Source organism: Ovis aries, chromosome 7 (assembly GCF_016772045.2).
Source record: "Ovis aries strain OAR_USU_Benz2616 breed Rambouillet chromosome 7, ARS-UI_Ramb_v3.0, whole genome shotgun sequence".
NCBI classification, from domain to species: Eukaryota; Metazoa; Chordata; class Mammalia; order Artiodactyla; family Bovidae; genus Ovis; species Ovis aries.
In genome coordinates, this window is record NC_056060.1 from 75,341,224 (window position 1) to 75,456,177 (window position 114,954).

The window sequence follows — 114,954 nt, forward strand, 5'->3', positions numbered from 1 at the left end:
GCCAAGACATGGAAGCAACCTAAATGTTCATCAACAGAGGAATGGATAGGGAAGATGTGGTGCATATATACAGTGGAATACCACTCAGCCATTAAAAAGAATGAAATAATGCCATTTGCAGTAATGATGAACCTAGAGATTGTCACACTGAGTGAAGTCAGTCAGAGAAAGAGAAATATCATATGATATCCCTTATATGCAGAATCTAAAAATAAATGATACAAATGAACTTATTTACACAGCAGAAATAGACTCACAGACTTAGAGAATGAATTTATGGTTACTGGGGGGCAGGGGGTGGAGGGAAGGGATAGTTTGGGAGTTTGGGATGGACATGTACACACTGCTATATTTAAAATGGATAGCCAACAAGGACCTACTATATAGCACAGGAAATTCTGCTCAATGTCATGTGGCAGCCTGGATAGGAGGGGAGTTTGGGGAAGAATGGATACATGTATACGTATGACGGAGTCCCCTTGCTGTCCACCTGAAACTATCACAACATTGTTAATCAGCTATATTCCGATGTAAAATAAAAGTTTGAATGATAATAACAGTAATAAAGAAAGTCCCTGTTCTGCCTCCTATGCCCTCAAGGCCCTGACATGGTTATTAGTCATTACAAGTTCACGTGTTCTCTACCGGCCGTATAGTTGCACTGCCGCACTGTAAATATAAAAAGAAAGTGTTTTTTAAGGACAGTAATTCTGTACAAAACCATTGACACTTCTTTTCCAGTGTCCATTGCAGACACTGCTAATTGATTGCAAACATCCCGCTGAGACCAGAAAAGGCCTGAGAATCTTTCTGAAACAAAATCTAATGTCAACAACTTGGAGTTGGCACTTGCAATAATACCTGTTTGACTCAAGGAATGACCCTCTTGGTCTAGATGTCAGGTGTTGGGACAGGGGTGTAGAAGGGAGATTTGAGAGCCATGGTTTGCAGCACCTCTGAGCTTATGCCGTGGAGCAAGGATCACATCTGGGTAGCTCAAGCACCTGCCATCCTCTCCAATTTAAAGATTAGGTGACCTTGTGAAAACTGAGCTAAAATGTTGGCCTCAAGCTGGCTACACTTAGTCCGTTTCCTGACACCACTGGCTATGTCCTGAGATGTGGACTGTGTCGTGGCCTCTCCACACCTTCCATGCACACTCTGTGGAGGAGCAGGAAGGCTTATAGCCCAAGGTACAGTCAGGAACAGGATGCGGCCACTGGGCCATGCTGGTCAGAGCTCTTCCTGCTTCTGTTGGCCCTCCTTGTGAATTAATAAGGTCCCCAGGCCTTGCAGATCCCATCTTGGAGGGAGGCAGAGAAAATTTGGTATAAGAAAAAGAAACAAGAAATAGGGAAATCAAATCGTCTGCTACTGTCACAGTGGAGCATGTCTATAATGAATCTGGCTACACACTTCAGAGATCAAGCCATAGCCACTGAACACTACAGATGGAGCCATTAGCACCCTACCACTGGCTACTGGGAAATTTGGTTTTTTGGTATCTTTGTGATCCTGGGGCTAGACACGCATCTTCTGTAAGGTTTTGCTTCGGGAATCCTTGTTTATCCAGATGCTTATCTACCACTAGTGACAATAGTAGTAAGGGAAAGTTTTCTAGGTACCAGGCGCTGTGTTAAGTGTTTTATAAACATTACCTGACTTAATTCTTACAACAACCCTAAAGGTAGGGACTACTGTCCTCATTTTATAGATGAGGAAATGGAGGTTTAGAGAAGTTAAGACGTTTATCCTGGTCAACCCCTGGGAGAAGAAGCAGAGCATGGATTTGAATCTATATGACTAACTCCAGATCCCCGACCTTTAACTACCAGGGCATGTGAAAAAAAATGACTTTCTTCCGTACAGCTTTTAAGGATAACTGTGTGAACATGATGGGCAGCTGTGTGGTGGCTTACACTGGGAAAATATTCCCCTCCATTAAAACTAGACACTGCCTTCCGGGTCCCCTCCCTTCTCTTCCCTTCTCTCCTCCATCCTTTCCCCATCCCTCCCCCACTTCCCTGCCCTCTCTCTGCCCATCTCCAGGTTAAACCCCCTTCTCCTTCCTCTCCCTTAAACCCACCAGCCCATGTGAGTGAGAGTCCTCAACTTGGCTCAGCTGTCCAGGCAAATCCAGCAGAGGATGGGCCTCCTGGTCCTTCTTACTGATGTCTTTCGTCCTCCAGGTGCTGCTGGCACCTGGAGGTGCAGGGGCCCTGCCTCCTACTCCAGGGCAGCCTGCTGACGCCCATGGTTCCCAGGTGCCTGTTGGCTGGCCTGGCAGAAGCTGTGGCCCCACTCTGTGATTCTGGGTCTTGGCTGGAAGTTTTGGAAGCACACACAGCAGTGACTTCCTCCTTGCGGTGGCAACTGGATCAGCAGCTGCCAGGACAGGTTTGATTTCACCTTCCGTGTCTCCAGTCTCTTCATCATCTCCTCTGAGCTGAGAGCTTGGACGAGGGCCTCCCAGACCAGCCCCTACAAGTGATCTGAGCCTTTTGGCTTTTGGTTCCTTTCACTTTTCCAGTCAGAAGCTGCTTCCCTTGGTCCTACAGCTTTTCTGTCAGCAGGCCTGCGGAACTGTCTGTATCGGGGGAAAGAGACTGTTTAGGGTGGGGAAACCAACAAGGACTTTACCCCAGTGACTGTTCCACGGGCCCACGGAGCTCCCCGTTTGTCAGATCAGAATGTTTGGAGAGTGCTTTGCCGTAACTGCTGTGCTGGCCCCAGAGATGTGAACCTACCAGAGATGTGATGGCTGGTTCCCATCGCGATCTGACGGCACCCACAGGGCTCCGGCTGCTCCCAGGGCTGGGGGCAGGGCCGGAAGTCTGGCTTCCTGAGAGTTAGGAAGGACTGCGAGAAGTTGGCAGGGAGACACTGTCTGAGTCACATCTTGAGAGAATTTGGGAGGAGAAGTGCTTTTCTAAAACTTCTCCACATGGAAAATTAGGCTTGGCGTTCAACAGGAAATGGGGGACAGGGGATGGTGGGGGGTGTGCTTTTTCAGGGGTGGCCTCAGTGACAGGTGACATCTGGGTCTTACAGTGGAGAGAGTCAGGATCAGGGAAGGTGTCCCAGGTTCTGGGGGTGAGAGCTGAAGACCAGATGAAGCTATCTGGATGGTGTTACGGCTTGGAGCTCCCACGTCTTCATTGACTTCAGCCCCTGGGAGTGAGGCTGCAGACATGCTGGTGGGTAGGGGGGAGCTGAAGAGGTCTTACCCTGCTTTGCAGTAGGCTCTGGAACCCTGGACTGGAATCAGAGAATTGCTGTCCTTGGGTGCTGGGAAGTGAGCCTACAAAGAATAAATCATAAATAGGTGATGCGCTTTCCTGAGAGCTGGAGACGGCCCACTTTTACCTTTACCTGCTGAGGGAGGGAGTCCTGGTTAAGAGGTGGGAAAGGCCTTGGGGCTGGCCACTCAGAAGCACAGCTCCACTGGAGAGAAGAGGAAAGTCCTGACGGGTCGGTGCTGACTTTGGAGGATTGCGGCGGGACTGTGAAAGTCCAGTGGAGACAGGCAGGTGCAACAGGCATGTGACAGCAGTGAGACCATCCTTGCTGAGCCTGGCCAGCAGCTCCTACCGCTGCAGCTGTGCTTGGGAGTGAAGTGTCGAGCTGCCTGTTTCAGAAGCCCTGTCTCTCTCATCACCATTTCCTGCAAAGCAGTCTTTCATGAATGACCGCTGGACACACTCACAACCCCTTCTTCAAGCTCACAAGGTAGAGACCCTCTCCTGAGGCCAAACTCCCTGGGAAGTGGTGGAGACAGGATGCATGCCTAGGTCCAGAGCCCAGGTTTTTACCATGGACGCTGCTGCTGCTGCTGCTGCTGCTGCTGCGTCGCTTCAGTCGTGTCCGACTCTGTGCGACCGCATAGACGGCAGTCCACTAGGCTCCTCTGTCCCTGGGATTCTCCAGGCAAGAATACTGGAGTGGGTTGCCATTTCCTTCTCCAATGCATGAAAGTGAAAAGTGAAAAGTGAAAGTGAAGTCGCTCAGCCGTGCCCAACTCTTAGCGATCCCATGGACTGCAGCCTACCAGGCTCCTCCATCCATGGGATTTTCCAGGCAAGAGTACTGGAGTGGGGTGCCATTGCCTTCTCCGACCATGAACATTAGGGGACCTCTTATACACAGGGACCCTGAAGGAATATGGCAGGACCTGTGCTCTGGGTGGAGCTACACATTTTCTTAGGGGACAGAAATCACCAAGACTTTTCTTGTGGCAGCAGCAGAAAGGACCAGTGGAGGAAGTGTCCTTTGCTCCTTGCATTTATGTGTCTGGAGAGGAGCAGTAGCAAGAGGCTCCTGGGCTTGTCGTAGGCACAAGGGAAGAATGCTTGCCCTGGATTTCACACCATCTAGCCTGAAACATCTGTGAATACTTAGTCATAAGGTCTCCTGGTACCTGCACGCCACAGAGAAGTGGCATTTGGGATGTGCCTCTTAGGACACATTCTTTCATCTCAGTGCATTTAAGTTGTGTCAGCATCTGAGGTCCCTCCCAAGAGTTCGGAGACCTGAAGTTACCTCCTGCTCCCAAGTGGATTGTGGGGCTTCCCTGGTGGCTCAGATGGTAAAGAATCTGCCTGCAATGCAGGAGGCCCAGGTTCCCTCCCTGGGTCGGGAAGCTCCCCTGGAGGAGGAAATGGCAACCTACTCCAGTGTTCTTGCTTGGAGAATTCCATGGACAGAGGAGCCTGGTGGGCTGCACTCTATACAGTCTATACAGTCCAGGGTCGAAAAGAGCCGGACACAGCTGAAGGACTAACACTTTCGTTTTCTCAGTGTAATGTTGCGGAAGTCAGGGTGAGGTGGACTCAGAGGGCCGCGAGCATTATCATAATGGAGAGGGAAAGACCCAGGTTGCTTCTGACAGCCAGAGAAATACCCATTTTAGGGCAGAAGTGAGGGATAGGATCTTGGTAATGTTGATGAAAGCATGACATTTTGTCTGATACCGAGAAAGGACCCAGCGGAACGGATTTGCATTGATGTTCTACATGGGTTCCTCTGGTGATTCATGGGCCAGCCACAGAAAAACGTGTGAGGTTTTCAAAAGTATTTCCTACAGCAAATTCAGTTCCACATTGAAAAGCGCCCAAGAACGAGCATTTGAACAGCACAGCTGCAGTAGTATATGCTTTACTAGGTGAAAGGCTTCCTGATTAAAAAAAAAAAAGGTAAAAAATTTTTTTTATTGGAGTCTAGTTGCCTTACAATATTGTGTTAGTCTCTTCTGTGTGGAAAGGGGAATCAGCTATACATATATATATCCCTTCTTTTTTGGATTTCCTTCCCATTTAGGTCAGCACAGAGCACTAGAGTAGCATTCCCTGTTCTATACATTATTTTATTCATTCATTTGTTAGTTAGTGATCTATTTTTGGCTGCACTGGGTCTTCGTCGTTGCACATGGACTTCCTCTAGCCTCGGTGAACAGGGGCTACTCTTCATTGCAGTACGAGCTTCTCATTGTGGTGGCTTCTTTTGTTGTAGAGCGTGGGTTCCAGGGCAGCCCAGCTTCAGTAGCTGTGGCTTCTGGGCTCAGCAATCATGGAGCACAGGCTTAGTTGTTCTTCATCATGTGGAATCTTCTCAGACCAGGAATCAAACCTGTGTACAGTAGATAATTTTTAAAATTTGATTTTACCAATCAGGGTAAGCAGGCAAGGAGACCCCTAAGGGCATGTGGTCTTTCCAAAATAGCTTGCAGGGCAAAAAGTTTGAAAGCCTCTATCAGGAAGAACAGGTTCAGTTTCCAAGGTCTGCTTATTTGGGATCCCAGAAAGCCCTGTTTCTAGTGAGAGATTAATTGCCCTCTTCCCTTCTGCAGGGGTGGAGAGAAACACTGCTGTCAGGCCTGTGGGCTGGAGAGGGGAGAGATCACTACCCCTGAGTCATAAATATCCACATCCTTTCTTTTAACAACGGTGTATCTATATCCACGTAGAAAAAAAAGACTTGGGGGAAACAAATGTGCATGGTGGTTCACTGTAGGTGATTTGAATTTTTTTTTAATGCTTAATTTTTTTTTTCAGAATTCCCACAGAGAATATGTGTTTATTTAATAAGGAGAGGAAAAAACCCACATAACTACCTCTGGTAGAAAAATAACAAACATTTATAGAACACTCTGATTTGTAAAGTCCTTCTCACATACATTCTAATTTAATCCTTTCAACAGCACTCTCTGATGACGATTTCTATTTCAGCTTCAGAACACAAGCCTCAGGAGGTCTAAAAACCTTCTCAAGGACACGTACAAGCCAGAGTGGAACCTGGTCTTCTTACTATAGGTTCCCTCATCCCTTAGGATTCCAGAATCTTGGGATGAGAGGATTAAAAGGCTGCAGAGGGAAATGTAACCTCATGGGAGGTGAAGGTTGGCAGCTGCTCTTTGGAGAACTGGGGGCATCATTCTTCTGGTTTCATTTGGTGATGATTTCTGAGCTGAGTAGAAAGCATGCCCTCAGGGTGTTGGTCCTCTGGATATCCCAGCAGCTGGGTTTTGCTCTGCCCAGCTCACCAGTCTAGTTGGAGGCATTTAGGGAACTGCTCCCTGCAGTCACCCATGGCCCCATACTTTCCTCCTTTCCTGGGCCGAGGGCAGGGTTTCTTCCTTGTGTTGGACAAAGTGAGAGGCGCAAGATCCAGGGTTGGCCAGCCTCTTTATACCCTATATATCCTGGGCTCCTCTAGGAGCCAAGAGGTGCCCTCTGATGGAGTAGAGGCTTCCAGGCTGAGGCAGGGAGTTTAGAGATGAAGACAGGGAGGTGGGGGGTGAAGCAGATTCTCTTTCAGAGCTGGAAAGAGGGAAGGTAAATGGAACCATTGGCAGAGCTATCAGAGGGTGCTCAGGGAGCACGCAGCTGGCAGTCTTCCTTCTCTGTTGGGTGTCAGCCTCACTGGGGTGAGGCTGGTCTATCCCCGCTCATCAGTGTGGACCAGCTGGAAAAGTTCTCAAGTCTGGTTGATTGGGAAGGAAAATGAGAAGGCCTGTTTTTTCGAGAAATAAAAGAAGTGGTGTGTTGAAGTCAGCTCCTGCCAGCTTTCAAGAGGCCAGTTGTTCTGTTTTCAAGAATCATGTGAATCATCATGTTGATAGCAGCTTGAAATTGGTCTTGGGGGAGTATTTCCACCATGAAAATGGACAAACACTACAAACCAGAGTTTCTCCCTGCCAGAGAATTGGTTTACCTGCATTCCCCTGGACAGGGGCACCATTTACCTCATGGTTTTTGACTTGCTTTGGCCTTTTAAGGGAGACAGTGACAGTGATGTCTGACTCTGAGCTTCTCTCTGTGATGTTACAATGGGACATGGGGTCACCCTTGACCTTGGCTTTCCTTTTCCTATACCTAAATCACAGAGGGAAGACTTGGCTGGAAAGGGACCTCCTGTGTCCTCTGTTCCTAGTCTCTCTAGGCCACATAGCAGAGACAAAGTACATGCTTTGGAAACATTTGTTCAAGGGGTCCAAGGGAGTCCCTATCACCTGTTAGAATTTCACAATTTTCCTGACTGTGGTCAGCAGAGGGCACTATAGGACTAATGATGTCTGACCTATAGCTCCTTCTGATTCTCTTTAAAAGAAAAATCATTAATTTGAAAGGAACAGAAAGGGGCCCAACTGATTGGGTGAATTTTAGGTGAAACATCAATTCTGAAAAAAAAAAATTGCAGTGATCAAGTGATAGATAATTGTGAACATTATTCTGGCACTTTACAGCTTACAAAAAGCACCTGGCCTACACTATTTGTATAATCCTCACGGGCAGCCCTGTGATGCAGGGGGAAGCATCAGGGTAGTGGATACATGCGTGGGCTCTGAAGTCAGCGTCTGGGCTTCCCATTCAGACTGTGTTGCTTATGGACTCTCTGACTTTGGACAGGTCATGAAGTTTTCCTGTGCTTGGGGATAACTCTGGGGCTTGACTTGGTGTGAAAATCAAGCTTGGTGTGAAATGGGAGGAGACTTATAAAGCCCTTAGGCTGTTTTGCAGGTAATAAGTAGTTTATTACCTATTAATTTGCTTAGTAACTCATTTTTCTTAAGGAACTCACAGCTAAATTCAGCCCAGTGCTCTCTAGGCCTCATGATCTGAACCTGAGTGCTCAAAATCAAGGAGGTTTCCTGTCCTGAGCAGTTTAACCCTTGCACCATAAGCTCAAAAGACTTCAGGGCCAACAGGGTGCAATAAGATAGAAACAGTGGGGATTCCGGCACTGTCTGACGCAGCAATAGATGTGCAGAATGAGTATAACCAGATCATCTGATTTTTCAAGAGAAGCAAGGACTCCAGATTTTTATGTGAAATATCCCAATTGATGAATCTTGTCAACTAATGTTGTTGTTCAGTTGCTAAGTTGTGTCGGACTCTTTGTGACCCCATGAACTGCAGCCTGCCAGGATTCCCTGTCCTTTACTATCTCTCAAAGTTTGCTCAGACTCATGTCCATTGAGTCGATGATGCCATCCGACAGACATGAATTAAGTTTTATAAAAAGCAACACAAAAGAAAACACTGTGGGAACAAAGTCAAACATGTTTGTGGGCTGCATCCACCTGTACTACCAGTTAGCAATCACTGGATAAGGCTTAAGGTAGTGGGTGAGGGGGGTGGGCTGGGGTGGTTGTGGTGCATGCTCCTGGGGGTAGCAAGGTTAATCCCATGACCAATCCTTTGGAGAGCCTTGTCAAAAGCGGGTGTATTTCGCCTAATTGATTACTTTCTCCCTTGGGCTGAGTTAAGTAGCAGTCTTTGCTCTTTCTATAAAGAATCAATTCTTCGCTTAAGTAGTGTTGAAAGTTTCTGGATGAAAATTAGAATGACTAGGATCTATCTGCAGCCCTGCAGTGTGACTCCTGGCAAGTTTCAGACTCCTACTCACCTCCAATACAGGCAATGCAGTAGTTTTCTTTAAGACCATCAGTGACTGTTGTCTTCCTTCTATTCAGAAACTTGCTCAGAGAAGGAGGCTTCACTTTTTGAGTGTCAGGCCAAGAGCCTCCTTCATTGTTCTACATTTGATCTGCCCCACTCCTAACTTTGAATTATTCTTTTCATTGCTTGCTTGTTTCTTAACACTCAAGAATCTTTGGAAATATGCATACCTGTAGTACAGTCCGGACAGTGAGTTAAAGCAGGCACAAGAAGCATGTCATTTTGGGTCCTTTGAGAAACAGACACCAGGATGGACACCTTTTTTTTAAAAACAAACAAACAAACATTGATTTATTTATTTTGCTGTGCTGGCTCTTAGGCGCAGCGTGTGGGATCTAGTTCCCTGACCAGGGAGTGAGTGTGGACCGCCTGCATTGGGAGCATGGAGTCTTAACCACTGCACCATCAGGGAAGTCCTGGAAGGACACCTTTGGAGAATAAAGGGCAGAGGAGCAGAGGTTGGTGAGAAGAGCCTTCAGGCAACAAGGCAGGCCTGAGACTTGCCGAAGGAGAGAGGGCAGGAAAGAGGATTTGGGTCGAAAGAACCTTAGACTGGAGCTCAGCTCAAGAAAGTCTTGGCCAGGCTGATCGGAAGCCCAAGAGCAGAGGCGTTTCCTGACCAGGCTGTTCTCTGGATAAAAGAATTAGGTGCAGTCTCTTCTTTCTGCCTTGAATACGTGGAACTGGAATTGTCCTCCTATGACTCTAAAGATGGTGGAACAGAAATGAAGAAAGAGGCTGAGTTCTTGATGATATTACTGAACTGCTGCTTGGTGATGTCATTTATGCCTATTCTGGGCTACTTACTAGATGAGAAAAATAAACCTATCTCCAGATTTCTCATACAAGAAAAACAAACCACACTTCCTTGAAGGCTCTATTAGCTGAGTTTTATGTTATTACAGCCCAAACACCAAAACATCAGAAGAACTTGGTGTGACCGAGAGCCCAGATGTTGATGATGTCATCTGGCTCCACGAGGACAGCTGTGCCTGGAGCTAGCTCAATGCCCAGGACTTTTCGGTTATAGAGACAGTCCGTTCTCGTTCTGCTTCAACAGTTTAGGTTGGATTTTCTGTTGCCTGAAATGAAAAGACTCCTCATATAACTATTAACAGATAGCCAAGTAGACCAGTGAAGTTTTCCAGCTCCTCTCAGTCCCTCCTCCATAGCTTTTGGTGAGAAAGTGAGAATGTTAAAGGAAGGAGAGAAGAAAAGATTGACACGCAGTAGTAAGACTTGAGTTAGTCTGACAGAAGATTGGTATGCTTTTATAGTTCCGTGTCCAGAACTTGCTAGCTTCCCTAGGGTCCTAGCTTCCCTCCTCAGGGCTTTTGTTCCAAGGTTTGCCCTTGACACCTTGCAGGCACCTGCGAGTACTGCGACTCAGTTTCCCATTCCAAGCAACCCAGCGCTGCATTTCTGGGATCTTTTGTTCTCCATGATTCTTCCTTAGACGTAGCATGACCCATGCCTGTTAACCCAGCTCCTTAACCAGTCTGGTTTCCCTTGGTCTAAGGGCTATAACCCCCTGGTACTTACTGGTCTCCAGGACTTTCATCACTTCTGAGAAGGGACCATTTAGTCCAGTCTTGGTGTGGACCAGCATTAATAGGCAATTGCCACAGGGAGATAATACAGGAAGATAAATGCTAAAAATATACAGTGAATCACAGAAAATTACATCTCTTAAACCCTACAGTGTATTCCTATTGCCATAGCAACCCCCGGCTAGTAAAGACAGAGCTGATTTATCGCTGGCTTCCCCCAGCACTCAGTTCTGCCAGAAGCACCTCCAGCCTGTGGTGGGAGACCCAGTGAGGAGAGAGATGGGGACATCACTGATCCGGTGTTTTCTCCCCTCCATCCCTTCCAATGTATTTCTGTAGTGAAGGAACCTGAGTTCCTTCCATTGCAACCCAGATTGTCTTCCAGTGCCTTTTGTAAGATGAGGGTGACTGTTTCTAACCTCTGACAAAATATCCTGCATCCTGCCAACACGAATCCCCGTGGCAGCAGAGGGCTAACTTCCTGGAGGAGTCAGTGTGTATGGGCACGTGAAGAGGCTGTTGGTACTAGGCTGGTCTGAATGGAGGAGGGGAGGAGTCCACCTCATTCCTTCTCTTTTCCTTTCCTTCGCCTCTCCGCCCGCCGTTCTCTTTCCCCCACTTCCCTGCCTCTTCTCTCTCCTCTGCTATTTCCTTAGTAGGTCCACTGTGACGTGGACTAGCTGGGAGATGGGAGGAGTCAAGCTTTGACCATGAGTCTGGTACAGAGAGAGAAAATACAATGCACTTTAATAAGCATTTTGCTATTCCATTGGCACTCTAAAATTCATTGGTACATAATGTTTATTTTGTCATAATGTTAAAAACGAGATTCCTGATTGATATTGAAATTTTCATAGTTTGGAGGAATATTCTGGACAAGTTCTGGAACATCCTCTCTCAAAAATAGCCCTGCCTGGACATGTCAAAAGGACAAAGGAGAGAGCTGGAAGTTGCTCCCACTGGTCAAATTGCCATTTGGCAACCTTCATAGTAGTAATTGGTTCAGGCAAGAGCTATCAGTGGAGGTATAAGCCAGTGGGTAAAAATTTGATGAAAAGCAGTATTTTTATACAATCTCAAAGTTCCTTCTCATAAAATATGTATTGATTTCACAAATAAATATAGTAACTTTGCAGTGGAGAGGCTTGACAAGACCCCACCTGAAACAAACCGTCCAAGTTAGCATCAAAAGGGACAAATCAGTATCATGCCTCTCTGATGTGATGTGCTAAGGGCACACGGTCACCTCTGTGGTACTCCTGCCAAAACCGCAAGCTGAATCTAATTGTGAAAGAACATCGGAAGGTCTAAGAGTAAGGGACAGTCTATTCAAGAAGCGGCTTTTATTCTTCAAAAATGTCAATGTCATGAAAGACAAAACCTGATGAACTAACCTAATTGGAAAAAACTTAGAGAGACCCGACAACAGGAGATCTTGGATTGGATTCTGGATCAAATACTTTTTTGTTTATTGCTGTAAAGAACGTTGCTGGAAAACTGATGAAGTTTGGAAACGGTGTGTAGGTTAGGTACTGGTATTGTATCAGAATAATTTCCTGATTTTGATCATGCATTGATGTCATAAAAGAAAGTGTCCATTTTCTTCCCTGGGAATTTCACACTCAAGTCTTTTGAGATAAAAGGACATCATATCTGTAACTTACTTTCAACCGGTTCAGAAAAAAAGTATGTAAGATAAATGGATAGATAGATAGAAAATGATAAGCAAATGAGGTGGGTTACAGGAATTCCCTGTATTTTTCTGTAAAAAGGACTTTTCTATAAGTCTGAAATGATTTCAAAATGAAGATTAAAAAATAGCCCATCTTCAGACTGAAAGTCCTTTTCGGTAAGTTTTCCTCCCATTCTCCTTGCCCCCGTTTCCCTCACTGATTCTCCCCTGTAGCGTTTAGGTTCTCACAGCTCCTGAACAAAGCAGGAGAATCTTGCCATAATGAGGGAGTGTGAGGAGGGTGTGTGTATGTGCCTGTGTGTGATTGAGGAAAATGCAACGTCTCTCTCAGGGTGTCACCAGAGGCCAAACATGAAGCCAGGAGACAGTCATTTTACAGTGCCCAGATCAGGCTAGGGAATGAAGTCAAAGGCCCCTTGATGACTCCTTTCAGGGTTTCTGAGGGAAGGGAGGGTGTGGCCTGGCGGGGGGGGAGGTACTGACCCAGCTCAGTGAGAGCTGACAGCCAGCCTAGGATGTGAGAAAGCCCAGAAATGAATCCTCGTTCTTTCTCTCTCTCTTTCATGCCTCCCCCCCCGCCATGTCTTCCCTCTTATTTCGTAGAATCTTTCCAAACACTCTGATAACTGGTAAAGGGGCCCTTTCTATGAGGGACAGAACATCTCTCTGCAAAAGGGGGCACTTTCTTCCCCTCAGGCCATGGAAGGAAGCTCAGCGTGTAGAAACCTGCTAACGTCGGGCTTAGAAGGTGGCAAGGTGGACGGGAGGACCACGTGAGGCCTCGTGCTCCATCTTTCTACATTTGGTCCAGCCCATCCAGAGCTTGTATCCAGGGCCAAAACCTGGCATACAAGTTCCAAACCACATACCCCAGGGTCTACATGATGGTCATGACGTGGAAAGATACCAAAGGAAGGTCATCCATGGGCTGCATTGACATTCACTCCCCTGCTTTCTCTAACAGCCATTTACTTTAATTCACTCATCTCAATACTGTGTGTGGCAGTGAAGCAGAAAGTGGTTCTGCTATTTCTAAATGATCCTGATCAAATGAAATAATGTCTTGACTTCTTCCCAGAGGTCTAGGGACAATAACTAAAGAATCTAAAGCCTAAGGGATGGGTGGGGTATAGATGGAAGTGGGTAGAGGAGAAGCGGGGTAGATGGTAGAGATAGATGCCCCTGGAAGTGGGCATCTGTCTGACTTCTAGCTCTTAGAACACTGCCCTGTGGTGGTAGGGAGGCATGGGGAAGGAAAAAAAATGGAGTCATTTTCAGTTCTGAAAAGATGATATTTGTCTCAATCTACCATCAGCCAGATATGAGTTATACAAATCAAATAGGCACAAGGCTTCAGGCTGGACTGTGAAAAAGAAACTTTAAATATTAAAGAGCTGGTCAGCTCTAATCTGATCCATTTAGAGTGAAAAGTAAAGATACTATGTGTAAGACCTTTTTAAAGAGGCCGCAGTCTGTATGTTTCTGCAGAGAAGCTAAACCTCTGTGGCTGGGCCCAAGATTGTGCATAGATTATAGAGGATCCAACTGCTTGCCATTGTGTGTCCCAATCGTCCACAACTAACCTCAAATGGCTGGCTTTGTTTCAGAGTTACTGTACACCAAGCAGCAGCATTTTTTATCAATCAAGTGGGGATCAGGAATAAATGACTTAATATAAAATTTAGACCAGCACTAGACAGACCTATAAGAAACTGCAAAACTAACTCTGAGATGGAGGTGGGAGTAACCAAGAGACTCCCTGTGCCATCCCAATAAATGTTATGGGGAGAGCCAGGCTCCTTCCATCTGGTTGATTCACTTAGACCTCTAGGACCAAATGACCTGAGGGGAATTTTAGTTTTTTTCAAGGCTCCCATATGGAAAAATATTATTTTAAAAGTATTATCATTGTTACATAGGAAATTCATTATTTTCATGGGACAACTTATACCTTCTTTTATTTTGCTAATCTAAGGAAGCGTATCTACACTTTCAGAACCAGTATTTGTAATTTCAACAAGCAAGTTTCTCATTAAGATCTCAGAACTCACATCACTATATTTAAGGAATGAGTAACTATACTTAAGGAATGAGCAGGAATCTGCAAAAGGAGAAGCAGGTGACTTGCTGGAGCCCAGGGACAAGTAAGCGCCACAGCAGAGGGAGGAGCTGGGTGAGAAATCCAAGACCCAGTGGAAGTGCCCTTTCCCAGCACTGTGGGTGGCACTGTGGGTCAGGATGAGTGTTACTGTCGTCTCCTGAGTGTGAGTTCTGCCAGGGATTTCATTTCCCACAGTCCACCCTGGTAATAGTCTCTTTGGTTTATTGCTCAGAGCTGGGGCAAACTCTTCTTTTAAAGTAAAAAAAATAATAACTTTTATTTATTTGGCTGCACTGAGACTTAGGTGTGATTCACAGAGTCTTCAGGTGCTGCATGAAAATGCTTAGTTGTGGCATGTAGGATCTAGCTCCCTGATCAGGGATCAAACCCAGGCCCCCTGTACTAGGAATGCAGAGTCTTAGCCACTGAACTACCAGGGAAGTCTCCCTGGGGTAAACTTTTTTAGCCTCTTGAGTCTGCACTTGGGACGTGGCAATTTGCAACATCATAATGTTCTCTTTTTTCTTCATGACAGGTAAACCCTATAACCTTTTATTTTCATCATGTTTACTGTGGTAGGTTAAAGATGGATGCAAATTCTTTGCCTCTTCTCTCATCGAGAGTAGAGTCTGTGTCCTCTTTTAATCTAGACTGAGCCCAAGACTGGCTTTGACAAACAGACTGCACTGGAAATGTAAGAAGTCTGGCTTCCCTGAGACTTCCATGCTGTTAGGAAGCCCAAGCTAACCATGGGGAGAGAGAGAGGCCATGGGGTAAAGTGCGGAGGTGCTACTCATGTGAGTGATTGTCACCAAGTAAAGGAAGCCAGATGAGTGACTCCAGCCAATGGCATATAGAGCAGGACAACCACCTAACAGAGCCCTGTTGGCCGGCTTGGAGTATCATAAGCACATAAGACGGTCGATTTAAGCCAGTAATTTTGGGGGTGATTTATTATCTAGTTAGTTAACTAAAACACATACAATCAAAGCTAGTGGAATTAGTGACCAATCCACCATTATTACCACAGGGAAACAATGGATCCCAGATAAATCTCTATGTCATTCAAATAAAAAATTCCACTGAGCTGGGAGCAAAGCCCAGAAAAACTCCAGGATTCCAACTGTGGCCTACATGATGTCAGATAGGAATAACATTTTTCTGAGAACAGCTCTTTTTTTCTTATAGTCTCTCTTCTGTACTGGGTCCTATATTTTCTACCCTGTTTGACCATTATAGCTCCCTACTGTAGCCCCATTATCCAGGGGTACATTCATTTTACTTTTAAATGTCTCCAGAGAATACCATAATAGTAACATTTGTAAATAATCTAGCTGTCCAACAGTAGGGGACCACAAAAGTAATTTATGGTATATTCATATAGTTAAAAGCATGAATTTATTAAAATTGATGCTATATAAGGGTATCATAAGCATAGAGAGGTATTCCCAGTATATATCATGAAACAATCTGATCTCACTTAAAAATCTTATGTACTGTATTTATATATGCCTGGAAAAGGATGTGGAGATTTGCAACAAGATTGAGTAGGATACGGGCACCTTATGCTTCTATTTGAGTTTCCTGAATAAGTGTGTATATAGCTTTTTTAATATGATAAAACAGTAAAAGAAGTTTTATTTAGGGGTGGAAGTAGTGATAGGAGGGTAGGAAGTCTGCCAGGCCCCTAAGGGAAATGGAATTGGGTTGCAATGATGTTGTGGCTTAGACTGAAATAACTGTGCTTTTTTAGGGATACCCACCCAGGATTTGCCTTCTTGTGCACAGAACCTGCTTTAGGCAGCCTGCCCACAACATGACCCCTATTAATAGCAGCCAGAAATCTGGACTTTCGCAGATTCTCAAGTGAAATAAGAACCAGAGCCAGCATCATGGTTATTGAGTGGTCTTGCCAAAACTTTATCATCAAATACTATTTATTACAGGGCTTTCCTGGTGGCTCCATTGGTAAAGAATATACCTGTAATGCAGGAGACTCAGGTTCGATCCCTGGGTCAGGAAGATCCCCTGGCAAAGAGCATCAAGCCACTCCAGTATTCTTGCCTGGAGAATCCCAAGGACAGAGGATCTTGGCAGGCTACAGTCCATAGGGTCCCAAAGAGTCGGACACGACTGAAACAACCAAGCATTCATTCATGCTCTATTTATTAAACGCTGTCTTGCTTTAATGGATCAAGAAGTAGGATTCTGTTTCCCTTTATCATTGACCATTGTGTTTCCCAGCAAGAGGAGGGTTCCTTTCCTGAAATGGCCAGCACCTCCATTTCCCTGAAGTCATATTACTAGGCAGAGTTTTCCAGGGAAAGAAACTGTTGATTCAACCACATACCACCAAGCAAATGTTTGGTTGCTCTTTGTGACTTTTTATCTGACTCTCATTTCTTTTTCCCTATGTCCTACCAGAAAATACAAGAGTAAATCTGTGTGCAGTGGACGTGTGTCGTCCAGAGTCTCCTTCTCCCTTCTCTTAGAAACAGCACCCTGCTTTGCTTCTAAGGAACCACCTCCATCCATTGTTTATGTGGTTGGGGGTGGAATAACCTCATCACCTGGCACATGACCCATGTTCGGCCAATGAGTATATTCTGTTCTCCTGGCAGCAGACTTAAGAGATGTGGGTTCAGTTCCTGGGTCAGGAAGATCCCCTGGAGGAGGAAATGGCAATCCACTCTCCCCTGGACAGAGGAGCCTGGAGGGCTACAGTCCATAGGGTCGCAAAGGACATGACTGAGTGAGAAGGCACACATATTCTCCTGGCCACAGGCAAAAGGGCCACAGACAAGCACGGGACATGGGTCAGGTCCCAGAGACTCAATTCTGGGACTTTTGCTGGAACTTCCAAGAAATGGGTGAACGGTTTCCATTTGGGTTGCGGAGGTGATGGACTGCAAGTCCAGAGCAGCGTGTGGCTGTCTTTGTCAGAGGCGCACAGGAAAAGCCTACCTGAGAGTAAAGGTAACACAGAGGAAAGCAGAGCTGAGAGAAGGAGAGAATCAGATTTTTGAAAATGTCATCTTTGAAAACCAGAGCCAGCTACTTCAGAAGTTTTTAGTTGTGAAAGCTGGGAAAATCCTTTTTCTCGCCATTTAAGACAGTTTGAGTAGGATTTCATTCATAAGAAAGGTGGGAGAAGGTGGCATCTGAGTGAAACCTGTAAGTTTGGGTAGAATCATAACTTTTTATTTCTGCAGTATTTTACAGCTTTTGCAGCATGTTCACACATAATCGCATTTGAACCTCATGATGATCTTGTGAAGTTGCAAAGTCCTTATCATTATTTCCATTTTACAGAAGAGGAAACTGAGGTTTAGAGAAGTTAGGTGATGTGTGCAGAGGCATAGGGCTGGAGAGTAGCAGAGCGGGGGCACAAATCCAGGCTCTCTGCACTGCCTGGAGGTGCTTCTGAGCATAAATCAGGTTTGGTGGGCAGAGAGGAGACAGAGTGGGATGTTGGAGAACATATTTCTCAGTGACAGGGACTATTTTGGCTCTTTTTGCATCTTCTATGATTGCCTAATACAGCACTAAATATATAATAACAATAATAACTAATATTTAGTGTTTGCCACATGCCCAGCATTAGGCAAAGCAAGCACTTTACTTGGATTATCCATCTCCTTTTGCTTTTCCAAACACTGATATGAATAAGGTATTTTTATTGTGGGGCTTCCCTGGTGGCTCAGATGGTAAAGAATCTGCCTGCGATGCGGGAGACTCGGGTTTGATCCCTGGGTTGGGAAGATCCCCTGGAGGAGAGAATGTCTGTCCACTCCAATGTTCTTGTCTGGAGAATTCCATGGACAGAGGAGCCTGGTGGGCTACAGTTCACGAGGTCACAAAGAGTTGGACACAACTGAGTGACTCACACACACACACCCTCTTTACCATCATTTAACTAAGATGAAGAAACTAGAACTCTGAACAGCAAAGCCACTGGCCTGAAGTGAACATCAAGTAAGTGGCAGAGCAGGGGACTGGGATCCAGACCTGCTCTGTCTCAGTCACCAGGCCGAAGTGGCCCCTTTGCAAGGAGTACGTGGAGCCTGTCAGCAACTCCTGGTTGGTTTTTTGACCTTTCAGTTGGAGTTGGGGAAGATACTCTAGATTATTCTTTTTTCTTTCTTTAAAAAAATTGAAGTACAGTTGATTTACAATATTATATTAATTCAGGTGTACAGCATAATGATTCAGTATTTTTACAGATTATACTCCTTTAAAAGTTATTACAAAATAGTGGCTGCAATTCTCTGTGCTATATAATATATCTTTGTTGCTATCTATATATTTATTTTATACATAGTAGCTTGTATTTCTTAATCCCATGCCCCTAATTTGTCCCTCTCTCCTCCTCTCTCCACTCTGATAACCAGTGGTTTGTTTTCTGTATCTGTAAGTCTGCTTCTGCTTTGTTATATATATTTGTTTGTATTATTTTTTATATTCTGCGTATAAGTGATATCACACAATATCTGTCTTTCTCTGACTTATTTCCCTAAGCATAATATTCTCTAGGTTCATCTATCAATGCATTGCTAGGCAGCATTTCATTCTTTTTAATGCCTCAGTAATTGCCATACCACATCTTTATTCATTTGTCTGTTGATGGGCATTTAGGTGGCTTCCATACCTTGCCTATTGCAAATAGCGTTGCTATGAACATTGGGGTCCATGTATTTTTTTGAATCAGTATTTTTGTTTATTTTCCAGATATATATACCAAGGAGTGGAATTGCTGGCCTAGATTTTTCTTTTTAATTCTACATCTCCTATCCTACATTCTCTGAGATTCCACAAAGACACAGTCCTTTTCACTCATCTTCTCACACTGGCTCTGGCTGGCTGGCTAGGCAGTGGCAAAGCCCATAGGTGTTCCCAAATGGCTCCTGCAACTTTCTGTCCTCCAACTTTCTGGCTCCTGCTGGTGTTCGGATGCCCAGCATGACACTATAGGGGGAACAACGGAAGGAAGGTCCTGCCAGGGGAAGGTCCTGCCAGGGGAAGGCCCTGCGCTTGCAAACCCTCAGAAGCCTTCCCTGTGTCTCCTCTCCCCGGCTCCTGCCTGCTTCATCTCCACCCTGCAGGAAAGCAAATACAGCTTGTTATCTGTTTATTTTATGAAGTGCTGCCCTTGGTGTTCCAACCACCTCAGGGCAAAGAGCACACGAGTTAAAAACAATTAAAAGACATAAACCAGGGATTGGCAATGACGGGCAGTTTTTAGAATCAGCAATAAAATGCCAGTTTGAGGAGCCCCAGCTCACCCTGGGCCCTGAGGATCACCTGTGGGGCTCTGTCACCAGGAGGGGCACGGAGAGATCTTCCTACAGCCTCAGAGTTGTTTGCTCACAAGGCCCAGACAATCCAGGCACCTTCCTTCAGACTCTGCCGTCTGAGTCTTTATGACTCAGCTCAGGCCAGCATCACTGGTTTGTTTATTTTCTTCCTGTTCCTGGCTGTGGGAGGCTTGCAGGAGGCCTGCGGTGTCTGCCAGGGGACAGAGGGGTTCTAAGTGCCTGGTTGGGGGGACCAGCTCAGTCGTTGGCCTGTCACCGCCTGGGCCTAGCTAGCCGTTTAGTAATGATAATGACAGTGTTAATCACAAGAGCTATGCTGGACTGAGGCTTCTGCTCTGTGAAGGAAGGAATGTTGGCCCATTGCTAAGGTTTCTCCCACTTTGAAGGACGTGTGGTTAGAACCAGGAGGGAGGAAATAAGGCAAAGCAATTGTGTAACCCAGGGTGGAGGAGAATTTGGGGAAAGGAAAGCACCATGGTGAAGCCACTCTAGCTTGAATGAAGGTCAAGGTGCTGCTGAGACTCCAGCCATGAGACACAGAAATGTTGCTAATTGTGGATAAGTTTGCCTAAAGAACAAGCAATGAACCCAGACCCAGGCAGTTGGAGATACGATTCCCAGCTAATACTTCCCAGCCTTGAGCAGGTCACTTGACTTCTCTGGACTAGTTTTCTACCCAATATAGTGAAGGGCAGGCCTAGATAATCCTCTTACGTTGTTGCTGTCTAGTTGCTAAGTCACATCTGACGCTTTGTGACCGCATGGTCAGTCACCTGCCAGGCTTCTCTGTCCATGGGATTTCCCAGTTAAGAACACTGGAGTGGGTTGCCATTTTCTTCTCCAGGGAATCATCCTGACCTGGATCGAACCTGCTGCTCCTGCATTGGCAGGCAGGTTACTTAACCTCTGAGCCACCAGAGAAGCCCCTTATAGCACTGTATCATATTGGATTGGCCAAAAGGATTCTTTCAAGTCTTCACAAGGTGTTATGGAAAAACCCAAATGAACTTTTGGGCCAACCAATAGGTTTCTGATTCTCAGAACTCAAATAGTCAGGGGTAAACATTAATTGTCCTGATTTTTATCTGCCAGGCACCTGTGGGATCTCCCAGAAAAGAAACATTTGCCAGTCTCTTGGTATCACACAGGTTTCTCTCTCTGGTGGAACCCGGGTCTCCAAGGTGGAGGTTGCTGGGGGCAGGTGTTGAAAAGTAGCATCCTATTGCTCAGTTATGCATTTATTATCACCTACCTCCCCTCCCTCTGAGTTGGTGGTTGCCAATTAGTAGCTGTTTCATTGGATCATGCATCCAGGTTCTGGAATTTCCTGAGCACCACTTCACCTAAAGAGCAGCCCCTGCGTCTCTTTGGGCAGTAATGAGGCTTCCTCTCCAGCCTCACACTGGCCCACTATCTTTCATCCTGCCGAGCCTCCTCCTGGCTGCACTCATTTCTCCCTGCGCCCGGGTTTATTCAGCTGTGTTCTCCTCTGCTCCGCAGGCTATCTGTCACAGGAGGCTGTCACAGCCCAATTGGAATTCACTTGATCTTTCCTTCTGCCCTGTTGGCTGAGCAAACGTGTGCATTCGGCATTTCAGCCATGGAGATTCTCTGACACCACTTTGCTCTTGCCTAAAATGGAAACTTCAGAGGTTTTGCAGAAAAATTCCACATTCTCCTGCAACCTAAAACCAACAGCTCTTTGTTGAATATTTACCGTATGCTGAGTGCTGTCATGCCCTCAAGAAACTTATGATGTTCTTGGTGAAATGAAACAGACACATGTGAAACAATCTGAGAACAGCAAAGCACAATAAATGTTGTCAGCATTATTGTTTTGGTGCTGAAATATGTGTTACAATAGTAGCCCCACGAACACTAGAAGTAGATGCTGACATACACCGAGCGCTTACGCACATCTTGTTTAAACCTCATAACAAGCCACTGAGTTGGGTATTATTGTCCCCATTTTATACATCAGCAAACTGAGTCACAGAGAATTGAGTTGGCCTGCTGTCTTATGCAAGATAAGGCAACCCAACTCTTTTCAACTCCAAAGTGTGTGTATTTAAAACTCCAACGCTGTGCAGCTACTGCTCTGCTCTGTAAGCTCCATGAAGGTGAGGTCTAGCTGTTTTGCTTATGGCTGTTTTCCAGAGCCACTTTCTCAGTGCTTACCACAGTAAATACTCAATTAAAAATATATGTGTATATTGCACATTGCACCTCTTATGGACAAAGTGACCTATATGAACAGGTAGATAAAACAGGAGTCAGAGGTGGAAGGAATGTTGAGGAGTGTGGAGGATTATGAAGTTCAAGCTCAGCCATCCTCATAGCCAGCAGGATGGGCTTGATGACAAAAGAGTGGGGGAATAGAAAGTAAGACAAAACAAAACAAAAACACAAAACTAACAGAGCAGAAACACAACAACACTGCTCCTATTTTGAGGCCTTAAATCCAGCTCTCATCCACTCCCTGTTCCCACGCACTTCCCGGTGCTCACACAGGTCCTCCCTGTGATGGTAGGGTCAGCCTGCTTTGTTCTGCTTACGTCTGAGTCTCACAGAATAGTGGGTATCAGGAGGGGGTGGGTGCTGGCTTTATCCTAATTTGTATCCCCCAAGTTGGGTTGGTTCCTCAGAGCATATGTTTGCTGAAATGAATTGAAATTAGAATGTGTCCCATGCAGCTCAGTTTTTTTTTTTTTAAAGCCTTGTTTTCCTTCTTCTTCTTTTTAAACGTATGTTTTTTGGAAAGTAGCCATGATATAGGAAGAAAGAACAGTAGGGCAATCCCTTGGTAGTTATAAGGGGAAATGAATGTGGTGGCATTTTTTTTTTTAAAGCCCTGGATCTGTTCTGTCCCAGATTGAATTCCCAGTCTTAGAAGGAAGGAGAAATGAAGCTGCATCTTCTCATCCAGTCAGCCTGAAGGGTCTGCCTCAAAGAGGACTGAGGGGGAAATGCTCAATTTTGTTGGTTTGTTCTGCTGGGTCCTTCTCCCCAGGACACTGTTTAGTGCACCTAGTGAAGTGGAAAATGAAGAACAGGTGGGCAGTCAGCTGTGAAAGGCTTTAATGGACCCAGCACCCCTTTGGGAATGAGGCAAGGCTCTTGCTGGCGCTCAGGACCAACTCTCTTCCAGTTCAGCGGGCTTTGTTTTCGTAATGGGAATTTAACTCCCTGAGGTGGCCCCGAATGGAGCGGTATCACTGCCGTCAGCAGCAGTGGGGCTTCAGCATCTGGAAAGAGAACTGAGGTCACTGTCCCAGGAGGGGTCCTTTGGCTCCTTGGGTGCTTTGGAAATCTTGAACTTCCTGGGTGGCCAGCAGAGTGGGTCACGTGACCCTGCAAATAGAGTGGTGCAACAATTACCTGGGGCTTCCAAGCAGTGGAGCAGAGACCGTTCCTGAAGTGGAGAGACTGTGGGCTGGTATGGATCCAGTCCTCAGGGGCTTGGGATCATCACCGATATATCTGTGGGGGCAGTTTGTCGGACAGGCCTCTTTGAGGCTTTTAAGCTCCCTGGAGTGTTCTATAAAGCAGTGGTCCACAAAGTTTTTGGCACCAGGGACCGTTTTCATGGAAGATAGTTTTTTCCATCGACTGGGGCAGGTGTGGAGATGGTTTCAGGATGATTCAAATACATTACATTTATTGTGAACTTTATTTCTACTATTATTACATTAGTTCCACTTAGATCATCCGGCATTAGATTCTGGAGGTTGGGGATCCTTGCTAAAGAGAACATGGATTTGGGCTGGGTGGATGGGAGAGGATGTCCACCTAGTAATAGTAATGAGGAAGGGCAGGAGTAAGGGCAGGTGTTTGTTCTGTGCTTGCTGTACTTCCAGACCCTGGGTTAAGGACCTTATTTAGACATGTGTGAGAGCGATGCCTTCACTTGCTAACCCCCCCAAAATGTAGTCTTTGCTCATTAGCTACGAACTTTTTCCTGCCTTCTCAGGGTTTTCCTGGCTACTGAGCTTTGGGAGGCATAGAATCAAGAGAGTGGATACGGAGAGGTAGGACAGGAGAGGTGGTAGGGAAAGGAAAGGATTCCTCTTGTTGGGCCAGCTCCCAAACTCTCCTTTGCTATGTAGAAGGCTGGTACTGGGTAAAGTGTAGAAGGGAAAAAAAAAAAAAAAAGAAGGAAGAGAAACAGCAAGTTAAGACAACCTGTTGCTGACCTTTGCAAGTCGCGACCCAATAAGGATTCCCTCTGCCCAGTGTCACTGGAGCGGACAGAACAGACGGAGTTCAGTTCAGAAGTGAAGGAAAGCCTTATTCTCCAATCCGAGAATGGAGCAGAATAACCTTGAGCTCCAGATGAGGGGTCCTCAAGCTCTGGGATCTAATGCCTGAGGATCTGAGGTGGAGTGGATGTAACAATAATAGAAATAAAGTGCACAATAAGTGAAATGTGTTTGAATCATCCTGAAACCATCTGCCCTACCTGCCCTGGTCTGTGGAAAAATTCTTGCATGAAACCTTTGGTCCCTGGTGCCAAAAGGTTGAGCTGCCCTAGACCACATGCTCTCCCCAAAGACCCTGGGTAGGGCAGCTCATCAGTATGGAGGGAGCCAAGTTCTCCGGCATCCCGTGCAGCTGGGCGACTCAGGTTACAGCTTGTAGTGTGGAAGCAGCGTCTGTACACGGCCTGCGCCGCCATCTTGAAGTGTCAGTTGCCCCGCTTCCGAACACGGTCGGCGGAGCTGAGGTGTCAGCGCAGCCATGTCGCACTGCGAATTCTGGCCTCAAGTGCTGAGTGCGAGGCCACTGCGCACAGCACCTTCTGAGCAAGGGAAACTCAATGAAGCACCAAGGAAAAGGGGGAAAAATGTTAGACTTTTTTACCCACTTTCTATTTTTATTTTCTAGGAATTGTTAGTGAGCTTTAACTATGACAAACCTATGCAACAAACATGGGATGGGGAGGAATGAAAAGCAGCAGGAAAAAAAAAAAAAAAACCTTTCTGGGTTGGATGTTAGGTGGGGTTGCTGTATAAATACAGGACTCCAGTTACATTTTAATTTCAGATAAATAACAAATAATCTTTGACTATAAGTGTGATCACTCACCTAGAGCCAGATATCCTGGAATGTGAAGTTAAGTGGGCCTTAGAAAGCATCACTACAAACAAAGCTAGTGGAGGTGATGGAACTCCAGTTGAGCTATTTCAAATCCTGAAGGATGATGTTGTGAAAGTGCTGCACTCAATATGCCAGCAAATTTGGAAAGCTTAGCAGTGGCCACAGGACTGGAAAAGGTCAGTTTTCATTCCAATCCCAAAGAAAGGCAATGCCAAAGAATGTCCAAACTAACACACAATTTCACTCATCTCACATGCTAGTAAAGTAATGCTCAAATTCTCCAAGCCAGGCTTCAGCAATACATGAACCATGAACTTCCAGATGTTCAAGCTAATTTTAGAAAAAGCAGAGGAACCAGAGATCAAATTGCCAACATCCGCTGGATCATGGAAAAAGCAAGAGAGTTCCAGAAAAACATCTATTTCTGCTTTATTGACTATGCAAAAGCCTTTGACTGTGTGGATCACAATAAACTGTGGAAAGTTCTGAAAGAGATGGGCATGACAGACCACCTGACCTGCCTCTTGAGAAACCTATATGCAGGCCAGGAAGCAACAGTTAGAACTGGACATGGAACAACAGACTGGTTCCAAATAGGAAAAGGAGTACCTCAAGGCTGTATATTGTCACCCTGCTTATTTAACTTCTATGCAGAGTACATCATGAGAAATGCTGGGCTGGAAGAGGCACCAGATGGAATCAAGACTGCCGGGAGAAATATCAATAACCTCAGATATGCAGATGACACCACCCCTATGGCAGAAAGTGAAGAGAAACTAAAAAGCCTCTTGATGAAAATGAAAGAGGAGAGTGAAAAGTTGGCTTAAAGCTCAACATTCACAAAATTAAGATCATGGTATCCGGTCCCATCACTTCATGGGAAATAGATGGGGAAACAGTGGAAACAGTGTCTGACTTTGTTTTTTTTTGGCTCCAAAATCATCGCAGATGGTGATTGCAGCCATGAAATTAAAAGACGCTTACTCCTGGGAAGGAAAGTTATGACCAACCTAGATAGCATATTCAAAAGCAGAGACATTACTTTGCCAAAAAAGGTCCATCTAGTCAAGGCTATGGTTTTTCCAATGGTCATGTATGGATGTGAGTGTTGGACTATGAAGAAAGCTGAGCACTAAAGAACTGATGCTTTTGAACTGTGGTGTTGGAGAAGACTCTTGAGAGTCCCTTGGACTGCAAGGAGATCCAACCAGTCCATCCTAAAGGAGATCATTCCTAGATGTTCATTGGATGGACTGATGTTGAAGCTGAAACTCCAATACTTTGGCCACCTCCTGCGAAGAGTTGACTCATTGGAAAAGACCCTGATGCTGGGAGGGATTGGGGGCAGGAGGAGAAGGGGACAACAGAGGATGAGATGGCTGGATGGTATCACTGACTCAATGGACATGAGTTTGGGTAAACTCCAGGAGTTGGTGATGGACAGGGAGGCCTGGCATGCTGCATTCCATGGGGTCACAAAGAGTCGGACACGACTGAGTGACTGAACTGAACTGATGTCCCAAATATTGCATGGGAAATCGCTGTACTGAAAAAGTCATTTGTTGTGTATCAGAAATTCAAGTTTAACTGGGCATCCCTTCCTCTTGTTTGCTTTGTTTTGCCAAATCTGTGAAGTCTAGTGTTGGGGAGAATTTTGGGAGATTTCTAGAGTTGAGATTCTGGAGTAGTAGTGGGTGAGAGGTAGGGGAATTGGGCAGAAGAGGAAAATATTATTTTAAGAAGTGTTGCTGTGGTTTATAAATTGAATCCCCTTTTATGTTCTTCAAGTGAATTGGATCCCCTTTTATGTTCTTTGAGTGCTGCTAGTAAGATTAGAAAACTTATAAATTACATTTGGTTTTAGAAATGTCTTCAACTGTAACTCTGTGCAGACTCTGGGGGGTGTGAAATCCTGGCTTATATCCAGGATGCATAAACATTATCTCATATAACCCTCACAGTTGTGCAAGCTGGGAAGCATTTTCTTGGTTTAGAGATGAAGAACTTAAGGATCAGAGAGGTAGAATAACTTTCTCAAGGTCACCCAGTAAGTAGTGGAGCTGGGTTACAAGCCTGATTTCATTTGACTTCCTGTGCTCTAAACCTGAGGTCTAAATAACCCACATCAAACTGAATCTCTACTTCCCAACAAGATGCTACTCGGATATACATTTAAAAAAATACTTGAATGTAACATTAAATATGTGTAGAGTAGACTTATGGATTTTCACCATTATCTGAAGACGATAAGGATTGCACAGGTAGTTAGTGGCAGAGCCAAGGTTAACAGCTGGACCCACAGAGGGAACAGGGATCAAGAGCTCCAGGAAACAGCTGCAAAAAGTAACATGAGTCAAATTGACTGCCCTTTTATTGTCAGCTTCATCCTGCCTCAAGTTCACCCCACCTCTCCCCTCCTACCTCCTTCCCCACTCCAGGCTTTGAGCCATGTCCCATTTCTACGTGTTCCTGTTCTGAGCCAGCTGTCATAATCCCTGCAAGGTGTTAGCTGATAACAGTCTGTGGGAGGATTGTACACTGTTAGCAGTGGAGGATATTAAAGGCTATAGAACTCTAAAAGCAAGTGTGTGCTGAGACAGACATCACAGGAGATGCCTGGAGGAGGGCCTGGCTACCAGGAGGCCTTGCAAGGTGGCACTGACCTTTGTGCATTCCCTGTGGTCTGGTGTGGTCTGTTTCCAGCTTTACCAGTTTAGATACTCTGTCTTCTTATGCCCCAAATTTGAATGGATGCAGCAATGATGATTATAGTAACATAGCTCAAACTATAACCCTCTCCAAAAAAGCCAATTTATTAATGTATAATAAGACACAAACCTGCTAAGCTGACTTTAGCCTGACCAGTGCCTTCTCTCAAATAGGGTGAGAAACTTCACGGAGAATCAAGATATTGGCTGGTTGTTCAAGGCTCCTGGAACTGCACAGGGGAAACTCCAGAATGACCAGAGCTCAATGGTATTGAGTGTGAAAGCCTGAGGCACAATGGCTAGGCACATCCTCTTATCAGAAGGGGCAGTGCTAGGACATGGCAGGTATCAGACAAGGTCTAGGCAGAAAATACTAAACAGCATTCTCAAAAGGGAATAGTAATTGCAGAGAGTTTGACGAAGGGACTATTCTTTTCAAGCATATTTCAAAACCAACAAGGGATGATGAATCACCCCTGGTCTGTCTCCAGTCTGGCAACTCTGGGAGTAAAGACCGCCTCCAGCGGTGTCTTCTGCTGCTTCCTTTTTGGAAGCCGTCTCCAGCTGTACCTGCAGCTCTAAGGGGAGCATTTCCTCATGATCCATGGCCTTTGATGAAGGAAGAGAGTCACTGCCAAAACGGTCTCGTGGGGAGGGAACTGGGAGAAGAAATACTCCTGCCCATCTCTCCTATGGCCTTCTGATCCCGCATGTGGCCTCCAGTTGGCTGAACACAACTGGAAGACAAAAGGCTCTACAAAGACCAGCTTTTTAGATCACAGAGTGTGGCAGAGAAGGCAGAGTGGATCTTGATGGGTGGACAGTGAGCCTGGCGCAAGGCCTGTGAGCATTGTGCCTCTTCATTCCCATGCTTCTTTGTCAGACCACTTTGCTTCTACTTGAGACATTTCAGGGTAATTCCTTGGATCTGGCTACACAGGGGGCTTTCTGCTCATTTTCTTTCTTTAAGGTGACTCTGGGCATCTCTATCTGATCAGTTTAGGGATGGATTCACTTATATAATCTTATCATCTTATTTTCTTCATTGTCTCATGGTTTCTAGGGCCAGGGTGGGAGCTTCCATAAGCCAATGTAATTCAGCCTTATTGGATAGCAGAATTAAGAGCAGAGGGAACTCAAGAGCAGGCCAGGGCTTTCTCCAGTACACTTGGCATCACCTTTACCAGGAGTGTTTGTGTTTTAAAAGAGATTCTTAAACAAATGAAATTTAAGACCCAAAGCAATGTCTCTCAAGTGACATGAAAGAAAATGAAAGTCATGTCTGACTTTTTGCCACCCTATGGATTGTAGCCTCCTAGGCTCCTCTGTCCATGGAATTTTCCATGCAAGAATACTGGAGTGGGTAGTCCTTCCCCTTCTCCAGGGGATCTTCCCAACCCAGGAATAGAATCAAGGTCTCCCACATTGCGGGTAGATTCCTTACCATCTGAACCACCAGGGAAGCCCAAGAATACTGGAGTCAGTAGCCATTCCCTTCTCCAGGGGATCTTCCCAATCCCAGGGGATTGAACCCAAGTCTCCTGCATTGCAGGCGGATTCCTTACCAGCTGAGCTACCAGGAAAGCAGTAGGGAGGTGTGGTGGACTGAAGATGGTCTCTCAAAGATGTGCACATCCCATTCTCCAGAATATGTTGCCTTAAATGAGAACTTTCAAAAAACTAATGGCATCCTGTCCTGTCACTTCATGGCAAATAGATGGGGGAAAAGTGGAAACACTGACAGATTTTATTTTCTTGGGCTCCAAAATCACTGCAGACAGTGACTGCAGCTGCAAAATTAAAAGATGCTTGCTCCTTGGAAGGAAAGCTATGACAAACCTAGACAGCATATTAAAAAGCGGAGACATCATTTTACCAACAAAGGCCTGTATAATCAAAGCTATGGTTTTTCCAGTAGTCATGTACTGATGTGAGAGCTGGACCGTAAAGAAGGTTGAATGCTGAAGAATTCATGCTTTCAAACTGTGGTGCTGGAAAAGACTCTTGTGAGTCCCTTGGACAGCAAGAAGATCAAACCAATCAATCCTAAAGGATATCAACCATGAATATTCATTGAAAGGACTGATGCTGAAGCTGAAGTTCCAATATTTTGGCCACCTATGTGAAGAGCCGACTCATTGGAAAAGAGTCTGATGGTGGGAAAGATTAAGGACAGGAGGAGAAAGAGGTAACAGAGGATGAGGTAGTTGGATGGTATCACCGACTCAGTGGATGTGAGTTTGAGCAAACACAGGGAGATAGTGAAGGACAGGGTAGCCTGGCATGCTGCAGTCCAGGGGGCTGCAAAGAGCTGAACATGACATAGTGACTGAACAAAAACTATGGGAACAGGGACTTTGCAGATGGATTAAATTAAGGATCATGAGCTGTGGTGATCAGCTCGGCTTATCCACGCAGAGCCAATGGAATTACAAGCATCCACGACTGAGCGACTTCCCTTTCACTTTTCACTTTCATGCATTGGAGAAGGAAATGGCAACCCACTCCAGTGTTCTTGCCTGGAGAATCCCAGGGGTGGGGGAGCCTGGTGGGCTGACGTCTATGGGGTTGCACAGAGTCTGACACAACTGAAATGACTTAGCAGCAGCAGCATGTATAAAGGAGGCTAGAAGGTCACGAGCTGAGAGACGAGATGTGATGCCAGAAGCAGAGATGGGATTGATGCATTTGGAAGACAGAAGGGAAGGGTCCACAAGCTAAGAAATTCAGGTGGCCTCTAGAATCTAGGAAAGGCAGGGCTTCTTGCCTACAACCTCCAGAAGGAGCATGACCTTTGGTTTTAGCCGCATATGACCCATTTCAGACTTCTGACCTCCAGAACTGTAAGAGAATAAATTGGTGCTGTTTTAAGCCACTATATTTATGTAATTTATAACAGAATCAGAAAACAAACACAGAGGATATCTGGGGGTAGAGGTTCCTTTCTAGCATCCTTTGATCACAGGCTACACTAAGACCGCTTAAGGCAGCTTTTTCGCCAACCAGAGTTGGGTCTCTACACAGACCCCAATGGACTGGAATCCTGAGCATAAAGGTCACCTTGGTTATCTGTCTCATAACATGCATAACTGATGCTAAAGTGAGCTTCCACTCCAATAATCATGTTCCCAGACCTTGTTCTTCACTACTCACCAGGCCAGGGATAGTTGGGGTCCTCCCTTCCCCAAGACCTTGAGTTGAGAGCATGGCATTTTCAGAAAGGCAAGTAAGAGAGACAGGCAGAGGTGGCCAGGAGGCCTCTCCAGCAGGGATGATTGGTGAAAAAATTAAGGAGTGACAGAAAGGACCCCTTTCCTCTTGGCACTCTACTGCAAAAACAGCCCAAGGAAAGAGATTTGAATCTTCTTTGAACTAGAACATTTTGGGAAAAAAATCTACAACGTGAACTTCATGTCACTGAGCAGCTGTTTTAGTTATATTCTCCACCCCTGCAGTGACCCCAACCAGCTCTCAGGAAGAGGTCTTTCTCTGAAAAGCTGTTTTCTTTCTTCTTCAATTAAGTCACATACACTAACTGGGAATGAAGAGGACATCACTTAAAATGTGTCTTTAGAATTAAATGGAATATGAAAAGGCTTAAATCCATTTGAGAGATGGCCTCTTCTATCAGAAATCAATAGAGTCCCTGCTTTCTACAGTGTGCCAGCTCATAACGTGAAAACTGCTCAAACTCTCAGTTTAACATTTTCAAAGGTGATATTAAATTCCAAGATTTTCTATCTGTTATTGCCCATTTAGGTCCAAGTTATAAATCTGAAATCTCTCCCCAGCTTAGAATCTGACAGTGCTCGATAAAAACTTTTATAATCAGGTTCGATAAAGAATCACAAATCTCCATCTTGTGATTTTCAGCTTACGACAGTCTTTGTTAATATCATCTTCCTGCCTTGATGTTTGTCAATATTTGTCATTTTTTAAAAGGGATGAGATAGAAATACCATGTAAACTCTCACCTCTTGGACAAAAAAATGCTGTTAGTAAAGCATCATGAATAAGATGTCTTCATAATGGCATTTATAAAGGATGACCATGAAAAGCCAGAAGGTGAAATCTTTAGTGACAACCATGGTCTGCTGCTGATGGCATTCATAGGGAAACAGAAGACAGGCCATCATCTGGAAGTCTTAAAAAAGACTTCCCTTTGCTCATTAGCATTTATTCCAGTCCAGAAATGGGCGGTTGTGCACCTACCCTTCTAAATTGTCCTTAGGCTAGGAATAAAGCTTCCCTGGTGGCTCAGTTGGTAAAGAATTCACCTGCAATGTGGGAGACTGGGTTTGATCCCTGGGTTAGGAAGATCCCCTGGAGAAGGAAATAGCTACACACTCCAGTATCCTGGCCCAGAGAATTCCATGGACAAGGAGCCTGGCAGGTTACAGTCCATGGGGTCACAAAGAGTCAGACACGCCTGTATGACTTTCACTTCCATTTTTTCACTCCCAAGCCTGTTTTGAGTGAGCTCTTTTCTTCAGACACTTAAGAAAAAAGTTAATAAAAGATATTTTTATTCAAGCAAGTTGGACTTTGAGTTCTGTTTTCCTATCTGTAAAAAGAAACTATAAACAATACTATATGCACATATGTATACACACCTGTATATAATGTACATATATATACTATGTACTAAATTAATGAAGATAAACCTGGAGATGTTAATCACCAAATTCAGGACAGTGTCCCCTCTGAGGAAGAGGGAGGGGGATATGATGAGGAGGATACACAGAAAACTTCTGGTAAGTTTGCAATGTTTTATCTTCGCAAACTGTGTAATTTGCAATTTCTCATTATATTACGGTCTATGTAGTTTTATTTGCATATGTGCTATATTTTATACTTAAAAACAAATTTTAAAGAGGGGTTTTGTTGTATGACAGTCAATTTTATGTGTCAACTTGACTGGATACAGGAATGCCCAAATAGCTGGTAAACATTATTTCTGTGTGTCTGTGAGGGTATTTCTTGGATAGATTAGCATTTTATTGAGCAGCCTGAGCGAAGAGGCTCTGCCTGCACCTAGTTGGCCAGGCGTCATCCAATCTGTTGAGGAACTGAATGAGCAAGAAGGCCAAGGAAGGGTGAATTCTGACTCTCTTCCTGATCTGGGATGTCCATTTTCTCCTGCCCTTGACATCAGAGCTCCAGGTTCTTGGGCCTTTGTACTCTGGGACTTTTAGAAGTGACCCCCGACTCTGAAACCTTTAGCCTAGGACTGGGAATTATACCTTTGGCCACCCTGATTCTCAAGTCTTTGAACTTGGACTGTCTTATATCACTGGCTTTCCTGGTTCTCTGGCTTGCAGACAGTGGATTGTGGTATTTTCTTAACCTCCATCACTATGTGAGCTAATTCTTTCAATAAATCTCCTCTTATCTCCCTCTCTCTCTCTTTCTCTCTCACTCTTTCTGTCTGTCTGTCATCTATGTATATCCCGTTGTTTCTGTTTCTCTGGAGAATCCTAACTAACACAGGTTATGTCATCAGAGAAATAGGGATATGAGGGAACGGTCCAAATGCCATTCAATTTCAGCATGACTTTATAACTCTGCCCACGGCTGCTTTCCCAAGTCTACACTGAAGTTGGGACTAAGATATGCCAGTGACAGGGGAAGGTGAAGGGCAAAATGGTGTACCGTCTTGTACAAGCTACTGAAAGCTGATCAATTTTCAGAAAATTTGCAAGCCATCAAACACTTACTATTCAAAACTAAATTATGTAAGCTTATAATTAAACAAGTTATATTAAAAGCAATGATAATAAATACATAAAGGATTGCATCTTAACTCTTTTACTACATATACTTTTATCCTTGCTCTTGAAGTTATTTCTATTTATTGTATCTGTATGGTGGAGACACTATATAATGCATATCTCTTTATAACTCTGTATTCAGTGACATCATATTGGTAAGCTTGAAACTGGCCAAGATGGGAGTATGCACACCATAGAAAATGGCAAATGCTACTGACTGTGGCTCCTGCTCCCCAAACTCCACACACATGACAGCCTGCTGTTATACCTTTACCAGCACACCTCTGGGCAGAACCCAACTTTCTCAGCTGCTTCTGAACTCTCACTTGGTTCTGAACATTCTAACTGCTCAATCACCATGAAAAACTCACTGCACCACTAGGTATGTGGCTGTGTAGATTCTGGAGATGTTAGGCAGAATTTTCAGGAAAGAAATGATCTGTTTTCTTCTATACATCCCTAGACCCCAAATTAGCAACTGTCAGTGTCCCTGATTATCCCCTGTCAATGGTGTATTTGTGTGTTGGGATATTCCAATCCCAGACGGCACATTATTGGGCCAGAGGCCTCTGGTTATCCCTGTTGACTCTCCCTGTTCTATTCTCTTTCTCTTTTCAGTCCTGACTTGCCTTCAGTTGGTGACTCCCTGGAGGTCTGCGACCTTGATTTATATAAAATGATGAAGGGGGCAAAGGGATGGGACACTGGCCTGCAGAAACTTGGGGAAGTATAAGCTGGAGCAACTGCCTGATGGCCAGATTACCTGCTGGGCTGTGTCTCTGCTGCTGGCAGCTCCTGGGGCTTTGGAGTTGAGCAGAGCTGCTTGAGAAACTATTGCGCTGCCCCCTCATCACTTTTTCCATGATCTTGAACAATGCCTGGGCCTGGGGCTTCAGCCACCTGAGCACTAGCGACTGTCAAAGAACATTAGTTCTAAAGAAGGTAGGAGGGGGACAGAGGGATGCTGCTAAGAACAGTCAAAAACAGAGGTTATCTCTGGAGGTATATCTTGATTTTTTTCTCTCTCCTTCCCAGTTCTTCTCCAAGCCATTTTGAAAATAAACTCCACGAAAGAAGGAAAACAATCTAACTATCCATTAATAGGGGACAGATTAGGTATATTCTATCTTGAGAAGGAAAATCATTTATCAGTGAAAAATCACCTTTCTTTTCGACTGTTGTGTCCATATAATACTTGTTAGAAATGTAACATTCAAAAAAACAAAACAAAACAATTGTAAGTATGTTGTAGAGATTACATGGCACGTGAAAAACCTAACTTCTATTATTTAGCATTGTATTTCAAAAGAAAAGCACTGTTTTAGGTGGAACTAACTGTCCTACTTGTGGTTTAGGATAAAAGTTCCAGTGACAGAAATTAGATCCAAAAAGTGCTATAACTCAAACAATTTGGATGGAAGAGAAGGTAATGTACTCTAGAAAACTGTGAGATGACTCAAAAAGCGGCTCTGGGGAAGATAGAGACGCTAATGTGAAAGAGACATGGGAAGATTTTGAATACATTATGTCATGAAATGTAAGAGCGGAAGAAAGTCGTATTTCTACCTTAGTGTGTTGTTTTATGCAGTACGTGATTTTAAAGATGTATGTGTAACTAAACCAATATAGAGTTTAAGTTAAAAATCATGGTTTAGAAGACCAATAACATGGGGAAAAGGTCATGGCAGTGATAAATCAGTATAAAAATTCTTGGTCTATAAAACTACCCAGCTGTAAATACAAATACACATGAAAGAAAATAAATGTATATAGATCCTGAAGGAAAATCACTGAAAAGAATCTGTGGTTATATTCCTATGGAAGATTACAGGTGACTTTTGTTTTTTTTTTTTTTCCTCTATATGTTTTCGGTTTCCAAACTTTCCACAAAGAATAGTTATTACTTTTACAACAAAAAGAACCTTATTTTAAGACCAGTATGATAAAACATTTGCTGGTAGTGCCTGCCTTCACCATATACTGTGAATCCTTCTAAGTACACTAGTGTGGAGTAGAATTGAAATATTAGCTAATTTTATGGAGTGTGACTCATGTACTTGGAACTGTACTAAGCACTTATTATTATAGTGGATTATTTATGTAATTACCACCCCATCCCTATGAAGTTGGCATGAATACCCTTGATTTCATAGGTGAGGTAATGAAGGATCAGAGTGATTTGTTTCTCTGCCTAAGTCACACAGCTAGTGAATGGAGGTGCTGGCTCTTAACCCAGGTAGACTGATTTCAGAGGCCACATTCTCAGTCCTGTGCTGCCTCTTACCACCCCAGTACAGATCTGGCAGGATCTCAGAAGTTGTTACAGGCCAGATTATGGGAGAATTACTACTAGCCAAGTGTCCTGAGCATTTCTTCTTGGCTTTATGTACACTTAAAGGAGTTGGAAATTTTAATGGAGTTATGCATGTTTCTTACCGGGGACTGTCATGTTTGCATGAGTAAAGGAATGGGATGAATTTGTTGGGTAACATGTTCCTACCCACTTCATTAGGCAAGAAGACTTCTAAAGTAATGGCACAACTGAGTGTGCTATTTTAAACAGTGTCTGTAAGGATGTTTGTGGGGCTACTTAGGTGACAGGGAAGAGACTTAGAGGACTGACCAGACCAGTGGTGAAGCACCAAGATAGGAGCTTTAAGTAAGGGCAGCAGAGCTGGGAAGCAGAAGGAGGCCGGGAGAGTGGACAAGGAGCAGCTTTGCCCAGCAAAAGAAAGGGAATTAACATTTGCTGAGCATGTACTGTATGCTGGGTATTCACGTTTGCTCCTTCATTCCACCCTCCCAACAGCCCTATTTGGTAGGGATCGTTACCTCCGCCTGCCAGCTGGAGAAGAGGAGGCTCAGACAGTTGAACCTGCCCAGGAAAGAACCAGTAAAAATGTTAGGTGTGTGCTAAGTCGCTTTAATCACGTCTGACTCTGTGACCCCATGGATGGAAGCCCATCAAGCTTCTCTGTCCTTGGGATTCTCCAGGCAAGGTTCTTTACTGGTTATTGAACGGTAAAGCCAAGACTTGAACTCTGGTCTTCCTGTCTCTAAAGTGTTTTCATTTCTATCAGTCAGTGTTCCAACAGGAGATGTTCAAATGGAGTTATTGAGGAGAGTTTAACAAAGGAGCTGCTTATAAAGCTGTGGGCAGGTGATGGGGTTCAGGACAAGCTACCCTAAAATATGGCACCTTAGCATTTTGAAGTCCTATGTGAAAGGTACTCTCCATGTACCAAGGGGAATATTTTTATAGCTAGAGATGGGAATTGGGGCCAAGAAATCTGTACCAAAACTCTTGTTAAACTAGCCCTTACTTCCCAGTTACCTCTTCACTATTTATTGCCCCAAGCCCAAATCCCTGTGCTTTGTCAAATCTTGACAAATTTACTGTTTCTTGACCCAGAAGGTTATAAAAGCTTCCTGCTCTGTTCACTTCTTCAGGTCTTCATTCTCTTGTAAAGACTCCCATGTACATATAAAAATTTAATGAAACTTCTATGCTTTTTCTCCTCATCTATCTTTGTCAATTTAATTTTCAGAGTCACCCTGAGAGGGTCCCAGTGTTAGGGACCAAATGACGGTCTCTAGGACCTGAGTCATGTTTACCAAAAAGAGACAGGATATGCGCTCATCCTGCCTGGCCAATCATGTAACGCCAGCTATTCCTGTAACTGAGACAAAGAACTGCCTGTATATAAGCCGCCATACTCCTTTGTTTGGGGCTCTTGGCGGATTCCCTTGTGTGGGATGAGACTTGGGCCCTAGCGTGCTAGAGATAAACTCCCTTCTTGTTTTTGCATTACTGTGGTGGACTTGCTCTCTCGGTCGGTTCGGAGATACGGGCTCGGAGCATAACATTTGGGGGCTCGTCCGGGATCTCTGTCCCGCTGGGGAGGACAACTCTCCTGGTAGAAGGGAGTAACCTTGTTAAGAGATAAGAGCTCTGAGCACCGGTGCTAATGTTGCAGAAGCCCAGATTAAGTCTGGGGCCCAGTTTCGTGCTGGGGAGGCATCTGGGTGTAAAGTGCAGAGGTAAGCCCAGCGTAAGGCCGGGGCCCGGTTTCGTGCTGGGGAGGCGGCTGGCTCTGTGAACATCCTGCAGGTAAGATTGCGTGCATTGTCGGTGGCCACCTTGCGTTTGTTATCTGTTTGTCTATTCGTGGTGTCTATGTTGCTCTTTGTGTGCTCTGTTGGCTCCCAGTGTACTTTTCTGTGATCATGGGACAAACAACTTCTACTCCTTTATCTCTTATGATTAACCACTTCTCTGATTTCAAGTCTAGAGTACAAAATCTATCATTGCTGGTGAAGAAAAGCAAGTTAGTAACTTTTTGTTCTGCCGAGTGGTCTGCTTTTGATGTCAGCTGGCCATAAGAAGGCACCTTCAGCCTGCCTACTATTCGAGCGGTCAGAGAGAAGGTGCTCACCCCCTACACTTCGGGACACCCAGCCAGACCAAACTCCATACATTTTGGTCTGACAGGACCTGGTGGAAAACCCCTGGCCTGGCTAAAACCTTTTGTTTTTCAGCCCCTCACTTCCCTTCCCTCTTCCCTGCCCTTGCTTCCACAGGTTCCACAGTTTCATTGGGAAAAGCCAAAAAGAAAACCAAGCCTTCAGCTCCTCCCAGAGAAAGGGGCCCAGCCTAGGGAACTCGGGAAAAAGCAAAAAAAAAAAAAAAATAGTTCCCAGGTTTGGCCTGCCAGTGACCATCGGCTCTGCTAATGGACCTGCTTTTGTGAGTCAAATAGTTCAGAGCCTTGCCCTAGCCCTGGGGACTAAATAAAAGTTACATTGTAAATACAGTCCACAGAGCTCAGGGCAAGTAAAAAAAATAAATCAGACTCTAAAAGAAACTTTAACTAAATTGGCTATAGAGACTTGTGGGGACTGGGTGACCCTCCTTCCCTTCGCCCTCTTCTGTGCGCGTAATACTCCTTATCAACTTACTCTGACCCCATTTAAAATTCTGTATGGGAGACCTCCCCCTGTATGTCCAATATTTAAAAAAAAGAAACTACCGCCTCCCACGTTGGGACAATTCCAAGAGGCCTTGATGGCCTTAAGCAAGGTGCACTCTCGTGTCTGAAAACTGCTCCAGAAAATACATGTGGGTCAAAATAAGGGAACTATTCCCTCACATGACATTGGCCCAGGATACTGGGTATGGGTCAAAAGGCACCAAACCAAGGCACTAGAACCCAAATAAAAGGGTCCTTATGTTGTTCTTCTTACCACCCCAACTGCCCTAAAGGTCGACGGTATTGGGCCTTGGGTGCATTGCAACCACGTACGCCCAGCTGCTTCAGCAGAGCAAAAAGACGCTAAAAAAATGAAAAGCATCTCTGCACCCGTCCAACCCCCTGAGGCTAAAGCTTCAAAGGCGCCAACAGGACCAGGACAGCTCGGCTGGGCCATCTTGTGGATGACCCAGTTACTCTGCTCCGGAGCTGCCAGTGTGAACCCGCATCAACCAGTCAAAATCACCTGGAAGCTGCAAAATAGACTAACACGTGAGATGCTTAACTCCACCACTGCAATACATCCACCAAATACTTGGTGGCCAGACTTATACTTTGACCTTAAGCCGGTGGTAAATGTACCCTGGAAGAGGGGCAAGCTCCCAAATCATGCATTCTGGGCATGTCCAGGTGCGCCCAGGCATAACTAAAAGATCTGTGGGGAGATACAGAGAAGACTCTGTGCTGCCCTAAAAAGGAGTGTTGTGTTTATGCTGATCACACAAAAATAGTTAAAAAAATCTATGGCCAAAGTAAGAGAGGGACTAGCCCAACGTAAACGAGAACGTGAGGCTCAACAAGGATGGTTTGAGTCTTGGTTTCCACAATCCCCTTGGTTGACCACCCTAATCTCCACCTTGCTGGGACCCCTGCTAGTACTTCTACTGATGCTTACCTTTGGCCCATGTATTATCAATAGACTTGTAGCCTTTGTAAAGGAACGCATAAATACAGTACAGCTGTTTGTGCTTCGACAACAATATCAAACTGTGTCTCAGGACCAAGAGGAAGATTCCTCTATATGATCTAAGGACAGGGGGGAATGTTAGGGACCAGACGATGGTCTCTAGGACCTGAGTCATGTTTCCCAAAAAGAGACAGGATATGTGCTCATCCTGCCTGGCCAATCATGTAACGCCAGCTATTCCTGTAACTGAGACAAAGAACTGCCTGTATATAAGCCGCCATACTCCTTTGTTCGGGGCTCTTGTCGGATTCCTTTGTGTGGGATGAGACTTGAGCCCTAGCGCGCTAGAGATAAACTCCCTTCTTGTTTTTGCATTACTGTGGTGGACTTGCTCTCTCGGTCGGTTCGGAGATACGGGCTCGGAGCATAACACCCAGAGGAGGTTTTCTTCCCCTACACAAGGTTAAGGAAAACTAATATGCATGGTTCAGTATCTGTGAGCTAGTAGGGAGTCATGGCAGGGAGTAGTAGGGAGTCATTCCTGCACCTAAAGGTGGAAGGCCTTAAGGTGCAAGAGGGGGAGCCAGCGACCAGACCTAGAGACAGTAGAGCCACCTACAGGAGCTGTCGCCTTTGGTAGAGGCACAGCCAGCCCGTGGTCCTGCAGGTCTCCTGATGGTATCTCCTGTTGACTTAATGCAAATGGGAAATCAGAGGGCGAGGGAGTCAAACGTAGCTGCACCTAGAAGCTAGTCAGCTGGTGACAGAAACAGGGTGGAAAAGGCTGGAGAGTGAATCTGAGGTGGGCAGGCCAATGCAAAATGTCTTGCGTCCTTTTCAGGCATAAGTAGTCTGCTGTGTTAGTATTATTTCTTCAAAAACCTCTCCACTATATGAATCAAAGGGCACTAAGAAAAGAATGAAAAAGGAGTCCACAAAATGGAAGAAGATATTTTCAACTCATATATTTGATCAAGGATTAATATCCAGAACATATAAAAACCTTTGAAAATGCAACAACTAAAGTGCAATTCAGAAACGGTAAATGGCCCATAAGCACATAAAAAGATGCTTAATGTCAGTAATTAGAGAAATGCAAATCAAAACCACAATGTGGTACTACTTTACACTCATCAGGACATCTATTATAAACGCAAACAACAAAACAAAACAAAAACTCCGAAGATAAATGTGTCAGCGAGGATGTAGAGAAATTGGAACCCTTGTGCTGGTGGGAATATAAACTAATGGAGATGCGGTGGAAAATAATTTGGTGATTCTTTAAAAAGTTAAACACAGAAATACTATATGGTTCAGCAATTCCACTTCTAGGTGTATACCCAAAGAAATCAAAAGCCAGGACTTGAACATATGCTTGTATACTAATATTCACATATTATTCATTATTCACAATAGCCAAAAGGTAGAAACAACCCACCTGTCCATCAACAGATGAAAGAATAAACCAAATGGGATGCATACATACAATGAAGTATTATTCACTCATAAAGAGGAATGAAATTCTAATGCATGCCACAGCATGTATAATAAGTCAAAACATTATGCTAAGTGAAATAAGCCTGACACAAAAGGACAAATATTGTGTGATTCTACTTACATGAGATACCCAGAACAGACAAATTCATAGAGACCATCAGTGGAATAGAGGGGCCCCAGGGCTGGGGGAAGAGGGAATGTGAAATGATTGTTTAACGGGAATTTCAGTTTGGGATGATGACAAAGTTCTGGAAAAGGATAATGGTGATGTTGCAAAACAGCGTGAATGTACATAATGCCACTGAATGTACATTTTAAAATGGTTAAACTTCGTGTCGTATAAAAATTTTACCCTCCCTTCCCTCTGAGCACAGAGGCTTTCACATCTGCCCAAATCAGAACCCACAAAGTGCCAGAACGCTTAGGTTTTTACCATGAGGTTTCAGGACTCTGAACTACCTCATCATTCATCAGCAGATAAATAAAATTTCCTAGCCTGACTCAAAATTTTTCTAAGTCTGGTGGTATTTTTTGATAATGCAGTTTTATGAACTGATAGCCCTAGGGGAAGAGATGAATCCTAATTTTTTTCTCTTTTTTCTTTTTAGTAATGAGATCCCCCAAGAACGGTTGCTGGCAGCCCACTACCGCTGTTGCTGGGGGCTGAGGGTTGAGTGGGTCTGAGTGCTTGCCTGTGAGCAATTCAGGACCCTAAGAGATTCCCAAAGAAACTGCTGCTCTGAGGTTATTCATCTGATGCGAAGATGCTGGTGAGAAAAGACATTTTCTGGTAAGGTTTGGCCTGAATCCTGCAAGGAGACATGACCTGGGAGGCAGGGGCGATGTTGACAAAAACGGACTTTATGCATCCCCAGCTGCAAGGGTGGAGATGGGCAGGCCCCGAGTCCCCAGGCCTTGTGGGCTGAGCAGAGTTTGTGGTCCCGTGATCTGAGCAGTCACACACAGACCCACCCTCAGAACAGCTACACTGTTGGTTTAACGTTCTGTTGTTACCATCTTGAAATTCATAATACTTTTTTTTTGACAAGCGGCCTTGCATTTTTACTTTGCACTGGGACCTGCAGATTGTGTAGCCAGTCCCGCCTGTAGGGCATCAGAAAACAGAAATTTCACCTGAAGTTGCTGGGCCAAAAGGCCCCATGGGAAGGCAGAGGGCCCTCCAAGGTGCAGGTCTGATGAAAGCAAGTACCACAGAGCAAGGCGCTGGAGACTGGAGGTGCCAGCTTCTCCATCAAGCTCTTTAATGAGAAGGCTCTCACGGCAAACCCAGACTGGGGTGGGGGAAGGATCGGAGGTGGCGAATCAGCCCCACTATCTGCCCCTCCAGGTCTGTTAATACTTGGTTTTCTCTTCGGCTTTGTCCTTGGGTCTTATTTCAACCCCACCCCGGACCTATGGCCATTATTTAATAACAGAGCTTTCATACCTAACATTGATTGCTTGATCCCCTGGGGGAGGGCATGGCAACCCACTTCAGTATTCTTGTCTGGAGAATCCCAAGGACAGAGAAGCCTGGCAGGCTTCTGTCCATGGGGTCGCGAAGAGTCAGACGTGACTGTAGCGACTTAGCACACACCTGATATTTTTACTGGTTCTTTAAACTTGTTTAATATCACTTTTATCTTCTATGTTTCATTCTACTTGAGTCTTGTTTTAAATATTGATCTGTTTGCTCATGTTCTAATCCTTCTGCTTCAGATAGTAGCGTGTGTGGGTTGCTGTTTTCCTTCTGCAGGAGTGACAGTGTCCTGTTTGGGAGCACACATCCCCCAGGAGCACTGGCTGCTTGTCTGGTGTTGTGCACAGGAAACTGCGCAAGGCCAGGCCCTTGTCTGAGCCATCCCCCTGGGGGCGTCTCATGCCTTGTTGCTATTGTTGCTGTTGTTGTTGATTCCTGGAATCCCTGTTTTGCTCTGTAGTTGCTCTGGCCTTGATTTGGGAAAGAGAGCCAGCAGCCCTCCTGGTATGCCAGGTTGGCAGAGACTGGAATTCTCTTTCTGGCTCCCTTCTGTTTCTTGTGTAACCTCTCCAGGCTGGATCCTCCCTCACTTGTAGATGGGTAGAAACCTATTTAATTGCAAGTTGCTAGGTATGGGTATTTCTCCATTTCAACCGGTCCATTTCAATTCATTTGCAAAAGGCCTGTCAATCAACTGTAACTGCCATGAAATTATAGGATCCAGATAACCTAGGCTTACAAGCAAGGTGTATGCGAGGGGAAGGCAGTCATTTCTGAAATTTTATTGGATGAATTTTCTTGCTGTCTGATTGGCCAAAATGTCGGGCAATTATGCAGGAAAATGTTCTTACTTTTTAAAGAGAGTATTTGGGAGTAAAAATCATAATACATCTATAATTTATTTTAAAATACTTCAGCGTTAATTAAACAAGCTTGAAAACAAGAATCGTTAGTTCATGGTATTACATTCACAAGACCATATGTTGCAAAAATCATTCTTGTAGGGAAGTATGTTTCTATTTTATAATTGCATAGAGTCATATATATTATATAAATGCTATATATGAATGTTTCTGTCTTCCCAAAATTCACATATCGAAATCCTTAACCCCCAAATGATGGCACTGTATGAGGAAGTGGGGGTTTTGGGAGGTGCTTAGATCATGAGAGTGGAACCCTCATGAACAGGATTTGTGCTCTTATCAGAGGCTGCAGAGACATCCCTGGCCCTTTCTACTGTGCAAGGACATAGTGAGAAGGTACCAGCTATGAACCAAGAAGTGGGCCCTCACCAGAACCTGACCACGCTGGCACTCTTGGGTTTCCAGCTTCCAGAACTGTGAGATCAATTCCTGTTGTTATAAGCAATGTTCCTTTGACAGACGAGAAAATGGACCTACTGACTTTGTGACTTTCCTGAGGCCACATAGATGACGAGATCTTAGTTCTCTTGGGCAGAGATCCAGGACTCTTTCCAGCCTGCCCTACTCTGTCAGGAGTCAAAAAGGACTGCAGGCTGACCTGCTCTCCTCAGAAACTTGCCTGCAGAGCCACAAAGTCTCCTCTCACAGGTTCATCCCCTGTGGTGTTACACGCATTGCAAAAGGTGATTCAGAAGTTTCAAGTCAAACGTTACAAAGTGGTTGTAATTGATGGATATCCGTAACCCAGGAGGGTGGGTGGCTGTCCTTTTGTTTGTTCTTCCTAGTCTTTTTAATATGTTATTTATGTGTGCTTGTTTAGATATACAACTAATATAGGTTCATTGAAGAACTATTTGAAGATACAGATAAGACAAAAAGTTAAAAATGAAAATTCCCATAATCTCACTGTGACTAACATGTTAGGCATGTATTACTCATCTGTTGCTGCATAATAGATTACCCCAAAACTTAGTGGTTTAAAACAAAAGGCGTTTATCATTTTGCAGTTTTTATGGGTCAGGAATTTGGGAGCAGCTTAGTTGAGTGGTCCTGGCTCAGGACCTCTCATAAGGTTGGAACCATATGAATGAGATTAGCCTAGGGCTGGAGGATCTGATTCCAAGGTGACTCACTCACCAGTCTGTTGGCTGGAGGCCTTAGTTCCCCAGCACATGGATTCTCTGTAGGACTGCTTGAGTATCTTCACAGCATGGCAACTGGCTTCTGCCCGAACAAGTGATCCAAGAGGAAGAGCAAAGAGGAGGCTGCGGTATCATTTACGACCTAGTCTTGAAAGTCACACCCTGTCCCTTCTGCCACACTCTTATTTGTTAGAAGAAAATCACTAAGTCAAGTCCGTACTCAAGGGGAGAGGATTTAACTTCTAACTCTTGAAAGAAAAAGAATTTTTTTTGGAAGAAGAACAAAGGACATATATTAAAAATATCACAGAGAATCTCTAGTCATCACGAAGCAACTCAGCCTGTGCGCTGCAACTATTGAGCCTGTGCTTTAGACTCTGGGAGCTGCCTGGGAGCTGCAGCTACTGAGCTGGCGTGCTACAGCTACTGAAGCCTGTATGTCTAGAACCCGTGCTCCACAGCAAGAGAGGCTACCACAACGAGAAGCCCTCGAATGGCAATGAAGAATAGTCCCTGCTCACTGCAACTAGAGAAAGCCCATGCAGAGCAACAAAGACCCAGTGCGACCAAAAAAATGTGTATGAAAATATGTGTATACAGCTGCAAATCTTGTTAGAAACAATTTCAGACATTATATATATATAATATATTATATATATATACACACACCTGATAGGGTATTGGTATGAATTACGTGAGTTAATATAATTAAAGAACTTATATCTTGACTGTCACAGGATAAGCAGTATGTGTTAGCTTTTACCATGTCAGCAAGGTTATTTTAAAAATATATTAATGGCTTCTGAGTACACTATTATATGTACAGTCTATACTTTAATCCTATTATTAGACATTTAGGTCATTTATCATGTTTTTATTACTGTGACACAATAAAAAAATATCTGGTCTCCAAACACATTTAGAGTAAGAAATGTTGTGAGTAGAGAGACAGTTTTTTCTTTTAATTGCTAATACTAGTAATGCTGTGATAAACATCCTTGAAGCTAAATCTGTGAGCTGGGAATGGAACTGTCTGGAATGTACACACAAGTTTGCATGTATGATGCTACTTGTGGAGAAAGGGGCCTATAACTTTCATCATATTCTCAACAAGGTCCCTAATCCAAAGAGATGAAGAGCTAGGTTATGGTCCTCATCTATCTAGGTTCAGGTCTTGGAGGAAGGGATTGGAGATGTGGTCATTAAGGCCAGGAGCACTGATTCACACCAACCAAGCTCCCAGGGGAGTTTTGGAGACACCTTAATCACATGAGCAGTGCATTCACACGTTGGATATCACGGTAGTTCATTTCTAGGACAATATCTAGGTGTCTAATCTGACCACCTTATTATTCTTGTTATGAGATATAATACCTTGCGGTCTCAAGATCTGTGGTTCTTTGGTCCGTTGTATCTGGGTTGATTCCACTTGAGGGTTACGGCTCATTTATTCTACTAGGTATTTGGTATGAACTAAGTGTTCCATAATATTTGTGGAATAAATGGAGGTGGTGTGAAAAATGGAGATCTGTATGAGGAAATGCAAAGAGGAAGTGGCCTGAGTTTGTCAGGCTTTGGATGATTGAGTTTTTATGATGCAGGCCTACAAAAAGCCCTAGAGAGGAGCTGGGGCCCCAGAATCTTGGTGGAAAAGGATGTGGTGGCAGACGCTGCAGGGAGATGTTCTGAAGCATGGGTTCCTGAAGAGCAGGCTGAGTGTGAGGGTGATGGGCTGATGTGTCAGATAAGGCGTGGAGGGGCCTAACATGTGGGCCGGCTCCTATACTCACTGCACTTACCCCACCCCTGGGGTTACCACAGGACCCATCCTACCTACCGCTGAGAACTTAGTGTTACACCGAGGGCTGCAGCCTGCGGGTGCTTCAGAAGCTCACTTCCCACAGGCGGCAGACTTTTCTCTGAGTCTTCACAGCAGCAGCTGTCAGGAACTGGCCTTCTTCCAGGCCAGCGGCCCCTGCCTCATGTGTGCAGCTCGCCCCAGGTGGCCCCCCCAGCCCCACCTCTGAGAGTGTGGCTTAGCAAGCCTGAGATAGGGTGCAGGATTCTGCATTTCTAGTGCTGGTGGCTCTCTGACCACCTATGTTCATTCAGGTCCCCTGAGAAAGAGATGTCAAGACGGGATGGAATACAAAAGAGATTCTGGTGGGGAAATGCCTGAGTGGGAGCCCAGGGAGGAGGTGAACTTGAGCTCCAGTGCAGATCTGGCCCCTGGGAAGGAGAGGGATGGGCAGTAAAAAGACTTAGGGCAACAGTGACGTTTAGAGGAAACAATGGCCACAAGACTGCTCTCATTTTAGACGCCAGCTGCAGATTTAAGCGCTTCAAGACCACCCTCCCATTTCAATAATGTGCTAGAAGGATTCATGCAGCTCACGGAAAGCTATCATACTGGTGTTTACAGTTTATTATGGGGAAAGGATACAGAGTAAAGTCAGCAAGGGAACGAGTACATAGAATGGAGTCCAGGGCACTACCAGACTCTGAACTTCCATGGGCTTCTCCCCGTGGAGCCAGGGTGTGTTACTGTTCTTGCATTGATGTGTAAAAATTTGCATGAAGTATTGCAAACCAGGGAAACTCTGGTATTCGAGATTTTACTGGGGCTCCATCATGTAGGCATGATTGATTGATTGTCCATGTAGTTGTTCTCAGTCGTCAGGTTGACCGGTATTGCATGACCCAAAGCCCCGCCGTAAATCATACTGTGGTTCTTTCTGGTGTGGCCTGCCCTCACTGTAAGCCACACTGACACTCAAGGCCCCAGGCAAATAGAGATTATCTCCTGGGAGCCAAGGGCAAAGGTTAGATTTTTTTACTGTACAGGTAGGAAGAGCCTCAGTAGTGCAGCTCTGAGAAAGGTCCAGGCAGGTGAAGGGAGTCCTCGAGCCAAAGATGCCCGTTGGAGGACTTCTGGGGACCTGGGGGGAGCACCCCGCCTCCATACTCAGCATCAGCTGGGAGTAGGCCTGGGGAGTGTGGTCTCAGAGTGAGTGTGGGCGTAGATTCTGGGGGTCAGCAGCTGGGGCCTCCAGCTGGGCCTACTCCCTGTAAGAGGAGCGCTGAGTGGTGAATGTTATGGCTGTTCATGCCATCAGAGCTGGGAAGGGGCAGCGGTGAGTGGGCTGGGGTGGAGTGACGTGAGATTCGCCACACCCAGAACGACTCTCATGGCCCTTGCAGTTGACAGTTGATTTCTTCTTCTTAAACTCCACAAGCTGCTTGGGGAGGAAACCAGGTGGATGAAACTGAAATTACAGAGAAAGTGCGGCACGCAGACCGAGCATGTGAAATCAGGAAGGGGGTGACTCAGAACCGAACACCGCTGTGTGTGTGCGTGTGCGTGTGTGTGTCTTCTGCCAGGTGCAGCTGGGCTTGCCCCTTATACTGAAGCCTTGTTCCTACTTCCTCTTTGCTTTCATGTTGTCTTACTGTGTTCCTTGCTGGCAGTCAGAACCCAGCCCCTGGGAGGGTGCACGATGTTTTTAATTGAAGAATGAGGATGTATCTTTGCACACTTAAAAAAGTCCAAGCTAGGGCCATGCCCCCACCAACAACCGCCTAAGGGTAGGGACAAGTGGCCTCAGCAGCCACATGCATGACAAACCTCATCCTTGGAAGACTGTCTTTGGGGACATGACACTAAGACATGGAGGCCAGAGTTCTGGGTCCTGTCCTAACTTTGCCCTTGACTATTATTACTGCATTTCCCAGATTCTCAGACACCACTGATTATAAGATCCATCATCACTTTAATAACTACTTTCATTGAGGGGGAAAGAAACATGGTCACATCATAGATACACAACAATTCAAACACCTATCTTGATTCCCTGACTATTAACATGTGAAAAATACAGTGCATCTTAAAAATGACATAAAAAAGCAGGATTGAAAAAAACAAACTGAGAAGAGACTTTTCTAATTCTGGTATTGAGATGTAAAACCAATACTCATATTTTGGAGTAATTTATTAATAGGCTTTTTACCATGTGTCATTGCTATTTTTATTTTGACAGGAAGAGGACAGAAGTTGATTTGATATATACCTACCTGAAAGAGTGATGTATTAGTGATATTTATATTCAGCAAGCTGTGCAGGGCTTAAATTGGTTACTAGATATTTGCATCTTCTAACTACACAGCCAAAATAAGAGAATTAAAGGATATTTCAGTTTGAGAATAATAGCTAATATTTGCGGAGTGCCTTTTATGCGCCAGCACTGCTCTGGGTACTTTATGTGTATTGACTTGTTTAAGCCCATGGAAGTCTTGTGAGAAGGTGCTAATACTAATTTGACCCTAGAGATGGGAACAGTGAAGTACAGAGATTACAGTGTGCTCAAGGTCACACAGGTGGGAGGTAGACTCGAACCCAGGTGGAGTGTCTCACCTCTTAACTGCACTCAACAGTCTCTCTCAAAGCATCAGTCAGGGAAATAAACCAAACAGAGCTGAGAGTTTCTAGTCTTTGTCTGAGTGCAAAGGAAAGGTTGGGATGGGCTAAAAGCAGTGATTTGTTGGTCAACATTTGCCAATTTCCTGTGTGTAAGTACTTCTGTCTGGGCTGATTTCAGGGTACCTACTTGCTGGTAAAATTCCAGAGTGCTTAGCAATAGCTTCTCAGGAACTGGCACAGGCCAGCTCTAGCACCTTCTGCAAAGAAAAGGGCGGCAGAGGATGTGATGGTTGGATGGCATAACAGATTCAATGGACATGAAGTTGGGTGAACTTCAAGAGATGGTGATGGACAGGGAACCCTGGTGTGCTGCAGTTCATGGGGTCACAATGAGTTGGACACGACTTGGCAACTGAACAACAACAAACCTCCAGCACACCACTAGCTGAAAGTAATCATTCAAGTCGGTGGGGAATAGTTTGGCCAGGAATGTGTTTTGCATGATACTCAGTTAAATCAACCATGAATGGGACTTGGCATGTATATTCAGGGCTTGGAAGTGGTTTTCCCCCTGTTTCCCTGACGGCCAACCAGGGGAGACAGCCCTTTGCTGGACTCTGGGGAAGCTGCGTGTGTGCTCACCATGCATCACCGGCTTCTCTGAGTGTCGCAGATGAAGCTGAAGACCAAGGTTCCCACTCACAGGGAGGCAGTTGCCTGACTCATGCTCAAGAAGGGACACTTAGTGGCTGCCTAAGTGCCTTCCTCCTGAAGCAGAGTGGCAGTGGTGAAATGAGGTGTAAGGGAAGAAAACCACCAGGTTTAAACAAGAGGAAAGAGGGCCTCTGAAGTGTGGAGCTAAAGGGTTAAGAAGAGGCCCATGAGCTATGATCAACGAGGGTGAAGAAGGACAGAGAAAATCTTATAAAACGAACTGGAAAACATTTTGGTTATTATTGGAATAGCTCTAGAAACAGTCATGGAATACAAGGGCCAGGCAGATGACTTTATGTGGGCAAATTAGGGTATAAAATGGGCCGTGGCAGGGACTGGGGCCAGTTATAAGCACATGCACCATTAGAAGACATTGAAGTACTGTTTGTTGAAAGTGAAAGTTGCTCAGTCTTGTCCGATTCTTTGAGACCCCATGGATAGTCCATGGACTTTTCCAGGCCAGAATACGGGAGTGGGTAGCCTTTCCCTTCTCCAGGGGATCTTCCCAACACAGAGATCGAACCCAGGTCTCCTGCATGGTAGGAGGATTCTTTACCTGTTGAGCTACCAGGGAAGCTCTAATGTGGGAGACCTGGGTTTGATCCCTGGGTTGGGAAGATCTCCTGGAGAAGGGAAAGTCTGCCCACTTCAGTATTCTGGCCTGGAGAATTCCATGGACTGTATAGTTCATGGGGTGGCAAAGAGCCGGACATAACTAAGCGACTTTCGCTAACTGTGTTGGGAGTCTTTTTTCCTTTAACGTTGTTGTTGTGTCTGGCTCTTTGAGACCCCACAGACTGCAGTGCACCAGGCTTCCCTGTCCTTCACTGTCTCCTGGAGTTTTCTCAAACTCATGTCCATTGTGTTGATGATGCCATCCAACCATCTCATCCTCTGTCGTCCCCTTTTCCTCCTGCCTTCAATCCTTCCCGGCATTAGGCTCTTTTTCAATGAGTCGGCTTTTTGCATCAGGTGGCCAAAGTATTGGGACTTCAGCTTCGGCATCAGTCCGTCCAATGAATATTCTGTGTTGATTTCCTTTAGAATTGACTGCTTTGCTCTCCTTGCTGACCAAGGGACTCTCAAGAGTCTTCTCCAGCACCATAATTTGAAAGCATCAAATTTTCAGAACTCAGCCTTCCTTATGGTCCAACTCTCATATCCACAAATGACTATTGGAAAAAGCATATCTTTGACCAGAGAGACCTTAGGTTTTGTTTTAGGTTTTTTTTTTTTTTTTTTTTTTGCATTATAGACTGGGGGAAAACAGGTTTATAACCTGGTTGTAGGCCTCTACTTTGTGAGTTCTCTCACCCATCCTTTCCTTGTAAGATTTCGAAGGCAAGATTCATAGGTTGATCTATTAATGGTCAGGGGCTACAATTACCCCTGGCCCTCATCTGAGCAGTGGGGCACTGGGGTGGAGCAGACAGTGGGATCCATCCATCCCATGTGCAGGCAATAAGGGATATATTGTAGCACACTTTAAACAATAATAAAACAAACAAATTCAGTCTGCTTTCTATTATCAACATGTGTTGGCAATCCTGAACAATGTTAGTGATAAAAATATCCTCCTTGAAAAAAAACTTCTGTTGGTCTAAGTTCTAAATAATTGCTTCAGTTGTTGTTGAGTTTTAAATATATCTCTGTCTATCTATAGCTATATGCTTCAAATTAACACATTTATATAACTTATCTATTGATGAATATTGTGCTCTACATGGACAGTAATTTGAGAATTAACCCCTAACTCATGTGGAATCACCCACAAGTATTTGTTTCCAGAATAAGTATCTAATGATTTGAAAACACTTTAGTTCCAAACCCTGTGGAATTACATATTCCTGTGTTTAAACAATAGAGTCAAAATAAACAATGATAGCAAATGATTATGAACATGATGAAACAGAATACAAGATAGTTGCATCTTGCTGTCCATGTGACTATGTTAGAAGAACTCAAAAGAACAATGTCTAAGTGCCTTGATTGTTTCCATCGAGAGCTGGATGCTTGTTCTAAAGCAACACAGTGAATAGTTCCAATATTTACTGTCACTCAGCCATTTCCTCTGAATTTTTTACAGAAGAAAACCTTCAGAAGTTTAGCAACTATAACAGAAATTTATGGTGAGTTTTCTGATGAAGATATTTTAGTGGAATTTTTTGACCATGGAGACCACTGAAAAGCAGCTAAAGTAGATTCTAAACAAACAAATATATGGACAGTGTTATAACTTCTGAAATTGGTTGTGAAATGGGATCTCTATGAATCTCTGACAAATCTTTTCTGGCCATTATTATCATTTGTTTCATTTCCCGATTGTTGCTCAGAGTTGTCACGTGGAATAGGGGGTTGTTAGAAATGGTCTGCCCATGGAACGATGGACAACCAGAATGGAAAGAGACACATGTACCCCAATGTTCATCGCAGCACTGTTTATAATAGCCAGGACATGGAAGCAACCTAGATGTCCAGCAGCAGACAAATGGATAAGAAAACTGTGGTACATATACGCAATGGAGTATTACTCAGCCATTAAAAAGAATACATTTGAATCAGTTCTAATGAGATGGATGAAACTGGAGCTTATTATGCAGAGTGAAGTAAGCCAGAAAGAAAAACACCAATACAGTATATTAATGCATATATATGGAATTTAGAAAGATGGTAACAATAACCCTGTATGCGAGACAGCAAAAGAGACACAGATGTATAGAACAGTCTTTTGGACTCTGCGAGAGGGCGAGGGTGGGATTATTTGGGAGAATGGAATTGAATCATGAATATTATCATATGTGAAATGAATTGCCAGTCCAGGTTTGACGCATGATACAGGATGCTCGGGGCTGGTGCACTGGGATGACCCAGAGGGATGGTATGGGGAGGGAGGTGGGAGGGGGGTTCAGAATAGGGAATATGTGTACACCCGTGGTGCATTCATGTTGATGTGTGGCAAAACCAATACAATATTGTAAAGTAATTGGCTTCAAATTAAAATAAATAAATTTATATTAAAACTAAACTAAACTAAAATAAATTGGGAAAGGAGTACGTCAAGAGAAAAAAAAAAAAAAGAAATGGTCTGCCCACAATGTTAACAAACCATTGCTCTGAGGTCTGCTTAATCTCTCAGGTGGAGATGGCCTCTGGGCTGCAGGAACTCTTGCATCTCTTCAGGACAAAGATTCAACATTTTATTACTATTTAAAACTTTTTCCAACATAGGGGTGTTTTTAACACAACCTGGTCTTGACTATTTAATGGCCTGATTGAAGAGTCTGTCTTGGCAGCCTGGAATGGGCTTTGGAGCATCCATGGAAATCCCAGTATTTAAAAGTTTGATCCCATTGCTGAGGAGTGGTGGGTCTTCTTCCCACTTAAGAATGAAAATTTCTAGCCACCATTCCAGATGGGCAGCTTGGGGGCTTTCACAGGCATAATACCCTGACGTTGGGTAGAGGTATGGCGGTCCCTTTACTTTGCTGCTGGTTCCTGGCCGGTAGACAGGCCATTTCTCTGCTGGTTCCAGTGTGTTGTCCCTGCAGGATGGGGAAGTGGAGACTCACCAGTCTGATGAAGGGACACAGCTAAGGCAATGAGGCTGACCCCTAAACCAGTCCTGGCAGACAGGGCCAGGCGGGGCCCTAGGTGGACAGAGATGCTGCCTTTCTCTGAGATAGACACCCCCACCCAGGACCTGAAAGTCTTACCGCGGCAGTCACTCCACTGTGGTCCTGCCATTGCCTCTGTTACTGCCACTGCCATCTTCACTCCGCTTCCTAGATACACTTGCAAAGACACAAAAGTGCTGCATGGAGGGATTATCACATCCCCATGAAAATGACAAGGGGGACCAGCTCCTTGGTAGTCAGCCTGGTCATGTAGGGTCCTGGAGGCCAGGGATGCAGAGCAGGGTGGGTTTCTGGGGGGTGGGGTGGGTCTTGGATGGGGAGAGGTCTGGGACAGTGGGACAGGAGAAGAGAATGGTGAACAGAGGGGAGAGGCCTGGCCTGCAGGGCTGGGAGGAGGGCCTGGAGCCCAGGACTGGGACCTGCGGAGGCCTTAGTGCTCACCGCTCTGCCTGGTTCAGTCCAGGAATCTTACGTTGTCACGTGCCGGGGAGAGCGGGTGGTGCAGAGATGCTCCAGAGGCAACTGATTTCTTCTTGGAAGCTGTTAAGGTTATTGATTTAAGTCAGGACAGGCTCAAGGGCACTAAGAGATTCTCTTGAAAGGAAATCAAACTGCTTCTCTAGGTGAGTATTGCTTTTTATTTAGGCAGGGGTCTGAATCTATTGAGGGGAGAGCAGCTGGGTTTCACCCCTGGAGCATCTGGGGAGACCTATAAAGTTTATTGATTGACTTACTTAACTTACACTGGCTAATAATAAAACAACTAGATCCATCAATCAGCTCCCAGGCCCCCCTTGACAATGATTATAGCATGGATTGATTCCTCCTCAGAGATGGCAGTTTACGGAGAAAGTACCAAGGGGGTGGGGACGCAGATGCTACTTAGCGACATTCCAGGGCAGCACTGCCAGGAGCCACTTCTTGCCCAGGTGGGAGTCCCGGGGGAAGGCCCGGAATAGGCTGCCGTGACCTCTCCGGATAGAAAAGAGCTAGACAGTCCATCAGGAAGGTGGCAGAGGGCTGTCAGACTTCTGTTTGCCAGGTGACAATGGGCAAGTGAGTGAGGATATTGATAAGAGCAAGGAAGGAGAGGTGTAGGGAGAGGAGCGGCCAGCCAAGATAACTCAGGGGCCAGCACCCCTACCTTGAAGTCTGGAGCAGGGCCCTTTGGAGGGCACACTGCAGGCTTGCCCTTGTGCCAACAGGAAGGACTTGGAGGAGGAGTTATTCATCCCATTTACCAAGTGTTTCTATCGGCTTGAGAAGTAAGGCATGTCCTTACCTGAGGTTATTTGCAGCCTTGCTGGAAAGACAAGCTGTTGCCACTTGAATGAGATAATAACCTGAGATCTTGGATGATGAAATGCTATCAGTGACACACGTTCTAAGTGCTATGAGATTTCAGGAAAAGGGAACTCTGTGAGGCTTTGAGGGGCTGGGGAAAGTCTCAGAGAGATGATAAGACTTGAACTGGGCCTCCCTAATTCAAGAAGAGCAGATGAGTAAATCCATCTTGTAGAAATATGGCTTTCATTGTCTAAATGGGCAAAGAAATACTTAAGGACTGTGGAATAATGTGCACAGTAGTTAGATGTTAGAGCTCTGAAGTTAAAGTTTTGGTTCCAGCCTGGGAGTTTACCAGTTATTATTCATATGGACAAATAATTGAACATTTACAAGTTTTAGTTTTCTTGACTATAAAAGGGGGATAATAATAGTACTAACACGGTAAAGTGGCTGTAAAGATTAAATGAGACTAATGTTTGTAAAGCATTGAACACAGTGCCTGGAGCAGAGAAAACATTCAGTAAATGAAAATCATGACCACTAGTATTACTGTCAGTGGTGGTAATAATAGCTTTCTATTACCACCAGGTTGTCGAGTGCTTTGATTCCTTGTAGACTACTTGGAGGAATGGATAAAGGGTAAGAAGAGATTGTGTCTCTGTCCAGAGGGAAAGCATGTGTGTGTGTGTGTGTGTGTGTGTGTGTAAAGTCACTTCAGTCGTGTCTGACTCTCTGTAACCCCATGGACTATAGCCCGCCAAGCTCCTTTGTCCATGGGATTCTCTAGGCAAGAATACTGGAGTGGGTTGCTATTCCCTTCCCCAGGGGATCTTCCGGACCCGGGGATCAAACCTGCATTTCCTATGCTTTCTGCATTGGCAGGCAGGTTCTTTACCACTGTCTTTCCTAACAGCTCAGTTGGTAAAGAATCTGCCTGCAATGCAGGAGACCTGCATTGAGACCCTGGGTTGATTCCTGGGTTGAGAAGATCTGCTGGAGGAGGGATAGGCTATCTACTCCAATATTCTTGGGCTTCCTTTGTGGCTCAACTGGTAAAGAATCACCTGCAGTGCAGGAGATCTGGGTTTGATCCCTGGGTTGGGAAGATCCCCTGGAGAAGATGAAGGCTACCCACTCCAGTATTCTGACCTGGGGAACTCCACGGTCTGTATAGTCCACGGGGTTGCCAAGAATCAGACACGACTGAGTGGCTTTCACTTCACTTTACTTCTTTTCCTCTAGAGCCACCTGGAAAGCCTGGAAAAGCACACGGGGACTCATATTCAAAGTTTGAGCTTGCTTTCATCCAGTGGAAAGAACTTCCATGAAATTATTTCTTTATTTTCTTGGATTCAGAATGTCCTCCTGGCCAGCTGCCCCTCCCGTCCAGAGCCCAGCCGAGCTCCCTTCCTCATGAACATTCTCCTCATAGCTGTGGCCATCGGGCTCCCTCTTTCCCTATCGCCTGTGCTTCTCCAATGGCATGAACGGGGGCTGAACAAGGGCATCAACAGGAGTTGTCTCCTGCTAATCTCTTTTGTGGCTTTGTTGCATTTCCCCAACAAGGTGTGTGTGTCTCAGAAGTAGAAACTTAAAAGAATACATGCTCCATGGACCTTAGGAGAGTGATCGAAACTTGTTGAGGCTTCAGACTTTCTTCTCTGCCTAGACTGAAGTTTCTGTGCTCTCTCCCCTCCCACCCCCATTCCTTTTCACCAAGTCATGCTCAATTCCTGGACCCCAGACACCTGTGGGGTCCTGCCCTGGACCTCTGTGAACTTCTCAGGATGCTTGAGCCTCACCAGTGAGGAGCCCTACCGGGTAGGAACAGTGCCACTGGCCAGGCTGGGCTTCTGTGAATGACTGGAATGGAAGAAGTTGCCACTGTTCTGGGTCCAGGTTTTGGTGTAATTTCTAGCTTCTGTGGACTGGAAGAGAAGTTCCCAGAGAGGTGGCCAAATAGGTTGTAATAAGTTAAGTCCCAGTCGAGCCTGACAGCAGAGACAGAGTGTGGTCTATGCTGGGAGGCTGGGGAATGACAGCCTCGTCTTGCATTTCTTGTGGCTTTCCTTTAGGACTGGGAAGACTCCCCTGCACCTCTACATCATTCTTTTGAATCTTGTTTTTCAACAGTCTCCTGGAAAGAAGATTATTGGAACCATTTCTGTTCCTCTCATCCCTGTTTTATTCTCTAACCCCCAGGGTTAGGCTTAGAGGGAAGATTAACATGGAGATACATGGTAGGTGAGGAGAGAGAGGCTTCTGGACCATTAAAAGAAATGAAAGCCAAATGGGGAGCATATACGTCAGAAATAAGAGGCTTTCCTGGTGGCTAAGTGGTAAAGAATCTACCTGCCAACACGGGAGATGCGGATTCAATCCCTGGGTTGGAAAGATCCCCTGGAGAAGGAAATGGCAACTCATTCCAGCATTCTTACCCAGGAAATCCCATAGGCCACTCCAGTATTCTTACTTGGGAAATCCCATAGGCAGAGGAGCCTGGTGGGCTACAGTTCATGGGGTCGCTAAGAGTCGGGCAAGACTGAGTGACTTCACTTTCACTTTTCATTTTCATGCACTGGAGAAGGAAATGGCAACCCGCTCCAGTGTCCTCGCCTGGAGAATCCCAGGGATGGGGGAACCTGGTGGGCTGCCGTCTATGGCGTCGCACAGAGTCGGACACGACTGAGGCGACTTAGCAGCAGCAGCAGCATCTACTAAGCAACATCAGCACAAGGCCAGGTACACATAGGCTAGGGACAACCAGTCATATTAGCAAAGATAAAACTGAAGTCTGGCCTAAGTCTCTGCTTCTTTAAGGAGAGGCACTTTGGCCCAAATATCATGGTCATTATTCTATATATGGTAGATATTTCTGCAAGCTCATGCTGTCCTTTTTGACTATGTGAGGCCCTTACTTAGAACCCAAAGGGCAAGGAGAGGAGGCCCAGGAGCCCACTGAGGAGGTGGACAGTGGCATAACAGTAACCAGCCAGTTTAGGGCTTGGAGGGCAGAGATAAGTGACCCCTGACTTCTGCAAGCCCTCCTGAAAGGCACCATTAGAGATGGAGCAGGGGTGCAATGAGGAGTGTGTGCAGCATCAAGGTGTGAACTTGAAGCAGCCTGGAGAATAAATAGGTTGAAGAAACTCTAAGAGAAGACAACCCTTTGGGGATCCAACAGAGGCATATCCAGGAGCAGCGGCCTTCCACAGAAACAGTTACATAAAGGGGCTCCTAACCCTTCAGGAGATGAAAAAAAAACAATCTCCAGTGCAATACCAGAGTGCCTTGGGTGGTATTCACAGCACCTCCAGAGGTGGGGAAAGGAGCATGGTTCCTCACTCGCCCTCTAACTAGTTCTCCTTTGCTTTTTCCTGTGCAGACAAAAGTGGTAGGACTAATGAGCCCTCAGAATGGGAGAAAAATGGAACTTCCATCAGCAGTACTTTCAGCTAGTTGGGTGAGGATTAGGTAAGATATCCTAGAGAACAAGAAAGACATGGGCCACTTTCATTTTTTTCAGGTATATTTGAAAAAAAGGAGAAATGTCAAAACAGAATCACAAGAATTGTGATTAAAAAAAAAACTTTCATTTAATAAATTGGTATAATTTAGCACCAAAGGCACTGAGTTATTCACAAGATAATTATAGGGCTTTTAAAATATATGAATTTATAATGTATGACTGGCAGTCTGAGTTAGATAATGGGACAATGTGTTTCAGTTGTATGATGAACATCATCGTCTTTCAGTGTTGCTGCGGAGTAGCTCTGAGACTGTATGTGTAACCTCCTTTGGAGATGAATCAAAATTTTAAATCTGAAGCCTTTGGTTGACTTGGGATAAATAGTATCCCCACACAGTACTTGCCTCCCCAGTAGCCCTTGGATTAGCAGAAATAAGGAGTTTTTACATGGGAGTTTACAAGTGCAGCATTTTATAAAGACTTGGAAGACTTAGATAATATTTAATAAAGATCCCTTTGTTGAATTAGGGAGATTTTAAAGAAGGGATTATTATAGCTTTTGGGACAGTATTTGTGGGGAACCTTTTACCTCTAAGGGCCTAAATGTCTTGAAAGCATTGCCAGTGAGATTTAGTTAGACACATATATTCATGAAAAATCTAAAAAGATGGAGATAAAATTGCAAAATGGTGAAAGGAGAATTGTCCCTTCTCACCAATGTGTGTGTGTGTGTCACAAATGTTGTGACCCATTTCCAAGGTTTGGGCCTCACTTGTCCCTTATTCCTGCTGTGTCCAGTTCTGTGGGGTGCCAGCTAGTTCCCACAGGTGCAGCTGACCAGGCTGACCTCAGATCCACTTGGTATGGTCTCGCTTTCTGCCTTCAGGCCTCTGAGTAATGTTGTGGGTGGGGCCACATGGTAATGTGCTTAGCACACACATGGGTGACCGCAGACGTCCATGGGAAGAATCTTTGCCCAGTGATTGGGTGGCAGTGGAGAGCTGCTGACACCCCACTTCCCCCTTTCGGTTGTTGCTGAGACACCTTTCAGACAGTGACTCTCTGGTCTCCTTGGACAGTACAAGCTGAAGACTGGAGGCATGGCCACCTCCAGACACAGCTCTGTCTTATTTCTTTTTTCTTCCTGCATCAATTCCGTCCTCCCTCGCTTCCCCTCCTTTGATTGCATTCCCCAGAGAGCTTGCACTCAGGTCTCTGTTTTACGCTCTGCTCTCTGCGACCCCTAAATCCTTTTGTACAGGAGCTAGTGGTGCACTTGATCTTTTTATTTATTTATTTTTTTTGCACTTGATTTTTGGAATCTCAGTGCAAGAACTGAGACGGGAATTTGTCACAAGCCATCTATTGAAATTTCTTTTCTTTTTAATTTCTGATTATGTCATTTAACTGTGTTATCTCTCCTTCCTAGCCTTGAGTAACTTATAAATTTGATCATAAAATTTATTGGCTTTTCACAGAAAGCCATCAATAATCAACCTCTGTAACCTCATCTCAGGCTTCATTCTTGATAATTACCCTCCTGCAGCTTCACCTCCTACAAGTGCACAGACGGCCAGGCTCTTCCCTCTCAAGCTCTTGTACGTGTTCTTTTTCCTGGGTGGAATACTCGTCCCTCAGATTTTTCGTGTGGATAGTGCCCTATGATGCTTTGTTGGTTTTTTTAAGCCGCTAAGTTGTGTCTGACTCTTTCAGACCCCATGGACTGTAGCCCACCATGATCCTCTGTCCATGGGATTCTCCAGGCAAGAATATGGGATTCGGTTGGCATTTGCTTTTCCAGGGTATCTTCCTGACCTAGGGATCAAACCCATGTCTCCCCCATTAGAGGAGGATTCTTTACCACCGAGCCTCCAGGGAAGCCCCTATCATGCTTTAGGGCTTAGCTCAACTCTCACGCCTCAAAGGGGACCTCCACGACCACTGTGCTTACGTCAGATGGCACTCACCCACTCCATGGGTACCACGGATCCATTCATTTGTTTGCCTTTTTATTGTCCATTGCCCTAATTAGAATGAAATCTCCAGGAAGGCTGGGACGAATTCTCCAGGAAGTCTGTTTTCTTTGCTGTTGTCTCTAGCACCGGTCCAAGTTCTGACACCTGACGGGGGCTCAATCAGTTTTTGATACATCCTTTCCACTTCTGCACCGGATCCCATCCCCTCTCACCTTCTCAAGGGCATTGTGCCACTAACACTCCTCGCTATCATCATCATCCCTTATTAGGATCATTCCCATCAACAGACAAAACACACTATAATTTCTCCTACTTAAAAAAAAAGCAAAAAAAATAACTGCTCTTAACCCACATCCTTTTTCAGTTGACACACTACATATTTCATATGTTGTATTTGTTGTCTGTCTCCTGCATTAGATGAGAATCTCCACAAGGGAGAGGGTTGTGTCTGTCTGCGGCTGCATCTCTAATGCCTGGAAAACAGTGCTCACTCACTAAAAATGTGGTCAATGTATGCATCATTTTGCAGAATGAATGAATTTATGAAACAAAAGAGACTTTCTTAATCAATAGAGAAAAAAAATCAGTCTATATCTGGAGCAATGTCTAGATAGCTTAAAAGATAACATTCAACTAATAAGCAATATACATAAGAAAGATTTGCAGGGGTATGTAGTAGCTATCTAATTGTGTCAGTGATGTGGGGAAGAATTTTATTCCACTCTGAGGTACTGCCTTCTAATGTGGAAAGCTCAACAAGGCAGTTTAATGGAGAAAGGAAAAACTAGTGACAGGCTTCTGAGCATTAAGATAACAGCCAGCCTTGTCTTAGAGACGAAAAACTGAGGCTCAAAGGTAGTAATTTTTCTCAGTCTCTGTGTTCTCCCCTTTAATGGCCTAGGACATAATTATCTATAAAACATATCCAGATAACCAACTCACAGTAAAAGGGAAGTTGTTGTCCTTAGAAATTTAACACCACCAATTTCTTTTTAAGGCTGAGTGCCAAAGAATTAATGCTTTTGAACTGTGGTGCTGGAAAAGATTCTTGAGAGTCTCTTGGACAGCAAAAAGATCAAACCAGTCAATCTTAAAGGAAATCAACTGTGAATATTCATTGGAAGGACTGATGCTGAAGCTGAAGCTCCAATACTTTGGCTACCAGATACCAAGAGGCAACTCGTTGGAAAAGACCCTGATGCTGGCAAAAATTGAAGGTAAAAGGAGAAGGGGCGACAGAGGACGAGATGGTTGGATGGCATCACCGTCTCAACAGACATAGTTTGAGCAAACTCTGGGAGACAGTGAAGGACAGGGAAGCCTGACCTGCTACGGTCCATGGGGTCCCAAAGAGCCAGACACAGCTGAGTGAACAATTGCTTTCCGCAAACTTGACATGCAATAATAGAGCTGCCCAGGAGGTGGCGACTCGCCTTTCTCTCCAGGAGGTCTCCACAGTAGCAGGCCACTGAAGGGCGCAGAGCTACTGGGGCCTGGCTGGGTCAGCCAGGCAGGGCCTTCAGGGAGGAGAGCCCCTAAACAAGGCTCTGCCTCAGAATGCTCCATTCTTGTTGGCTAAACCCCCATAAGTAAAATAATTGCTACTGAAAAAGATACAGTTTTAAAGCTTCAGATGCAAAAGAACTACAGATCTGGGATGGTTGGCAGGTTCACAGTCGGGATATTTATCTCAAATTCAGGGAGTTTGAAAATCTAGGACAGCTCCTTGGCAACCCAGTACTGACGGTCCTTTTGTTTGACTTTTCTGAGGCAACAGCCTCTGAGAGCCAACCAGATTTTCTCCATGAGAGAGACTCAACCTGGCCAGCATTCTACCGCAGGAATTATGAACCTGAGATTTGGGGTCCACATGGGGTCACTCTGAGTCGTATACAACTGAGCAACTACCACACAACCCCTATAAAGGGGCGCTAGTGGTAAAGAACCTGCCTACAATGCAGGAGACCCAGGTTCCATCTCTGGGTTGGGAAGACCCCCTGGAGAGGAAATGGCCACCCACTCCAGTATTCTTGCCTGGAGAATCCCATGGACAGAGGATCCTGGTGGGCTACAGTCCATGGAGTCGCAAAGAGACACAACCGAAATGACTCAGCACGCACACACACAAGCACACACACACACAAGCACACACAACCCCTGCAACTGGGTGTGGGATCGTGTGTGAGGGTTGGAGGTGGGGGGTGTGTTGACAGATACTTACAGTTTCTAGAGAAGAAAGCGCATTGTTTTCATCAGTCTTTCACAGAGCTCCATGATTCAGAAAGAGGAACTACTCTGAAAATCTTCCAGCCTTTCTCCCCAGAGGCCTTGTGGACTCTTTACCCCACTCTGTCCCCTGAGATACTCCAGTTCTCCAGCTGTCATTGAGAGGGGCATCAGGGATTGGCAAAGAGACAGAAACATCAGTTATTTAAACAGAGAGGGTCATCTAATGATTGGAACTAAGTGTAAAGTTGTTATCTAGGTAACAGAAAAGGCAAAAAGAGTGCACTAAGGTATCACAGGGTCAGCAACTGCAGGAGCAGCCCCCACCCCTAGGACCAGGTGTGGGGAGAGGTGGGAAGTGTTAAAACTTAGAAACCTGAAATCAGATGTTGAGGAGGAGGTTCTGCTCAGCTGAGCTGGAATCTCTGAGCTACAGAGGGGTCCAGGTGGTTTGGGAGGGGAGAGTGGGGGAGGAAGGGTGTGGGAACCCGGTGTCTCCCGGGAGAGGGGAGTGTGACGAGGCTGTAAGTGTTGGGGAAATGGCGAACTGCATACACTCCTGCATAAAAACTGCGTACCCATTTTGCTACAAGATATGCCTTCACTGCCAGGGTGAAGTGGGGAGACTAGGCTAACATGGATAGGAACAGGAAACCCACGCAGGAAGGAACAAGCCCCTCCTTACTCCTCCAGCCATGCTGTCTCCCTCTCGGGTCTCCCATTGGAAGACTGAATCTGGAGCCAGTTGGCAAAGGTGAAATCTGATTTGCAGAGTCCCAGCATGGAGGAGCCTGGTGGGCTGCAGTCCATGGGGTTGCAATGAGTCGGGCAAGACTGAGCAACTTCACTTTGAATTTTCACTTTCATGCCTTGGAGAAGGAAATGGCAACCCATTTCAGTGTTCTTGCCTGGAGAATCCCAGGGACAGGGGAGCCTGGTGGGCTGCCGTTTATGGGGTTGCACAGAGTCGGACACAACTGAAGTGACTTAGCAGCAGCAGCAGCAGCAGCTCTAGATCACAAGGCTGAGTACAGAAAGCTAGGTTTGAAGCCCAAGCTGACATAGCTTCCTCCCCTTGACCTTCCCTCTACTCCGCAATCAAAGCCATAGTCAGCCCATCACTTGTCCTTTAGATTTTCTGTACCTGTGCACAGGGTCCCCTAAGCTTCGAGGAACACATATTACACTCTCTCAGTGGACAAGCTGATTCCTATTTTTCTAGGCTTGTGACAAGGGCCCTATACTTCCTTCTCCCCACCAGGGATGGGACTAGACTCACAATACAGCAACAACTTTGCCCAGAAACCCTCTTTTTTCATTTCCAAGCTCCTGGCTGTTTTGTCACTATGAATGAGGGGTACGATAGTAAACTGGTTTTCTCTGGCTTCCTCTCTTCCAAAGCCTGAACCGTTGTCTGAACCTCTCCTTGGAATGTGAGCTCTACTGCCTTCAAAATTTCTAACATCTTATTATATATGTACTCAGAAAAATGAATAGAGCAACGGGGTTGCCTTATTATTTTCAAATCATCAATATTCTTAGAGTTTTCAAGCCTCAGGAGAGCGGACCTTTTAGGTCCAGTGGGGACTATTCAGGTAGAGAAGAGATGCTATGAAACTTGCGTCAGGGTCTCGGAATTGTCTGTCGGCTGAAACCACTAACCTGTTTCTAATCCCTGGTAGGAGGATTGACAACTCTGGGATTGCTTCGGAGGACTATCACCTACCTCACTGCTTACTGTGAGGATTAAATGAGATCACATGTGCAAAAGTATTCTGTAAACTAGAAGGCAGAGGTGAGCTGGACTGTCGTGAGTATGGAAGCTTTAGTTCAGTTCAGTTGCTCAGTCATGTCCGACTCTTTGCGACCCCATGAATCGCAGCACGCCAAGCCTCCCTGTCCATCACCAACTCCTGGAGTTCACTCAGACTCACGTCCATCGAGTCTGTGATGCCATCTAGCCATCTCATCCTCTGTCATCCCCTTCTCCTCCTGCCCCCAATCCCTCCCAGCATCAGAGTCTTTTCCAATGAGTCAACTCTTCCCATGAGGTGGCCAAAGTACTGGAGCTTCAGCTTCAGCATCATTCCTTCCAAAGAAATCCCAGGGCTGATCTCCTTCAGAATGGGCTGGTTGGATCTCCTTGCAGTCCAAGGGACTCTCAAGAGTCTTCTCCAACACCACAGTTCAAAAGCATCAATTCTTCAGTGCTCAGCCTTCTTCACAGTCCAACTCTCACATCCATGCATGACCATAGGAAAAACCATAGCCTTGACTAGACGGACCTTAGTCGGCAAAGTAATGTCTCTGCTTTTGAATATGCTATCTAGGTTGGTCATCACTTTTCTTCCAAGGAGTAAGCGTCTTTTAATTTCATGGCTGCAGTCACCATCTCCAGTGATTTTGGAGTCCCAAAAATAAAGTCAGCCACTGTTTCTACTGTTTCCCCATCTATTTCCCATGAAGTGATGGGACCAGATGCCATGATCTTCGTTTTCTGAATGTTGAGCTTTAAGCCAACTTTTTCACTCTCCTCTTTCACTTTCATCAAGAGGCTTTTTAGTTCCTCTTCACTTTCTGCCATAAGGCTGGTGTCATTTGCATATGAGGTTATTGATATTTCTCCCAGCAATCTTGATTCCAGCTTGTGTTTCTTCCAGTCCAGCGTTTCTCATGATGCACTCTGCGTAGAAGTTAAATGACCAGGGTGACAATATACAGCCTTGATGTACTCCTCTTCCTATTTGCAACCAGTCTGTTGTTCCATGTCTAGTTCTAACTGTTGCTTCCTGACCTGCATACAGATTTCTCAAGAGGCAGGTTAGGTGGTCTGGTATTCCCATCTCTTTCAGAATTTTCCACAGCAAGGGGGCCTTGATTATCTAGAATTTCTAAAGATGCTTCAAAGCAGACACTTGTAGTTCAAAGAGGAAACTTTGCTTTTCAAAACTAGATCCAGAGCAAACAAAGAGATTGTTTGGCAAATGTATTTGAGAAAAAAAAAATACCCCTAGAGTATTAGCAACACTGAGAGATTACAGTAAAGCTGATAAGTATGGCCCCACCCATATGTTCCTGGCCTGCCCCAGGGTCATCTACAATGTGGTCCTCACTTACAGCAGCTTTCTGTTGCTTGTTGCCTGGAGGTATGCCCTGGTGCCTGGAGCATGTTTAGCCCTGAGGTCTACAGGGACCGAATGCCCCAGGAGCAACCTTTACTCTTGGGGTCTGTGTACCTAGGTCCACGGGGGAGCCCAGTAGGATAGAGCCCCCATCCCCCAACCAGTGGTGAGCGGCTCACTAACTCCCTTTGTTGACTTGTTTCCTTTCTTGTCTCACTTTCCCTACTCTCTCAAAGAACTTTCTGGAATCACCACCCCCATCAACTACTTGCAACTTGAATCTTTGCCCCAGAGTCTGCTCTTGGGAAGAACTCAAGCCATGGCAGAGAAGTCTGGAGGGCTTGCCTTTGGCAGGCAAGTGTAACGTATATTAGCTGAAAATTTATCTGTCAATACAGTTGTTGGGTGCTAAGCAAAATGGCTAAGTAGCAATAATAACTTCCAATTGTTGATAGTGTTTTTCATGCCAAGCATGATCCTAAGCTCCTTTCACATACCTCATTCATGTCACTTTGAAGGTCACTGTGAAGTGAAGTTGCTCAGTCACGTCTGACTCTTTGTGACCCCGTGGACTGTAGCCCACCAGGCTCCTCCATCCATGGGATTCTCCAGGCAAGAATACTGGAGTGGGTTGCCATTTCCTTTTCCAGGGGATCTTCCCGACCCAGAGATTGAACCCAGGTGTCTCACATTGCAGGCAAATGCTTTAACCTCTGAGCTACCAGGGAAGCCCCAACCTCATTCACAGTGACCTTCAAAGTGGGTGCTCTTCTTATTAGATGAGGAAACTGAAGTGCAGTGGCTTGCCAAAGTCATGTAACTTGTAAGTGAAAGAGCTGGGATTCTGACTCTGGGAATTTGATTCTAGAGCCCATACTTTTATCTACTCAGCATAGTTTCCAAACTATTGGCCACTGAATAAGCAAAGAGCCAAAGAGCCTGGCTCCATTCCTCATGTGTTTTAAAAGGCCTAACTCAAGGGTTGCTGAAAGACAGAGGGTATAGTAAGATGAGTGTAGGTTTGAGAATTCAAAACCACATTTTACCTCCACTTATCAGCATTGTGGCCTTGAACAAATCACTTCTCCTCTGACCCTCAGTTTGGACGGGGGAGCCTGGTGGGCTGCCGTCTATGGGGTCGCACAGAGTCACACACTACTGAAGTGACTTAGCAGCAGCAGCAGCAGCATGGGGTGGCAGAGCTTGGTGAAAAATAATGCCTGACTCATGGGACTACAGTCAGCATCAAATGAGATGATGCTTGTGGAGCACTGGAACTCCAAGCATGATGGACAATTTTGGATGCTATGACATCGGTAACGGGCTCTCAGCTCCCTCCTCTGCAGATCACTATCCCTTTTAGCCCAGCTCCCAGGGCCCAGGACTCTCACCTGCTGCTTCCTTAAAGGAGTTAGGATGTAGGTGACAGAGGATAGGACTTTGGAATCTGACAGGCAGGGATTTGAGTGTCATAGTCTTTGCTGTCTCTATCTTAAAAAAACAAACAAACAAACAAAAAAAACCTCTGGACAGTTATTGAATGTCTCCATGCAGTCCTCCATTTTCTCATCTATACAATGGGGATAATAAAACAGGACTGTAGAAAAGGTTAAATAAGGCAGTGCATACAAGTACTTAGCACAGTCCAGCACATCTTAGTGCTCCAAACATTGTTCAGTTCAGTCACTCAGTCGTGTCCGACTCTTTGCGACCCCGTGAACCGCAGCACGCCAGGCCTCCCTGTCTATCACCAACTCCTGGAGTTTACCCAGACTCATGTTCATTGAGTCGGTGATGCCATCTAACCCTCTAATCCTCTGTCGTCCCCTTCTCCTCCTGCCTTCAATCTTTCCCAACATTAGGGTCTTTTCAAATAAGTCAGCTCTTCACATCAGGTGGCCAAAATATTGGAGTTTCAGCTTCAACATCAGTCCTTCCAGTGAACACTTTCAGATATTCAAGCTGGTTTTAGAAATGGCAGAGGAACTAGAGATCAAATTGCCAACATTTGCTGGATCATCGAAAAAGCAAGAGAGTTCCAGAAAAACATCTATTTTTGCTTTATTGACTATGCCAAGGCCTTTGAGTGTGTGGATCACAATAAACTGTGGAAAATTCTGAAACAGATGGGAATACCAGACCACCTGACCTGCCTCTTGAGAAACCCGTATGTAGGTCAAGAAGCAACAGTTAGAACTGGACATGGAACAGCAGACTGGTTCCAAATAGGAAAAGGAGTACGTCAAGGCCATATCTTGTCACCCTGCTTATTTAACTTCTATGCAGAGTACATCATGAGAAATGCTGGACTGGATGAAGCACAAGCTGGAATCAAGACTGCTGGGAGAAATATCAATAACCTCAGATATGCAGATGACACCACCCTTATGGCAGAAAGTGAAGAAGAACTAAAGAGCCTTTTGATGAAAGTGAAAGAGGAGAGTGAAAAAGTTGGCTTAAAGCTCAACATTCAGAAAACGAAGATCATGGCATCTGGTCCCATCACTTCATGGGAAATAGATGGGGAAACAGTGGAAACAGTGGCTGACTTTATTTTGGGGGGCTCCTAAATCACCGCAGATGGTGATTGCAGCCATGAAATTAAAAGACGCTTACTCCTTGGAAGGAAAGTTATGACCAACCTAGACTGCGTATTAAAAAGCAGAGACATTATTTTGTCAACAAAGGTCAGTCTAGTCAAGGCTATGGTTTTTCCTGTGGTCATGTATGGATGTGAGAGTTGGACTGTGAAGAAAGCTGAGCGCCGAAGAATTGATGCTTTTGAACTGTAATGTTGGAGAAGATTCTTGAGAGTCCCTTGGACTGCAAGGAGATCCAACCAGTCCATCCTAAAGGAGATCAGTCCTGGGTGTTCATTGGAAGGACTGATGTTGAAGCTGAAACTCCAATAGGTACTGTTATTAATAGTACTGTTATTACTGTTGATTTTATGAGAGAAAAATAGGGACGGAATATAAAGACAGGCAAAGTCTGACTGATTTTACATAATATGTAAGAAGAGAATTATTAGCAGTTTCCATCTACTTAAGAGAAAGTGAGAACGCCTCAATCTGTCATTGCATTCCTGTTTAACATTCAAATTCTGTACATCTTGCTGGAGAAAAGGATAAAGTTCTGAAGAAAAAATAGTTTTGAAAGCAACAATTTACATCAAATGATAATGAAACAAATGATACACAAAAGATGAAATCCGTGACAGTGAATACACTTGCATGCCTCATAAGTAAACAGAAGCTTTTCTTTCTGAATCTTGCTCCCTCCCAACTCCCCAAATCAAACCAAGTGTGTGTGTGTATGCTTGTAGAGGGAGGGGACCAGCTGGGGGAGTGCAATGTACTGACTCGGGAAGGCAAAAGCAGGGCTAGAAAGACCTCCCTCCGAAGCCAGGCATGGACTCTGAAAGGAGCAGGTCAGGGCAGAAGTGTGGGCAAGGAGGGCAAAAAGACTGGAGACACAGGCAGTAAATGGTGAAAAAGAAAGCTGGCGAGGGCCTCCTACCTTGTGGCTGGCACCGGAGGGATTGCTTCCCTCCTCCTGGGCACCAGGCCTCATTGGAGCGGACCTGCTGGGTCTCCCCACCCTGTGCTTAGGGGGGCAGAAGTGCCTATTGGAGACTCAGCACTTGTTAACTTGTCACCGCATCAAAGAAGAGAGAGAGATCTGACATTTCCCCAGTCCCCAAAAGTGAAATAAGAAAGGGTTCTTTACTTTCAGGGCCGTATCCTGAATGACAGAGGTCATTTTTTGCAACTGATCTGTGTGGGCGCAGGCTTCTAATTGTTTCCTGAATTACCTGCTATCTATTAGCCATCTGGCCGCTTGCCAGAGTATGCTAATGTCTCCAGAGTTCCTGGCCTGGAGTTTTGAGGAGCAGATTTCTTGCTTTGTCTTTGGGAATGTAGGACTTGGAGTGCAGGCCCTGTGAGTCCCGCTGGCAGAAGCTCTGTCCTCTCCTCTGCCCTTAGCTGTGCTGAGGGCAATGCCCAGGCACAGGGCACAGCTCCCAGCTGTGCCTGAGAGAATGCCCAGGAGCCTAGTGCACAGTCATGCCGATGCCCATGTGGAACAGCATCTCCTCTTTCTCCTGGACCCTGGACTCCACACCTGTAGGAGATTTGGCTTTATCAGAATGTCCTGGAAACCCTTCTTAGCAAAAGGTTTTTTGGAGTTGATGTCATTTGCTTAGAGAACAAGGAAACTCTTCAAATAATCTTTTGTTTGGGGAGAAGAGAGTAAGAAGGGTGTGAGAATTCAATAGGCCTGTTCTTCTGTTGAGTAAGGGCAGAGCTTGGCCATCACCCAGGGGGGCTGAGTATGCTCAACATCAGTTACAGTCATGACCTTAAAAACACACAGTGAAACGTCGTCATGTGGGAAGGGTGCACAAACATACGGCATCATTCATCTTCTTGTTATAAAGGCAGCATGTGTTCATTATTTTAAAATTTAGAAACTCTGGAAAAGCAAAAAGAAAAAAAATTCAGAATTTCATTTCTCTAAGATAATTATTGTTAACCTTTTGGTGTATTTTCTACCTTTCTTTTTCTCTTCTATTTTATACCTGTTTATGAAAAAAAAAAGTGTCTTTTGATTAAAAAATACAAAGACATTTTGTGAATACAGAACAACTTGTCTTGTTCTGTGCCCCACCCCCTCTGCCCCAGCTCTCCTCCCCATCATTCCATCCCAGGTGTCTTTGCTTGGTCCTCCCTCAGGCTCTGAATTCCTTCTGGGTCATGACCCTCCTATTGAAGTCTAACCAGCTTTCTTGATGGTATCATCCAGACCTATGTTATTTGGTACAATCTTATGCCATGGACTGCTAGCCCCCACCTATACTCCAGATTGGAAATCAGCAAACTTTTTCTGTGAAGGATCAGATAGGCTGTGCAGGCCATATACAGCTCTGTTGCAACTACCCAACTCTGCTGTTGTAGCATGAAATCAGCCAGAGACAAATATGTAAATGGATGAGCAAGGTTATGTGCCAATAAAACTTTATTTATGGATGCTAAAAAAAATACAGTGGTGCCATCCAATCTTTTGGAAGTGTCTGAAGGATATATTCTTTAGCACCAGAGTTTATGATTAGCTCTATGGTAATCCTCAGAGAACTTCTTTTATGGGGCTAAGATAGAACAGAGCTCACATACCAGCAGGACTGGTTCCAAAGGACTAAAATCCAGGACCTTTGGTTTTAAGCATTTATTTTCATTTATGTGCATATGGAGAAAGAGGACCAGGTGGAACTGCCTAGAAGTAGAGAAAGTGTACCTGTCAATTTACTTGATCAAAAACCAAGCAGGCAAATATTGGACCAGCTCTCCAATGGTAAACATTTAGAAAACTAGACAAAGTGTATGAAACCACTGTTTTCACAAATTTCAGACATTTGCTGAGAGAATGGAAGCCAAATGAGGTGATCCCTAGATTGCTTCTGCATTTTGCCTAGAAGCACATTCCAGACCACAGTGCAGGGATGGAAAACAAGCAGGCCGTGGGAATCGAATCTTACTGAGTGGAGCAGACAAAGACCAGGGGAGGCTGAGTCAGCTGGAATTTGCCAGACAGAGAACCAGGAAGAAGAGCACCGCTCAGAGGAAGAACTGCAGAAGGCTTTGCTGGAGTTCTTAAAAGGATTTGGCTGAATCCTAGAACACAAGCATAGTTTTCATGATTTGGGGAAAAAAGCAACTATGGGGGAAAGAACAAGTACTGGGGAGCTGCAGACTGAACGCCTCCAGAAGCTTGTACGTGATTGGAGTTGCTGAGCTCTAATCAGCTAGAATAAAGAGGCCACACTGAACATCTGGAATATTCAGTCAAGACCTTAGAAAAGCAAGACGTTGGGAATGAGACCCAAATAGCCCTGCACTAAAGGTCACTCAAGATCAGCCCCAACAAAGCTTGCAAACTCATAATGATCTGTAAAAGACTTTGACCACCAGAACAAAATTCAAAACTCTTTGAAGGAAGAAAAAGAAATCGGTCCCTCAACAGTGTAACATTTACAATGTCCCGCATGTCTTAAAACAGTTACTTGACATACAAAAAAGAGAGAGAGAAGTCAAAAAATGAGAGATATGAGGCAATTAGCAGTTGAGACCCTTTTAAAGCATTATAAGTATGCTAAAGGATTTGAAGGAAAACATAACCAAGAGAGAAATAGAAACTATAAAAAGAAACCAAATGGAACTTTTAGAAGTAAAAAATGCAACATCTAAAATGAAAAATTAGATACCGCAAAGGAAAAATATTAGTGAAATTTAAAACACAGTAATAGAAACTATTCAAACTGAAGCACACCAAGGAAAAAGAATGAACAAAAATGAACGAAGTTTCAATGACCTATGGAAAAACATCACAAAGTCTGACTTACATACGTTGGTAGTAACAAAACAAGGGGAGGGACTTCTCTTGATGATGCAGCGGTTAAGAATCCACCTGCCTAATGCAGGGAACGCAGGTCTTGAGCCCTTATTCAGGAAGAGCTCACGTGCCTCGGGGCTGCTAAGCCTGATGTCACAACTACTGAGCCCACGCTCTAGAGCCGGGGAGTTGCAACTACTGAGGCTCGCACACCTTAGAGAGGCCGCCACAGGGAGAAGCGCACACACCACAGCCAGGGAAATCCCTCAAGCAGCAACAAAGACCGCACACAGCCAAAAGTGAAATAACTACCACCACTACTACTATTACTACTAAGTCGCTTCAGTCGTGCCCGACTCTGTGCGACCCCATAGACGGCAGCCCACCAGGCTCCCCCGTCTCTGGGATTCTCCAGCCAAGAACACTGGAGTGGGTTGCCATTTCCTTCTCCGATGCATGAAAGTGAAAAGTGAAAGTGAAGTCGCTCAGTTGTGTCCAAAAAACAAGGAGAGAAGTGGAAAATATTTTTGAAAAAGTAATGGGTGAAAAAAATTTTTTAATTTTGACTCACAGATTCAAGGAATTCAACCACGCAGGATATACATAACTGCACAGGGACACAGAAGGACCTTATGGGGTGATAAAGTGTTTTGCACCTTGACAGCAATGGTAATGGTGGCAGTTGTGGAAGTATGTGTGTTTGGATTTTAGAAGTCATGAATTCATGTAACACATTCAATCCCAATCCAGCATATCTCATAAATGTATCTCCATGGTACGAACACTTCTCCATGGTGAGAAGCCTGGCTCCCAACAACATTGACATGTATATTCATTTGCCCATTGTTTCAGAATTTTGCTGTACTACTAGAAGATATAATACTATAGAAAATAAACTGAAAAAGTTTAAAATTTTGTTTTCACTAGATTGAGTGTATATAATCAAAATATTGTGCTCAAAAATTCTCTGGATTAATTTCCCCCCCTCACTTCAGTAAGATTATGTTATACTTTTAAAATATATTTGTATACCTGTCAGAGTCCAGTCAGGAGGTAGAAACCACAAAAGTTATTTTAACAGACAGAAATTAATATAAATATTTGTTAATTAGGTATTAATAAGTAGGTACCTAAACAGATTTAAAAAGAACTTTAAGGCAGCAGTTCCCAAACTTTTTGGTTTCAGGAGTTTTAAAAATACTTTTACAAACTCACTGAGGACCCCAAGGAGCTCATATGTTGGCTAAAGCCTGTGGTATTTATCACCAGTAAGCTCAGTTGGTAAAGAATCCCACTTCAGTATTCTGGCCTGGAGAATTCCACGGGCTGTATAGTCCATGGGGTCTCAAAGAGTCGGACATAACTGAGCAACTTTCACATTCAACATACGCATTTATCACCAATGTTAGAAAATAAAACTGAGAACTTTTCTGCAACATTTATTTTTAAAAAAATTTAAAAACAACAGGCAAGGTAAGTGGAGAAAATGTGTAGTGAAAAGATGGATATAGGGTATAAACTTCCAGTTGTAAGATGAGTATGTTCTGGAGATCTAATGTATAGCATAGTGACTTCAGTTAACAATGATGTTTTCTATACTTGAAAGCTGCTAAGAAAGTAGATCTTAAAAGTTTTCACACCACACACACACACACACACACACACACAAACACACACACACAATGGTGAGTATGTGAGGTGATGATGTGTTAATTAACCTTATTGTGGTAATCATTTTGCATGATACATGTATATCAAATCATTGCATTCTACCCCTTAAACTTCCAATGTATGTCAATTATATCTCAATAAAGCTGAAAATAAAAACATCTGGCTCAGCTGGTAAAGAATCTGCCTACAATGCAGGAGACCTAGGTTTGATCCCTGGGTTGGGAAGATCCTCTGGAGAAGAGGACAGCTACCCATTCCTTGGAAGAAAATCTATGACCAACCTAGACAGCATATTGAAAAGTAGAGACATCGCTTTGCCAACAAAAGCCCATCTAGTCAAAGCTGTGGTTTTTTTGAGTAGTCATGTACAGATGTGAGAGTTGGACTATAAAGAAAGTTGAGCACTGAAGAACTGATGGTTTTGACCTATGGTGTTGGAGAAGATTCTTGAGAGTCCCTTGGACTGCGAGGAGATCCAACCAGTCCATCCTAAAGGAAATAGGTCCTGAATATTCTTTGGAAGGACTGATGCTGAAGCTGAAACTCCCAATATTTTGGCCACCTGTTGCAAAAACTGACTCACTGGAAAAAGACCCTGATGCTGGGAAAGATTGAAGGCAGGAGGAGAAGGGGATGACAGAGGATGAGATGGTTGGATGGTATCACCAACTCAATGGACATGAGTTTGAGTAGGCTCCGGGAGTTGGTAACAGACAGGGAAGCCTGGTGTGCTGCAGTCCATGGGGTTGCAAAGAGTTGGACATGACTGAGGGTCTTTCACTTTCATGTTAACAGAAATAACATATTTTTATGAAAAACAACTATATAAAAATTTAGTGGGGAGAGTGGCATTATTTAGCATTTTTGTAAACCTTTTTCATATCTGGCTTAATAGAAGTCAGCTGGATACTTGTATCTGTTTCTGCATTCAGTCTAAGATATGTTGTTTTGGTCAAAATATGTGAAGAAAATCCATATCTAGCTATATAGACATGTAGTTAGAAAAGGAAGGATATTTTAATAGACTTTTCAGATAATAATTATTGTATTTTTAGATATTGCAGCAAAACTAGACAAATAGTAGTTTCTTAAACATTGGTTGCAATGTATAATCTAAAACTATATCTAAAAAACATTTTGTTAATCTGTTATATTAAAACCCATTGGTCTGTCTTGCAGTTTGAAAGGATCTTTTCCTCATGCATGATTTAGTAATTGCATGCATTGGTCATTGGAAAATATCAGTTGACTTCATAATGCAGGTATTTCAAATGTTGCCATATTTCATTATACATCATTCAAAAAAGTTCCTATTTGTTAATATCATCGCAAATCTCATCAGAAAAGTTTTTAAAGTATTGGAAACTATCAAGCTCACAATGGCAGATGCATATATTCCAAATTTTTAAATTTAGTTTAGAAGCTCATATTTTGTCATTGGCAGCTGACAGTGACAAAAAACTGTCAGTTGTTTTCCTTGAAGTGACAGGCTTACTTTGTTCATTTTTGAGAAAAGTCTGCTTAATGTCCAAATCTGAGTAACCAGAGTTTGCCTGTTCATTGGTGTGCAATGAAAACTATGGCTAGTGCAGCTAACTGAAACAATTGTGCAAGCGCTATTCCTTGAGACAGTCATAATATCACATTTTACTCTACAGCACAAATGTTTCAGTTATCATAAGAATATTGAAGTTGTTGACTAAAAAGATGCACAATGTGAGAGTTGTTAGTTAAGTTTTATTTGGGGCAAAGTGAGGACTACAGCCAAGCAGACTGCACCTCATATAGCTCTAAGAGACTGCTCTAAAGAGGCAGTGGGAAAAGGTCAATAGATAAGATTTTGGTGAAGGGGGGAGTTCAGTGCAATCAACACTTTACAAAATGTTTTCTGCTAGTCATGAGGAGCTGATGTCACCATGAAGGGATTTAGTGCTTTTCTAGATGTGAAGAGATGCAAGATCATGAAATGAGTTCCTGAAAATGTCTAACTGTCTAAAGACCTGCTACGCCAGTTTCCTCTTGGCAAGTGCCAATTTGTAGTCAACAAAAGGATCTGAATATAAGAATCATGATTTAATAAAGTTACTCATTTTACTGCTTTGTCAAGTGTTATTCTTAAGTAGAACTGGATTTTTTTCCCCTGAAAGTACATAGTGGTAAAAAATACAATGACTGCTAGTGTGGCACTCCCTTTATTCATGTTAAAGGGTCAACAGTCTTATTCACTATGCCTTAGGCACCATCAGTGCAAATGTCAACACAGAAAAAGGAAAAGAATGTCTTACGATTATTTTGAAAATATTTTCGACCTCATGGATCCCCTGAAAGGGCTCAGGGACCCTCCAGAGGGATCCACAAACCACACTCTGAGAACTGCTACTCTGAGTTCTCATAGTAGCAACAATAGAAAGCAGTTACCACGCTTACTGCTGAGAGAATAAAAGGAGGAAGTTGAATTTTTTTTAATGGCTTTACAATGCTGTGTTAGTTTCTGTTGTAAAATGGAGTGAGTCAACTATGTACATACGTATATCCCCTCCTTTTTGGACCTCATTCCTACCCCTGCTTCCCCATCCCACTCCTCTACGTCATCACAGAGCACCAAGCTGAGCTTCCTGTGCTTTACACGGTAATGTCCATATGTCAGTATTTTTGAAACTCAGAAACTTAGAAAGGAATTGTGGAATTGAAACTCAGAGCTCCTCTGAGGGAAAGGGGACACTTGGCTAGGACTGGCTTCTGTGACTTCCTTGAAGGGGCCTTTAGGATTGGAAACTTAAGAGCTTGAAAAGAGGGTGCCTGCTGGTTGGTGCTGGTGTCTCTAAAATGATGTAATGAGGCTAATTTTTTAAGTGTTGGAAAAACTGTAAGCTGCATTTCACTGCTGCTATGAGAAGGAACTCTGCTGCCAGGGTGAAGATGAGGCTGCAGTGAGACTCTCAGGAATTGCCACCAGAGAGGCAAACAAGTTCTCTCTTGGCTCTGCTAGGTGGAGCTCAACAGAGAGGCAGCAGGCAAAGTGGAAATGTGGTTTGCAGAACCTTTGCTCCAATTTCACAAAGCAGAGTACAAAAGGCTGGGCTTGGAACTTAGAGACACTAGCAGGCATATTTGGACTTATTTGCTCTTGTTAGCATTCAGTTCAGTTCAGTCACTTAGTTGTGTCCGACTCTTTGCAACCCTATGGACTGCAGCATTTCAGGCCTCCCTGTCCATCACCGATGCCCAGAGTTTACTCAAATTTGTGTTCGTTGAGTCGGTGATACCATCCAACCATCTCATCCTCTGTTGTCCCCTTCTCCTTCCACCTTCAATCTTTCCCAGCATCAGGGTCTTTTCCAATGAGTCAGTTCTTCACATTCAGTGGCTAAAGTATTGGAGTTTCAGCTTCAGCATCAGTCCTTCCAATGGATATTCAGGACCTATTTCCTTTAGGATTGCCTGGTTGGATCTCCTTGCAATCCAAGGGACTCTCAACAGTCTTCTCCAACATCACAGTTAAAAAGCATCAGTTCTTTGGTGCTCAGCTTTCTTTATAGTCCAACTCTCAAATCTGTACATGACTACTCAAAAAACCATAGCTTTGGCCAGACAGACATCTATTGGCAAAGTAATGTTCTCTGCATTTTAATATGCTGTCTAGGTTGGTCATAACTTTTCTTCCAAGGAGCAAGTGTCTTTTAATTTCATGGCTCAAGTCACCATCTGCAGTGATTTTCGAGTCCAAGAAAATAAAATCTCTCACTGTTTTCATTGTTTCCCCAACTATTTGCCATGAAGTGTTGGGACCAGAGGCCATGATCTTAGTTTTCTGAATGTTGAGCTTTAAGCCAACTTTTTCACTATCCTCTTTCACTTTCATCAAGAGGCTCCTTAGTTCTTCTTCACTTTGTGCCGTAAGAATGGTGTCATCTGCATATCTGAGGTTATTGATATTTCTCCCAGCAATCTTGATTCCAGCTTGTGCTTCAAGCAGTCCAGTGTTTCTCATGATGTACTCTGCATAGAAGTTAAATAAGCAGGGTGACAATATACAGCCTTGAGGTACCCCTTTCCCAATTTGGAACCAGTCTGTTGTTCCATGTCCAGTTCTAACTGTTGCTTCTTGACCTGCATACAGATTTCTCAGGAGGCAGGTCAGGTGTTCTTGGGACTCCCATCTCTTTCAGAATTTTCCACAGTTTGTTGTGAGCCACACAGTCAAAGACTTTGGCATAGTCAATAAAGCAGAAGTAGATGTTTTTCTGAAATTCTCTTGCTTTTTAAATGATTCAATAGGTGTTGGCAATTTGATCTCTGATTCCTCTGTCTTTTCTAAATCCAGCTTGACCATCTGAAAGTTCTTGGTTTACATACTGTTGAAGCCTAGCTTGGAGAATTTTGGTGTTACTTTGCTAGCATGTGAGATGAGTGCAATTGTGTGGTAGTTTGAACATTCTTTGGCATTGCCTTTCTTTGGGATTGGAATGAAAACTGACCTTTTCCAGTCCTGTGGCCACTGCTGAGTTTTCCAAATTTGTTGGCATATTGAGTGAAGCACTTTCACAGCATCATCTTTTAGGATTTGAAATAGCTCCACTGGAGTTCCATCACCTCTACTAGCTTTGTTCGTAGTGATGGTTCCTAAGGCCCACTTGACTTCACATTCCAGGATGTCTGGCTCTAGGTGAGTGATCACACCATCATGATTGTCTGGATTGTGAAGATCTTTTTTTGTACAGTTCTTCTGTGTATTCTTGCCATCTCTTCTTAATATCTTCTGCTTCTGTTAGGTGCATACCATTTCTGTCCTTTATCGTGCCCATCTTTGCATGAAATGTTCCCTTGGTATCTCCAGTTTTCTTGAAGAGATCTCTAGTCTTTCCCATTCTGTTGTTTCCCTCTATCTCTTGGCACTGATCACTTAGGAAGGCTTTCTTATCCCTCTTTGCTATTCTTTGGAACTCTCCATTCAGATGGCTATATCTTTCCTTTTCTCCTTTGCCTTTCACTTCTTTTCACAGCTATTTGTAATGCCTCCTCAGAGAACCATTTCGTCTTTTTTCTCCTGGGAATGGTCTTGATCCCTGTCTCCTGTACAATGTCACTCACCTCTGTGGATAGTTCTTCAGGCACTCTGTCTAACAGATCTAATCCCTTGAATTTATTTGTCACTTCCACTGTATAATCATAAGGGATTTGATTTAGGTCATACTTGAATGGTCTAGCGGTTTCCCCTACTTTCTTCAATTTAAGTCTGAATTTGGCAATAAGGAGTTCATGATCTGAGCCACAGTCAGCTCCCAGTCTTGTTTTTCCTGACTGTATAGACCTTTTCCATCTTTGCTGGAGCTTCTCCAGCTTTTAGATTTTCTCCTATCTTTATTAAACTTTATTTTTTTACTACATAGAACATTAATAAGCTTCAAAAGAACCAAAAATATACATAAAAGTGTGCCCAGAGATGTATCCTCACTATAGTTTTTCCGGTAGTCATGTATGGATGTGAGAGTTGGACTATAAGGAAAGCTGATCACCAAAGAATTGATGCTTTTGAACTGTGGTGTTGGAGAAGACTCTTGAGAGTCCCTTGGACTACAAGGAGATCAAACCAGTCAATCCTAAAGCAAATCATTCTTGAATATTCTTTGGAAGGACTAATGCTGAAGCTGAAACTCCAATACTTTGGCCACCTGATGCAAAGAACTGACTCATTGGAAAAGACCCTGAGGCTGGGAAAGATTGAAGGCAGGAGTAGAAAGGAATGACAGAAGATGAGATGGTTGGATGTCATCACCAACTCAGTGGATATGAGTTTAAGTAAGCTCTGGGAGTCGGTGATGGATGGGGAAGCCTGGCGTGCTGCAGTCCATGGGGTCACAGAGTCGGACAGGACTGAGCGACTGAACTGAACTGAACTGAACTGAACTGACTGATGGGTGAGGGTTGCAGGTATGTGACTTTCTTCTGATCGGTTGGTGGTGAGGTAACAGGGAGGTATTACAGGAATCTCAATCATCAGCCTTTTGGTTCCAACCAGTCTGGAATCTTAGCATGTACTTACTATCTCCCATCTGGGAGGAGCCTTAGTTCCTACAGAACAACTCAAAGATCTGTATTAGATTGTTATGTATATCCCTTGAGGAGAAATTAAGATTCTGTTTTGTTGCTTCACTATTATTTCCTGACTGTTTTTCTTTAGTTTCTGCTTTCCCTGACTTTCCTAACAGTAACGGCTTGAATCTGCCCTTTGGAACTCAGGGAGGCTTTTCTTACAAATAAGAAATGGAAGACACAAACATATTTTTGTACTTGGGAGGGTCCCAGAGGACCCAGCTTCTGTGGTGGCTAAGACAGTAAAGAATCTGCCTGCAATGTGGGAGATCTGGGTTTGATTTGTTGACTAAAAAAAGTTTTGCGAGTTAAGTTTTACTTGGAGCAAAGTGAGGACTGCAGGCCCAGGAGGCAGCCTCTCAGAGAGCTCTGAGAGGCTGCTCCTAAGCAGCAGTGGGGGAAAGTCAATATATAATGTTTCGGTGAAGGGGGAGTTCAATACTAGGAAGTACTCATTTTACAAAAGGTTTCTTGTTAGTCATGAGGATCTGATGTCACCATGAAGGGATTTAGAGCTTCTCTACATATGAGGAGATGCAAGGATGGAGATCATAAAATCTGTTCCTAAAAACATCCAACTATCTAAAGACTTGTCCCATCAGATTCCCTGGACTACAGAGTGCTTCACTCCACCTTGAACTTCCTTAGGGGTTGTTGAAGGTCACCAGCTGCAGCAGCATGGGGTTCAATGTCCGCAGAGGCAAATGGCAAATGCCTTTGTTGTTCAGTCGTTGGCAGTCCCTTTGGTAAGCGTCAATTTGTAGTTGACATGCCCCCCTTGTGGTCATAAATCTGACCGTACTTTGGGGGGCATTTCGTGACCATTTTGTCCCGTGTTACTGGGAAGGCTCGTTCCCAGTTTTGAAGAAGGTTTTTGTTGATAGTCCTCTCAATGTGCTATTACTGGATTAAGTCTTAATCGTCAAAGATCTCTGGACACCTGTCTTTTAGTTATGGTCCTGGAAATTATTTCCTTTCGTTGCATCTTCCCATGTCTAAAGTTACACTATTACAATCATTAATCACATATCAAGCTATACATTTGATCAACGGCTTTAAGTTTAGTCATCGTTATATTCACTGGAAGCTCAGTCATACACTTAGTAATACAAGAAATAATAATGTTGTGAAACAAGCAAAATACAAATGGTATAGTTAATGACATTAGTGGAATTAAAAGTAATTGTTTTAGCCATGAGCCTCCCACACCAAAGCAGGCTTTTTCAAAAAGATCATTAAGACTAGGGAATGGGTCACTTGAAGCAGAAATCTTTCTGCTTTAACCACAGATTTTTCATGTGGTTCATCAAATGTGTTACATTAAAGGATTTATCAGGTATGAAAATAAAGCATTCAGTTTGAATTATAGCAAAGATATCTCCCTGAGATGCTGTAAGTTGTCAAGGGCCTTGTAGTTGTGTAGCATGAATTTCTCATCATAGAGATCTCAGAATTCAGTAGGCTAATAGCCTGGTTCTATCATTTAAAGCTTATGAGAATTGTTAAGACTTTGATATGACCAATTACATCCTCTGACCCCACTGATTACAACAAACTGTGGAAAATTCTTAAAGAGATGAGAATACCAGACCACCTGACCTGCCTCCTGAGAAATCTGTATGCAGGTCAAGACAAAATTGGACATGAAACAACAGACTGGTTCCAAATTGAGAAAGGAGTATGTCAAGGCTGTATATTGTCACCCTGCTTATTTAACTTCTATGCAGAGTACATCATGAGAAATGCTGGACTGGTTGAAGCACAAGCTGGAATCAAGATTGCTGGGAGAAATATCAATAACCTCAGATATGCAGATGACACCACCCTTATGGCAAAGAGGAAACTAAAGAAAGCAAAGAGGAACTAAGGAGCCTCTTGATGAAAGTGAAAGAGGAGAGTGAAAAAGTTGGCTTAAAACTCAACATTCAGAAAACTAAGATCATGACATCTGGTCCCATCACTTCATGGCAAATAGTTGGGGAAACCATGAAAACAGTGAGACACTTTATTTTCTTGGACTCCAAAATCATTGCAGATAGTGACTGCAGCCATGAAATTAAAAGATACTTGCTCCTTGGAAGAAAAGCTATGACCAACCTAGACAGCATATTAAAAAGCAGAGACATTACCTTACCAACAAAAGTCTGTCTGGCCAAAGCTATGGTTTTTCAGGTAGTCATGTATGGATATGAGAGAGATTTGGACTATAAAGAAAGCTGACTGCCGAAGAATTGATGCTTTTTAACTGTGATGTTGGAGAAGACTCTTGAGAGTCCCTTGCACAGCAAGGAGACCCAATAAGTCCATCCTAAAGGAAATGAGTACTAAATATTCATTGGAAGAACTGATGCTGAAGCTGAAACTCCAGTACTTTGGCCACCTGATGTGAAGAACTGACTCATTGGAAAAGACCTTGATACTGGGAAGGATTGAAGGCAGGAGGAGAAGGGGACAACACAGGATGGACATGAGTTTGAGTAGGCTCCGGGGATTGGTGACGGACACGGAAGCCTGGCATGCTGCAGTCCATGGGGTCTCAAAGAGTTGGACAGGACTGAGCGACTGAACTGACTGACTGAACTCAACCCCACTGAAGGTGCGTGTGTGTGTACACACACACACACACACACACACACACACACAAAGCTGCCTAATGGTCATACTAGTAGAATACAGATCTTTGACCCACTGAGATCATACCAATGGTAGAATGGTTGGGGTTACCTCTAATTTGTTAACACATATGACCTTAAATTCATGGGAATCCCAGGCTACACCTTCATATCCATCCCTGTAGATGTCAAGGCCATACATTAGTGCCACAAAACCACTGAGTTCCATACCAATTACTCTCTCTAAGGGTAAATAAAAATAGGCATAGTTCATAAAGCACCCAGGTTTTTCTCATAATTACCTGGTTGATCAATTTCAGTATGATTTAACCCTTCCCAACATAAAGGAGCTTTTAAACACCATAGCCTGGTGTTAACCATGTAGATTCATCCCATAATCATGGGAGCTTTCCTTGTAATAGATGAGAGGTTAATTTTTTTAATTGAGACTTAGCTCATCACTCCAATTGAGTTCAAATGACTCTAAGAGAAAACTTAAATCTATGGCCAGCATCAGAGCATGTATTTTTAATTGGCCGGGTGAGAGGATCCCATCTTGTAATATCATGAATAGATAGAACAGGACTGAACAGGCCTGATGATTTATATAACCATAATTAATCAAAGACACTTTTGCTTTGCTGAAACTTTTACAGAGTCTCAGACTGAATTTTTAAAATAAAATCTTTTAGGCCTAGGAAAGTCATCCCAAAGTTTTATCACAGACTTTGTCTAACAGATCTAAGTGAATTCCTCCCTTCTCAAGGTCTCCAAAATTCCTTGAAATTTCTGTACCTGTTAGTGAGATAACTTTCCTAACTTATCTAATAAAGTTACCAAAAAGTAAGAGTTTCCAAATCAATGGAAAATGGTGGAGTAGAAGGATGTGCGCTCATACTCTCCTTTGAGAGCTCCAAAATTACAACTTCCTGCTGAATAACCATTGATAAGAGAATGTTGGATCCCACCAAAAAAAATATACCCTGTGTCCAAGGGCAAAGGAGAATCCTCAGTAAGATGGTAGGAGGGGTGAAATTGCCTTTAGAATCTAACTCCAAACCCACCAGAGACGCTTGGAGGGCTCGAACAAAACCTTGTGTGCAACAGGAGACTCCACAGAGACTGAGCCAGACCTCTTTGAGTGTCTGAGTGTCTCCTGTGGAGGTACAGGTCAGCAGTGGCCTGCCACAGGGGCAGGTGCTCTGGGTGCAGCAGACCTGGGTATGGCATTAGCCCTCTTGGAGGAGGTGGCCATTTATCCTACCATAGAGCCACCAGGACTTACACAGGACTGGGGAAACAGACTCTTGGAGGGCACAAACAAAACCTGTGAGCACCAGGACCCAGGAGAAAGGAGCAGAGACCCCACAAGAGACTGACCTAGACTTGCCTGTGAGTGTCCAGGAGTCTCTGGCGAAGGCATGGGTCAGTGGTGGCCTGGTGCAGGGTTGGGAACACTGAGCTGAGCCCTGAAGAATTGATGCTTTTGAACTGTGGTGTTGGAGAAGACTCCTTGGACTGCAAGGAGATCAAACCAGTCCATCCTAAAGGAGATCAGTCCTGGGTGTTCATTGGGAAGACTGATGTTGAAGCTGAAACTCCAATAATTTGGCCACCTGATGTGAAGAACTGACTTATTGGAAAAGACCCTGATGCTGGGAAAGATTAAAGGTGGGAGGAGAAGGGAACAAGAAAGGATGAGATGGTTGGATGATGTCACTGACACGATGGACATGAGTTTGAGTAAGCTCCAGGAGTTGGTAATGGACAGGGAAGCCTGGTGGCCTACAGTCCATGAGGTTACAAAGAGTTGGACATAACTGAGTGACTGAACTGAAGAGTTTCCAATCTCTTGAGGGTTCAGATAGAGAGAAAAGATAAATGTTTTAATTTGTTTATAAAATTTAATTTTGGCAAATTGCTGTCATAATTAGTTTGAGGGGAGGGTTTTCCTTACACCTGGAAAACACAGATTTAACCCAGTAATTTTTTAGATTGAAACCATGAAAGTATAAGCATGTTTGCCAGTTCATTCAGTCCTTTTGTTTACCTTTGTGAAGTCACCAGGTTTTCCATTAGAATCCTTACCTAGTTCAGAAACTGGCATTTATCCAAAAGTCCTTTCTATAAATCTTCTTTAAGAGGAAGCATTTTTGTGAAATGTGGTTAATATTATGGCAATATTTTGAGATAGTAACTAGAATTGTATCTGATAACATTTTACCCAAATATATAAGGATTTTAGGAACTCTAAACAGTTTCTAGGATATCTATATTAGTAACATTTACCATACAATATAACTGGAGACTTATTACTCACTTGACAATATTCCCCATGTAATTCTCTACACAAATGAATCTAATTAGTATAATATCTCTCTTTGGGATGTTTCAGGGGCCCTCTGAAGCATCCCAAAGTTAGCTAGAAATCTTCTTCATTAGAATGATTTAGAAAGTTTTGTCAACAAATATCAAAAAGGTTTAGAACACTCAGTCAGATGGGATCATAGATCATTGTGAAACAATACTATTCACTTAGCCAACGTAATGATAAAGGATTTCAAAACAGATCATTTAAGAGATAAAGAAACTTAAATCTATTATGAAAGGCAGTTCAATATCTGAAGAAAAGATGTCCTCTTAACAGAGAGAAAAGCTAAATTCAAGTTTTTGCACCAGCTTATTTAAAAGGTAAACTTAATTAACTTTATTTTAAACTTGGTCCTCAGTTCAGTTCAGTTCAGTTGCTCAGTCGTGTCCGACTCTTTGTGACCCCATGAATCTCAGCACGCCAGGCCTCCCTGTCCATCACCATCTCCCAGAGTTCACTCAGACTCACGTCCATTGAGTCGGTGATGCCATCCAGCCATCTCATCCTCGGTCGTCCCCTTCTCCTCCTGCCCCCAATTCCTCCCAGCATCAGAGTCTTTCCCAATGAGTCAACTCTTCGCATGAGGTGGCCAAAGTACTGTAGTTTCAGCATTAGCATTATTCCTTCCAAAGAAATCCTAGGACTGATCTCCTTTAGAATGAACTGGTTGGATCTTCTTGCAGTCCAAGGGACTCTCAAGAGTCTTCTCCAACACTACAGTTCAAAAGCATCAATTCTTTGGCACTCAGCTTTCTTCACAGTCCAACTCTCGCATCCATACATGACCACTGGAAAAACTATAGCCTTGACTAGATGGACTTTTGTTGGCAAAGTAATATCTCTGCTTTTGAATATGCTATCTAGGCTGGTCATAACTTTCCTTCCAAGGAGTAAGCGTCTTTTAATTTCATGGCTGCAATCACCATCTGCAGTCATTTTGGAGCCCCCAAAAACAAAGTCTGACACTGTGTCTACTGTTTCCCCATCTATTTCCCATGAAGTGATGGGACCAGATGCCATGATCTTCATTTTCTGAATGTTGAGCTTTAAGCCAACTTTTTCACTCTCCTCTTTCACTTTCATCAAGAGGCTTTTTAGTTCCTCTTCACTTTCTGCCATAAGGGTGGTGTCATCTGCATATCTGAGGTTATTGATATTTCTCCCGGCAATCTTGATTCTAGTTTGTGCTTCATCCAGCCCAGCGTTTCTCATGATGTACCCTGAATAGAAGTTAATAAGCAGGGTAACAAGATATAGCCTTGACGTACCCCTTTTCATATTTGGAACCAGATATATCTATATTAGTTAGATCAAACAAACATTAATACCAGGTATTTAATACTGAATATTTCCCAGTTCACATGAACCTGAAATTCATTTAGGTTAATTTCTCTTGTATTTAGAATTATCTTACTTTTAACCGCTTAATTTTTTAAAAAGTTAATTAGATTAGAGCTCGTTTACACACTGATCTCAGCAATCAGCAATATTATCCAAAAAACAAAGACACACAGAGACATGCATATATCCAAATAGACATAAGAGATCCTATAGCTTTGTTGTCCAAACTCAGTTATGAATACTTGTTGTAAAAAAAAAAAAAAGTTTGGGATAAGGTTTTAAAAGGCTTTGTTCCCCCTGTTTTTTTCTTTTGATTTCAAGAATTAGAGATGGTCTAGATAAGGGATCTAGAGAGTTCTGGTCTAAACATGTAGGAAGAGTTATTTCTTCAGGGCAAGAATTCTCAAAGAGAATATTTTTCTTCTCGCTTTCTCTGGAGTCTAAAGAATATTGTGACCACATTGTCAAAAATAGTATATTTCTGTGACCATAGTTTTATCACCAAAATTTAGACCAGATAGTGCTCAAATTGGCCCTTATAACAAGGACAGATTGGTCTCAGCAGGGATTGTCCCTCTGGAGAAGTGTGGGTCTTAGTTTGGTCAGGCCCAGGCTGTTGATTACAGGAGGAAGTCTTGTCATAAGGGAAATTTAGTCCATTTTCCTATCCTATTGTCAATAAAGATCTAATATTTTTAGACCATTTTTGTCATAGCTATAGACGGACCAGTCCAAAAAAAATTTGTTTTTCCAAGGAATTCCCAGGTGGAGTGTGGAACCTTAGAGTTAGCAATTCCCATATTAGCTCAAGTAGTATGTACCAGATGTCTGCACACTCAAACCAAACCAAACCAGAACTTCACCAGCCAGGAGTCATACTCAGAAACAAAAGGCAAAGAGATGCCCAGAAATCAAAAGCCAAATGGTATAAATGCTGAACGTGACTTCCCAGTTCCACTAGACCTGTGACCTGGGAGAGTCAGTGCTAACATCCTTTTTTTGCTCTGATAGTTTCGAGCAATTTCTTGTTTGTTTTCTATGAAGAAGTTACTCTATCATTTCCTCTTTTAGAAGCTTCTAGATACCAGTCAAAGTAAGCACGGCCAGCCTTTTCTAATTGTGTGCACAAAAATATCAATTTTGAAATATCAAAAGAACCCCAATTTGGCCATTTTAAGTTGAAATCTCTTTTAGTATAATTTCTCCAATTAACTAGGTACTTGCAAGTATGAACTCCATATGTCTTGTACACGAATCTGGCTGGAGTGTTAGTCAGAGGCTGACTTTCTGACACCCCTATGTTTCTGTTTTTGAGAGATTCTGTTTCCCATTCTAAGCTGAATTTGTCAAGGATAAAAATCACTAGTGAACGTGGGTAGTGGGCCCATGTGCTGCATGAGCTTAACTCCTCCAGAGTTACCCCAGCTTGTCTTACATGTCTCGGATTCCACCTCCAGCAATCTAAGACCACCATGGCTGCTCAGGTCGCTGAATGGCAAGTTCTTATGTGTGACCCCTGGATGAGTAAGTATTTTAATTAATGAGTGGGTTTCCCTATGGAACCACTGCATGGTATGAGGACTTGGCCTCCACTACTCCCGTAAATTTCTCAGTCACTTAAGAAAACCAAAACCAGCCAGGAGAAGTCTTGTCCCTTTTCTTCAGAGAAAAGCTCTCATTTATTTTCCTCACTTTTATACTGACAAATTCCATGAAGTGAAGTGAAGTCTCTCAGTCACGTCCGACTCTTTGCGACTCCATGGACTATAGCCTACCAGGCTCCTCCGACCGTGGGATTCTCCAGGCAAGAGTACTGGAGTGGGTTGCCACTTCCCTCTCCAGGAAATTCTATAATGGCAGTCAAATTGAGGGAAAGTGTCAGATCAGCCTCTTACTTAACCACTCATCCAAAAGCATCCAGTCCCCTACAATGGAGCAACCTCAGCATCTTTCAGCCGAGCTCCAGGTATTCCTTGACTTTTTTCTCCAATCGAGCCCCTCTACCCAGTACCTTTCCACTGGGTGGGTAATTCCCCCGGCATCTTTCAACCAGCATGCCACTCAGTATCTTTTCAGTGGGTGGGAATTTCTCGGTATCTTTCAACTGAGCCCCACTCAGTGTCTCGACCATGAGTGGGTATGCCCTGGATATTTCACCCAGTATCTTTCCTACTGGGAAGGGGCAGGTAACCTCCTCCACCATCAAATAAAACTCAGAAATTCAACCAATACGGCAGATTCAAGAACCAGGAGAGAATTACCCAAATTTGCCTGCACTCGCTAAGGAGGTAGATGGGCACAAGGGGCTGCTGCCGGTACCAAAGGTCCGGTTCCTTGTGGAGTCCAGTTGAAGGAAGGACGTCCACTCTGGGTCCCTTTGTGGTCGCCATAACTGTTGACAAAAAAGATGTACAACTTGAGAGTTCCGAGTTAAGTTTTATTTGGGGCAAAATGAGGACTGCAGCCTGGGGGGCAGCATCTCAGATAGCTCTGAGAGCCTGCTCCAAAGCGGCAGTGGGGAAGGCCAATATATAACGTTCTGGTGAAGGGGGAGTTCAATACTATGAAGTACTCATTTTACAAATGGTTTTTTGTTACTCATGAGTATCTGATGTCACCATGAAGGGATTTAGTGCTTCTCTAGATATGAGGAGATGCAAGGGTGGAGATCATAAAATCTGTTCCTAAAAACATCCAACTATCTAAAGACCTGTCCCACCAGATTCCCTGGAGCACAGAGTGCCTCACTCCACCCTGAACTCCCTTGGGGGTGGTTGAAGGTCACCAGCTGCAGCAGCATGGGGTTCAATGTCCGCAGAGGCAGATGGCAAACACCTTTGTTGTTCAGTCATCGGCAGTGCCTTTGGTAAGTGCCATTTTGTAGTTGACAGATTCCTGGGTCAGGAATATCCCCTGGAGAAGGGAATGGAAACCCACTCCAGTATTCTTGCCTGGCAAATTCCATGGACAGAGGAGCCTGGCAGGCTACATGTGTGGGGTTGCAGAGTCAGACACAAATGAGCAATTAACACTTTCACTTTCACAGGATCCTGCTGTTTCATTTCCTAACAACATTAAGCAGTCTCCTATGATGGAGAAAGTATTGACCAGGTGTTACTTAAATCTCTGACTCTGTACACCAGTGCTGAATCAGATCCTAGAGGCAGAGTCTTGAGTGACGTGGAAAAGGAGAGCTTTATTGCTTTGCCAGGCAAAGGGAAACATACTGGTTTCTGTATTGAAAAACTGCCCTTTGGAATCAAGAACGGGTCATGGAAGCTGGACTCTTGCCTACAAGAGATGGGTGGACAGAAAGGCCTTTGTGCCTGGGAGCCCCGCAGGGCCCCACTTGATTTCACAGGGAGGCTTGGATTCTAGATTTGATTTGTTTATAAGTGACTGCTTGACCTTAGATAAATTACTCTTGTCAACTACAAATTGGCACTTGCCAAGAGCATTACCAAGGACTGAACAACAAGGGCATTTGCCATCTGCCTCTGTGGAGACTGAAACCTGTGCTGCTGCAGCTAGTGACCTTCAGCACCACCTAAGGGAGTTCAGGGTGGAGTGAGGCACTCTGTGATCCAAGGAATCTGGTGGGATGGGTCTGTAGATAGCTGGATACTTTCAGGAACAGATTTTATAATCTGCATCCTTGCATCTTCTCATATCTAGAAAGGTCCTAAAACCCTTCATGATGACATCAGATCCTTGTGATTAGCAGATAGTCAGTCACTTCAGTCTCTCAGTCATGTCTGACCCCATGGACTGAAGCATGCCAGGATTCCCTATCCATCACCAACTCCCAGAGCTTGCTCAAACTCATGTTCATCAAGTTGGTGATGTCATCCAACCATCTCATCCTCTGTCATCCCTTTTTCCTCCTGCTTTCAATATTTCCCAACATCAGGGTCTTTTGCAATGAGTCAGTTCTTTGCATCAGGTGGCCAAAGTGTTGAGCTTCAGCTTCAGCTACAGTCCTTCCAAAGTATATTCAGGACTCATTTCCTTTAGGGTTTCCTGGTTTGATCTCCTTGCAGTCCAAGGGACTCTCAAGAGTCTTCTCCAACACCACAGTTCAAAAGCATCAATTCTTTGCCACTCAGCTTTCTTTATGGTCTAACTCTCACATCCATACATGATTACTTGAAACACCATAGCTTTTCTATATGGACTTTTGTTGGTAAAGTAATGTTCTCTGCTTTTTAATATGCTGTCTAGGTGGGTCATAGCTTTTATTCCAAGGAGCAAGTGTCCTTTAATTTCATGGCTGCAGCCACCATCTTCAGTGATTTTGGAGTCCAAGAACATAAAGTCTCACTCTTTCCATTGTTTCCCCATCTATTTGCCATGAAGTGATGGGGACAGATGCCATGATCTTTGTTTTTTGAATGTTGAATTTTAAGTCAGCTTTTTCACTCTCCTCTTTCACTTTCGTCAAGAGGCTCTTTAGTTCTTCTTTGCTTTCTGCCATAAGGGTGGTGTTATCTGCATATCTGAGGTTGTTGATCTTTCTCCTAGCAATCTTTATTCCAGCTTGTGCTTCATCCAGCCGGGCATGTTGCATGATGTACTCTGCATAGAAGTTAAATAAGCATGGTGGCAATATATGGCTTTGATGTACTCCTTTCCCAGTTTGGAACCAGTCTGTTTTTCCATGTCCAGTTCTAACTCTTGCTTCTTGACCTGCATACAGATGTCTTAGGAGGCAGGCCAGGTGGTCTGGTATTCCCATCTCTTTCAGAATTTTCCACAGTTTATTGTGATGCACACAGTCAAAGTCTTTGGCATAGTCAATACAGCAGAAGCAGATGTTTTTCTGGAATTCTCTTGCTTTTTCAATGATTCAACAGATGTTGGCAATTTGATCTCTGGTTCCTCTGCCTTTTCTAAATCCAGCTTGAACATCTGAAAGTTCTCGGTTCATATACTGTTGAAGCCTGGCTTGGAGAATTTTGAGCATTACTTTGCTAGCATGTGAGATGAGTGCAATTGTGTGGTAGTTTGAACATTCTTTGGCATTGCCTTTCTTTGGGATTGGAATGAAAACTGACCTTTTCCAGTCCTGTGGCCACTGCTGAGTTTTCCAAATTTGCTGGCATATTGAGTGCGGCACTTTCACAGCATCATCTTTTAGGATTTGAAATAGCTCCACTGGAGTTCTATCACCTCCACTAGCTTTGTTCTATCACCTCCACTAGCTTTGTTCATAGCGATGCTTTCTAAGGCCCACTTGACTTCACATTCCAGGATGTCTGGCTCTAGGTGAGTGATCACACCATCATGGTTATCTGGATCATTACAGTCTTTTTTATATAGTTCTTCTGTGTATTCTTGACACCTCTTCTTAATATCTTCTGCTTCTGTTAGGTACATACTATTTCTGTCCTTTATTGTGCCCATCTTTGCATGAAATGTTCCTTTGTTATCTCTAATTTTCTTGAAGAGATCTCTAGTCTTTCCCATTCTATTGTTTTCCTCTATTTCTTTGCACTGATCACTGAGGAAGGCTTTCTTATCTCTCCTTGCTATTCTTTGGAACTCTGCATTCGATGAGTATATCTTTCCTTTTCTCCATTGCCTTTCATTTTTCTTCTTTTCTCTGCTATTTATAAGGCCTCCTCAGAGAACCATTTTGCCTTTCTTTTTCTTGGGGATGGTTTTGATCACAGCCTCCTGTACAATATCATGAACCTCTGTCCACAGTTCTTTAGGCACTCTATCATATCTAATCCCTTAAATCTATTTGTCACTTTCACTGTATAATCATAGGGATTTGATTTAGGTCATACCTGAATGGTCTAGTGGTTTTTTCCTACTTTCTTCAATTTGTCTAAAGTTTTCAATAAGGAGTTCATGATCTGAGCTACAGGCAACTCCCTGTTTTGATTTTGCTGACTGTATAGAGCTTCTCCATCTTCAGCTTCAAAGAATATAATCGATCTGATTTCAGTATTGACCATCTGGTGATGTTCATGTGTAGAGTCTTCTGTTGTGTTGTTTGAAGAGGTATTTTGCTGTGACCAGTATGTTCTCTTGGCAAAACTCTGTCAGCCTTTGCTCTGCTTCATTTTGTACTCCAAGGCCAAAACTGTCTGTTATTCCAGGTATCTCTTGACTTCCTACTTTTGCATTCCTTTCCCCAGGATGAAAAGGACATTTTTTTTTTGGGGGGGGGGTGTGTTAGTTTTAGAAGGTCTTGTAGATCTTCATAGAATCATTCAACTTCAGCTTCTTCCACATTAGTGGTTGGGTCATTGACTTGGATTACTCTGATATTGAATGGTTTTCCTTGGAAATGAACAGATATCATTCTGTTGTTTTTGAGATTGCACCCAAGTACTGCATTTTGGACTCTTTTGTTGACTATGAGGGCCTCTCCATTTCTTCCAAGGGATTTTTGCCCACGGTAATAGATGTAATAGTCATCTGAATTAAATTCACCCTTTCCAGTCCATTTAGGTTCACTGATTCCTAAAATGTTGATGTTCACTCTTGCTATCTCCTGTTTGCCCACTTTCAGATAATCTTTTGTAAAAGTAGTGCTTAATATATTGAACTCCCCAAATCACTGCAGATGGTGATTGTAGCCATGAAATTAAAAGACGCTTACTCCTTGGAAGAAAAGTTATGACCAACCTAGATAGCATATTCAAAAGCAGAGACATTACTTTGCTGGCTAAGGTCTGGCTAGTCAAGGCTATGGTTTTTCCTGTGGTCATGTATGGATGTGAGAGTTGGACTGTGAAGAAGGCTGAGCACCGAAGAATTGAGGCTTTTGAACTGTGGTGTTGGAGAAGACTCTTGAGAGTCCCTTGGACTGTAAGGAGATCCAACCAGTCCATTCTGAAGGAGATCAACCCTGGGATTTCTTTGGAAGGAATGATGCTAAAGCTGAAACTCTAGTACTTTGGCCACCTCATGTGAAGAGTTGACTCATTGGAAAAGACTCTGATGCTGGGAGGGATTGGGGGCAGGAGAAGAAGGGGACGACAGAGGATGAGATGGCTGGATGGCATCACTGACTCGATGAACGCGAGTCTGAGTGAACTCTGGGAGTTGGTGATGGACAGGGAGGCTTGGCGTGCTGCGATTCATGGGGTCGCAAAGAGTCGGACACGACTGAGCGACTGAACGGAACTTAACTTCACCGAAGTCTTATATATTGACCTTCCCCCACTGCCTCTTTGGGGCAGTCTCTCAGAGAGGTGCCTGGGCTGCAATCCTCTTTTTGCCCCCAGTAAAACTTAACTCGTGACTCTCAAGTTGTGCAGCTTTTTTTAGCTGACACTCTAGACTAGAAGATTCTTGAGAGTCCCTTCAGACTGCAAGGAGATCCAGCCAGTCAATGCTAAAGCAACTAAGTCCTGAATATTCATTGGAAGGACTGATGCTGAAACTGAAACACCAGTACTTTGGCCACCTGATGTGAAGAACTGGCTCATTGGAAAAGACATGCTGGGAGAGGATGACATGGTTAAGTAGCATCACTCTCTCAATGGACATGAATCTGAGCAAACTCCAGGAGATAGTGAAGGACAGAGAAATTGGAGTGTGGCAGTCCATGGAGTCACAAAGAGTCAGATACGACTTAGTAACTGAACAACAACAAATAACTAGATCAGTGGCTTCTAATGTTTTTATCACCTCTGAAAACAAAAATGCGTTTTATACCATGGTCTAATGATTATATACCTATATATATATAAAACTGAAAAAAGTTGTAACATATAGTGCTCATCTTTATGGTTTAGAGTATTATATTAGTTTTCTACTGTTGTGCAACAAATTACCACCAATGCCATGGTTTAAAACAACATACATTTATTATCTGTTTTCATAGGTTAGAGTTTTAAGTACAGCTTTAGCTGGATGCTCTGCTCAACTTCTCACAAGCCTATAATCAAAGTGTCAATTGGCGCTGCCATCTTACCTGTACTTGGGATATTCTTCCAGCCTCATGGGATTGTTGGCATTTGTTCCTTTGGTTTTTTTCAGGGCCAGCAGGAGAACCTCTCTTTTAAAGGGATTACATAATTAGGTCAGGCCCATTCAGAATAATCTCTCTTTTGATTATCTCAAAGTCAACTGATTATTGTTGACTGAAGAATAATATACAATGTACAAGTTTTGAGTTATGTTTTGTTTGGAAATCTCATTGATAACTATAGCCTGAAAGACAGCCTCTTAGATAGCTCTGAGGAACCATTCTGAAGAGGTAAGAGAGGAGACAGGATATATAGAAGATTTTGCCAACAAAACAAAACAAATCATGTAGTCAAAGATAAGATCGCTGCTAATCGAAAAAGACAAAAGTCTCAAGTTAATGATTTTAGTTCCTTTTTCTCTGTGGTAAGATACAAGATCCTGGGATCGTTGATATTACTCCTTCAATATGTACCTTAACAGTCCAGGGCCAGTACTGGTGTTTTTTTCCATCCTGAATCCCCCTCAGGAATCCTGCAATGCTGATGGTGGGCAAAAGTCATTGTTTACTGAAATCACAGGCAATGCTTTTGGGTCTGCATTATGAATCTTGATTATGTTGCAAGAGCCCTTCCTTTGCCATGTAACTGTTGCAGGAAAGGGGATCTCTTCCAGGGCCTGAGAGAAGGCTCTTGTCTAACATTCAGAAATGAATTGTTGGAGGAGACACACATGTTGACAAAGCAAGAGACTTTATTGGGAAAGGGTGCCCGGACGTAGAGCAGCAGGGTAAGGGAACCCAGGAGACTTCTCTGCCGCATGGTGTACAGCCTCGAAGTTTATGGTGATGAGGTTAGTTTCTGAGTTGTCTCTGGCCCGTCACTCTGAGTCAGGGTCCTTCCTGGTGGTGCACGCATCACTCAGCCAAGATGGAGTCCAGCCAGAAGGATTCTGGGAGGTTGGTGGGCACATGGACTACAGGCACCTCTCTTCTTTAGGCCTTTTCTGAATTCTTCTGGTCGGTGGTAGCTTGTTCGTTCCTCATTCCTTACCAGGACTTCCTGTTTGAGATAACTCATGCAAGTGGTTACTATGGTGCCTGGCCAGAGTGGGCAGTTTTAGCCAGTGGTTCTCCTAACATGACTACCATAATGTTGGGAATGATGTTCTGTCATATTCAGAGGCTCTGCCCACACGCAAGGGGAGGGCATGCAGAAGGTCACTGGGGATGTGGTCTGAGAATTCTGCCTACCACAAATAGGATGGACTCTGGTATTTTCTACTTTTTTCTTTCCTTTAAAACATTAGATTTTTTTTCTTTTTTGTCACCCAACTAATGGATTAGGACCACTAGTTTGAAAACCTTATACTGGATGTTTTTAAGCATCAAGAATTCATGTTCTTAAGCACATCTCAGAACCTTGGGTGTGTAGAGGGCTCTGGTCATAGGGCAGGAGACTATTGTATTAATAACTTGTGCAGAGAGCACGAGGTTATCAGTGGTAACTTGACTGAGCTCTTTTGGCTCTGATCCTCACAGAGAACTCCTGTTCTTATATCTTCGGAGGAGAGCCTCTCAGCATGCTGGTGGAGCTTATCTGGACATCTCTCAAGAGGGAGGAACAATCAGGGCAAGCTCAGAAGCAGTCAGCTGTCATGGGTTCTGCCTGGCTCATTAGTTCAAAGGAATGCCTGGGAGGCAGGGCGATGTCAGGGAGCAGGAAGCAAATCCAGGCCCAACACAGCCACCAGCTTTGTGACCTGCTCAGGACAAGTCTCTTTTCTGGGCCTCAGTTTCCACCTCTGAAAAAGAGATGCTGAAGGACTGTTCACGTATCCAGAACATTTGTGAATCTGAAAGGAAGCAGAACTGCCATATTTCTTGGAGGCTGAGTCAGGAAGGGGACCACCTCCAACAGGTGGCTTCATTCTGCTGGCTGGTAACTAAGTGTTTTCCAGAAAATCTAGCAATGAGAAGTCAGACTGTGAATTCCCCAGGAGCAGGGATGAAGGCCTCCCCACAGAACCTGGCACCCAAATCTTTATTTAGCTAAACAAGGGAACTCAAATGATTTTTGTTGCTGTTTGTTTTTTTAAGGTCTAGAGTCCCAGATTCCACTTTGAAAGCCACCATCTTGCTCATGGAAAGGGTTGATTCTGAGCACCTCAGCCAGTAGGGCTATGGAAATGGCCTTCAAACATTCTTAAAGGAAATCAGAATTTTATTCAGAAGCTGTTGGGACCATGGGATGGTGCCAAAGCTGGGTGACAAGAGATAAGAGTGCTAGCTATCTGGATCTGTCTGAGAGCTGAGGCATCTGCAGGAGATTGTGGTACCTGGTCTCCTTTTAGAACCATCTCAGGGATTTCTCTGTTGGTCCAGTGGCTAAGACTCTGTGCTTCCTATGCATGGGGACCTAAGTTTGATCCCTAATCAAGAAACTAGATCCTATATGCCACAACTAAGATTTTGCATGCTGCAACTAAGACCTGGCACAGCCAAATAAACATATAAATTAAAAAAATATTAAAAACAAAGCAGAAAGAATCACTCCCAGCTCCTGTCTAAGGTGGGGAAGTGAGATAGGAGTCCAAGAGTGGAGGGAGAGGACTTATGGGCTGAACTGAGAAATGGGGAAAGAGAGGTAGGGATAGGAGGAGGGAAAGAAAGGAGTGAGAGAGAGAGGGGAAGAAAAAAAGGATGGATTTTTAACAATAGATCTTCTTCCCCTGGGAAATTTTCAGTGGCAACCACACCTCCCATCTCCAAAACTCAATATCCTCTCTCTCTCTCTCTCTTTCTGTTTTTTGTTTTTTCCTAACATGAGTTGCTGAGCTACTGCAAGAGGAGCTGAACTGAGACACCAGAAAGTCCACTTCAAGATCAATATGGAAAAGTTTAAGAGACATTCAGGTAGTCTTCTGGGCTTCAGAAGTAGGTGGCCCCTAAACAGAAAAATAGTCACTGTATCAGCACTTATCAGTATTAAACATAGTCTCTATGCGTTGACTCATTTGTGACTCATAAGTCCTCTGCTGGCAGAGGACTTGGTAGGGAAGAAGGGTATTCCTTTCCAGCCTGCTCAAATGTCCCACAAGTTAGGAAACCCTGCCTGACTCTCAGCGCTGCTGGGGCAGAAGAGATGTTCACAGTGAGCCTTCCTGTAAGCAAAGGAAGCTCGGTTTAAGAAGGCTGTGGGGCAAGTAAGTAAGTTCATGTGGCCTCTCTCTCCCCAGCGACATTGGCCCCTACCTCCAACCATGGGATGGGTGGAAGGAATGTGTCCTGGCCTCTGTGGCAGCAGCTGAGTCAGCCATGGGCCTGGAGGAAGAAGGGCTTCTGTGACTCATCAGCAGCTTTTCGTTGCCCCAGGACAACGCCAGAAGGAGAAATGTGTGCACACAGGGGCTCAGAACCAGAAGCCCAGCCTTGCAAGCCAAGGGCACAAGCACAGAAGCCTGAGAAGAAGGGAGTGCTCCAGTTTCTCTGTGAAAAAGGAGAAGGTGACTGTGCAGGGGAAGGGCCCTGGCAACTCTCTGGACCACAGTGCCTGCCATTAATTCTGGGGGTTACGCAGGGGAACTTCAGGCTTCTGGATCTCTTCCCTCTGCTACTTGTGTGTGTCCTTAGAGATGCTCGTTGCTTTTGATATCAACATAAGGAAAGCTAATCAGGAAGGTGAATCCGCTGCAAGATAAATGGTGTGACGGATTTACAAAGGAATGAATTATCTATTGTTTGGGATGGTTCTGCCCTGCTCTGCTTCCATTAGCACAGCTTGTGGCAAGCCAAGTGGGAGCCAAAGTTGTTCCATAATGGAACAGTATGTAGTAAGGGTCACAAGAGTGCCGTAGACAACATGCACAAATAAGTTTCAAGAGATTGTTTCAGGCAGGGGTGCTAGAAAAGGTTGCTTAGAGTTGGAAATTGAGCTAGGCTTTGAACGTGGGGTGATATTCTACGACATAATTTGTCAGGGCTCCTGTGATGTCATTGTATAATTTCACCATAATTTATTTAATCAATTCCCTATTGTCAGACATTTAAGTTATTTCTAATTTTTGCTATTATAAGTAACACTATAATGAACATCCTTATACACACAGTTTTACAAACTTAACCAGTTTTTTTTAAAGGATATGTTTCTTTAAAGTGAGTTGATGAGTCAAAGAGTTTGCACAAACTTCTAAAATCATTTTTTTTTCTGATTACCAAATTTATATATACTCATTATAAAACGCATTGTAAAACACAACATAAGGCTATGGGTTTGAAAATGAAAGTCTCCTGTGAGCCCAGGTCCTGAAAATATTTTCTGATAACAGTTTGGTATATATTTTTAAAACTTTAAAAATGTTTTTAGTGTTTCAACATGTGAAACACTAACATGTTGTAACATACACGCCTCCAAAATGGACTTTCAGCCGCACTTAGAATGGATTCCAGAACCTTTGCCTGGCCTGGCTGCAGGTGGCCTCTGTGGTCCCAGGTCCCACTCTCCCGCGCCTTCACTTGGCTGCAGTTGCAGAGGGCTCCTTCTCGCTGCTAGTGCCAGTTGCACTTGCCACTACTCCCGGCTTTATGTTGGCTGATCCCCCTGATTGGAATGTCCTTTCCCCAAATATTCATTCACAAGATTCTTTCAGGTGTCTGCTCAAATGTTGCCATTCTAGAGGGTCCTTCACTAATCACTCTACCTAAAATAACACAGATTTTTTTCACTGTTGTTGTTCAGCCCCTCAGTCGTGTCCGACTCTTTGTGTCCCATGGACTGCAACACGCCAGGCCTCCCTGTCTTTCACCATTTCCTTGAGTTTGCCCAAACTCACGTCAACTGAGTCAGTGATGCCATCCAACCATCTCATCCTCTTTCGTCCCCTTCTCCTCCTGCCTTCAATCTTTCCCAGCATCAGGGTCTTTTCCATTGAGTCAGCTGTTCACATCAGGAGGTCAAAGTATTGGACCTTCAGCTTCAGCATCACTCCTTTCAGTGAATATTCGGGGTTGATTTCCTTTAGAATTGACTGGCTGTCTAAGGGACTCTCAAGAGTCTTCTCCAGCACCACAGTTCCAAGGCATCAGTTGTTTGGTGCTCAGCCTTTTTCGTCGTCCAGCTCTCACATCTGTACATAATTACTGGAAAAACCATAGCTTTGACTAGACAGATCTTTGTAGGCAAAGTAATGGCTTTGCCTTTTAATATGCTGCTTCTGTTTGTCATTCCTTTTCTTCCAAGGAGCAAGCATCTTTTAATTTCCTGGCTGCAGTCACCGTCTGCAGTGCTTTTAGAGCCCAAGACAATAAAGTCTCTCACTGTCACAGTTTCTGTTGTTTCCTATCTATTTGCCATGAAGTGACGGAACCAGATGCCATGATCTTTTTTTTTGAATGTTGAGTTTTAAGTCAGCTTTTTCACTCTCCTCTTTCACCTTCATCAAGAGGCTCTTTAATTCCTCTTCACTGTCTGCCACTGTCTGTGGCACTGTATGCCACATCTGCATAACCGAGGTTATTGATATTTCTCCTGGAAATCTTGATTCCAGCTTATGCTTCATTCAGCCTGGCATTTTCCATGATGTACTCTTCATATAAGTTGAATAAGCAGAATACAGCCTTGATGTATTCCTCTCCCAATTTGGAACCAGTCCGTTGTTTCATGTTCGGTTCTAACTGTTGCTTTTTGACCTGCATACAGATTTCTCAGGAGTCAGGTAAGGTGGTCTGGTATTCCTATCTCTTTAAGAATTTTCCACAGTTTGTTGTGATCTACAGAGTCAAAGGTTTTACCATAGGCAATGAAGCAGAAGTAGATGTCTTTCTGGAATTCTCTTGCTTTTTCAATGATCCAACAGATGTTGGTAATTTGCTATCTGGTTCTTCTACCTTTTCTAAATCCAGCTTGCACATCTGAAAATTCTTGGTTCACCTACTGTTGAAGCCTAGCTTGAAGGATTTTGAACATTACTTTGCTAGTGTGTGAAATGAGTGCAATTGTGTGGTTGTTTGAGCATTCTTTGGCATTGCCTTCCTTTGGGATTGGAATGAAAACTGACCTTTTCCAGTCCTGTGGCCACTGCTGAGTTTTCCAAGTTTTTTTCATAGCACTCATCGTTACCAGACACAATAAGTGGGTGCTCAGTCGCTACACTGTGTTCAACTCTGCGACCTCAAGTCCTGTAGCCGCCAGACTCCTCTGTCCATGGGATTTCCCAGGCAAGGATAGCGTGGGTTGCCATTACCTTCTCCAGGGGATCTTCCTGACCCAGGGATCAAAGCCATGTCTCCTACACTGAAGGCAGATTCCTTACCACTGCGCCCTCTGGGAAGCCCTGAAAGATTATATGCATGTGTGTGTGTGCACGTGCATAGCTTGTCTAGAAAGTTCTGTGAGAAAAAAGAAATGTCTTGTCCTCTGAGCAACCCCAGCACTTGGAACAGAAATTGGCACATAGCAGGCATTCAATAAATGCATGTTGAATAACTGAATAAGATGAAACTAAACGCTATTTATTATTCTGAAGCCTCCTTTTTAACTTAATATTATATCAGGTATATCTTTTCACATTAATATATGAGTCTTTTTTAGTCTTTCTAAGGCTCTAAAAAGCAGAGACACTACTTTACCAACAAGGGTCTGTCTAGTCAAAGCTATGGGATGTGAGAGTTGGACTATAAAGAAAGCTGAGCACTGAAGAATTGATGCTTTTGAACTGTGATGTTGGAGAAGAGTCTTAAGAGGCCCTTGGACTTCAAGGAGATCCAACCAGTCCATTCTAAAGGAAATCAGTCCTGAATATTCATTGAAAGGACTGAGGCTGAAGCTGAAACTCCAATACTTTGGCCACCTGACGTGAAGAACCGATTTATCTGAAAAGGCCCTGATGCTAGGAAAGATTGAAGGTGGGAGGAGAAGGGAACAACAGAGGATGAGAAGGCTGGATGGCATCATCGATGCGATGGACATGAGTTTGAGTAGGCTTCAGGAGTTGGTGATGGACAGAGAAGCCTGGTGTGCTGCAGTCCATGGGGTCACAAAGAGTCAGACATGACTGAGCAACTGAACTGAACTGAAGGCTCTGCAGTTGTAATTTGTTTACCAATTCTCTTTTGATAGGCTTTTGGGTTGTTTTCAATATTATAGACAATGATGCATCACACATCCTTGAATATGTATCTCTGCATGCTTTTAAGTTGTGTATCATTTATCTGGAGAAGGAAATGCCAACCCACTCCAGTATTCTTGCCTGGAGCATCCCATGGCCAACCTGGCGGGCCTTAGTCCATGGGATCACAAAGAGTCGGACATGACTGAGCAACTAACCCCACATCTGAGATGTTAAAAAACCCTCCAAGCATAAATGTTTAGCATGATGTTGGAAATGCAGATGTGGATCTGAGTGATACCAGCCTGCGGGTGGATTGGAGACTTCACACTGACATGACCATTGAAATCATAGGAATCAATGGAATATAAAGAAAGAAATTGAATAAAGCTCAGAAATATGATTCTTAAGCATGTCTGTATTTAGATGGTAGGAGGAGGAGGGCAAGAAATTATTCATTCATTTGACAAATATGTGTTGACTGGTGTTTTCTACAAGCTGGGAATACAACAAACATGAGTGACACAGACCTTACCCTTGCCTTGATCTCCTGGGTTATATTCTAATGGAAAAAAAGGACATGGAAAATAACAAAACAAATCAGAAAATCTAGCGACCGAACAACAATGTTACAACAGTCAACAAAATAACATAACGTTGTAATCATAAATCTGCCATTTCTTGTCTGTGAATTTTGCTCTGATCTCTAGCAGGTATGTATACATATTCTGTCCTTTGATGTATTTCTTGCCAAAACCCATGAGAAAGGAAGTATAATTATATTAATACTTATTATAATTTAATTTCACTAATAATTATTATAATCAGTAAATATAATTTTGTATTTTAATAAACCATGTATTAAACTTTTTCAATATGCCAAAAAAAATCAGAAAGTCATAATAGGGTAAATAGGATAGGGTGGCACTGATGTGCAGAGGTGGGGAACTACCACAGACTAGAGATTTTAAGGCAAGTATTCTAGAAGTAACATTTAAACTAAGACTGGAGTAAGTCAGAGTTAGCCAGGAGAAGGGATGGAGGTCAGGCATGGGGAGGTGTTTCAGGCTAAGGGAGGCTGCGAGGCATGAGAAAGCACGGCACATCCAGGTCATGGAAAGAAAATGTCAGGTCACTGAAAGAAAAAGCTTATATGACAGAAGAGTTGAGAGTGATGCTGATAATGGGGAGACATGAGATTGGCAGGTAAGCAGGAGCGCTCTGGGCCACGTTAAAGGGGTTGGCTGTTATCTTAAGGGCAATGAGGAGTTTTAAACAGGGAGGTCATGTGATCAGAGTTGTATTGGAAATGACTGTGGCCATGATGTGGACAATGTATTGAAGGTGGGATGGGGCATGAAAGTGATCAAGACTAGAGGGACATGTTAGGAATCAAGGAAGAGTGAGTAATGGTGTCAGGCATGGAGAACAACAAATGGATTTCAGAGGTATTTTGGAGGATTCGAAGGAATAATTGACAGGACTTGATTACAGATCAGGTTTAGGAGAAGAAGGAAAATGAAGACTCAAAGATGGTGATGAACAAAGATGACGAGCACTTTCTGACTTGTGTAGCTGAGACAAGAGGAGAAACTGGAGGTAGGCTAAGGATGAAAAATTCGGTTTTAGAAATACTGAGTCTGAGATGAGATGGACTAGCCAAGCAGACCAAATGGGCAAAAGAAAGAGAGAGAGAGAGCAGGGTTTTGTGTCATCAGTATCAAGATGGACGTGACACCACTGGCAAATGTCAAATCCACGAGAACAGGGACTTGTTTTACCCTAGGGGCTTAAATCAGTACTGGTCTGGCTTAGAGTGGGTGCTCAGTAAATATGTGTGCAGTAGAGGAGTAGACAAGATCACTCAGGGTAAGTGAGGAAAGGATGAGGCCCAGGACGGCACCTGAGGGGGGCCACTGCCACCGTGTGGGAAGAGAGATGTTTGTCTCGGTACAGAAGGGAAGCAGCCCTCAGAGCAGGGGTGGTCATGGGGAGGGAGAGGCAAAACAGAGGAGGAAGCGGTGAGCAATGTCAGTACTCTCAAGAAGGCGAGAGAACTACAAGGAACCAAAAGCTGTGGCCACAAAGAGGTCGCTGGTAAACTTTGGTGAGGTCATTTTTACTGACACATTGGAAACAAGAGCCATGTTTCAGAGGACTGAGGAGGGATCAGAAAGGGTCTAAGGGGAGACAGTGGGAACACATAACTCAGAAGTTTGATAGTGAAGTAAGTATAAAAGGAAATAAAAACAAGACAATTTTTAAAAAGAGAAAGAGGTGGGGACAATGTCTTCTTTCTTTTTCAAAAAGAATCATGGATTTTTGGCTGTATTGGGTCTCTGTTGCTGTGTGCAGGGGCTTTCTCTAGTTCTGGGAGAGCAGGGGCTACTCTAGTTTCGGGGTGTGGGCCTCTCGTTGTTGCAGAACACAAGTGTGGGCTTCAGTAGCTGCGTTTTGTGGGCTCTAGGGCACAGGCTCAAGGAGCTGTGGCGCGCGGGCCTAGTTGCTGTGCGGCATGTGGGATCCTCCCGGATTATGGACAGAACTGGTGCTCCCTGCACTGGCAGGAAGACTCTTAACCACTCTACCAGCAGGGAAGTCCGACAATGTTTTCTTGATATTGGGAAAGAACAGCAGCAAAGTTTAAGATTCAAGAACAAGAGAAGCTAATTTTTTGAGAAAGGTGTGAAGGGATGGGATTCCCTTCTAGATGGAGGATCTGCTGCAGGTCAGGAAAGAGACAAATGTTCCTTTTTAATCAGACACGTGTTGAATTTTCAGATTTGCAGATGGTAAGTTGGGGCTGCTTGTCTGGTGGCCTGTAGTCTCTGTATGACCGAGAAACACTGATGGGAACGGTTATAAAGGAAGGAGAAGCAGCAGATCAGGGCGAGGGGAGTCACAGGAGAAGAGAGGTCCATGAAGGAGACAAAGAAAGCCTCCTGGACACAGCGTCCCAGAGAGGAGAAACTGAGGGCTGATGAGGCACGGGGTTTGGTCAGTTGCAGATGATTCATAACATTTGATAAAGGGTGGGCCTTCTACTACAAGGACTTAAGAAATGAACAGATGTATGAGAAAGGAAGGCAGCAGTTTCATAAAACTAGAGAGAATCCTGGAAGGGGAAGGCAGGAGTGAAATGGACGCTGAGGGTAATTTGAACTTAGGATTTTTTAAATGCAGGAATGCTTGAAGACAGGGCAGAAGTCACTGGAGAAGGAAGGTTGGAAATGCTGGAGAAGGAACAGAAAAGTCAGACTGAGATGGGATCAGAAGTTTGGGAGAGAAGTTAGCTCTTAAAACGTGGAGGGATCCTTCTCTTTTGTGGCAGAGAAGTTGAAGAGGATTGATACACCAGCAGACAAATATTCTAAGGTGGAAGTGAGTTGTGATTTGTGATAAGAAATATATATTTGGTCTTCCTCCGGGTTCCTGGCACAGAGTTCCTAAAACTATTTGAAGTTTTTGTGAAGAGAGCAAAAAAGTCTTTATTAGACGTTTGGAAAGCCCCTAGATAGCCTTAGGATGGAGCTTGTTGCCAGGGTAACCAACCAAGTGATTACGGAGTTGGCACTTTCAGTTGTATTCCCTGATCTCTAGGGAGGGGAGAAGGGCTGACGATTGAGTTCAGTTTCCATTGGCCAAAGATTTAATCAAGCATGCCTTTGTAATGAAACCCCCATAACACCTCAGTAAGGATGGGGCTTGGAGAACTGGGTTGGTAAACACCTGGAGAAGAGGGGAGAGTGGCTAACTCAGAGGGCATAGTCTTTGCCTGAAGCATCTCTTCCATCTGGCTGTTCCTGTTATATCCTTCTAGATTAAGCTGATAATCGAGTGAGTAAAATGTTTCTCTGAGTTCAATGAGCCACTCTAAGAAATTAATCAAACCCAAGGTAGGGGTCATTGAAACCTCCAATCTATCTACAATAATTCATCTAATGCTCTGTTTTCTCCAGTTTAAGCCAGCTGATCAGAAGCACAGGTGATGACTTGAACAACCTTGAACCTGGGTGAAGTGGAGGGAAGGAGGCGGGCAGTCTTGTAGAACTGAGCCATTAACCCATAGAATCTGACCCTATCTCCAGGTAGATAGTGTCAGAGTCGAATTGTAGGACACCCACCTGGTGTCACAGAGAATCTCTTTTGTGGGAAAACCTTACACATGTTGGGACTGAGTACAGAATCCTTGGGGGTATGAACTCAAAATCTTGAGAAAGTTGTTATTTCTACACAGATCATCCAGGAGGAAGGAGGACAAACTTTTCTCCATCTTCCTCAAACCTCTCCTTCACAGGCCACTGGGTCTTTCCTCAAACCTCTACTTCAAGAGCTGCTAGACCTTTGATGACCACTCTGCCCCTAGAAATCTGACCCATTGGCTGGATCAAAACCTTGGGCTGAGGATTCAGTCTCCGCACTCAGCCTAACAGGCTGAAGGCTGTTATCACTCCCGCCTCGCTACCCTCTTTGTAGACTGAAGAGTTACAAAAGATCAGGGCTGGAAGGGACCTGTTCCGTGTGAGAGATAAAGGAAGGAAAGAGGTCTTGAGGAAGAACTGGGTTTTTCTCCACATAGGAAGGAAAACACTGTTGGCTTTTCATTTTACACTTACCTACCTCAATACATCCCAAAGTCCTAGCAGAGTTGTTGGTGTTTTTTGGTTTTTGTTTTTTGCTTTTGTAGAAATTGAAAAAAGAAATTCTAAAATATGTGAGAAAGCAAAGGATCTAGAATAACTAAAACAATTCTGAAAAAAGAATGAAGATAGGGAACTCAAGCTACCTGAATTAAAAATCTATTACAAAGCGACAGTATTCAAGAGAGTAGGATATTGGCATAATAGTCATATAGACCAAAGTTGAAAAGAGTAGAGGAAAAGACTTACATTAAAATGGCTAAGAGAAAGCGGGACGTTCGGCTTGTGAGCAGGAACTTCTCGGTCGCGCACAGAAAAAGAACGATTTAAAAATGGGTGATGTTGAGAAGGGCAAGAAGATTTTTGTTCAGAAGTGTGCCCAGTGCCATACTGTGGAAAAGGGAGGGAAGCACAAGACTGGGCCAAACCTCCATGGTCTGTTTGGACGAAAGACAGGTCAGGCTGCTGGATTCTCTTACACAGATGCCAACAAAAACAAAGGTATCACCTGGGGAGAGGAGACGCTGATGGAGTACTTGGAGAATCCCAAGAAGTACATCCCTGGAACCAAGATGATCTTTGCTGGCATTAAGAAGAAGGGAGAGAGGGAGGACTTGATAGCTTATCTCAAAAAAGCTACCAATGAGTAATAGTTGGCCACTGCCTTATTTATTATGAAACAGAAGTGTCTCATGACTTTTTATGTGTACCATATTTAAATTGATCTCATACACTAGAATTCAGATCATGAATGGCTGATGGAATAATTCTGTTGGACAGTCCTGATTTAAATAAGATTGGTCTGTGGCTAAACAAATATGGTCAGCTTTTTTAATTTTGATAGTAATTCCAGTTCAACAAGTACTATCACTTTTCCCATTCTAAAGAGATGATTGAACTTGAATAAGGAATATGAAACTTTTTAGGGAGATGGTGCATTCCTTCTCAGAACCTATAAGAGATTTGTTTTATATTTAGATTTCTATAACTGGTTATATTAATATATTTAAATACTGAAAAGGTCCCTTCACTGTCTCATAGAACAGAGGAGGATTCACACGTGTTTCAAGTTGTGTTCATTAGCCTGTTAAGGCAAGGATTGAAAATACACTGACAAAGTCCACTTTATCTGTTTGGTTTTATAAACTATGCCAATTTAATTAAAATTCTCTATCTAAAAAAAAAAAAAAGGCCAAGTTTTTTGTTTTTTTTTTTTTACAATGCTAATTTTTTTTACAATGTTGCCAACTCACTTCAATGGGAAAATGATAAGAACTTGATTTCCATTTAAAAAATGAACTTGATCCTTAATTCACACCATACACAAGCATTCATTTGAGGTAGGTCATAGACCTAAATGTAAAAACTAAACTGTAAATCTTCTGGAAAATAAAATGAGAAAATATCTTCACAGCCTTAGAGAAGGCAAAAAAAGTTTTTTAAACAGCTTACAGAAAACAATAAACATAAAAGAAAAAAAAAACTATTAGATTGCATCAAAATTTACAATTTCTGCACCCTTAAGAAAATGAATAGGCAAAACGTAGACTGGGAGAAAGTATTTGCATAACAAAAAAATGTTATTAGCAAAATATAAAACTTTCTTACAACTGAATAATAGAAAAAAAGTCACCCAGTTTAAAAAATATAGCCAACACTTCACAAAAGAAGATGTACAGATGGCTGGTAAGCACATCAAAAAGTGCTTAACATAACTGCTGCTGCTACTGTTGCTGCTAAGTCGCTTCAGTTGTGTCCGACTCTGTGTGACCCCATAGGTGACAGCCCACCAGGCTCCTCTGTTGTCAGCAGGAAATGCAAATTAAAACAAATACACACCTACTGAATAGTTAAAACTAAAACTCGACAACACCAAATGTTGATGAGGATGTGGAGCAACTGGAGCACTCATATGTGATTTTGGAAAACAGCTCAGCAATTTCTCATAGTAAGACACGCACATACTGCAAACCAGCAATTAAATTTCTAGGCATTTACCCAAGAGAAAGGAAAACATATGTCCATAAAAAGACTCAAACAAGAATGTTCCTAGCACTGCCACTTAATTAGCTGAGTGACATTAAGCACAACTAGTCTGTGCCTCATTTTCCTCTTACATAAAGTGGGGTTAATTTCAAAATTCTAAGTAACTGGAAGGGGAAACTATAAGGCCAAATGCACAGCCTTCCTCTGAGAAAAACAGCACAACTGGTCTCTTCTCAATGTGGCTGCCAGGGCTCATGAAGCATGGATTGCTGGTGGCCCAACAGCCGCCAGCCACCTCTATGTACCCTGGAGGCAAAAGGTAACATAAGGTCTAGAGCCCAAGCTGGAGGTTTTGGCTGAGCCAGATCTGAAGTTAGATTTCTCCGGCATACAGAGTGTGAGTCACCCCTCTCCCAAGACATTATGTTCCTCTAAGGAGCTGTTTCTTCTGAAGAATCTCTCAGGAAAGGAAACTTGAGCAGCATTCGCATGTGGGGTTCGGAAATGGATAAGCAAATCTGAGTGCCTTCCAGGCTTTAAAAGGGGATGCTAGGGTCCCCAAGAAAGCGTTTAACATAAATTAAGAATGATCCCAGATAAACTATATATGTCTGACTTCACAGTGGGCAAGCCTGCATTTGGAAGGTGGAAAGTACTTGATTAGTGTTCTTTGTGGTGGACTCTTGAGCTTCCCTTCAAGCCAACCATGGCAATCCCATTCCCCTTGCCAAAGATCAGTTTAAGTGTAGGAATGTACCCAATCCTGCCTAATGAGACATGAAAGGAATTCTACAGGGGACCTTTGGAAAGTTTCCATGTTTCTAAGAAGCAGCCATGGGAAGAGTGTACTTTGCTTCCTTAGGATGTTATTTTGTCTGATGAAGGTATCTTATGACCACCTAGGGAGCCTACTAGAGGATAAACCAACATCTTGATGACAGCAAAACAGAGAGATGAAGACAACCTGAGTCCTTTACACCTTGAGTACACCTTATACTACAGCTGGAACTCACTACTTCTAATTCTCATTAGTGATACAGTGTACTTCTTTACATGTTTGAATCTGAATTTTCCTTTATTTGCAGCAAGAGAATACTATTACTTGCGGCTAGAGCATCCCAACCAACAGAGCATGGGACTATAATTTCTCCCTTAGCTGATGGGAGCTTAGAGCTAATAAGATTGGGGTATTAAGGTGATGTAACTGGTATCTTTGCCAGGACAATGGGGTCATTCATGTTTCTATGCATGTCAGGATGTGACTCCTACTTTACAACCCAACTGAGCTAAGGATAGTATATTCCTCTGCTTTTTTGTTGTTTTTTTAAATCTTTAATCAAAGCGAACCTGATTCTGACCGCCCAATCCTGTTCAGTGGGCAGATTAATCTGTCACTTTGGGGGCTCAAGCCCCTGAAAGATTGTGCGCAATTGGGTGTTAAGTGTAGAGGTGTCCCATCCACTCATCAGCTCATAGTCTATAACGAGTTTTGTCTGATGCCTCAGGTGTCTTTTAGTTTGGTGACTTTGACTCTGAGTCACACTTGCGGCTCAGAAATCTTTGGTGGTACTGGAAATTCGATGGGGCTTGTCTGGTGGCTCATATGGTAAAGAATCTGCCCACAATGTGCGGGAGACCCCTGTTAGATCCCTGGGTTGGGAAGATCCCTGAAGGGCACGGCTACCCATTCCAGTATTCTTGCCTGGCAGGCTACAGTCCATGAGGTCGAAAAGAGTTGGACATGTCTGAGCAACTCACATCTAAGGCCTCATGTGCTCTTGAGATCTGGCCCTTACCCAGGACCCTGGAATGTGTTATCATAATCAGAGTTTATTTTTATTTGTTTATCTTTTTCTATCTTTCTGGTTTCCTATCTCTCTTGTTTCCTTTCCTTTTCCTTCAAAGCCCTCCTTCTTCCTACTCCCAACCCTTCTCCTTCTGTATATCTGCATCATCTCCTCAATGAGCCAGGGATTTTACCCAGACAGGAAGATCTATTAGCTTCAAGGAGCTTTTGCTTTTTATTCTGCAAGAATTCTTAAGGCAAGAAAAAACAAAAAGCCTGATTAGCAACGCCTGCCTGAAAAGAGAAGGCAATGGAAAAAACCAGCAAGTGAATTAATATCACAATTTTCTTGTCACAGGTACCTCAGAGGTGACAAGAGTGAACTTACCCCAATAGGAGAGCTGACTCCATGGTGAGTGGCAGCCAGCCAGCCAATGAGAATGAGTCAAGGAGAAAGAGCTGCTGCAAAAACTTCCTTCCTAATTTGTGAAACCTGCCTCACAGCAATTGAGAACCTGGGAAGCCGGCTGCTCCTTTCCTACCTGGGTGTTCTTAAAAATACATTTCTATTCCCATAAGCATTCTTTCCATCTCTGCCTTGTGGTCACGCCTGGGGCTCACTAACTTCACTGGGGAATGGGAGGATCAAGTGAGATAAAATTTTGGAGCTGGGAGGCACTGGTAACCAACTCAGGGCTGGAGCAACTGCTGGTCTTCCCCACCTCCTCCTTCTTGTGGCTGGGAGGTCCTGTCAGCCTGTATCTGCCCTAGTCCTCCGGGTAGCATGGAGCTTCTGGACTTGTCCCAGAGGTAAACAAGAACAATAGCACATGCCCCTTGGTTTGAGATAGTGTTTTCCCGCCCAGAGCTGAAAGACCTTTGAGATCATTAAGGCCAACTCCCCAATGTAAGAGATAAGGGCCCAGAGAGCCCAGAAGACTTGGCTCAGGGACCAACACCAGGGTGCGGGCTCTTTCCTCCCAACCTTCCCTTATCAGCCTGTTCTCCCAGTCTTGATTCTGTCCCCCAGGTGCTGTTGAATGTTTGTCCTGCACTTACCTTCTCATTGCCTTGAGGCCAGCACACCTCCTGCCAAAGGCTGTTTCTAAGCTGTTGGGAAGATTAACCCAAGGACAAAGAGTCCTTTGTGTGTCTGCAAAGAGTCAGACACCACTGAACTGAACTGAACTGAACTGAATCCAAGGACAGTGAGGGCTTGTAGAGCCCACAGGCCTCATGTCTTAGGCTGGCCTCTTGCTTAGTCTGTCTCACCCTTAGAGCACTTTGGGAAGGAAACAGGACTGTGGGTTACTTAGAAGATAGCTGTGGGCATCCCCCATTTTATAGTAATTTTCTGGGCAAGCTCACTTGTGACCGTGACTTGAAAATTTTGGTCTGGAGATGACCTGTAATCAAACTATGGCACAAACAAGTCTAACAAACACCTTGGGGCCTAACCACGGGGCAGTTCAGTTCAGCTCATATCAGTCGCTCCCTTGTGTCTGACTCTTTGTAACCCCATGGACGGCAGCACACCAGGCTTCTCTGTCCATCACCAACTCCCAGAATTTGCTCAAACTCATGTCCATCGAGTTGGTGATGCTATTCAACCATCTCATCCTCTGTCGTCTCCTTCTTCTCCTTCCCAGGCAGCCTACAGAATACTCTGTAAGAAATGTTAGGAATTGCCTGGCAGTCTAGTGACTGGTGGGGGAACTACGATCCCGCAAGATGTGTGGTATGGCCAAAAAAAAAAAAAAAAAAGAAATATTCATTGATGACCTTGGGAAAAGCTTTATGTGAAATGAAAAGTAAATAAGATGAGGGACTATAAAGTGCTTAGCACAATGTCTCATATGTGGTAAGCTCTCAACAAATGTTTGCTATTATTGCTGTTATGAGTATTTTAATTTTGTCACTGTTTAGCTGGGCTCCTTGGTACTACTGTCTATTTCTCCTCTCTTCCTAGTCTGAGAGATCTTCTTTTAGTCTTCTTCCTCAACTGTCTACTTCCTAATCGCATCACATCAGACAAGGTGATGACACCCCATTCCAGTACTTTTGCCTGGAAAATCCCACAGATGGAGGAGCCTAGTTGGCTGCAATCCATGGGGTTGTGAAGAGTCAGACACGACTGAACGACTTCACTTTGACTTTTCACTTTCATGCATTGGAGAAGGAAATGGCAACCCACTCCAGTGTTCTTGCCTGGAGAATCCCAGGGATGGGGGAGCCTGGTGGGCTTCTGTCTATGGGGTCGCACAGAGTCGGACACGACTGAAGTGACTTAGCAGCAATCCCATCAAATAGATTTCTTATCACTTCCAGCATAGACTAAAAAATGCCAGGACCACTTCCTCCCCCAGCCATTTCCCAGCCCCACACACACAACCTGTGCTCCAGCTTGGCACATTGCCTCCTGCAAAATCTGGTTGTCAAGGTGTTGAGAGTGTTAACAGAAGTTGCGTTTGGGTGGGCGAGATTGTAGGTGTTTTTTTGTTTTTTTTTTAAAATTCCCTTTCTTTGCTTGTCTATGTTTTTTGATTTGTTTGTCATGGGCATGTATTGAACTTGTACCAAGAAAATATTTTTAATTTTTATGCAATCTACTCACTACTTCTAGAAACCTTTCCCTGAAAGGTTCTACTGCATTCTGAGCATTTTTTTTTAACTTCCCGCCCCCTCAGCCTCTCTTTCTCTCTGCTCTGTAATTGCATTCACTAGTGAGTCGCCCTATAGATGTTCTTAAAGGGATTCTGCATCCATGAGAGGGCTGTAGGTGCCTTGAATGTGAGGCTGTATCGTCTCTTCTGTAGAAATAGCTAGAATGTTTCTCAGATGATTTTAGCTGTACACCCTCTTCTGCACCCCTGAGCCTAGATGACTGAGAATCAAGAGTACTTTCAGAGCTTGGTTTAACCTACTGAACTTCCTACTATTCCCATTTTACCCTCTGACACCAGGGCTAGCAGCAGAGTGTGGTTTTCAGGGAACCCTGATGGATGTACAGGGTGGTTTTCAGCAGGGACTGGCAGCATCATCTTGGGGCTTGGGGGCAGTATCTTAATCTGAGCATGAATTTAATGTCGATCTTGCAAAATCTCCAGAATGCCTTGTGTGACACAGAAAGAGTCTCAGCCTAGCCCCTGGCAGGAGAGAGGGAGGGGCACACAGTCGACAAGACTTAACAACTGGACAACAACATGTGATCTTCAGTTCAGTTCAGTCGCTCAGTTGTGTCCGACTCTTTGCGACCCCATGGACTGCAGCATGCCAGGCCTCCCTGTCCCTCACCAACTCCTGGAGCCTGCTCAAACTCATGTCCATTGAGTCAGTGATGCCATCTAACCATCTCATCCTCTGTCGTCTCCTTCAATCTTTCCCAGCATCAGGGTCTTTTCAAATGAGTCAGTATTTCACGTCAGGTGGCCAAAGTATTGGAGTTTCAGCTCAGCATCATCAGTCCTTCCAATGAACATTCAGGACTGATCTCCTTTAGGATGGACTGGTTGGATATCCTTGCAGTCCAAGGGACTCTCAAGAGTCTTCTCCAACACCGCAGTTCAAAAAAAGTCTACCACTGTTTCCACTGTTTCTCCATCTACCTGCCATGAAGTGATGGGACCGGATGCCATGATCTTTGTTTTCGGAACGTTGAGCTTTAAGCCAACTTTGTCACTTTCACTTTCATTAAGAAGCTCTTTAGTTCTTCTTCACTTTCTGCCATAAGAGTGGTATCATCTGCATATCTGAGGTTATTGATATTTCTCTCGACAGTCTTGATTTCAGCTTGTGCTTCATCCAGCCTATCATTTCTCATGATGTACTCTGTGTAGAAGTTAAATAAGCAGGGTGACAATATACAGCCTTGACGTACTCCTTTCCCGATTTCGAAGCAGTCTGTAGTTCCCTGTCCAGTTCTAACTGTTGCTTCCTGACCTGTATACAGATTTCTTGAGAGGTGGGTCAGGTGGTCTGGTATTCCCATCTCTCTCAGAATTTTCCACAGTTTATTGTGATCCACACACTCAAAGGCTTCGGCATAGTCAATAAACCAGAGATAGATGGTTTTCTGGAACTCTCTTGCTTTTTCAATGATCCAGTGGATGTTGGCAATTTGATCTCTGGTTCCTCTGCCTTTTCTAAAACCAGCTTGAGCATCTGGGAAGTTCACAGTTCACATATTGCTGAAGCCTGGCTTGGAGAATTTTGAGCGTTACTTTGCTAGCATGTGAGATGAGTGCAATTGTACTGTAGTTTGAGCATTCTTTGGTATTGCCTTTCTTTGGAATTGGAATGAAAACACCTTTTCCAGTCCTGTGGCCACTGCTGAGTTTTCCAAATTTGCTGGCATATTGAGTGCAGCACTTTCATAGCACCATCTTTCAGGATTTGAAATAGCTCAACTGGAATTCCATCACCTCCACTAGCATTGTTCGTAGTGATGCTTTCTAAGGCCCACTTGACTTCACATTCCAGGATGTCTGGCTCTAGGTGAGTGATCACACCATCATGATTATCTGGACTGTGAAGATCTTTTTTGTACAGTTCTTCTGTGTATTCTTGCCATCTCTTCTTAATATCTTCTGCTTCTGTTAGGTCCTTATAATTTCTGTCCTTTATTGAGCCCATCTTTGTGTGAAACGTCCCCTTGATGTCTCTAACTTTCTTGAAGAGATCTCTAGTCTTTCCCATTCTGTTGTTTTGCTCTATTTCTTTGCACTGATCGCTGAAGAAGTCTTTCTTATCTCTCCTTGCTATTCTTTGGAACTCTGCATTCAGATGCTTATATCTTTCCTTTTCTCCTTTGCTTTGGCTTCTCTTCTTTTCACAGCTATTTGTAAGGCCTCCTCAGACAGCCATTTTGCTTATTTGCATTTCTTTTTCTTGGGGATGGTCTTGATCCCTGTCTCCTGTACAATATCACGAAGCTCCGTCCATAGTTCATCAAGGACTCTGTCTATCAGAGCTAGTTCCTTCAATCTATTCCTCACTGCTACTGTATAATCGTTAGGGTTTTGATTTAGGTCATACCCGAATGGTCTAGTGGTTTTCCCTACTTTCTTCAACTTGAGTCTGAATTTGGCAATAAGGAGTTCACGATCTGAGCCACAGTTAGCTCCCGGTCTTGTTTTAGCTGACTGTATAGAGCTTCTCCATCTTTGGCTGCAAAGAATATAATCAATCTGATTTCGGTGTTGACCATCTGGTGATGTCCATGTGTAGAGTCTTCTCTTGTGTTGTTGGAAGAGGGTGTTTGCTATGACTAGTGCATTCTCTTGGCAGAACTCTATGAGCCATTGCCCTGGTTTATTCTGTACTCCAAGGCCAAATTTGCTTGTTACTCCAGGTGTTTCTTGACTTCCTACTTTTGCATTCCAATCCCCTTATGTGATCTTGGGATAGTTATGTAGGCTCCAAGGCCTGGGTTTTCTTATCTGTGTAATCCAACTAGTGGTACTTCCTTCCTCTTAGGAGTCTTATGAGGATTTAATGAAATAATGCTTGTGGAATACATTTTAAACATCTAATAAATGCTAGCCACGGTTACTGATATTATTGCAATTATTATTATAAATTCAAACCTGGTGTTTGTTTTTCAGAAGAATCCCACTGCACATCCATTCAGGCCCTTATTTCCCATGTATTTGTTCACCTGCATACATTCATCTGTCACATAATGGCAATGGATAATACAGATATACTACATGAAATAATAATATTTTAATAGCTCATATTTAAATTTCATACTCTATGTACAAATCACTGTACTAAGTTCTTTATATGTATGAAACTCATTTAATCTTCCCAAATATGTGGTGATATTGGTACTATTATTATCCATATTTCATTGAGGATGAAATAATTTCATATAGAGAAGTTATGTAATTTGCCCAAGGTCACATAACCAACAAGTAAGAAAATGAAAATTTTGGGTTCTGAGGAATCTGGTTCAGAATCCAAGCTACTTGCTATTAAACACTCTTGCTATTTTCAAAGACTCTGGGGAAAACAAT

The 114,954-nt window shown here is 43.9% G+C and overlaps 1 protein-coding gene and 1 long non-coding RNA gene across 4 annotated transcripts; both read left to right on the plus strand.

The window, feature by feature from the left end:
• The first annotated feature begins 36,813 nt into the window (after positions 1-36,813).
• On the plus strand, positions 36,814-100,935 carry LOC121819990 (uncharacterized). 3 transcript variants are annotated; one of them, XR_009601268.1, is made up of 4 exons: positions 36,814-37,303; positions 41,235-41,416; positions 60,667-60,886; positions 96,659-100,935. It is a non-coding gene; the product is annotated as an uncharacterized LOC121819990 (long non-coding RNA). The 3 variants fall into 3 exon arrangements; XR_006060412.2 differs by lacking the exons at positions 60,667-60,886; positions 96,659-100,935 and adding an exon at positions 43,313-44,965; XR_009601267.1 differs by lacking the exons at positions 36,814-37,303; positions 41,235-41,416; positions 60,667-60,886 and adding an exon at positions 94,439-96,335.
• A 4,493-nt stretch (positions 100,936-105,428) lies between these two features.
• Positions 105,429-105,982, plus strand: LOC101111101 (cytochrome c-like). The gene has a single exon (XM_042252624.1). The coding sequence runs from the start codon at positions 105,498-105,500 to the stop codon at positions 105,813-105,815; it is 318 nt and encodes a 105-aa protein (XP_042108558.1). The 5' UTR covers positions 105,429-105,497; the 3' UTR covers positions 105,816-105,982.
• The last annotated feature ends 8,972 nt before the right edge of the window (positions 105,983-114,954 follow it).

What these genes read in the sequence shown, in the direction of transcription:
- LOC101111101 (XM_042252624.1), top strand. Translation starts at nt 105,498, where the DNA reads ATGGGTGATGTTGAGAAGGGCAAGAAGATTTTTGTTCAGAAGTGTGCC.